Source organism: Schistocerca gregaria, chromosome 5 (assembly GCF_023897955.1).
Source record: "Schistocerca gregaria isolate iqSchGreg1 chromosome 5, iqSchGreg1.2, whole genome shotgun sequence".
NCBI lineage: Eukaryota > Metazoa > Arthropoda > Insecta > Orthoptera > Acrididae > Schistocerca > Schistocerca gregaria.
Window position 1 is genome coordinate 563,118,628 of NC_064924.1, and position 144,179 is coordinate 563,262,806.

The following is a 144,179-nucleotide window of genomic DNA, read 5'->3' on the forward strand; positions in this document are numbered from 1 at the left end:
TGAACATCCTTGAAGAAATAGAGAAATGTTCACGTACACACAATAACACGCTAAATTTTCTGAACGAACAAACCGATCTCAAGCACAAAAAGAAAATTGAAAACTTTCCCGATATTCTAAAACAGGAAAACGGGTAAAATAAACAAACCAGAATATCAAGTAACACAAATCCATTGTAACAACATAACCGCCTAACAACAAAGATATAATACAAGAGAACACCACAAATCATAAACCATAACAAATTATTACATAAAAATAAAATTAAAAAATACTAATCTCAACTCCAACCTGACGAAATTTCAGGTAAAAACCATAATCAGAACCAAACCTAAGAAAATAAAATATAACCGAATTTCCGCACATCACCTACGTCTAGTGATAACTATATAAACATGAAATATTGCTGATCCACTGTCATCCAAGCTGTTAAGAGGAAAACAACACAGACCAGCAGACTAATATATATTTAAAGATCAGATATAACATTACGTGCACAACGGAGGTCCAAGTAACATTTAAACCCAAATTATAACTAGGGCAGGACAAGGCAGCATCTATATTACACGTGAGGTAAAAACACCAATAGAATGTATAAAAGTTTCACGATCATACTTACAGTTTTCAGTATCAAGTCTATTACCTATTACTGTATTTACAGAACACGTGACAATGGCAGTATGCCGAAATGAACTCTTTGTGATTTAGATAATGAAGCTCACATAAAGAGCTATGTAAGTGGCATATAACTGTGGTAATCATGTCACTACAAGACATATTTTGCACTGCGGATCCCAAGGAACAATAATCATGGACTTCAGTGTAGTGTCTAACAACTACAACAAAATAGTAAAAAAGTAAATATGTATAGATTTCAGGCCACTGATGATGCCTCTCAAACCATAAAGTCTAAAGGTGCATTGCATCACAAAATTCGTTTCAGTCAATTGCATATAGACGGCTCTATCGTGGAAGGTATCTCATAATATAAATTGCAACTGACGACGATAGGACAAACAATGTTGATTGTGTAAACAAGTCCTTCCCTTTAACATTAGTAACTCTTCATATGTCATAAGAACGAAACGAAATCAAAGTTATCAACTGCGAATTACTATGCTATTCCTCTTCTTTACTTTATTGATCAGAGACCTGTTCGTCATTTGTGGTTATGACGTTAGAACTTTCTTGACTTCTTCTTCCGTAACTACTTTCTCATTTCTGGAACTGCATGTAAATTATGTAATATTTTTGTTTTTTTACAATCTGTATCTCAGGTTATCATTAATTTATAAACACAGTCGTATTGAGAAAAAGCTGGAAAAGACGGCAGTTGTTCTACTAAAGTCTAGATCAAGTGTAATGCCAGCCTCAGGGCATTTCCTCTGCATAGGCTGGCGACGTGTTGTTTTCCGTAACCTGCGGGAGAACAATTTATAGCTACCAATGAGATAGACGGAAAAGTCAACGTAATTCAAGGGCAGAGACTGAGATCAATCGACAACAGCTTGTTCCGTCTCATTATAATTAGCTTGTTCTGTTGCATTATATTGAATACGACAGATGATTGAGACACTTTCATCATTCTTCCAAATTTAAGAAATGTTATTACTCGAGTGAATAAATGGACTACCTGTTTATTTAATTCATATTTACATAAATGCATTTCCTTCCCTTAATTCCTCTACGCTGGCTTGGGTTAATTAACTTTGAGTTTGTATTGAGAGTTCGTCTTCTGGTAGTGGCAACTCTGTAGGTTGGTTAGTGCCAACATGAATTTGGAGTAATTTTCCAGAGGTGGGCATGGGGCCCCACGTTATCCATTTGTAGTAGCGCAATAAGTTAGTGCCTTCAGGACACGACAGCAGAAAAGTATCAAAAATCATATAGTTCCACTTTTAGCAGTAGCGTTTTGCAATTTTAAATTTCTTACTGATCTCGCTAAAGTAACATGGGCTTCACCCCGCCTAGTTAGCTTAACACGTGGTCATAACTGCTGATGAGAAATTTAGACGATGATTCCGTGTGAAACCTGCTAGTCTATGCGTGTGTTTTGAGTGAGTTACTTAAGGTTATAAGCGTGTGAGGTAATTTTTTGGCAAATTCATAAATTTTGTGCACGGATCTTTTGATTCATGACTACTCCCACTTGCAAAAGCAGTAATCCAGACGAGGTTGTGCGTGTGAATAATTGTATAGATTTAAAACAAGAATGTTCAATGGGGTGAGTACCAAAAAAAATTAGCCGTTGGTGTCAAAAAAACGTTCAAATGTGTGTGAAATCTTATGGGACTTAACTGCTTAGGTCATCAGTCCCTAAGCTTACATACTACTTAACCCAAATTATCCTAAGGACAAACACACACACCCATGACCGAGGGAGGACTCTAACCTCCGCCAGGACCAGCCGCACAGGCTAATCCCGCGTGGCCGCCGTTGGTGTCAATCACCCACGTGATGTCTAATTACACCACCAGCGAGTTACCATTTCGTTCCTGAAAATAGTTAAGGTCAGGATGCTTGCGTGTGCCGTAAATTGTTAATCTGCATGTGCCAAATTTTAAAGGATGTTTTATTTTTAAAGAAATTTTTTTTATGCATACGAGAGATGGTTGTGTCTGCTTTTTTCTGCCCGTTTTCCCGACAAGAATCTTTGCTACAGTTTGCTACAGTTCTGACGGTGCTGAGAAGTAATGGAGAGAGTGACCATTGAGGGACCAAAGCGCGGTTTATTAATTCATAACTATTCGGTGCAAGTAACGACATGCGGTGCGAATTTCAATTACTGTCCATGCAGACGGACTACAGATGCAGCAACGTACATCCCTGCCCTTTCCCAGTGCACAATATTATAAACGGGACCAGATTTCTGATAGTTTAAGAACCTTCAGCGCGAGAGAGTGCTGAATAGATTTCTGATAATATGGGCATCTTCAGTGCTACATACGATAGCGCATATATGTCTTTGCTGTGTTAATTGCAGTTATGAGATCGCTTAAGTAGCGAGTAAAAAAAGATTGTAACATTTGTAAAGTTTCTGGGTAAATAATAAAAATGTCTTACGATTTTAATTTCATGGTTTCAATGGCTGATCGTAACACCCCTATCAGTAGATAACAATGTTAATACTAAATTGAAGTCATGATAATCTGGCGGTAATGAAAATTAACAAGGACAGATAATATAGATTATGTTAGAGCGTGGTAATTAGTTACTTACCCACTTGGTTGCTTGAACCCGCCCCAACGTTATCCTTTGTGATATCTTACTATGGTAATCACCTAATCAATCACATACTAACTTCGGGCCGGTACTGTTGCAATGAATCCTTCCGAGCATTGAACTAAGAGGTTAAGCAGCGTGTGTATGAGATGCCTTGGCGCACACGCAGCCGGCACGATCTAACATAGATTGGGAGAGAGGAAAAGGATAACAACGGGAAAGCTAACCATTCCCTACAACACTTATTATGGTATATGTGTCCGTCGTCAGCTAGGTGGAAAGGTGATAGTGTAGTTGCCGAGTAGCGAAGCCAATGAATGTGGTGATATTTTGCTCAGTGCAGGGTATATGTTGAAAGTTATTTTAGTGTTGTTTTAGTGAAAGTCAGTCTGTAATGTTTATTGTGTTTTTAATGTTAAATTGTCTATTGGATGCTAAACTTCTGGCTTACTGTTCAGAATGGTGCAGAAATCAGACCTTAATCCTTTCAGACCCTCTGGTTGCGATTGTGAACATTAAATTTTACTGTGTCTCAGCTGCAACAGAGCTTTTTTGTCAATGGAAACCTGAGGTACACAATTCTGAATGTTCAACCTTTTCATAGTGCGAATGTGCTGCCATCTATTGAGCATCACAATGAACGTATCAGCAGCTCGTGACCAGCATACACGGAAGTGGTTGTTAATTGAATGTTGTTATAGTTATTATTTATTTATTTATTGAATAATCATTTTAATGGTTAATACAATAGAGAATATTTTGTAATTATTTGTTCCAGTACATAAAACCAAGCCAAGTGTATTAAGTACGTTTTGAAAATGGATACACGTTCTCACATAAATCTTGCATCTAAGATAGTTAAAAATCATTACTATATAAATAAAAATTTTCCTTCGTCCAGAAAATATTCGTGTCTAAGGACTTCAACTTATAGCTTGCATAAAGCTAAAACAGTCGATGACGAAATCAACTGGGAAAATGTATGGAGAAATCTAACTGCGAGAATTCTAAGAAAATGATGTCCTGTCTGAATCTTACTGTTTATCATAAAATCTAAAATGAACTACACTCCTGGAAATGGAAAAAAGAACACATTGACACCGGTGTGTCAGACCCACCATACTTGCTCCGGACACTGCCAGAGGGCTGTACAAGCAATGATCACACGCACGGCACAGCGGACACACCAGGAACCGCGGTGTTGGCCGTCGAATGGCGCTAGCTGCGCAGCATTTGTGCACCGCCGCCGTCAGTGTCAGCCAGTTTGCCGTGGCATACGGAGCTCCATCGCAGTCTTTAACACTGGTAGCATGCCGCGACAGCGTGGACGTGAACCGTATGTGCAGTTGACGGACTTTGAGCGAGGGGCGTATAGTGGGCATGCGGGAGGCCGGGTGGACGCACCGCCGAATTGCTCAACACGTGGAGCGTGAGGTCTCCAAAGTACATCGATGTTGTCGCCAGTGGTCGGTGGAAGGTGCACGTGCCCGTCGACCTGGGACCGGACCGCAGCGACGCACGGATGCACGCCAAGACCGTAGGATCCTACGCAGTGCCGTAGGGGACCGCACCGCCACTTCCCAGCAAATTAGGGACACTGTTGCTCCTGGGGTATCGGCGAGGACCATTCGCAACCGTCTCCATGAAGCTGGGCTACGGTCCCGCACACCGTTAGGCCGTCTCTCGCTCACGCCCCAACATCGTGCAGCCCGCCTCCAGTGGTGTCGCGACAGGCGTGAATGGAGGGACGAATGGAGACGTGTCGCCTTCAGCGATGAGAGTCGTTTCTGCCTTGGTGCCAATGAAGGTCGTATGCGTGTTTGGCGCCGTGCAGGTGAGCGCCACAATCAGGACTGCATACGACCGAGGCACATAAGGCCAACACCCGGCATCATGGTGTGGGGAGCGTTCTCCTACACTGGCCGTACACCTCTGGTGATCGTCGAGGGGACACTGAATAGTGCACGGTACATCCAAACCGTCATCGAACCCATCGTTCTACCATTCCTAGACCGGCAAGGGAACTTGCTGTTCCAACAGGACAATGCACGTCCGTATGTATCCCGTGCCACCCAATGTGCTCTAGAAGGTGGAAGTCATCTACCCTGGCCAGCAGCATCTCCGGATCTGTCCCCCATTGAGCATGTTTCGGACTGGATGAAGCGTCGTCTCACGCGGTCTGCACGTCCAGCACGAACGCTGGTCCAACTGAGGCGCCAGGTGGAAATGGCATGGCAAGCCGTTCCACAGGACTACATCCAGCATCTCTACGATCGTCTCCATTGGAGAATAGCAGCCTGCATTGCTACGAAAGGTGGATATACACTGTACTAGTGCCGACATTGTGCCTGCTCTGTTGCCTGTGGTTCTGTCAGTGTGATCATGTGATGTATCTGACCCCAGGAATGTGTCAATAAAGTTTCCCCTTCCTGGGACAACGAATTCACGGTGATCTTATTTCAATTTCCAGGAGTGTATGATGAAAAATTGATTACCTTGAAACTAAATTCAGCCATGTGAAACTTAATTAAACAAAGAATCTGTTTCCTACATTTTGGCTTGCCTGCATCGCACTGGATAACGCCGTGCCGTGCAAGCGGATCTCGTAGCTACAGCACGTCTCGATAATAGAGCTGCAATATCTCACTACCGAGATATGCAAAGACGCAACGCGCTCTGTGGAAACGTTGCTGTCATTATCGGCACACAATTTTTGACAATCGTTTTAAATAAATTTAAACGTGACTCTTCCGATGTAATCAATGACTCTCGGTTAAATTAACTCAGTAGCTATCTCATATCATTTGTCATAACTACTTTTAATGAAACTTCAATAGTAGCCTGCTTAAGCTTCCTCCAAAATCACGTAACTATAATCCAAGAATAACAAAAGTGAACTTTACATGTCAAATCTTTCCTAAATCAAATTTCCAAAATGAAATTATAAATCAGTTTCTCTGACAATGATCGATAAAGCCTAATAAAAAAATTGAAGCAAAAAGATTCCTGATCTGGATGTCTGACGGTCCAGGAATGTTGCATTATCAAACTGCTACCGCAAATAAAACAAACTTAATCATTATCTGTAATCCATTCTTCATAAAGAGTATAGTTATAGCAATGTAAAAATCAGTTGTTATTTTTCTTCACAATAGATCTTTTACTAATCCATAATATACTTCCCAAAAATCTCCATTGTTTTTGCTGCTACCTGCTGCTAAATGAAAACTCAACTGTTTGCATCTAACACCAAAGCTCAACTGTCCGTCTCCTCTCCTCGCGATCAACAGATAAATCTGGTGCTCGTCTTCGCAGAGCAAAGGTCACTTTGACTCATCTCTGTGCAGCGCAGCTTCTCTGTATTGGATGCACGCTCATCTCTAAGCAACTCAAACTTTTACAAGAGCGATTCCAGACGTACAAAACGAGAACAATTCCTACTAAAATTTACATACACACTTTTCAGTATCTGTTGTCGTGGTACACATCGGAACATCTGCATTACTGTACCGTATCACGCCGCTAGAGCAGCCAAAGCAAAACGGCGCAGCCTGCTGAGAAAGTGGAGTATTGCGCCGTAATCCGTCCACTGGATCTCAAAGAGAATAAGGCTCCAAAAATCCCTGGCCAGTTGGTCGAAGTGTAAGCTAAACAGTGCCGCATCATATGAGGTGGCTAAGCGAAGCATACGCTTCCAGCGCCGCCGAAGAAGTCCGAATTACGAATAACCAAGTGGCAGACAATCGAATCAGGAAACCTAGGACAAGTCCGTCGTGTTCAAGAAGCAGCGTATCCGAAATGACGAGATAGTGGAAGTTAGTCGTGGTTGTTTTCTACATTTTGCACGATACGCGGAACATTACAAAAGTCGCAACGCGCTGTGTTCTGTGACTGCCCTGTCAATCCAGATGACTTCTTTGGGCGTGTAATCATCATGAATGAGTGCTGGGTGTATCACTACGACCCGGAGATGAGGAAAGCAGAGGGATCCTGTAGATTCATCACCGCCAAAAATGTCGGAGACCCAGTCATTACCGGGAAAAGCGATGGTGAGAGTTCTGCCGTGGTGTGGTGTGCTCTAAGAGGGCAAATGTCAAAATTGCACTATGAGACTTAACTTCTAATGTCATCTGTCCCCTAGAACTTAGAACTACTTAAACCTAGCTAACCAAAGGACATCACACACATCCATGCTCGAGGTAGGATTCGAACCTGCGACCGTAGCGATCGCGCGGTTCCAGACCGTAGCGCCTAGAACCGCTCGGCCACACTGGCCGGCGGCAAATATCACAAAAGCATCCTACTCTTTACGATGTTGCGGGAGCTAGTCAGGACGAAGCTGTCTAATAGGGTCTCCATAGCAGCCCCTTAGCAAATTCTGGACAGGTCAACGTCACACATGCTGCTTGTTTGGACTACCAGATTCTTTACTCACCCGTATTTTCCTCGCTTGATAGCCAGTGTTATATTTATCTCCCCTCTGATGTAGGAACTATTATGTAGCAGCCACTACCAGAATAACGACGATATACTTTTCGATGTCGAATATTTCCCGAGGCCCCAAAATGAAGCCAAGTTATCTGTTGGATCCTGCCCACTCGTCTGGTATAGGGTGCCTAAAGGATGCTGCGTTCTCGGAATGCTATACAACAATTCAAAAAATAACATTTATAGTTTTATTTCAATAAAGCGGATTTGACAATACTTATCTGGAATGTACAACATGTGTCGCAAGCAATGGGCGACACGCAAACAGTAACGTTCTTCTCTACATACAATATCCAAACAAGGGATGGATATGGATCACTATGTCATACTGAAACTTTTTTTGTGAATGGGTGGGAGGTTGAAGTACAGTTTCACCGGTTGCTCACGGTCTTACTGTGTTGGTGGATGGTGAAACTGTTCCAACTGACAGTGATACCATTCCAAGGACATCACCAGAGTGCACTTTGAAAGTGTGGCGGTGGGACTTGAAGTCCCATACCAACCTCCGATGGTTCAAATGGCTCTAAGCACTATGGGAGTTAACATCTCAGGTCATCACTCCCCTAGACTTAGAACTACTTAAACGTAACTAACGTAAGGTCATAACAAACATCCATGCCCATAGCAGCAGCGTGATTCCGGACTGAGGTGCTTAGAACCGCTCGGCCACAGCAGCCTGCCAATCTCCGATGGTTGACATTTAGGTTGTAGGAAAGAGGTAACATAACGATGAACAACATTAGGTATCAACACCGGTGGTTTCCATGGTCGACACCCATCCAGTAGTCAAGTCAACACTGCATGAGTGGCAGTAGGAGACGCCTTGCCTTCTCTCGCATGGACATCTTGACAGTAGCAATGTCCGTTTCCCCGTGGAGGGTAACTACTGTCGTGACGGGGAGGGGTATGCAGGCTGCATCGAAGCACCTTATTCTGCAGGCACTGGAGGGTCTGCATCCAGGAGGCACTAATTATAGCACAGGCAGTGGAGCTATAGGTGAGGGAAGGGTGGACAACCATCCAGTACAGCCAGAGCTTGGTGTCGAGGTTCAGTTCCCTGTTGATGAACATTGGGTACAATGCTTTGATCAGCTTGAGTCCTTTTTGGATTACGTATTATGCATGGCGATGGAAGAGCAGCTCTTCATCTATCTGGACACCTAGGTATTTGGTATCAGGGGACCATGGGACCTGGACTACTGCTGAAGTAATGTGGCTGAGGATGGGGCGCCGTTAAGTGGAGTAGACTGCTGTAGTTTTGGCGGCACTGAGGGCGATCTTGTTGGAATGGCACCAGCCCACTATCATGTCCACCTCTCTCTGGAAGCGAGCAATGAGCTGGTCTGTGTTGAAGCCGCTGGTACAGAGCTCCATATCAATGGCTTACTGCGCCAGGTGGCAGTGTGGGAGGACTGGCATATCGTTAACATAAACGTTAAAAAGGATGGGAGACAACACAGAGCCCTGAGGAGAATTGACATGTGATGTAAGCTGGAGTGGTGATCTTGCTGAGTAACCAACAAAGCTTGACTGTTGAGGAAGTTCCCCATGACCACATATATGTCAGGGACGGTCGTCTGTGGCAGCATCTTGTACACAAGATTGTCCTGCCAGAGCCGGCCATGGTGGTCGAGCGGTTCTCGGCGCTTCAGTCTGGAACCGCGCGACTGCTGTGGTCGCAGGTTCGGATCCTGCCTCGGACATGGATGTGTGTTACGTCCTTAGGTTAGTTAGGTTTAAGTTCTAGGGGACTGATGACCGCAGAAGTTAAGTCTCATTTTGCTCAGAGCGATTTGAACCATTTATCCTGCCAGATCTTGTCTTAAGAGTTTTGCAGTCCAGGAAAACCTCTGACATCGACATGATGGAGTTAAAGCCCTTGCTGACATGATCTGTGGTCAAAAGGACGTGGAGTTTGGCCTACAGGTGCGAAGTAAGTCCAAACTGTTTGGGCCATATGGTCCCAGCCACCACAAGAGACTGGGAAGTGATGTGGAGGATTGAAGGTTCTACAACCTTGGCCATTGTATTTAGAAGTCTAATGGGCCTGTTGCGAGTAGGAACAGTAAGACCATTCAAGGGCCTGGGGATGGCAATCATTTTGGCCTGCTTCTACTGTGGGGGAAAAAGCCAGTTGTGAGACAGCAGTTCAGGATGCTGGTAAAACAGACCAGTGTCTTGAGTGGGATCCAGCGGAAGCGTTCATTTAAAGTACCCTCCAAACCTGGACCCGACTGTGCATGCTTCCGCTGAAGGATCCACTGGATTTCCGCCATTGACGTAAGTTCAGGGCCAGATAGGGGATGTCTTTGTCTGAAAGGGGCAACGGCCGCTAGAATATCGTATTCATCTTGTAGTTCATCAGATGCGAGGCCCTGGATGGGTAACTGGTTTTGGGCCTCAAATGCATTGGCCACAATTTCTGCCACATGGAGGATATCATAGGTTAAGTCATTGATATTGCACATGAGGTGGTTGGTCTTCACTGCAGAGAGCCACAGGGCTCAGACAAAATCCCATTCAGATTTATGTTCAAGGAAGAATGCAGACATCTTTTCCTTGCATTGTTCCGTTTTCCAATCAGTGAGCCAGTCGCAGAATTCACGCTGGAGACACTTTATGTGACACTTGTCCCAAGAATCATGAAACTGCTTACACTGCCTGCAGTAGTTTCCCTTCTGGCTTGTGAGTTTGCATAAAAGGAAAGGCAAGTCATCGAGTGGGTTAAACCCCTTGAGGAAATGGAAGTAAAGCTCTTCATCGCCTTTTGGATTTTTGTTGTGAGGTAATCAACAGTACTAAGAAGATTGGTAGGTGTCGTTAGGTCAAGATGTTACCAAGTGGTGTTATTAAGGGTCCTGGAAAACTTGTCCTAATCTGCGATGGTCAAGGTAGAGCAGATGTCTAAAAAAAGAGTGAAGTCGGTAAGGTGCAGGGGCATGGGACCTTGGTGAGAGGCCAGTTAGTGGAGTGTTTCCAACGAGAACTGCACCACAATGTTATTGAAAATGGCCATACCCGGAACGTCTGGCTGGCAGACAGCGCAAACCAGTATATGGGTGACATTGTGGAGGCCATACACCAACAGCACTAGAGGAACTTCTAGGTCAAGGAGGAGTCTGCCCTTGGGATCAGAGAATGCCAAGCCAGATAATTGGGATTGAGATCTGCCCTAACAATGAGTTTGTCAAATGATGTCAAGGTACACTGATCAGCTTCAAGAAGTGGTAGGTTAGGGCTCAAGTACGCAGCAGCAAAAGCTATGGCACCAAGGCAGGTAGAAACAGTGACTGCTGTAGCCTCTATATGTTCGAGTGGTTGAAGAACCTCATGATTATGGACGAGTGACTTATGCAGAAACACTGCCATGCACCCACCTCAGCGATGCAGTCGGTCAGCATATCAAACCATGTTGCAGAGACGAAAATCGTTGGTGGGTTTCTGAGACAAGTAAAATGTTCACATGGTGGCCATGGAGGGAAGGTGGAGTTCAGTCTTCATACCTTTTAGCCCATTTGAATCAAAAATGCAAATAACTAGATTCCGAGGGGGCTGATGATTGTGTGGTGGGTGATTCGCCATTATAACAAAATCTGGCTGAGCGCTGCAACATGGGCGAAGATCTTAGTGAGCCCATCCTCTGTCCGATGGATCTTTTGAGCTGTTTCACGAATGACAGCCCTGATGTGGGGCTGTGTGAACAGAGAGATGACTCAGATGATCTCTTGCACGACATCCCGGAAAGAAGCATCTGTCTCCACATCAGGCTGATTGAGAGGCAGGTGTGGGCATCGTGGCTGTGGAGAAGGCACTGTAATGGAGGGTAGTGGCACTTAAGCAGGACATCGGGAGGAGGACGCGGAGAGTGTGTCAGCTTGGTGGGCCTTGGTATGCGTCACTGAGGGCGATTGAGAAGGGGGAGACTGAGCTACAACAGTGAATGTGGTGATAGGGGATGGAGCTGGAGGGGGCTCCTGCATCACAGGTGCATCAGGTGCCTGAACATCAATGGTGGGATGGTCGTCGAATTTACCCCTTAAGACTGAGAAATGGGTATGGTCCCCTGATGGTGGGGATGGCCAATTCGTCCATGGTTTCCTTCGTGGAGGGCGAGAAGACTTCATAGCCTTCTGATATATAGGACAACTCATCCAGGAAGCCAGCTTATGGGGATCATGAGAAGTGCCCAAACAGTGGACACACATGGGTTTTTCAGAGGCCGGGAGTTTGCAGTCCTCTGAAGGATGCGAGCCAGCACACTTGATACACTGAAAGGCAGTGAACAGTAATTGCCAGTGCTGCACAAATGTTGACACCTATGGCAGATAGAGGGGCCATCGCGGCCTTCATATGATTCAATACACACTGTAGTGGTGGCTTCTGCCACCGAATGTATCAGGATGACCAAACGTAGTGGAAAGAGGTAGAAGGTGCTGTATTAACTACAGTGCCCTAGAACACCTCGATCTGCGTCACAGGGCCCCACGATGCTGAGGAAGCACTCCAGCAGCCCGTGCAATGTAATACTGTGTTGAGGCAGCCTTGTACACAGTGGAGTTGCGTCATCGTCAGGATGCCGTAATTGGCTCAGCGGTCGGAGTTTCTGCCGACTCAGCGCTGCTTGGTGTGAGCTGCAGATGGCCAGCTGCATCCTTCTCGCTTGCGTGCCTGAGATCGCAGCGACAATGTGCACCTGTGATCTGGCATCTGAATCTGCAGTCCCGACCTCGGGATGCCTCCGGCGTGTGTTGGAAGCCAGGACGCCTGCCAGCGGTAGTGAGCCGTGGAGTGACCCGCTGCTGATTGGCTACAGACCCCATGTCAGCCTCAGAGGATGGAACCAGCAAACCGCCATGGACTGGAATGCTTTGGCGCCATCTGCTGGCGCATGTAGCTGGTGGTGCGACACATCCCACCATCCAGGAGAGCTGTCACACCTGAATGCCTTGTTAGGAAACTGGCACCTATTTATACACAGCTGTGTACCTCTGTTTTGCTAACACGCTGCTCCAAGTCACGTACGCACAACACCTGAGTTGTGCCAATGGGCCCCTTCTGTCTGTGACTTGCAACATGTAAACTGCTACATTTAGTCTTTTCAGCGGTTCTACGGCCCTGTAGCCTCCATTCTAGTTCACAACCGCTGCTCAGCATAAATTATTGTCAACAGGCCTGCACCTGGCTGTAACTTGTGCTCTCAGGAATGTTGCACCGAATCTAACTTTCCTACCTTCAACTATAGTGCCGATACAACACCTTGGTGCACAGGAGATACCTTATTTGGTAAATGTGTTTGACGTCCTCCCTCTGAATAAGGAAGAAATTTGGGTGGGCATAGGGATTAATTTCGAGGCATCAGGGTCCCTCTTGTTGTATTGGTGGACCAAAGGATCCAGGAAATTGAGACATAGTAATTCATCCTTGACATCTGTCTGTGACTTCGCAAGGAAGCTCTTTGATGACGATTTTTGTTCTTCTGTGACCGAAGCCTGACGAATGTAGTAGTCCATAGCCCTGGACTTCAGTAAGTTGAGGACTGGGAGATTATCATCCATGGTGGCCAGCAGGCACTCGATGTGGTATTCCTGGTATACTGCCCGCAGTTGGTCTGCAATAAGGCGTTGCAGTTCAGTGTTCGTGGATTGAGAACAAAGATAGGAGGGAACTTCTCCTTTGGTGGTGGTGACGGATTCTAAGAAGTGGGGTCGGGAGGGGGACCCATGTCCTCGCTCTGGGGGAGGGGGGATGGGGGGAGGGTAACAGGGTCGGAATTCCCAGAAGGCCCGTTGGGCCGACGAGATGGTGTAGACGAAGCAGCATCAGAAGGGCCGTCCACGCGGCAGTTGGTTGTATTAACACCGGCGGCCAACATTGCTTGACTGTCACTAGGTGAAAGGTCGATTACCAGGCTGACATGGGAATCGTCAGAGGACGAAGAGGAAGATCAGTCCCTCACGCGACGCTGTGTACACGGTTCACGTGAATCGCTATCACTCTCAGTGGTTATCGGTGACTTGGGTCGGGAGGTGCGATGTGCGGGGTCCTTAGCCCGTCGGCTGGTTTCAGTATCAGTGCAGCTGGCAGCTTTCCGGGACGGCCGTCGAGCGGTCGGTGTGACATTGCCGCGCGAAGGAGCGGCGGAAAGGATGCCTAGCAGCGGATTCCTGTTCTTGGCCCTATTCATGATTAGCCTCGGCCCGACTGACGTAGTGAAGGCGCTGGCAGGATACAGGCTCGAACGCCTGTGGCCTGTATACATCCACTACAACAGGACGCATACGAAATAACAACGCTGCCTTACACGGTGAACGACAAAGCAACGATGACTCAGACACTACGACAACACAACGCTGAACAACACTTGTGACCGTAACGAACAACACTCACGTAGTCGCAAGTAAACACTGTCAGGGCTCTAACATGACTGACGGCCGAGGCTGGCAGGAGAGGCGCTTATATTCACTTTGACTAGATGCCGCTCCTATCGTGGTGACGTCTTCAGTCAGCGCGCTATTGGCTGACGTCATCTCACCACTTTCTCTGGTCCTGCGTTCTTGTACTTCGTTCCGGCGCTTGTAGTTACGCCAGAACATTATCCATCGTTAGGAAAAATTCCAAACTGAACTGTGAATATGTAGACACAATCACCAAGATTCATGGTCAAAGCTCGATCTTTTCGAGGTGACCGTTGTCTCTTTATGGCTACTCCGGGTAATGAAGCTGTCGTTGCTCTGACCTCTTACGACATTCCTCTTTTGTTTTGTCGCACCGGGTGACTGGCAGGCGGCCTCCTTGACTGATTTCTCGGTAGAATGCAAAACAGTGACTGGCTAGTACTGCATAATTTTGTGTATTGTGTGTGCTGTAAATTGCGATGGAAAGGACAAATATTAACACTCACCTTCGACATGCTCCCACTTCGACATCAGTGATTGTGCACCATATAGGTGTCTTAAGAGATCCCCCCCCCCCCCGCGCGCTGTTTCCCATGTGTAATATTTTCTTTTTCGTAACGACAGTACAAAAAGTTTTGGCAGGAGGACCTGAAATTCCGTTTATGGTCACCTTGGGAAGCCCATACTGGCAATCGTCGAAGGGACTGTTTTGCTCATGTTAACTGTGGCTGTCGAAATAAATTAATGCTCGTTCAAGTACTACAGGATGTAACAGAATGACGCTTTAAAATTCTGTGATACTGTAGAGGACGAAATTTTTAACGTTCTGATAGAAGGAACCTATAGCCGGAAATGTGAAATAAAGTTCCTACAGCCATCACTGGGAGGTTCAAAATCCATGCACTACCTGCACCATAAATTATTAGGTCAAATTCCTAGTGAATATTTGAGAGGTAATCCTTGAAGATCACGTTATTCGAATACACATCTTAACAGATCCTTTGACTGCCTTAACTCCTAGAGGTCGTTCCTTGCAACTGCGCACTAGCTGGCAGTTTCAGAACGATGGTTATCAGGTGCAATTTGACCGTCAGGCCAGGGCATATGTCACAGATAATTTCAGACAGAGAGTAATTGGAAGGGCATGCCCAATCCCTTGGCCTGTGTGCTCCCCTGACCTCACCCATCTTGATTTTTCTCTGGGTTATATAAAATCCTTTGTGTTACGGCGTAAAGTTAGCGCCAGGACGCCAGTAGGAAACGAAAGAAGAGAGACAGCTGTGAGGTCAGCCAATCGCACAGTGGCGAACCTCTCTCCAGGATGACAACGCAACAGCAGCTGCCCCTATGTGAAGAAGAAATTAGAGCCGCGCCAAACAAGTGGCACCCACTTCGATAGCAGCTTCAATGTCAGAATGTTAGCCACTTCCTTAGCTACCTCTATGTAGCGCAGACTTGTTTGTCTATTCTGAAGAAGACTCATTACATTGTATGGCACCCTTTGCTTCTCACACATCCATCAAAGTCAAGTATTGTAATTGTCCAGTTGTAATAAAACTCATTAATACGAGTTGTTTGATTGTTTGTCTAGCGAACCGGTTATGGAGGATTCCTAGCCACAACACCTTGTGAATTCAGCACTTGATTGTACTTCACTGTCAATCAACGTTTTCACATTCCCGGCTATAGATGCGGTATATCAAAACATTGAAAATTTCATCCTCTACAATCCCCAAATTCTTAAAACGTCATTCTGTTACACACTGTATAAATTTTTCGAATTTCCTGCGGAGAATGAACATGGAAAAAAAAAAATTGAATAGAACGATTAAAGGGCTTTAAAAACAATCAAGATCTAATATTCAATACTACATAACTGAAACTGTAATTTCAACCACTGTGCTGTATAATAACTACCTCAAACGTTACAAGTTCAAAACTTTACGTAAGCGAATGTGGACGATGTCGCGACGCACTGGAGACCTGTGGGGACGGCACACAGTACACTGCCAAGCAAACATACGCGAGGCTCAGACAACTTTTACGCATACCTTAACAGCTTTTACACTCAATAGGAGTGTGTCGAAGTCCATGAACATGGCTAATCAAATAAACCTCTGATGACGGACGCTGCTCCATTTTGGGTTACGCAGCTCCAGCACGCCTGCCCCGCCTGCAGCTCATATATAAGAAGGTGCTACGTATCACAGCAGTGCCCCACGATACACACTCACGGCGAATCTTCAGAATGAATGCCGTCTTGAGAGTGACTTGGAATGTTCAAAAAAAATTCGCCACACGACTGTACAGGAACTCGATACGCTCGAACAACCCCTTCATCCTAAATCTGGGAAACTACGATCACAGCCACGGGTGGAAACACAATCGCGCGAAGACACTCCCTACTAGGAATGCTTAACCACATATGCAAATATCGGTGAAGCCCTGCATCTCAGCATAGCTCACTGTCACTACCAGTTGAACGCACACAATTGCCAAGCCTTCAACACCAGGAAGTGAATTTTCACACTAAACACAAACAGAACGCACGTAACCTTCAGTTGTGCGATCGATTTGTGACCAGTGGACCGCACAGATTGCAATCATCATGGCTTGTTGCAGGTGCGCAGACGCACCAGCTGGCCCAGGAGACATCGTCGGTGCCCAAACTGGGCAGTACGTCCCATCGATGCGGACTGACACTCTGTACGACGAACCCAGGCTATGACATTGATACCGAGCATTGCACGATACCCAGTAACTTACCATAGCCTTATCCTTGCACGATCTGTAACAGAAAGCAGGAAAACCCACTACTGCTCTTACTAGCTGTCCAGGCTATAGCACAGATTTCTCTTTCCCTTGACACTTGCCTTGGCACTTTTTTCCCCTCTGCCCTTTAACCTGCTTCTCTTCAATCGCTTTCGTCCACTTCCTATTCCCTCGATGGACCACTGTTGATGCGTAATCCTACTCAGACGCACGGACAACGTCACAGACTCCTCGATTAAAACTAACATACACAGATGTGACAATAGAACTTTTGTGACGGTCACCATGCCGGTGGTATAGGGGCTGCACCTTCTAATAAAAAGTTGGCGACGCGCTATCTAGTCACAGTTTGAAGGTGTCAAAGAACCGCGCTGAACGATCTGCTATTGCGAGGCAGGGAGATTGTTTGCTGTACGCCGAGGCGGTGAGTAGGCAGTGGTCAGCGAGGCACGAAGGCGCTGCAGAAGCTTCCGCCACGCGTGATGCACGTGCTGTGGCGGCGGGTCCAGTCACGATGGCCTGCCTCGCAAAGGAATCGATTCCGGCCGCACTGTCCAAGTCTATTACCGCCTCTCGCCCTTATGCAGCTGACAGGCTCGTGAAACGTGTTGCGTGTAACAAACGACGTGGTTATTGACGTTCCCGTCGGGATTAGACTTTGACAGGTAATGAGAAATTCCCCTTTCGTCGAGGCCAGCGCTGTGCAAAGAGTAACAAGAAGTAATCTGATGGACTCCATACGTGTCTTGAGCATTCCTCTAGAGTGCTGAGTTCAAGTGACTGGTGGGTGTAAGGGAAGGGAAAGCCAGGAAGCAAGGAGCCTGACATTAAATACGATTGAGGACATTTCTTTTATTCGTAGGTTGCACAGCTATCATTTCAGAGTGGTGCAGTGTACTGTCAGTGAAATGTTTTCGAAGGTGCTGAGCAACAGTCATACAGCATTTTCTGAAGGATCATACCGTCATTTGACTGTATAATTCTGAATATTTCCTGTGCACCTCCTAGATTTCAGCTTTCCCGCCATTCTAGAGTACAATGATCTTAGACCTTTAACTAATTTTGCTGTGTAATTAGAACGGTGACGTATTATTCTACGCCATTATCAAGTACAATGTTCTTAGATGATTAACTGTGTGTATGGTGTCCTGTACGTACACAACTCGATAATGGTGTGAAAGCCGAAATCTAGATTGTACACAGGAAATATAGGAAACATACAGTCAAATTTCGGTGAATTCCTTAAAAAATGTCAATATCTCTCCATACACGGAAATACCAGCACTAATCTCTCGAAAGAACAGTTACTTTCGACAAAACACTCTCTATACAGTTTCTGGCATAGTATTCTTCTGATGGTGGCATTCTATCATCGTACAATTGCCAAATGATGCATAAGGTATTTCTCATTTATTGTTCAATCTGAGTTGTACGTTTTTAATTAGATTGCATGTTTGATCACTCAGGATCATATTCAGATCTAAGTAGTTACTGCCGCAGCTACTTAGATCTGAACGTGACTCTCAGTGATCGATAAATGTAATCTAATAAAAAATGTGCAACTGAGACTGAGCAATAAGCGAAAATTATCTTAAATATCAATACATTTCCTGATTCCAACGGGATGAATAACTCGACTATAGTGCAAATCATACCTGTTGAGAAATACTGGGATAGCGAGAGAGACAGACATAAATGGATCAGGGAACGAAATGGGATGAGAGACGTTATGACTGTAATAAGAACGAGAAGCAGGTGGGCGAGCCATGTAGCCAAGTAGTTAGATGGTAACCAACCAATGAAGTTCTTTCATTGTTCTAAGAGATAAGAAGGGTAGCAGCAGCGATCCACAAAACTACCGTCCAGTATCGATGACATCCATTGGTTGTAGAATCTTAAATGGTATTTTGAGCGCAAAAGTAAAGACACGCCTAGAACAACAAGCTACTCAATGACAACCAGTATGAATTCCGAAAACATGAATGATGTAAAACCCAACTCGGTCTTTCCCCACATTATATCCTGAAAAGCATGGATCAAGGCAATCATTTGAGATGTAGTATTTCTCGATTTCCGAAAAGCATTTGACTCAGTACCACATCTAGTGTTATTATCAAAAGTGCAATCGAATATTAAGCGAAATTTTTACTAAATTGTTGATTTATTGGTATGGAGGACGCAGCATAATGTCTTGGATGAAGAACCATTGACAGGTTAGAAGTAACTTCAGGTGTGCTCTAAAGAAGTGTGATACTCCGTTGATCTTCACTTTATTTATTAAAAACTTTGCAGACAATGTTAATGGTACACTCAGACTTTTCCAGATTATTAAATTATCTGTAATTAAGCACTGCCTTAACTTCCTTTAACTGTTTAAGAATATAAAATTTTGCATTACAAAAAGAGAAAGAACGTAGTGTCGTTGACAGCGATATCAATGAGTCACATCGGGAATCCGTCAACTGAGGAAAATACGTGTGTGTAACAGTTTGCAAGGATGTGTAACGGAACGCTCACATAGCCTCACTTTGCAGTTGTAGGTAAAGAAGGTAATATACATTGGTTCATTGGTGGAATACTAGGAAAATACTATCATTCTACAAACGAGGTTGCTTACGCATAAATGTTGCGGTTTCAATTCGTGTAGGAGTGCGTAGAAAATCTAATACCACCATCACATTACGTATCCCGTGCATGCACTATACGCTATACCAGAAATTCATGCAGCAATCATGTAATACACACTAAAAGATTAGCAAGAGTTATACCTGGGAGACTTTTCTACAACCATGATATTTTAATAGTATACGATCTTTTTCATAAAAAGAGAAATTATTCTCAGATTCTGATGTAAAGTAGCTCACTTTTCTTCCATTCTCCTACTCTTCGTCGCTTTTGTCTTGGCTTTGTTTCTCTTTACTCCACACGCTGAGCCAAGAAAGTTACCAGTTACGTTCAACAAGTCTCCTAACCTGTTCTCACTATCAACTGGGAAGGTTATTTCATCTGCAAGCCTAGCATTGATGTGTACTGTTCTTGCATTTCTATTTCTACCGTAAAATTTTGCGTCATGGCTTTTATGGCGTACGAGTTGAATACGATTGTCGATTACTTGCAATGCCCCCTTACTTAGCACGAACATATATTTCTTTCTTGACTTAGATTTTGTGAACGTACTTCTGCCCCTGGTCTTTATCATCATTAGTATGAGTATTTCGGACGTGTTATTCCGTCTCACAATTTCGAAGGTGTTTTGAAAGTTCACAAATGATATGATGATCTACAATTTTACACCAATCTGATCTCCTTCCAGCATCTCTTCTATTTATCTGCATGTGTTTTCAATGTAAACTTAACAAGCTTGAGCTATCAAACTGATCATCTTATATTTCTCGCATTTTTCGACTCACGCTACCTTAGGATGTGTGATAATGTTTTTTTTTTTTTTTTTTCTCGGCGATGAACGAGGTATATCCAGAGAGTAAGAATACAGAGGCAATGTAAAACATAGGGATCTGTTTTTCAGCTTTGCCACGTGTGGCATGTAGATGTGTTCATAAAGATCGAATGAAACTATCGAGCCCCTCAATCACTTACGCGGAGGAGGAGGAATTTAGTATTTTAACGTCCAGTAGACAACCAGGTCATTAGAAACGGAGCAGACACTCGGATTGGGAAAGGAGAGAGAAGGAAATCGGCCAAGTTCTTTCGAAGGGAACCACCCCGGCATTTGCCTTAAGCGATTTACGGAAGTGACTACAAACCTAAATCAGGATGGCCAGACTCGGATTTGAACCGTCGTCATCCCGAATGCGAGTCCACTGTGTTAACGACTGCGCCACCTGGCTCGGAGATCAGTTACGAAATGCCGTCTCAGCAGCATAATGTCTCTTCCAGTTTGCCCTGCGTTTGCTCCACCAACAGCAGATGTGAAATTGGACAGCCACTCTGTTCCTCACTTTGGATAACGAATCGGCGGCCAGTATCCTTCTTCAGTGTATTAGGTTGTTTAAGGAAGACCGTGCGGAAACGGAAAACCTTGTGCAACAGGTTGAAGAAAAAGTTCGTGATGATCATCGTGTGGCTCTTGAATCCCTTAAAGAAATGTTTCCACACGTCGTACGAAGTCTCCTGAGTGAAATCGTGTCACAAAGACTTTGACTTAGGAAGTTGCGTGCACGCTGGGTGCCAAAAATGTTGAGCCTGGAAGACCTCGAAAATGGCGTGTCAGCTGCACGCCTGTTCATTAAACGTTTTCGCACTGAAACTGAATCCATTCTCGGTTAATTTGTGAGCGGAGAGAAAATGGGGTGTTTCGCTATACTCCCGAGTCAAAACGACAGTCCCTGCAGATGTGGCGCCACGCCCATTCTCCATCATCCGAAAATTTGGCGCCGGAAAGGGCTCTTGTTGGTCAATTTCTTGCCCAGATAGACCACCATCAATGCTGCTCCATATTGTGAAACCCTACAGAAGTTGAGATAAACATCACAGAGGCAAGCTGACTCAAGGTATATCACTCCTTCATTATCCCAGTCCGCCCAGTCACTCGTGATCTGCTCGTGTCATTTGGATATGACATTGTGTCTCTCTCACCCTACTCAACCGGCGCTCTTGGATTAGAATCTTTTCACTGAACTAAGGCAGTTTTTGAGTGGGAAGTGAATTTCGAACGTTGAGGTCATAGGGACTATGACAGAATGGTTTCAGGACGTGCAGTAGAAGATATATCTTGACGGTATGCAAAAGCGATCCCAACGGCGATTATGTGGAGAAATAACAACATATTTTGGCACATACTACGTAAGTTTCATTTAAATATACTATTTATTTTTAGATTTTTAACAGTTGTTGTATTCTTACTTTCTTAATGCCCCTCATACTTTTTCGGTAAAGATATCAATACTGTAAGTTCATATATGTGTTTAACATAACCTGAATATTGTTTTCTAGGCCAAAGGCGATGTATCTACTCATTTTATTTGATTGCCTTAGCTATTTCGATTACTGAAAGTGAAATATATGAAATATAATTTCATTAAAAGTGAACTGTATAACATTTAATTAGTATAAAATACTGTTGTGTGTAGTTTATGAGGTCATTTCATCTATTCAATGTCTCATCTTTTACTACAGAATACACCGCTGGTAATGTAAAGCACGCTGCGTCATCTGGAACTTAACAACTTTCCAACTGAAGTTGGTATTGTAAGTGAACAATGACGAACTAGAAACCAACTGAAAGTCCGGTTGAAGTAAAGTGTTAAAAAATTGCTGAAATTATATCTAGACGGAAGAGTAAATTATACCTAAGTATTGGACAACCTAATCCAAAAATGTCAACTAATCTCATATTAAGCTACATATGTCAGATAAAATATATAATTATCTGTTGTGTGTCCTATGTAGGTCCGCTGAATATTGGAATATAGCTCTCTACCGGTTCGATGCATACAAAGAAATAACAGGAGTAGCCATTTCTGTATATATACAGTATCATTTATCAGCGTTTTCTTAATATGGCAGTTCTCACAAATTTTCTTACACCACTTCTACATGTTTTTATTTCCTGTCTCTACAATTTTTATAACTACAGTGCTGACTCATCAACTGTTCCTTCTGCGCTGTTTCAGCCAGTGACATTCGGATGTCAAAACCTAATATCGGATTCTTCATTTCCCTAATTTAACAACTCTTTTATAACTCTACGACACAGATTTTCTCCACACCATAGACGTATGTGCAAAGAATAGGAATGGGATGCGGCTGTTTTTGTAAAACCGCAATTATTATAGATTTTTTTATCCAGTCAAGTTTCAGTAGCTCTGTTGCATCACCAGTTCTTATTATAGCTTAAATTCTACATATGTGTTGGATATGGTTGTAGTACATTACTCTTTATGTTCGGGTAGCATGTCATGGCATTACGTGTTGTCATTTTCAGTGTGTTGCCGCCATCAAATCCTCTCAAAACGTTCGCATCAGAAATTTAGATTCCGGCGTACAGTTCCGCCATATGCCATGAATCTCTCTGTTGTGATCTCTCTTCACTCTGAAATTTTAATCAGAGGTAAATTTGTATTTAACGTTCGGAGAACTTCGAAATAAAACAAATAATGTGTTAACAAGTTCACCAGTGAGACAGTCGTTAAAAATATGTCGGGAATATGCAATGATGTGATTGGCCTTTAGTTATCTGTTGTTTCTTTCTTTGTTAATGGCCTTGCCACGGCTTTGGGGCTACAGAATGTATCAACGGAAATAACGTTAATGTAATTGAACCGTTGAAATTCGAATCTATGAAACTCTTCATAACACTAGTACACCTGTAAATTCAGTACATTAGTAACTGCGGCTAATGATCATTTCTGTTATACTACTGCCGTGAGTCTACTCTTTCTGAACACATACCACACTTGAGCAAGCAAATAATGCTTGCACCAACGAAATATCTGTACTGTAATCAAATACTGGCGTGTCATTAAGATAGAAGTTACTGGAACTGGCCATCGAGATGGTTTCAAAAATCGTAGCCAGAACGAAACTTCGCATTACGCGATGCGGATTAGGAACACTGCGATGATTTAATCTGGCACTTCATACTAGCATACACTATATCAATTATACATCTGTTCTATTTCTAGGCGACAGGCAATGAAGTAGGCATCTACACTGAAGAGCCAAAGAAACTGGCACACCTGCCTAACATCGTGTAGGGCCCCGCGAGCAAGAAGAAGTGCAGCAACACGACGTGGCATGGACTCGACTAATGTCTCAAGTAGTGCTGCAGGAACTGACACCATGAATGCTGCAGGGCTGTCCATAAATCCATAAGAGTACGAGGGGATGGAGATCTCTTCTGAACAGCAAGTTTCGGGACATCCCAGATATGATCAATAATGTTCATTTCTGGGGAGTTTGGTGGCCAGCGGAAGTGTTTAAATTCTGTATCAATTCTGGATGTCTGGAGTGTCGCATTGTCCTATTGGAATTGGCCAAGTCCCTCGGAATGCAGAGTGGACATGAATGGATGCAGGTTATCAGACAGGATGTTTACGTACGTGACATTTGTCAGAATCGTATCTAGACTTATCTCTGGCCCCATATCACTACAACTGCACAGGCCCCTCACCATTACATGGCCTCCACCAGCTTGAACAGTCCCCTGCTGAGATGCAGGGTCCATGGATTCATGTGGTTGTCGCCATGCCCGTACATGTCCATCCGCTCGACACAATTTGAAACGAGGCTCGTCCGACCAGGCAACATGTTTTCAGTCATCAATAATCCAATTTCGGTGTTGACGGGCACAGGCGAGACGTAAAGCTTTGTGTCGTGCAGTCATCATGGGTACAGGAGTGGGCCTTCGGCTCCGAAAGGCCATGTCGATGATGTTTCGTTGAATGTTTCGCACGCTGTCACTTGTTGATGACCCAGTATTGAAATCTGCAGCAATTTGCCGAAGGGTTGTACTTCTGTTGCGTTGAACGATTCTCTCGGTCACTGTTGGCCCCGTTCCTGCAGGATATTTTCCCGGTCGCAGTCGGAGATTTGAATTTCTTCAGGATTCCTGATATTCATAGTATACTCGTGGAATTGTCGTGCGGGAGAATCCCCACTTCATCGTTACCTCGGAGATGCTGTGTCCCACCGCTCGCGTGGCAACTATAACATTACCTTCAAACTCACTTAAATCTTGATAACTTGCCATAGTAGCAACGATAACCGATTTAAGAGCTGTTCCAGACATTTGTTGTCTTATATAGTCTTGCCGACCACAGCGCCGTATTCTTCCTGTTTACACATCTCTGTATTTGAATACGCATGCCTTTACCAGATCCTTTGGCACTTCAGTGTATAACACAAATTTGTTTTCGTACAGGAAGTATTTTCGCCAAGTTGGAGGGCGCGTCTCGTGACCATTTCGCCGGAAACTCTTCCGTGACCTTAAATACGTGTTTCCCATCCCACGCCATGTTGGTGGAGCAAATATTGGACGTCGTCTTCGCTAATGGGACTGACGCTGCCGGCTCGCAAGATGCACGTGGGCCTGCGCCGAGTCAAACTGGTTGGCTCTGTTGGGAATTCCCTGCGTCGTCGCTTCGCAACGGCACGACTTTCTTGTCGCCCTGTAAGAAGACTTTAAAGCCCCTGCACTTGTGCGTTACGGTCGTACGTCTCTCACATGAGGTAGAATGTTTTAGATGAAGATTAATAATAAATGTATGGAAACTTGAGAGAGTACTCTCTTCGTTCAAAAATATGTTCTTGCGTTTCATGTATGGCAGTAAAGATATGTGTCTACGTTTCCCACAAAATGTAGTAACTCCTTTCGTCGGAAAATTTGAATTTATAGAGCTGAAAACAGATGGAAAGCTCGCTTATAAATATCATATATAGGATATTGTGTAGAAACACAATTACTAACCAACCTCCATTGTCACAATCAAAGCCCTATAGCACTCTAAATTCTTTCAGAGGGATTCCGATATCCAATGATAGGACAGGAAAATATACACGGTTAGGAAGTCATACACCGCCTCCAACTGTTTCTTAACAACTTTCACTGATATTCTATTGAAAAACAAAAATAGGTCAACAGTTCAAACTCAACAGTTCAATAACCACACAATAACGCAACACGTATAATTTCCACCTTCAGCCCAGAGAAGCTAGAAAAATCTGCTAGGAAATTCATGTAATTTCTGTAATGAGACGAATGACAGATTTGACTGTTCTGTTGGTATTAATAATAGCAAAAGTCATTGAACTACTTGATATATGAGTAATTTTCACACATTACAACACATTTTTCTCAGACACATCAAGAAGATTGCTCTTGACCATTCTCGGCTCCACCACAGGTGATTCATGTTGATGTTTATAGAAACCACCATAATTGTGTTTTAGGTACGGTCATGATGTTGCAACCGCTCTCGTTCTATGAATATCGTCAAGTGAATGTAAGAAACTTCTAACGAAAGTGTCACTAGTGCATAACAAACAAAGGCTTGCATAACACATCTAAAACAAAGTCTAGGGCTTGAGTTGGGGAGATTGTAATCTCTCCCTCCCACAATTTTTGTTGCTCGTGCCACTACTATTTTCCATGGTGAAGCCTCTTTTTTTTCAAAAATACGAGAGGAGTAATATTTACAATAAAGTTTTTACTTATCTTCTTTTCTCGCAGTTGGGTCCAGCTGTTCATGTTTAGCGGCTATTCTTGAAGCTGAAATTTTCATATTTTAGGATCTCATGGTTCCAATTGACGTAATGAACTTTGAAGTAAGCCTGTGCAAATTTTTGTTTTCACTAGATTTAATTCTCTCATATTTTTCTATATCACACTGTCTTTTATACACACATTAAAACAATTTTTGCATCACCCCGGTTCCCAGAACTCCTGAAGATAGACGTTGACAGTTGATATTGTATAACAGACACAGACCCTTTCACTGTTCAGAGATGTCACTAAACCCTTCCAAAGATGTAAACAATCATGAATGAGCAGCACCTATTAAACGGACGGGATCTGACAGCCGATCAGTTCCAGTCATTCCACCAGGAAAGAGATACACGGCTCGTGTTGTCTGTAGGCCAACCATGACAAGTTGGTCAATACTGCAGTTCGATGGCGTCCGCATTGTTACTTTGTGGCAGGAAGGGCTCTCAACAAGCGAAGTGTCCAGGCGTCTCGGAGTGAACCAAAGCAATGTTGTTCGGACATGGAGGAGATACAGAGAGACAGGAACTGTCGATGACATGCTTCGCTCAGTCCACACAAGGGCTACTACTGCAGTGAGTGACCGCTACATACGGATTGTGACTCGGTGGAAGCCTGACAGCAACGCCACCATGTTGAGTAATGCTTTTCGTGCAGACACAGGACGTCGTATTACGACTCAAACTGTGAGCAATATGCTGCATCAGGCTCAACTTCACTCCCGACATCCATGGAGAGATCCATCGTTTCAACCACGACACGACGCAGCGCGTTACAATGGGCCCAAGAACATGCCGAATGGACCGCTCAGGTTTGGAATCACGTTTTCTTCACTGATGGGTGTCGCATATGCATTCAACCAGACAATCATCGGAGACGTGTTTGTAGGCAACCTGGTCAGCTTGAACGCCTTAGACTGTCCAGCGAGGGCAGCAAGGTGGAGGTTCCCTGATGTTTTGAGGTGGCATTATGTGCGGCCGAGGTACTCCGCTGGTGGTCATGGAAGGCGCCACAACGGCTGTACGATACGTGGATGCCATCCTCCAACCGATAGTGCAACCATATTTGCGAGGCATTCGTCTTCATGGACGACAATTCGCGTCCCCACCTAGCACATCTTGTCAATGACTTCCTTCACGATAACGACATCGCTCGACTAGAGTGGCCAGCATGTTCTCCAGACATGAACCCTACCGACCATGCCTGGGATAGACTGAAAAGGGCTGTTTATGGACCACGTGACCAACCAACGACGCTGAGTCATCTACGCCGAATCGCCATTGACGAGTGGGACAATCTGGACCAACATTGTCTTGATGAACTTGTGGATAGTATGCCAAGACGAATACAGGCATGCATCAATGTAAGAGGACGTTCTACTGGGTATTAGAGATACCTGTGTGTACCACCACCTCTGTAGGTCTCACTGTACAGTGGTATAATATGCAATGTGTGGTTTTCATTAGCAATAAAAAGATCGGAAATGACGTTTATGTTAATCTCCATTCCACTTTTCTGTACAGGTTCCGGAATCCTCGGAAACGAGGTGATGAAAATCTTTGATGTCTGTATTTTCACATTAACAAACCAGAAATTACATTGTTCTTCAAAAATACAAAAACACGTCCGATCACATTAGAAGCATGCCAAGTACTCCTTCACTCTGCGGTAACTACAATATTCCAAAGGATTTATATATTTTCTTGACAAATGAATTTCTATGAATTTATCTTATTATTTTATAAATACTATAACCCTCTACACATCGCATCTGTGAGGATCGTGAGGACAAGTTTACATTAATTACTGCGCGCAAAGAGGCATTTAAACAGTTATTCATCCCACGCTCTGTAGTCAAATGGATCGGGACGCAGCCCCAATAGCTGGTACAATATGAAGTCAATTCCACCATGCACTTCAGAGATATGGATGTAGATGTATGTGTAGACCGAAAATTCGCGAAAAATCTTCGAAACTAATTCTCACAGAATGTCATAACTCAAGAAGTCTAATCGCTTTGAACGTTATATACGAAGATTAGACTTTGTGAGTCATGTGACGGTTGTCGGTATAGCTTAGAGGAGCGAGCGGTTATCTAGCAGAGTTTGTTGTGGATGGACTGGAAGAAGTCGTTACTACTTATTATTTACAGACATACAGTTTTCTTGGTCACGGGTGTAGATCTGTAGAGACCTCGGCGTGTGGGACAAATACGCCGCCGCGGCGTCTCCCAGCGCGTTGACGTCACGGCGCCGCCATTGCCACCGGCAGCACATGTCCACTGAATGTATCAGGACCCTGGGGACGCCTCGAGAACCCGGCCCGTGTGCAGGCCCACCATGGCGACTGATTCTGTCGCAGACATGACGACAGGGCGACTCTATGCTTCGAACTCCGTACCGGAGAATGGCCGGCTACGAGGGCCTGCTTCACGCCACAGTGGTACAATGCTGGGGACCTCAGTTCGAGTTCTGGAACATGTGAAGACGTTTTGACTCCGCGAGTAGACCCGTGGTGCCAGCAGAAGCCTGGTACCATATGAAGTCAATTTCACCATGCACTTCAGAGATATGGATGTAGATGTAGATGTATGTGCAGTCAGGCAGGAGTTGAGGGTTCGAGGTGCTAGTGGCAGCATCGTAGATATGTCGTATTCTTCGTGGCAGCGTCCAACACAGGCTGGGCGTCATAACAAAGCCCAAGTATCCGACGATGACTGGCTGACCCCAAGGGGTATTAATACTACTGTCCGGAGCTGATCATGTGCTAGAAGTAGTTTTGCCGCATTCCTCCGTCACAAAGAAGCCTCTCGAAGAGTGAGAACTATCCGTGGCCCTAGTCACTGTCTCCCGGAAAAAAGACTGAAGCACGGAAGTGGCCCTTCGGTGGAAGGTGCTGGGCCAGATGCCTCGACCTACATCCTCACTTATTGAAATTCATGGTTCTCATGTCACACTTAATTATTCCAAACTATTGACGCGACTTTGGTTCAAATGGCTCTGAGCACTATGCGACTTAACTTCTCAGATCATGAGTTGCCTAGAACTTAGAACTAATTAAACCTAACTAACCTAAGGACATCACACACATCCATGCCCGAGGCAGGATTAGAACCTGCGACCGTAGCGGTCGCTCAGTTCCAGACTGTAGCGCCTAGAACCGCACGGCCACTCCGGCCTACAGCGACTTTATAAAATCATTATTTAAAATGCCCTATAGTTGTTCTGTCCTATTCTTAAAATTTTCCGGAGTTTTCATGAAGCCGGCCGTTGTGACCGAGCGGTTCTGGGCGCTACAGTCTGGAACTACGAGACCGCTACGGTCGCAGGTTCGAATCCTGCCTCGGGCATAGATGTGTGTGATGTCCTTGGTTAGGTTTAAGTAGTTCTAAGTTCGAGGGGACTGATGACCTCAGAAGTTAAGTCCCATAGTGCTCAGAGCCATTTAAACCATTTTTTAGTTTTCAAGAACTCAAAGTTTTCCTCGCCTGAACAAGGTGCCTTCTCGGCACTGGATGACGTGATGCCCATTTGAGTGTAATACTCAGCACACTGCAATGTGCAACTTGATGTTCGCAGTGGAGCGTTCCGGTATATTGCATTTGGTGCACGTTACAGGTTTAACAGATCGGCGCTTCTGTTTAACCGAATACCACCACTGTATCTATACACTCAGGTGACAAAACTCGTGGAATACCACCTATTATCGTGTCGAATATCGTTTTGCCCGACGTTTTGTCCAGAATGTTCTTCAAACCAGTCGCGAACAATTGTGGCCCAGTGACAGGGCGAATTGCCATCAATAGAAATTTCTTTGTAGTTTGCGAACATTAAGTCCATGAATGGCTGCAAATGGTCTCCAAGTAGCCGAACATTTCCAGTCAATGATCGGTTCAATTGGACCAGAGGATCCACTCCATTCCACGTAAACACAGCCCATACCATCATGTAGCCACTACCAGTTTGCACAGTGCCTTGTTGACAAGTTGGATCCACGGCTTCGTGGGGTCTGCGCAACACTCGAACCCCAATCAGCTCTTACCAACTGAAATCGGGACGCATCTGACTAGTCCACGGTCTTCCAGTCGTCTTGGATCCAACCGACATGGTCATGAGCCCAGGAGAGACGCCGTGGACGATGCTGTGCTGTTAGCAAAGGCACTCCCGTCGGTCGTCTGCTCCCACAGCCGATTAACGCCAAATTTCGCCGCACTGTCCTAACGAATATGTTCATCGTACGTCCCACAGTTATTTTACGCAATGTTGTTTGTCTGTTAGCACAGACAACTCAACGTAACCGACGTTGCTCTCGGTCGTTAAGTGATAATCCTCGACCACATCGTCGTCCCTGGTGAGAGGTAATGCTTGAACTTTACTCACGCTATAGACACTGCGTATTCGGTATACTGAATTCCCCCAACGATATCCGAAGTAGAATGCCGCATGTGCCTAGCTCCAACATGACGTGACTCACCTGAGTACAAATGTCAGCTCCACCAGTGCCCCGCCGTTTCATACCTGGTATACGCGATACTACAGCCGTTTATATATGTGCATATCGCTAACACGTGAATTTGGTCGTCTCAGTGTGATCCTGGCATTACGGAAGAAGCACGGAGAGGTGAAGACCAAGGATATAGCGAACCCCACACGTGGTTTTAAGTTGAAGTCCAAGCTGCTACTGACAGATGTGACTGTCGTCGCCGACGTTCCTTCCACACTCTGTCAACGTGCGCTCTGTCCCACTCATGTCACCATAATGTGGTGCCATAACAGACAGGCGACAGAAATACTTGGCCAGCCGGAGTGGCCGTGTAGTTCTAGGCGCTACAGGCTGGAACCGAGAGACCGTTACGGTCGGGGGTTCGAATCCTGCCTCGGGCATGGATGTGTGTGATGTCCTTAGGTTAGTTAGGTTTAATTAGTTATAAGTTCTAGGCGACTGATGACCTCAGAAGTTAAGTCGCATAGTGCTCAGAGCCATTTGAACCATTTCTTTGAAATACTTGAGTATACTTGACATATTACACTCCTGGAAATGGAAAAAAGAACACATTGACACCGGCGTGTCAGACCCACCATACTTGCTCCGGACACTGCGAGAGGGCTGTACAAGCAATGATCACACGCACGGCACAGCGGACACACCAGGAACCGCGGTGTTGGCCGTCGAATGTGCGCTAGCTGCGCAGCATTTGTGCACCGCCGCCGTCATGTCAGCCAGTTTGCCGTGGCATACGGAGCTCCATCGCAGTCTTTAACACTGGTAGCATGCCGCGACAGCGTGGACGTGAACCGTATGTGCAGTTGACGGACTTTGAGCGAGGGCGTATAGTGGGCATGCGGGAGGCCGGGTGGACGTACCGCCGAATTGCTCAACACGTGGGGCGTGAGGTCTCCACAGTACATCGCTGTTGTCGCCAGTGGTCGGCGGAAGGTGCACGTGCCCGTCGACCTGGGACCGGACCGCAGCGACGCACGGATGCACGCCAAGACCGTAGGATCCTACGCAGTGCCGTAGGGGACCGCACCGCCACTTCCCAGCAAATTAGGGACACTGTTGCTCCTGGGGTATCGGCGAGGACCATTCGCAACCGTCCTCATGAAGCTGGGCTACGGTCCCGCACTCCGTTAGACCGTCTTCCGCTCACGCCCCAACATCGTGCAGCCCGCCTCCAATGGTGTAGCGACAGGCGTGAATGGAGGGACGAATGGAGACGTGTCGTCTTCAGCGATGAGAGTCGCTTCTGCCTTGGTGCCAATGATGGTCGTATGCGTATTTGGCGCCGTGCAGGTGAGCGCCACAACCAGGACTGCATACGACCGAGGCATACAGGGCCAACACCCGGCATCATGGTGTGGGGAGCGATCTCCTACAGTGGCCGTACACCTCTGGTGATCGTCGAGGGGACACTGAATAGTGCACGGTACATCCAAACCGTCATCGAACCCATCGTTGTACCATTCCTAGACCGGCACGGGAACTTGCAGCCTGCATTGCTGCGAAAGGTGGATATACACTGTACTAGTGCCGACGTTGTGCATGCTCTGTTGCCTGTGTCTATGTGCCTGTGGTTCTGTCAGTGTGATCATGTGATGTATCTGACCCGAGGAATGTGTCAATAAAGTTTCCCCTTCCTGGGAAAATGAATTCACGGTGTTGTTATTTCAATTTCCAGGAGTGTATTTCAGCAGTTTTGAAGTACTATATGCATGTGACCTTACCAGGGGGCACCTTGGCATCATCTCATGATGTCTCCTCTTTAGTGCAGTAGACTCAGTGAACGGTTCTGAGGCGTACGAACATTGCTGGTAGACTGTGTGATTTCTCGCTGAATGCCAATGCGCTGGATAGTGAGTTGGGAGCGGCGGACACTGCACTTGCATTGGCTGGCGGCAGAATGGTAACGAAGCAAATACTAGCGTGATGGCCAGTTGCCTCACTGTTGTGACAGACAGCTATGTGGAACACGGATACGAACCCCATAACATGTGAAGCCACCGAGAAGTCCCGTCGCCTATACGCGTAGTGCTGTCAGGGGAAACGCGGGCCTGGCAGTTAGGCAGCAGTCGTGGGTTTGAGACCAGGTGACAGCGCTGGTAGCAGCATCATGGGTAAATGTTATCTTCTCAGCAACACACAGGTAGGCGTTATAACAGAGGCCAGCTGCCTGATTGAAGGTTGGTTGGGTCCTGGGGGCGGCAGGAAGGGGAAGGGGGGGGGGGTATAATTAGTGTTGTCAAGCTACATCCTTTCTCAGGGCACACAGAACTATAGCATCGATTATGGGAGCAGTTCACCACTTCCATAGATGAAAACCCGATGGTGCCTCTTATGAATAAGCATTATATGGGGAATCCAAGGATTCGGTCGTTGGGATTGCTGCTACAGCTGACAAATTAAGCAGATTTTTAAATCTAACTGCCGGCCGGAGTGGCCGCGCGGTTCTAGGCGCTGCATTCTGGGACCGAGTGACCACTACGGTCACATGTTTGAATCCTGCCTCGGGCTACTTGTCCCCGAACTTCTACGTGCGTTTTCAGAAGAAATTATCGGAAACTGGCTTGTAGATGCAATAAGGTGATAGATCCAAGAAGGGAATCTCACACAGCTTATGAAGTTCTTCAAAGAAGAGGTGAAAGGAGCCATCACCACATGCAAGATACGAGGAGATACCATTGCACAAAAGAATTATCTACGTACAGCATCTGCCTTTCATGTCTAGGATGACAGGATGAAGAAACAATAAAACTCAGACCCTTTCTGTGTGTACTGTGAAGAAAGGGACCACTGGGGCCAATACTGCCGAAATATTGCAAGCTTACAGACTAGAATAGGTACCCTAAAGAAAACGAACCGCTGCTTTTTACGCCTTAGATGTGGCCACAACAAACGCCAGTACTTTAAATGAGGAAGCGTATCCTATGCGTAATGTGAGGTGAGGATCACTTTTCAATCTGTAATAACCACTCCACGACAGTGAACAAAATTAAAAGGACGACTTCTAACTTCATTTACTTGTAATCTGCTCTTGTGAGTATCAGAGGACCAAACGGCAGGACTAAACTGATACAAGCCATCCTAGACACAGGGATTCAGTTAAGTCTTATCCACCATTCACCGACAGAATCTCTCCAGTTCACTGTCATTGACACAATAACTCTGGATATAACGACATTTGAGTCATCGTGCACTTCACCTCTCTCAAGGCAAAAGGTTCATTTTGATATGATGGGTACTTCAGCAACACCCACATATTAGTTACAGCTTTCGAAAGCAGCAACAAATTCTCTCACCAGCCGACAGTACCACAAAACGTAGGAGATGTGGTCTTGATGGAGGGTAAACAGTTGGCAGATCCGAGAGGAGGCACTGAAGATCTACCCAATTAAGCTCTAATTGGAATTGAGTATTATTGGAAAATTGTGACTTCGTAACATTTTCATTGGTTCTTCTGCCCACAGTCTGCGGCTACGTTCTCAGTGGAAACTGAATGGTGCTGCAACTTACGAGACAGATGTCAACTATCATTCAGGTTACCTTCAATGAGTTGCCTGATGTGTCAGTGCGTCGTTTTTGGGACTTGGAGACAATTGGTATAACAGAGCGAACATTGACACCAACGCACCACTCTGTATGGAAAAAGTTCCGAGAATCATACCGTATGGAGAATGGCCGCAGAATTGTATGCTTGGCTGGGAAGAAGGATATTCTTTCTGAAATGCTAGGGCATGTTTCCTGTTTACAAAACAAGTTGCAAGGGAGTTAAGAACTGAGACACGCTTATCACGAGAATATGTCGGACTATGTTAAGAGGGATCAAGTAGAAGTCGCACTCGAGGACTACACAGCAAGAAACGTATTTTACTTGCCACAACACATCGTGAAGATATGTAGCAGTGTAAGCATCAAATAGAGGATTGTGTTCGTTGTATCATCACACGAACCGACGCTCTCGAAAACGGATCAAATTTACTGTCGTACACGCTTGCAACCTTGCTACAACCTTGCACTGGCTTGTGATGTGGACGAAGCCGTCTTACGGCTGACCTTGAACGAACAGCACTGAGGTCTCGATAGGGGCTTTTGTTAGTGTTGTTATTGTGTTGAATGAGGTGAAGTAGTGGAAGAGAGGGTTCAGATTACAAGCCAAGAAACTTTAGGTAGATGTAAAATCAATGAAAGAAGTAGAACTGGATGGAATTCGTATACATGGTGCTCGAAAATTTGCGTTAGAAACTTGTAGGACTTGTAGAGGGGAGTTCTACGGTGGTTTCAGTTCAGACGTGTAACGCGTCCACGTACTCCGAAAGAAAGAAAATTCTCAGAGTTGCCTGTCCTGGTATGCAACGTGGCAGATTGGATGACACGTACTGCGTTAGACGGTGGCCTGATGTCACTCAACATCTGCCTTGTTGCGAGTCCTGTGGGTCTCCGATACAGTAAACATGGTTCCGTATACGTTTTCGCAAAACACAGACACGGTCCAAGTGTAAGGCGAAGCTCGAGGTAACGGAAGAGCTGCTACTCGGCTGTATCACGTCTGTTTTACGCAACGTAGCACGCCATCGCACAAAATTTTTTGCCCAAGTCGCGCAGCGGCTCTGAGAAACAGGTACCTCCACCGTGAAGAGGCAGAATTGTGTTTCTCCACGGCAATGCCGCAGTCCTGAATTTGAAGAAGATGTACGGCATCGCGTTGAATAGAACCCGTCAAGAAGTACTCTTAACAATTGCTCCTGAAAAGTCTGTTAGTCACAGTTTCGTCAGGGACTTCCTGCGTGAGCAACCATCACGTCCGTACCATTTAAAAAGGGTACACGCTATAAGTCCAGCCAATAGTCCACAAAGCGTTGCTTGCCGCACGTGGCTCCTGCACCGCTGCATCGGCAAACGCCTGTTTCCACGTCACGTTCTGTTCACTTGAATGTAAGTTCAATGGAGGCGGTATTCTAAATTCGCAAAACAGCCATGTCTAAGCAGAGGTAAACCCTCGTACCACGCATGTTCAAGTATTTCAGCGCTCGTTTGATAGTAACATGTGGACAGGCATTCTGGGCCACACCTCTTTCCACTCAAGCTAACTGGTGCCGCGCGTAATGGCCGCGTGTTTTGAGGCGCCATGTCACGGATTGTGCTGCCTCTCCCGCGGGATGTTCTAGTCCTCCTTCGGGCATGGGTGTGTGTGTGTTCTTCGCATAAGTTAGTTTAAGTTAGTTACGTAATGCGTAAGTCTAGGGACCGATAACCTCAGCAGTTTGGTCCCTCAGGAATTCTCACACATTTGAACATGTTTTCAAGCTAATTGGTCGTGTACCCTTGATCCCCCTACACCACCTACTGAACCCGTTATTAGAAGCTGTGCCACTGAGTGTCCATCAGGGAACGTGGTTTCTCCCCTTACTTCTCACATGCGGTGCGGAGACATGTCAACAGATGAAATGGTGGAAAATGGACAGGCCGAGATGGTCCAACCGCGTGGGAGCCGCGATGCTGGATTTAACTGCTATGGACTATTTCTTGTAGGGTCGTATGTAAAGTTTCATTTATGATACTCCTGCAGAGTCAGAGGACGATCTGCTGCCACGAGTTCTGGCCGCTGCACTACAAACTGAAGAGACACCAGGTGGGATGGAGGACGCTTTGTAGGTGGAATGTCTGTAACAACGTTCGTTGTCGCTGTTATAATGCGTAAGTACAGTCCTGTACGTTCAGCCATTGGAATAATGTAAACACGTGTTTAAGTGTTAATACAAAAATATGCTTCAGTGATAAATGGATGTTTCGTTATATTTCCTTTTGAACTGTTGTTCAAACTAACGAGGAATTTGTGTTACAAACACATTAATTTGAATTTTTGCGAAAGTAATTAAAAACAAACTGGAAAAAATTTTTGAAACCAAGAAGAACAATATGGATTCACGGTTGAGAGATCATGTGTAGACCATATCTTCACAGTACGACAGATTTTGGAGAAACATGGGAAAAATCAAAAAATATAGGATTAATTTTCATAGATCTAGAAAAAGTATATGATGCTATTCCAAGAAAATAACTTTGGAGAGCGGTACATATGGCAAACATAAACCCTTCCTTGATTAAAATGGTATAACAGATGTATAAAGATAACATTTGGCAAGTGAAAGTTGGTAATAAATTTTCACAGATATTTAGAACAAGCAAAGGCCTTTTACAGGGCTGTTCCATGTCACCATCATTATTATTAGCCTTAGAACATGGCCTCGTAAGTGTAATAGTATGGGATTAGAAATAAGAGATGGAGTTTACCTACATCATTTATTGTCTGCTGATGATCAAGTAGTCGTAGCACAAAATGGGGTGGGTGCTAACTACATGTGCAATCAACTAGCAGTAGCATACAAAACTTGGGGTTTGAATATTAATTACCAAAATACAGAATGATTCAGATGAGCTATACATTCAAGGAAAGAAAATCAAAAAGATAATAACTTTTTGTCATTTGGGATCCCTTTTAGAAATCGAGGGAAAATCAGAGTCAGAAATCAATAAAATAATTATTAGCGGACGGAAGGTCACTGGGATGCTTAACTCAGTCTTATTGAGCAGGAATGCAATGAGCAGAACTAAGAAATTAATATACAAATCCATATTACAGAGTGTGGTTCTGTATGGGAGACCTGGACAATTAACCTGAAGCACATTAAAAAATTACAAGCTCTACAGATGGAATTCTGGAGAAGATCGGCAAGAATCTCCAAGTAAGAAAAGATAAGGAACACCGAAATAATAAGAAGAATGGAAATAAAAGAATGGATAGGAAGAAATTACAGTGGTACTGGCATGTACGACGAATGAAGAAAGCCAGAATACCAAAATTGATACTGGAGTGGGACCCGGAGGGGAGAAGAAGAGGAGGCTCCAAAATGTACAGCACACAATGAGGAGAATGGGCGCAGAAGAAGAGGACACGCAAGATCGAAACACCTGAACGAATTTTTTGAAAATATAGTTTAAGAACGTTTATTCTTTGTATTTTAAATTCTGAGTAAATTATTATGTTGGAGAAAAGCCTCTGCAATAAAGAAAAGCTCAAAATAATAATAAAATAACTGTTACCTAGTAATCGTGCTACGTCACGCGTAGTTCAATTCCTCGAGAAAAAGTCGATGAGATAAAGATCTGAACTGAAACCGTCGTGGAACGGAACCGGTACGTGTTTGTAATGAAAATATTATGCACTCATTCCACTCTACAAATCCTACAAGTCCGTAGCGGCAATCTATGAATACCCTTTATAGACGAGAAGGCTACATGATGAGTTTAAGTGGAGCACAGTAAATGAACTGACAGAGAAAATAGCTGCAGGGCCTACGAAGAGCCGGCTTAGAAGTGCAACGGGAGGCTGCGGCAGGTCTCGGGTCTGGCCGCAAAGAGAGGGACGGTGAGAAGAGGAGGCGGCGAGGCGGCTGACCCAGAAGCCGCGACTTTCACGGCGCATCTGCCTCGCTCAGGCGTCCCAGATCGGGCGGAGTTTCGCCACAGCACAGCACGGCACGCCACGCCACAACTCGCCTCGGCTCTTCTGCCGAGCACCGACCGTCCCAGGTTACGTCACAGCAGGGCCGGCGCGCGTGTCACCTTCCGGGAGGCCGTCCGCTGGGGGTTGCCGGCGAGTGACAGCGGGCGACCGGTAATACGTACAAGCTGTGGCACTACACGGTCTGAAAGCATGCATGTAAAACGCAGTTAATAACACTTTCCTTTTCCTGATATTCGCCATGACAGAAGACGAAGCCACAACAGACCCAACTAAAGTCGAATTGAGAAAGTACGGGAAAGCCATAATCAGCTTCTGGAACCCAAATCTGAATAACTGGACGGACATTCGTACCATCGACGCTACCAGTGTCTTAGCACTCCGGCACCTCTCTCACGTATACTTCATAGTGTGGGGTCTTACATTTCCACTCTCTGAGGTCTTAACACAATGTACTGCACATCGAAGGTCAGAGTTTAAGCTTGATGGATACTAGTGTGTCGCTGAACACACACACACACACACACACACACACACACACACACACACTCGGTAGGGTGTCACAGGGATTAGCCGAGCGGTCTCAGGCGCTGCAGTCATGGACTGTGCGGCTGATGCCGGCGGAGGTTCGAGTCCTCCCTCGGGCATGGGCGTGTGTGTTTGTCCTTTTGATAATATAGGTTAAGTAGTGTGTAAGCTTAGGGACTGACGACCTTAACAGTTGAGTCCCATAAGATTTCACACACATTTGAACATTTTTTAGGGTGTCACATGTAATGTAGACAATCGTAATACAAGGTGTATCAAGAAAGAACATTCGATTTGGCTCGTCTATATTTCTGAAGCTAATAGACATGTTCAATGAATTTTGTTTTCTGATGAATGCGAAACTCAACAAAAAAATTTTTTTCATACCTTTTCATAGGTGTTCAATTGGCCCCCCTTAGAAGCACGGCATTGTCAATGCGGCATTCAAATTGTTTCCACACTGCAGAAAGCATGTCTTCAGTTACAGCTTCCACAGCTGCTGTTATACGACGTCTCAGTTAAAAAAAAAAAAATCCTTTGATTTCAAAAATTCCCGCACTTCCAGATGCCAGTGCTGTTAAATAAAGTCGTTCGAATCAGTCCCCAACTGTGGGAAAAGAATCTCAAGCGTATCGGGATTTGTGGTTCCTGTAACAGTGTCCACGGCAAAGAAAAATGGACCAAACACCTTTTCCTGTGAAACTGCACAAAACACATTAAATTTTGAAGAGTCCCTCTCAAGTTGCAGTACTTCATGTGGCTGTTACATACCACATATTCCCACATTATGACAGTTCAGCTTTCCATTTAATTTGAATCTTGCCTCGTCACTAAACACTAAGCGTGGAAGAAAACTGTAATCCTCCATCTTAGCAGGAACAAAATTACAGAACCCCACACTGTTGTTTGTTACCTTCAGCTTGCAGTAGCTGAGTTTTGTGTGATTGGCTCTGAGCACTATGGGACTCAACATCTATGGTCATCAGTCCCCTAGAACTTAGAACTACTTAAACCTAACTAACCTAAGGACATCACACAACACCCAGCCATCACGAGGCAGAGAAAATCCCTGACCCCGCCGGGAATCGAACCAGGGAACACGGGCGTGGGAAGCGAGAACGCTACCGCACGACCACGAGATGCGGGCAGTTTTGTGTGGTTTCATGTGTAAACGTAGACGCAACACACGCCAGACGGGCAGTGGGGGAATGTTGAGCTGTCGAGCTGCACGGCTAACGGATTTCTGTGGACTCCTTGTGAAACTATGGTGGATGCGTTCGACGTCTGTGTCAGACACTTGGGGATGGCTCAGCGATTTGCTTCTACACAAACCACCTGGTCCTCTGAATTGTTCACGCCATCGTCTAATGCTCTGTACCGTAGGAGGATCCACACCATACCTAGTACGAAAGTCACGCTGAACAGTTATTACTGAACCGCGCTGCGCAATATGTTGAACACAAACCGCTTTCTGTTGTCCACACACCATTTTTACTAGAACTGAAGTGGGCGCACACTGCTGCTGCCTAGCGGGAACCATGTAAAACTCCTACAGTCCGATGTTCATGCATATATCTCAAAAAACACTATAGTTGTGATTTTTTTTTTAAATCCGATGATTTTCTTTGATACATCCTGTATTTCATACACGGGCCAAGAAATTGTAATAAGGTTTTTCAGCTGGTTCTATCACGACTAGGGCAAGCACTTTTATAGGCTGTTGATGCTGAACAGTAATTTGTACATATATCATTGTTTTTTATATCAGTATCTGCCGCAAATATTTACAAGCATGAGATTTCAATCCAGCTACACTGGCGTTAATAAGGAACAGGTGATCATGTTGGCATTCCTGTAAGTGCAGCCACCATACCTACAACGTTTGTGGGTGTTTTGTAAATCTTACTAATAGCTGAAACGTTCATATGAACTACATCCGCTTAATACCATCCGTACGGTTCCATATCACGCACATTAAGAGACTGCATACGCCACACATGTCCGCCCTCTTCTGGAGTGTGGGTGTGCGGTGTGGGATCCGCATCAGATGGGACTGACGGAGGACAGAGGAGAAGTTGAAAGAAGTGTAGCTCGTTTTGTGTTATAGAGAAGTAAGGCTGCAGCCATTAAAACTAAGGCGCTTCTGGTTGCGGGAGAATCTTCAAATGGCTCAAATGGCTCTGAGCACTATGGGACTTAACTTCTGAGGTCATCAGTCCCATAGAACTTAGAACTACTTAAACCTAACTAACATAGGGACATCACACACATCCAAGCCCGAGGCAGGATTCGAACTTGCGACCTCGTTACAAGTTTATGCCGTGACTCTTAAATGGGCGGAGAATTTTAATACAACTGTTTGAAAAAAGTTCAAGATCAGTTAACTGTACTGAAATGTAACTTTTTTATTTCGTAAATAATCAGTCTGTGCCGTGAACATGGGTTGCCTTTGAGGTTCAAGCATCAGCTACTTGACCACTGAAGGGAGCGAGCCTACTCGGGAAGTTGTTGCCTGCCATATTGTTGACTATGGTGAGGCGCTTTGGTATCAGGCATTAATTTGTTCTTACCTTGTGTTGGAAAAACGTCATCCTGGTTCCTTGTGAACCTTCTTGATACTTGTCATTACTACGGTGTGGTGTTGTAAGCTAAAGATGCTCGTTTGTCTTTTGATGCCTATACAAGAATCCGCGATTTGTGACGGACGTGCATCAGATTTCAAATTTTGTCGTCAGCTCGCACGTTAGTGCAAGTGCTAACTTGCAATGGTAAGAAGAGGTGCTTTCTGTCTTCATTTTTCAGATTACCATCCTGTTCTTTTGTGTCATGTTTTCCATTCTAAGCTATTTTGCATTTTATTAAAGCAGTGCTCAGGTCACTTACTGTTCAAATTGACAATAATCTACCTGTCTTACATTTTATCTACTGTCTGGTATTTTTATAAAATATTGTTTATTCGATGTTCATTAGGCTTTTGATCGCTTTGGCTTTCATTACATTAATGTCCGCCCCGATAGCTGAATGGGCAGGCACGGTAATTCAGCGTTTTCGGTCAGAGGGTTAGCTGCCCTCTGTAATAAAAAAACCTTAGTAAATGGATTAATAATGAACTTCAACGCGCGTCAGGGGACGTCCGTCACGAACAACTGAAACGATCTATAACTAACAATATGAGATAACAAGGGAAAAAAATTGTCGGCGTAACTGACTGCCGTCCTAAGGGGCCCGGGTTCGATACCCGGGGGTTTTCTCCCCTCAGCGACTGGGTGTTGTTGTCTTCATCATTATTATTGTGGAGTCGAATGTAATAAGAGCTGTAAGACCTGCAAAAAGGCGGCCGCACCTCCCCCGTAACGGGCCTCCCGGCCAATGACATCAAGCGCTCATTTCCATTACATTACTGCCTGTGGCTTAGTTCAAAAAATGGCTCTGACGACTATGGGACTTAACTTCTGAGGTCATCAGTACCCTAGAACTTAGAACTACTTTAACCTAACTAACCTAAGGACACCACACACATCCATGCCCGAGGGAGGATTCGAACCTGCGACCGTAGCGGTCGCGCGGTTCCAGACTATAGCGCGTAGAACCGCTCGGTCACACCGGCCGGCTGTGGCTTAGTACTTGCGCAGTTGGCTTTATTTTACGCATTAGCTTTAAATTTAACTAGATTACCGTTTAATTCTGCTTGCATGTCTCGGTTACAGATTAGCCATTGCTTAATGCGTTATTTATCAGGGACCTCGCTGTATGCCTTAATCGATCCATTCACCGAACAGTTTTTGTAGCTCGTCTATGAAAAATGTATCCATTTGGTAAGGTAGATTGCCAGATAATTACCTCACGTGCGTGTTGCTTATCATTTGTTATTTTTCGAACTAGCCTCCTGTGTGGCAACTATTTTGTCATCTGATTATAAACAATGCTACCTTCTCGGCCCTGCCCGTTCTGTCTGTGTATTTGACTGGTTGCTGCCGTCGTTGTATGAGTGGAGCCTCTCATACCCATACCGGCATGATGGCCAACAGAGGTCTACTGCCATCTGTCTATAGTGGTTAGTTCTCTACGTGAGGTCTTCGCAGGATGTGGGTACTGCGATGTTTGCGTGCGTCTGGTTATGATTAACCATTAATACCCAATCATCTGGATATCGATTAGGTCGAAAGTTGAACGAAGGGTTCCGGTTTGAAAGGCAGAGGGAAAAAATGCAAAGGCAAGAGCTAATGAAAAAAAAATAACCACCAGTGCGATAGTGCTGCTGGGTAGTAAGTAGCGGACTGCTTGCGATCTGCGACAAATCATGCAAGGGTTAGATCAGTTGGTGGTGGGTATCATGCAGGCGGATACGTTTGACGTTGAGAAGCGTTGTTTCTCGGCGGCTGCATCTGGGTATCTGTTTTGACTTCTCGATTAGCATCAGTATACCTGTTGGGCTCATCATGGGTTAGTGTCTGATAGGTCACATACCGGATGCACAGTGTAAGGTAGTGTTGGCAGTTTGCTTGTGCGTTAGTGTACGAGTTTATCGGCTTCCCTGCTGTTGCCTGTTGCTCGGCTGTGATAGCAGCAGGCACATGCAGTCAGTACTGCTGATATTCAGGGGCTTGCCGATCTTGTCTCTTGTGAGTGTATGTTAGCTCGCCATTCGTAGTTACGCCCTAGCTAGCAGTGTCTTTGGTCACTTATGCTTCCACTTATGTTTGTGACCACAGCTCCTCAGAGTAAAGACGGAAGGATTGTTGTAGTATCTCGAGTTCCTGTATAGTCGTGTGGCGAGTTTTTTGAATACTTACTTGAGGGTTTAAACGCGGTATTCATTGCGAATATCCTCGGTGTGAGTGCAGCATGCAGCGTTGCTGATTATGCGTAGCACTTCTGTATGACCTGCAGGCTTGCAGGAGCAGCAGGTCCCCAGACGGAAAATGCGTACGTCAGAGGTCTGATCAGTGTTAAGTATACGGACCTCGATACTCTCTTATTTAGTGTACTTTCCCCGTTGAGCAGTAGGCAGAGCCGCCTGAGCCTAGCGTGAGCTCTGTTGGCAACGTGTTCTGTGTCGTCCCCTATGTAAGTTTCCGGTCCAGCCAGACACCGAGGAATCTAACTTTCTCTCGGAAACGTATTGGGCGTGCATGTAGTGTTGCCTGTCTACGTTGTTGCTGTTTGCGCAGTAGTTTCTGTCTGAGTGTGAACAGAACTGCTTCGCACTTCTTGATGTTTACTTTAATACGCCATCGTCCTAACCAAGGCTCAGCAGTTCTGAGCTCTGTCCGTAATCGTAAGTTGGAAGTTCACGTGTAGTCTAGGGGTACCGTTTGTGATTAACAGTCGTTTGCTCATCTGCTGCCTCTTATGCTAAGCATTTCCAAAAAATCTTTGTTGATTATTTAAACTGCATATGGTATCACGTAAATGATTCATTTTAAATTACCCCTCCCCCCCCCTTTTAGTAAATTTAAGGAACATTGCTTAGAGGCGACCTTTAGTGTGATTCCTGCCTACTGTTTGTTTGGCCGTTGTGCCCTAAAGCTCACTCTATAGTCACTTGTTGGTATCTCGTGTTTTACCCGAATTTCAGGCAAATCTTAAAACACCGTCACCAATTGTAAAGCTTGTTGCATGGCCGCCGACCGTTAATTCAGCTATCTTGTACACAGTTTCTTTTTCAAGTACTTGTGCAACTAAAGTCCCTTGTAGATAAGATTTTACTACTTTTCAGTAGGTACTTCAAAACTCCGTTCTGGGTTCCTCTTGGGCTTTAAACCGTTTGTACAACAGCTAAGCGTAATTACTGGTTTCATCCGTTCATGTTATTTGTCAACCATTTCTTTCACAACTAATTAATACTAAATTATTTTGACTTTGGCGTGGAAGACACTTGTCATAGATCTTTAAGCAGTTTGTGGAATTGTTAAGAAAAACTGTTTCAATGGTCGTGACCTGCAGCCCTTTGCTAAACATTTTTATTGCAATTACTTAAAACTGTAAATTACTTTCACTTGGCAATGAAAGACAAATATCAATGAGTCTTAAACCGTTAGTGCAGTTGCTAAGCATTATCAACAGATCTTCTTCAATGAAATGTAAATATTTAACTGTGTATTTTCTAATTGTAAAAGATTTAATCTTTTGCCGTTAATAAATCATTGTATTGACACACTTCATTTTGTAGTCCCAGTGTCTTTCCATTCCCAACCAACTCCCTGCGGCTTTCCGTTTAATACGCGGTCAAATTTGCTTAACGATTTTACGTACTTATGAACAGTTTTCATTTTGATTAACTTCGTAAGTTCACAATTAGTATCACCAAGATAGAACTGGACGTTGAATAGGTTCCTTCGCACGAAAAAGGACACCAATAGCGCAAGAATATCTCAATTGGGAGTCAGCTGGCCCGTAAGACCGGCCAAGTAATGGAAACCTAACAAATTCTTCGAATTCCCTGAGGATTCGTTTGTAAAAGTAAGCTAACGTTGTGAGGAGCGCCCATTTAACAGAAAATGGTAGCAATCGCTACAGCGGGCTACACTGCTATATGTTAAAACTGCAACGCCCAGAACAAATGGTATGATCCGGAGGACGTGTAGAACATCGGAACTCTAATAACTGATTGAAATTGCAGAGAGATGGCGTGCACTTAGGTCCTGCAGTGTTCTCCTTCGTATTCGCGGTAAGGTAATTTTTTACCGGCACGTACGGTTAGTGGAGAGCCGTCAGACGGAGAAGAAACGTACAAACAAGTGTCTATGTGCTCCGTCGACGTTAAAGGGCACAATATCAGCTCCTGGGTGAGTGCGAACCGTACAGGGTGCTTGGTCTGAACCATGGAGCAGAAGAGGGTCGCACACAGCGGTGAGGAGATACCGGACCACACAATGTGACCTCAGCGTAAGGAGACCGCCATCTTGTTCGTGTTGGCGTAACAGACAGAACAGCATGGTCCACAGCGTTAACTGACGTAGGAGCAGTGCAACGTTGAAGGATAGATTTTGCGTCAACGGCTCGATACCTGTTGAGGCATGGACTGGTGGCACGTATGTCGTTGCGCTGGCTTCTATTGCCCAGACACCACCAACGCCTCTGACTACCATGGATAATGAGCACAGTCACTGCTGTGTTGAGTAGCAAAATTTAGTGTTTTTGGACCAGTCCCGCGCCGGGCTCTCCTACAGTGATGTCAACTATCGAGTTGACAGCTGTCGGGTTGACTGTATTGCTGAGTGGCATAGCTGATAAATTCGTAGTGTGGCGGCTGGAGGCACCATTGGCCTTACATCTGCATCTGCATGGATACTCTGCAAATCACATTTAAGTGCCTGGCAGAAGGCTGCGATCTCGGCCTCTACGTACTGTGGGCGATCTGAACAGCTGCTACTAAATCAGGAACGTCTTCGAGCCTGAGGCAATGCCCCCCCCCCCGACCCCCCCCCGCCCTGCTCCCCCTCCCGTGGGGGCAACTCAACATGCCACATTTCAGCAGGACAACGCCTTGTCACATGTGGCAAGGAACTCTCAAGTCTTTTGTGACGGGTACCACTGCTTCTCTGGCCTGCACGTAAGCTTGACGTGTCGCTCACGAACACGTCTAGTATGTTACGGGTCGACAACTTGTTCGTTCTGGTCCTCTTGAAACCACTGTGGGTGCTTTGTGAATGCGCTCACAAACTGTGTGGCAGTGTGACCCCGACAGTACATCCAGGCCCTCTTCGATTCCATGACACGACATCTAGAGGCTCTGACTGCAGTACGCGACGGCTTTACACTGTGTACTGAACTCTCGCGGTCGAAGTGCAGGTACGATTCTGTTATTCTGTTCTTTTTTGTATTGTCATATCTCTAATCTGCAGATTAAATTTCATTTCAATCACGTGTCTCCTTCTTGATGTTGCTCTCTTTACAACCAATTTTGTGGTATCGATAGCTTACGATGCCATGGCGTAGGTGCAAGTTCGTAGGTTGGCACTACACCGACAGCGACGACAGCACCCTCTAGCCGGCGCTGTGCAGCTCTACGAGTGCCGCTGAAGATTCAGCCCATTTTGATGCTGAGTAGACGATCATGCAACATTGTTTCTATTTCACAGTGGGCGACCACTACAGATTTGGCCCATGTAACTTGATGTACAGCCTCGCACCTACGTGCTCATCTCAGCCAAAGTTAAGTAAAGGATTTATAACCCATACGCAGTACCGAAGCATTTCACCTTTTCCTGCTCCTACTCACTTCCTACATTCGGCCTCCCCTTCAGTTTACAGGAGCACACTCAAGCGCCACCTTCCAGGCGGGATACAAAAAAATTATTTTCTTGCTGGAACAGAGATTTTGAAAAAGACCCTGTGGAAACATTTGGCGCCACAGTTTTTTTTCTTTTTTTTAGTAGCCAACAAATAGCGTCCGCGTCGGGCAGCCACTTTCCGCCGTTCTGTGTACTGTCGCTACACTACTGGCTAGCCAACACAACACGCCGTCAAGCCTCATTGTAGCTTTTCACTGGCCGCAGCTCTCCCTCCCTCGCTCTTCGCAACCCGAAGTTTCTGTAGTTCGTTCCTAAGTCTAGACTGCTACTTTTGTTACCTAGTGAAACCTGATGTTAATACTAGCGTACTCTTTTCCTGTTGCTTCACTTGCAAAATATTTTTAAGTAAGTGTGAAGACCTTACACACAATGCCACTCAGGTGTTGAATAATGTTTCGATTTTTACAGGTATAGACGTTCTGAGGTTACCTTTCCTGTTCACCCACGACTCCAGAACCACCCTTCATTAATCGATGGCAGACCTCACTGACTTGTGAGCCTTAAGTGGCGTCGAGTACAATAGTACAATATTCTCGAAGTTACGTAGAGCAGAAACTCTTTCCATATGTTGAACTACAAGACCTAGTGAGCAATCAAGGTTTACCTGTATATGCACCAAACTGAATTTGTATTTTTGTCTGTGGCCAACGGATGACAAGTGAAGACTATATATAAGCAATTAAAACGAGAGACGCATAAATAGCTCCTATTACGAACAGGGACATCCTTATAAACGAATATCAACATTACCTCTACGTTGGCGAGTATAATTATGGTAGTGATGGAAACTATTAAAATTTACTTTAACTGTTGTAAATTATTAATATTAATACGCATTAAAAATTGTCTCAATAGACGATTTGTGCTTTCTTTTTTTACGCATAGCACTCAAATAGCTTAAAACTGATCACACTTTTGTAAAAACTTTTTCCTGAAATTTGTAGTGCTACCGCCTCACTGAATATTTATCATTGCTCGTGAAATATTTCTGAATGGTATTTATCTGTTTCAATAATCGATTAGTGGAATATTTTGAAAGTGATCTATTGGTTCAATCCAGTAAACTCCGTCAAAAGAACAATCAGTTACGCAGAAACATTCTGTAAATGTTGCAGTGATCAAGAGGGAACTACTGAATTAATACTTGTATAATTCTACGGCTGCCTTGAAATTTTCTCTCTTTCTAGAGATGTTGGATACTAGTATCACGTGTGCGTTAAATTTTACTTGACTGAACCACAACCCATTTCAAATTATGCCTGTGAATATTCACAAAAGTGCTGTACTTTTACGTAGACATCTGTATGTACTGAGTAGAATTCGTACTCGAATATCCTATTAAAAGGGCAAGTTGTAAGAAGTATCACAATGTGATACGTTAGGACATTAGTACGAAATGTCAGTCAGAGTGACAAAAGTTGAATCACATCCATTTGCAAATTCTTCACTTACCACACGAATGTGGCACTTTTAAGACAGCACTGATTTATAGAAAAACTTTGCATCTGCAAACAACAGTATAGTCTCTATGAATAAGTATTTTCACAAAGTGCCCTTTCGAAAGTGCTTATTACTGCAGACAGTTTCACACCGGGATGAAGATGACAGACACGAAAAAGGAAGGAGACTGTACAAAAAAAAAAAAAAAAAAAGTTCAAATGTGTGTGAAATCTTATGGGACTTAACTGCTATGGTCATCAGCCCCTAAGCTTACACACTACTTAACCTAAATTATCCTAATGACAAACACACACACACATGCGCGAGGGAGGACTCGAACCTCCACCGGGACCAACCTCACAGTCTAGGACTGCAGCGCCTTAGACCGCTCTGCTAATAACGCGCGGCAGACTGTTCAAATATGTGAGCTGTTGCTTTGGTTATTCTATGGTTACATATTTGTCGATCAAGCACTGGAAGCAGTAATAGCGATTATATATCTGATAGCACTCGTACGGAGCGATTACAAGGGGAATGGCCACACATACATAATAACGATACTGCCAGATTGAGAGTCATTGAAAGAGTAATGAGGAAATGTGATCCATCCGCAAAGGTCTCTTACAAAGCCCGCGTGTCACGGGTACTTGAATATTCGTCGTCATTATGTGATCCGTACCAGACAGGATTCACAGAGCATATACTGCGAAAAGACAATGGAGGTAAAATCACAAAGAGATTTCAGTTCACACGGTGGCTTATCAGCAAGCGTTTTTCCCGCACACAATTCAAGATTTGCACAGGAAACAATGGAAGTTGACCGTAGTATACGAAGTACGCTTGGCCACGCACCAGATTGTGCTTAGTAGAGCATATATGCAGATTTAAGTGGAGTACCTCGCCAGCAAGTTTTAATACTGATGTAAAGTAGTGTTTTACACAAAAATACTCGAGTGCAGTGGACCGGTCATACGGCGTCCGAGTCACAGATATAGCTACACTCCTACCACAGCCCCACCCCCGCTCTCAACAGGAGCCACGCCGCACTCGCCTAGCGCGTCCCACCGCAGACGGGACCCAAACAGATGGTTACATAATGCCGCGCACAAACAGACCTTGGGCCACGAAGGCCACGCACCACGCAGTTCGTCTTGCAGCGTACGCACCGAAACCCGTGGCCGCGTGGCTTCCCACCAGCCGAGCCACCGAGTCCACCACAAACACTTCTGGCTGGCTGCAGCGCTCTCACGCACGGTGGGTTCACCGGCCTGTATATTTTGTGGTCGTCACCGGCTGGCGAGGCAGACTGTAGAATGATTTCAGTCATTTCAGTTAACGATAATCTGATAACATAACATTTTCTATCTTACAGTGAGATAATATAACAACTGATGTTGGATTCACAGGTCAACATCACCAACCGTGGTGCCACTTTCAACGTTAAGCAAGCACCAGAATCACTTTCGAAGAACGGCGACTCCTACATTGCTTTGAGAAACATTACGAAAATATCAATCAGGTGCTAGACGTACGTATTAACACGGACTGCTCCGAGGACCCAGTTATTAATAACAGGAATTTAGGAAGCCTTCCCCAGCAATGGACAACTGTTGTATATGTTTATACGTGGGTGTCCAAATACGATGACTCTGTCGACTGTGCCTGTGTAGATATTAGAAATAAAAAGAGTGGACCATTTCACGTACCAAAAGAGGCGTCAGTTCACATGGCTGAACTCCTAGCCATTGAAGGGGCACTAAGACACATCATGATCATCGTAAATAACCGAGTCATAACAATAACTGACTTTCTCTCCACGATGAAAACACTGACATCAATCGGTAAAGACGAATGGAGTTGCTGTTTACCGTAGCAAATAGCTGATGTGTCAGAGTTAGAAAGAAACGATATGGAGGTATCTTTTATATGAGACTGTGGCAAGTGAGAATGTCGACCAAATGTTATATAACGGAACGAAGAATGTAACACAAGTGCGAGGCATTCCAGCGATTGATGTACAGAGGGAGGTAACCAAAATCAACTGGAGCAAGGCCTGGAGACCGAGACCTTCACTGGGACAGCTGGTACAAACAAATCGACCTACTTTCGCCGAAAGCCCAATGGTACTCTGAAAACTGAGGTATGAAATGTAATTCGCCTTTCGTAAGCAACTAGAGACAGTTCGTAAGGACCATTGCCAAGTTGAAATTAAACTACTGCTGCTACTGACTACAGACTTATAGGATTCGCGATATACCATTACCACATTGCCGCAGTGGGGAGAGGCAGGATGTCAAACACAACTATTTTGTGTTTTCTGGTTACATACAAAATAGAATCGGATTGGCTATTAGGGAAGCTGGATTACATGAGTCAAGAACTTCCCTATAATCACAACAGTTGACACAGACTCTCACAATTTTTTGCTGCATTTCGTGTTAAAACTTAGTGTTAAAGTGCAACCTTTATATTTCGGTTCCCTTATATGTCTGTTTTGTGTGTGTGTGTGTGTGTGTGTGTGTGTGTGTGTGTGTGTGTGTGTGTAAAAGAGAGAGAGAGAGAGAGAGAGAGAGAGAGAGAGAGAGAGAGAGAGAGAGGACAGGGAGAAGGTGATTATTTCGCTTCATTAGATACCTGTAGGTAAACAAAAGAGGCCGTTGTACTGAATTACGTTTTATCAGCAATGTCAGTTCAATTTATGTTTTAAATGCCTCAGAGACTGTAGAAAAAATAGATTGATGTCTTCAAAGGATGGGCAGCCCTGTAAACGTGGAGTGGTTGTGTTGATGTACCCCAAAGTCAATGGTAAGAAAAATGAAAACAGTTAATTTGCCGTCATGACTGTGTTTCATTCAGATGACCGGCTTCGGTCCACACAAAAAAATTATCTTCAGAAGAAAATTTAATAAGTACCTGAAAGCTAACAGGGTTATTTCGCGGCGTTTCCTAACCACTGGTTCCCGGCGTCCGACTCCCGATCCCAGGCAGCACACAGACGTTTCTTTTTGTTGGTTGTCCCGCCTCTCATGAAATTGCCCCTGCCATTGTTAATAGTGTATACAATGAGGAGGTAGTTTCTGCTCACAGTAAAACTATAGTGCCCGCCTCCGGGCACGTCGACAGCGAGATTTTTAGGAGCGAAAGGATACTTGAGTAATGGAAAAACGACAAGAACTGCAAGTAGTGAGTATGCCTACATTCGAACTTGGCATCTGTCACTTACGTAACCAGCGTGCTATTACTGCAATGTCTATTTACAGTTGATGAAGTGCGTAAGATGCAAGTCTCATACTGATGAGAAATGGAGTTTAAATACCTGACCTACTGCGATCTTCCAGATATACACATCTATCCCTACACCTAGCCTATTCTCTGCAAGCCACGTCATACTGCGCGGAGGAGAGAGGGTACTGCGTAAACCTCCCCTTCCCGCCCCCTTTCCTCACTCACACACACACACACACACACACACACACACACACACACACACACACACACAACACACACATTCCTATTCCAGTCATGCATATCAAGAACAATTATTGTTGGTAAGATTCCGCGTGCAGTCGAATCTCAGTAACTTCCCGTTGAAGGTTTTTCGCGAAATGCATTTAGGAGGAAGTGATACACAGGTAAGCCAAAACACTAGCTACTGGAACGCAAAACAGCAGTGATTGTGCGTGGCATGCATTCGATAAGTCTGGTCGCTTTCCGGAGGTATGTGGCATCAGGTGTCTACATGCGGGTCACGCAATTCCCTTAAAGTATGTTGTCGCGTCCCAAGCGTGGGTTTTGCGAGGGATTGAGCGACACGGTTCGTAAACGGGAATTAGCCGGTTGACCTAATTGAGAGGGAGACTTTTGATCTGGCTAAGATGTTAAATTCCCTGGTGTGAAGGTACAAGGCTAGGATGTTGGTAGAAGTAAACTCGTATGGACGTTATAAAAGTTCTAATTTATTCATAAAGAATACAGATCACCCTAACTGCGTAGTGATTGTACCTACAGAATAGCCAAGCCCATTACAGAGACGGTGACTGACTTCCACCGTTCTGGCTGCCTGATAGAACTTTCCAGCACTTTGCTGCCCACACTAGCACCCTACGTCAGAGTCCCGCGGTCGCTGCCTAAACGCTCATCGGCGACTATCTCCAACTGTCTGCCTGCAGCCCGCCCTCAGCCCAAGTCGGCTGCTACTCACGCTGACTACCGTCGCTGCCTAAACCCGAGAGAGAGAGAGATCCCCGGAGCGGCGTGCCTCCGAGTTTTGTTAGCTCTTCCCCTTCGACCCCGCCAGCGCTTGGCATGACGTAGCGTCGAGTGCAACTTTTCCTTATTAGGGATTGTTTTAGTATTAACTTCAGTACTTTTCTTCAGAAGCTGGGTGGAGGGGTAGAGGGGCCTCTCCCTATATGGTCACGCACTGCGTCCTGAGCCCTTCATTGGCTCCTCATGACGTAGTGCGGTCCCCACCTAGGGCCCTCTTTCTTTCTCTCTCCGCTCCCAGACTTCTCCCTCTAGCCAAGAGTGTTGATACTGCAAGTTATTGTCTATTAAGGGACCTGCCCAGAGCGCCCTGTTTATCTTAATAGCTGAGTCTGCTTCCTTGCTTATCACGCGCAGCTGCCTGGCCGCTTGGACCGCCGCCTCGGCTATCTGGCTGCGTCGTTATCTTTTGTGACCCCTCTGACACGCCTGGCGTCCCCTGTTAACTCTATCTCCCCGTATGATTTCTGGTGTATCGTCTGAGAACAACTGCATTTAGACTTGGCTTTTCTGCGGTTACAACAATGTGCCGATGGTTTGTGGGCGCCCTACATTTGTTCTGTCGGGTTAAGAACGAACGAACTCAATGGTCAAGACAACAACCATACTGTCACGCTCCTCAAACCACTGTAGCACGATTATGGCCAGCAAGCAGGGAAAGTTATCCAGCTGGAAGATGCCATTGTTGCCATCGAAAACGAGGCGAAGAGATGGTCTACAATACTATTCACGTAGTGCACAGCGCAGTACGTTCCATACAATTTCGGATGAATGCCCCCAATGGCAAAATACTTACGCCATCAGCTTGTGTCTGCAGTGCTGCATAGGTTTCGAGGAGCCGTTCGCCGGTGTGACGGCATATCTGGACCCGACCATCAACCCAATGTAGCTATAAACGTGATTCGTCCGGCTAGGTGACACGTTTCAGCTGACCCAGGGTCCACATTCGGTGATCGCGTGCCTGCTGTGACCATAAGTAACGATCTCATTGGTTCAACATGGGAATACGTAGTAGTCGTCTGTTACAGAGCCCCACGTTCGACAATGTGCGCCCAACGGAGTGCTCCGGAATAGTTGTTAAGGACACATACCGACAGAAAGGATACAGTGAAGACCCAAAGAAGAGGACAGCGATTCGTCACTTGTTCGTACCGGCACTGTACTGTGTCGTCACATCTGCCACAGATCGTCTATCCTACTTTACAGAGAGAGAGCATGCCTCCAACCTCCACGTAATGTGACTCGGCATGGACGTCCAACGCCATGGCGCCTACTCGAAGCTTCATCGTCGTTCAGCCACATTCGACAGATACACCAGCAGCACGTAAACAGCCGATCAAATTCGTTGTCTCCAATATGCTCGGTCCTGTGGAAATCCGCCCCTTGTGAAAGTCACTTACATCGCTGTGTTCCCAGTTGTGTCCCGTATTGTCGCTACAACCATTCCCCATTCCTGTCTTCTACGCGTCTCTAATTTCTTTACCGCGTCAGCTGCCAACAACGCAAGCAGGAAGCATTCAGTCTGGATGTAGGTAATGGTGTTAATGTTTCGCTCATCAAAGTACATGGACTGAGTTTTCTGAAAACATACACTATTGTGATATTTAACAGTGAGGAACACCCTGATGCACATCGCCTCTCGTGTAGTGCCACTGGCCATTGCAGCATCTCCATGACACTTCTCGCTTAGAGTACGAACAAGTGGCGAAACGCGGTCCCATTCTTTGGGCCTTCACTGTATCCTTGATGTCGGTACGTGTCCTTAAACTATACCATACGTCGAGGGGCGTTTGAAAAGTCTGTGCAAAATAAAAACTACTTACGAGTTTGGGGGTAAACCTTTTTAACTTTTCGACACCGTCTCCTTTTAGACTTATACACTTCGTCCAACGCTTTTATAATATGTTGATCCCTTCCGAATATGAAACATCCCCTTAGAAAAATTGTGCATGACTGTGCTTAAACTGACACATTATATATATATAGCGCAACGCAATCTGACTTTCAGCAGTCCCTACAAGAGAATGGCCCTGACTAACATTAACCTATATGTTTCACAAATCACTTACCTCACAAAAATCTTCGTTACTCAAGCTACTGCAATACAGCGAGCGCCACTACTGCCAGCTAAATAAAAGATTCAAACTACTGAAGGCACTAACTACTGATAGGCATAGTTAGCAAATGGAAGATTTTAATACAGAACAAACAATGTGTTTACCTTAATAGTCAAAATATATATAGCAGTTCATGACATCCAGTCTTACAAATTTCAAAACTCCGCCATCTCTCTCCCCACGTCCACCACTGCTGGCGGCTCACCTCCAACTGCGCAACGCTACGCGCTGTTAGTATAAAGCTGCCGCTGCCCAACACTACAATGGCAGACAACAATGCAAACTAAACACAGACTGCACACAGCACAGCCAGTGATTTTTCATACAGAGTGCTACGTGGCGGCGGTGTTACCAATAAAAAAACCTAAACAGCCTACTTACAAATAATATGAATTGTCCAAGTCTTCAGAATATCTATTAGTTTCTGCAATCACCCCCTCGTTTGAAAAAAAAGAACCTTTGTCCCACCAGCCATTTCTTCAAATTGGGGAACAAATGGTAGTTCGAGGGAGCCAAGTCTGGAGAACAGGGGAGATGTGAAACGAGTTGGAATCCTATTTCAATTAATTTTGCGACTACAACTACTGAGCTGTGTGCTGATGCATTGTCATGATGGAAAAGGACTTTTTGCGGTCCAGTCGCCGGCGTTTTTCTTGTAGCTCGGTTTTCAAACTGTTATATAACGATGAATGATATGCACCTGTAATAGCTTTACCCTTTTCCAAATAGACGATGAGGATTATCCCTCGCGTATCCCAAAAGACAGTCGCCGTAACCTTTCCGGCCCTTTTTGGTGCATATTCTCCCTTCGTAACCCATTGTTTAGGTTGTTCTTTGGTCTCAGGAGTATAGTAATCTATCCATATTTCATCCACAGTGACGAAACGACGCTTAAAGTCCTGCGGATTCTTCCTAAACCATCATTGCAACACTTCACACGATTCCGTTCTAGGTCAAGCGTGAGCAATCGCGGAACCCATCTTGCGGATAGCTTTCTCATGTGCAATTGTTTATGCAAAATATTATGTCAATGATTTCTGGAGTCTTAACTTACACAGGGCGTCCAGAACGGTCAGCAACACTTGTGCCCATATGTCCACTCCGAAAATTTTGAAATCGCTTATAAACTGTTCTAATCGAAAGCACAGAGTCACCGTAATGTTTATCAACCTTCTCCTGAGGCGTTTTTCCTTTCATAAAGTAATGTTTAATCACCGTACAAAATTATTTTTCGTCCATTTTTTGACAATCACTATACTTCCTTGATTCATACGAATGCCAAATGCAAAGAAATAGACCAATATCGCTGAAACGTAGTGTGCATTCTTTCCAAAGATGCTAGTAACTAAACATGAACTCGATACACGCCGGTGGTGCCATCTCTCTAACTTTATACGGATTTCTCCAACGCCCCTCGTATTCCATTTGCAATTGTGTGTGTGTGTGTGTGTGTGTGTGTGTGTGTTTCTTGATTCGAAAACTCCATGTGTTAAATTAAAACGAGAATCACAGGTGACGTTTTTATTGCATATAAATATCAGGGGAGAGAACTGGTATGTTTGGATATGTATGGCGGTAGGATGCAGGGGTGTAGCTCTTCGCAGAAGAGCTTCTGTAAAGTTTGGAAGGTAGGAGACGGATACTGGCAGAAGTAAAGCTGTGAGTACCGGTCGTGAGTCGTGCTTCGGTAGCTCAGTTGGTAGAGCACTTGCCCGCGAAAGGCAAAGGTCCCGAGTTCGAGTCTCGGTCGGGCACACAGTTTTAATCTGCCAGGAAGTTTCATATCAGCGCACACTCCGCTGCAGAGTGAAAATCTCATTCTGGTGGTGTGGTGGTGTGAGAGCACGACAGCAAGGTCTTAAGCATCCGCACGAATATGGTACGAGACGGGTATCGATAAAATACAGTTCCGAGGATTATAAAACTTCAGCTACCCCTAAAAAGAGTAAAACCCGGCAAAACATTTACACACACACACACAAATACGGACTTCTGCAGTCGACGACCTTTTCCACTTGCTGAGCACCTGCTGCTACCTTTCTGGTGATTCGGGGAAACGTTTAAGAGGAGGGCCGCACCCGGCAGTTTCTGGAACTGCTACGGAATTTCGCGGTGACCTCACTCTCCAAATCCTGCGAGCCACGCTTGTGGCTGCCGGGTACCGGAGGCTGTGTTTGCTCAGCCAGGTGGGCTCCAGACGGCGAGAGCCCGGTTCCAGGAACGCACGGCTCCAGCGCCTGCCGTTACGGGCTACCGGTATTCTGCTGCGCCTCATTCAAATTCACTACCGTCTTACACTTTTATTCTTTCTTATGCGCGTCCTCCAGTAATCTGGCTTTGAGAGTTCCGAGAATTCTATTATAGAGTTTCCATCAGAATTCCGAGGAACAGGCTCTAAATATTCTCTGGCGGTTTTTCTTTTACCGTAATACGATGACATCATTCTCTGTTTAAACTCCGCTACGGAAATTTTATTAATAGTGACGTACTAGCTGAAAAAATCTGCAGACATAATCAGTCAGATCTCGACAAGATTTCATACAGGTGCAAAAATTAGCAACTTGCTATAAACGTACACAAATAAAAATTTACAATACCAGAAAATGTACTTTTTATGATTACTATACCAGTGATTCACAATTATTATCAGTCAGCTCCTACAAATACCAGGTGTAACATTTGGTAGATATAAGAAAAGAAACAGTCACACAGCTTCAGTGGAAGATGAGAAAGATGCAGACCTCATTTCATTGGGACGATAAAGGGAAAATGCAATGAGTCTAGAATGGAGGTTGCTTATAAATAACTTGGTCGGTCCATCCTTACAATATTGATCAAATATGTGGAACTCACACCAGAGACGCTAGCAAGGGAAACTGAACATATGCAGAGAAGGGCTGCACGAATGGTCACATGTTTGTTTCATTCACAAGAGAGCGTCATGGAAATACTGAAAAATCTGAGTTGAGAGACTCCTGAAGATACACGCAAATTACCTCACGCAAGTCTACTTATGAAACTGCAGTGTGGGGTGTCCATAAAAGGATGTCCGTTTCAATAGCAAATTGTAACAGTTTAATCGAAACTGTTTACAACAAATCATACATCAGTTATAGGGTAAACTAACCTAGTTTTTCTTACAAATATTCAATATGCCCACCTTTAGTTATACGGGGCACATCCAACCTAAACTTCTTCCCACACATTAGTTAATAAGTGCAGGGTAATGGGAACTGTAGCCTCTTCGATACTGTGTCTCAGCTCTGGAAAATCATTAGGTAGTGTCGGAATGTAGATACGATTTTTTATAAAACCCAAAGGAAGAATATGGTATAGTCAGTTGAAAGCGAAGCGGAGGAAAGCGGAAGAGAAATTTATCGCGTAAACCATTACGACCAGTCCAACTGTCAATGAATTCGATGTTTAACCACTTATGTACTAAGAGAGGCCAATGTGGAGGGGCTCTACTTTAATGCCAAATAGAGCTTTCAGGTTCACCATCGAGTTGGGCAATGAGTCATTCATGCAAAACATCCAGCTAAGCCACAGTGTAAAAAAAGGTGATGTGTAGACTTAACGTCAGGACAGTACGGAAAAGGTTTAATTTGGGAGATCTCTTTGGTATTGTACAGGTTGATAAGGATGTTTTGACCACGAGATACGAACATTTTGGATATTTACCTTCCCACGTATATGAAAAGTTCCCTCACTGAATAACACACGATCAAGAGAGCCATCTTCTCACTGCAACATTTCATTTGCAAAGTTATAAAGTACACCATAGCCATCTGGGTTAAAACACGTACCAACAGTAAGTGGCGCGGACGCATGCGTAAATATTTTCTTAAAACCTTCCTCACTGTCATCTTTGTCAAATACAGCTGAAGACTTGCTTTCCTAACAGATTTCTTAGGGCTACGAAGTTAAGTCACTGTGACACTATCAACATCCTATACAAAACTGAAGGTCGTCCTGTGTTCTTGCCTTTACACAACATCCAGTCGTTTCGAATTGACTGCACCATCATCTGAGATTTTTTCCACATGCGCGATCACAATTAAACTTTAAACGAACCACACCTTGAAATGAATTTACAGATCCATTCCTAGAAAACGGCAGAGCGCAATACGCTTTACTCATAGGAATCGCCGTTTTACGTATGCGGCCGTTTTTTATTCCAGTCTTTGAACACAATATAAAGTCCTTAGACTATAACCGATTTCAGTCAAAAATGGTTGAAATGGCTCTGAGCACCATGGGACTTAACATCCATGGTCATGAGTCCCCTAGAACTTAGAACCACTTAAACCTAACTAACCTAAGGACAGCACACAACACCCAGTCATCACGAGGCAGAGAAAATCTCTGACCCCGCCGGGAATCGAAGCCGGGAACCCGGGCGTGGGAAGCGAGAACGCTACCGCACGACCACGAGCTGTGGACCGATTTCAGTCAGTAATTACCATCTTCAGATCAACAACATAAAAAATATACACTTACTGGGCTGCCTGTCTTTCAAAACAATGCAGCATCTCATATCACCATACACTCTCATACAAACTGAAAAATGTACAAATAAAATAAGTTAAAGCATACCTGTTCTACACCATGTCCTAATGTGATAAAGCCGTAATGGAGTCGTCAAAACATACACTCCTGGAAATGGAAAAAAGAACACATTGACACCGGTGTGTCAGACCCACCATACTTGCTCCAGACACTGCGAGAGGGCTGTACAAGCAATGATCACACGCACGGCACAGCGGACACACCAGGAACCGCGGTGTTGGCCGTCGAATGGCGCTAGCTGCGCAGCATTTGTGCACCGCCGCCGTCAGTGTCAGCCAGTTTGCCGTGGCATACGGAGCTCCATCGCAGTCTTTAACACTGGTAGCATGCCGCGACAGCGTGGACGTGAACCGTATGTGCAGTTGACGGACTTTGAGCGAGGGCGTATAGTGGGCATGCGGGAGGCCGGGTGGACGTACCGCCGAATTGCTCAACACGTGGGGCGTGAGGTCTCCACAGTACATCGATGTTGTCGCCAGTGGTCGGCGGAAGGTGCACGTGCCCGTCGACCTGGGACCGGAGCGCAGCGACGCACGGATGCACGCCAAGACCGTAGGATCCTACGCAGTGCCGTAGGGGACCGCACCGCCACTTCCCAGCAAATTAGGGACACTGTTGCTCCTGCGGTATCGGCGAGGACCATTCGCAACCGTCTCCATGAAGCTGGGCTACGGTCCCGCACTCCGTTAGGCCGTCTTCCGCTCACGCCCCAACATCGTGCAGCCCGTCTCCAGTGGTGTCGCGACAGGCGTGAATGGAGGGAGGAATGGAGAAGTGTCGTCTTCAGCGATGAGAGTCGCTTCTGTCTTGGTGCCAATGATGGTCGTATGCGTGTTTGGCGCCGTGCAGGTGAGTGCCACAATCAGGACTGCATACGACCGAGGCACACAGGGCCAACACCCGGCATCATGGTGTGGGGAGCGATCTCCTACACTGGCCGTACACCTCTGGTGATCGTCGAGGGGACACTGAATAGTGCACGGTACATCCAAACCGTCGTCGAACCCATCGTTCTACCATTCCTAGACCGGCAAGGGAACTTGCTGTTCCAACAGGACAATGCACGTCCGCATGTATCCCGTCCCACCCAACGTGCTCTAGAAGGTGTAAGTCAACTACACTTGCCAGCAAGATGTCCGGATCTGTCCCCCATTGAGCATGTTTGGGACTGGATGAAGCGTCGTCTCACGCGGTAGCAGCAAGCAAGGTCCTCTCAGGTGATCTTGGACAATGCCCGCCCTTGCGTTGGCAGAGAATCGTTGCTGATGGCTATCAATGTTTTTTCACTCCAGACATGGCTGTTCAAATCACTATTACGAATAATGAGGCCTCATCTGTTAACGATACAAACTGTACGAAGTTCGGCACTACAGCACTGCCGTGGATATGCCACTGACAGAAGTAAACGCGGAACTCAAAACTCGTTGGTCCCGGGGCTTAAAATGTTCTTGATTATACTGATATAACACTTGTTCAACTAGGGCTCCCCACACTGTATCCTTCGAATCGTGCGTTTCATGGGTAGTTTCATGGGTGCTTATTGGAAGGTGGTTGGCCAAGCCATCCAACACCATCTTCTCGAAGTCTGATGTTCGGATTTGTCTTCGATGGGAACTTTGGCCGTCTCTCTGTAGAATGAAAGTTGGTATCCACGGAGGTCAGCTTCTTCCGGTGAAGATGATACCTGTTGGGAAAGCCTTCTCTGTACGTTCTTGATGCTTTAAGGGCAGGGCACTACATCCTGCCGCACCGTACATTAAATGCATGTCTGCCAACTCTCGTGACGAGCAATCTTTAACTACGTGTCATGCAGTATACGAAGTGAAAGGAACCCGTGACCACAGGACACAGTGCCACAAGTTCCTCCAAAAAATCCTAACGCAACACACCCACAAATGTCATATTAACAAATCTACCTGATGATGGAGGTTTAAACCTTTGAAACGCGTTGTGGAGATAAAGCAAGAGTGACTGGTAACAGTAAACGTGTTGTCTCATTTAATTATCACACATTTATTGTGCTGTGACTGGTTTAGTTCGTTGAGCATCTACAGGTCGCCCAGTTGTGCTGATGTGATGACATAAATGGTATCATGCTTACCCATTACGGATATTTTAGAACCGTGACTGTATATTGAATGTAAATAAGTTATACAAAACTGTAACCAGTCACTTTTTTTGAATAATTATGTTTTATTTCATGAACCGGTTTTCGAACCTTTTTAGGTTCATCTTCAGATAGTTTCAGGAAGTTACATCATTATTCCTAGCATAATACTGGGTGTACTGTCGCAAGCCAGCACCCAGCATTATGCTAGCAATAAAATACCTATTAAGCCAACAGAAGTCACTCGGTAAGCAAATTTGCAAAAGAAATTATACTGTGCATTCTTAAATTGTGCTGTAACTTCAGTTATTACTTTTGGCAGTAAAATTTTACGTTACTTCAAGTGAATGAAGTTAATACTGAAAACTGCAAATTATTTTAGCCTCTTATGCAACACAACAATGAACAGTTACTGAGGCACAAAATTTAAACTGAAACCGGTCAGTAGCAAACAAACAGAACTGCTAATAAAAGTTAATCAGGTTTCATATTTTTACGATACTCGATGATTGCATCGAAAGAAAAGAGATGCTGCTTGGCAATAATGTGTGAGGACAATGACAACACAGGTGCCCTACAAGTTTCAACTACTGGCCATTAAAATTGCTACACCGAGAAGAAATGCATATGATAAACGGGAATTCATTGGACAAATATATTATGCTACAAATGATATGTGATTACATTTTCACGCAATTTGGGTGCATAGATCCTATCAGTACATAGAACAACCACCTCTGGCCGTAATAACATCCTTGATACACCTGGGCATTGAGTCAAACAGAGCTTGGATGGCGTGTACAGGTACAGATGCAAATGCAGCTTCAGCACGATAACACAGTTCAGCAAGAGTAGTGACTGGCGTATTGTGACGAGCCACTTGCTCGGTCACTATTGACCAGACGTTTTCAATTGGTGAGAGATATGGAGAATGTGCTGGCAAAGCCAGCAGTCGAACATTTTCTGTATCCAGAAAGGTCCGTACAGGACCTGAAACATGAGGTCGTGCATTATCTGAAATGTAACGTCCACTGTTCAAAGTGCCGTCAATGCGAACAACAGGTGACCGAGACGTGTAATCAATGGCACCCAATACCATCACGCTGGGTGATACGCCAGTATGGCGATGACGAATACACGCTTCCAATGTGCGTTCACCGCGGTGTAGCCAAACACGGATGCGACCATAAAGATGCTGTAAACAGAATCTGGATTCATCCGAAAAAATGACGTTTTGCCATTCGTGCACCCAGGTTCATCGTTGAGTACACCTTCGCAGGCGCTCCTGTCTGTCATGCAGCATCAAGGGTAACCGCAGCCATGGTCACCGAGCTGATAGTCCATGCTGCTTAAATGTCGTCGAACTGTTCGTGCAGATGGTTGTTGTCTTGCAAACGTCCCCATCTGTTGACTCAGGGATCGAGACGTGGCTGCACGATCCGTTAGAGCCAAGCGGATAAGATGCCTGTCATCTGGACTGCTAGTGATACGAGACTGTTGGGATCCAGCACGTCGTTCCGTATTACCTACCTGAACCCACCGATTCCATATTCTGCTAACAGTCATTGGATCTCGACCAACGCGAGCAGCAATGTCGCGATACGATAAACCGCAATCGCTATAGGCTACAATCCGACCTTTATCAAAGTCGGAAACGTGATGATACGCATTTCTCCTCCTTACACGAGGCATCACAGCAACGTTTCACCGGGCAAAGCCGGTCAACGGCTGTTTGTGTATGAGAAATCGTTTGGAAACTTTCGTCATGTCAGCGCGTTGTAGGTGTCGCCACCGGTGCCAACCTTGAGTGAAACATTTGAAAAGCTAATCATTTGCATGTGACAGCATCTTCTTCCTGTCATTTAAATTTCACGTTTGCAGCACGTCATCTTCGAAGTGTAGCAAATTTAATGGCCAGTAGTGGACTTTTGTTGATTTATTTCTTTTCTCCTTAACCCTAGAATACTAATGGGGGAAAGTGTTACTTTGCTACTAAACCATCGTATAGTTTACTACTCCAAATTTGATTCAAAACAAGTCGTAATTTGTAATTTATTATCAGTTAATTACAATTAGTAGATCTCCAATAGTATATTAAATACAAAATCACGTATAAAATTTCTTGTTTTCCTACTTATTGCTGTCGTAAATTTTACGAGGGTTTATTGATCTTAGGTTAATGACCATAGATAACTGAGACTGTGTAGGGTTTGGCTCCACATTTAAATTATTAGAAAGTGCCGTTCTTTCACATGGATATTTTCCAATCATCAAGCAGCAACTGTTGTTTAGTGTTTGATCTGTTCTAAATTTGCCAAACATAGTACGCGATATAGCCCATTTGCCTATGACCTACATATTGATCGGCAGTAATATGACTCCTAACTACGTTACCTTCATCGATCTTCGTCTCCCTCATCTTTGGCTAATCGTCGTTCCAAGTCGGGTCTCTCGCAGCCAGAGCCTTATAGCTTGTTCGTTGATGACGTAACCTCAGGACAACAGTTAGACGTGACTTCCAAGAGGCACGTGTCCAAGTAATAATAAGGCCGACACGTATGCGGCATCTTATCAGCGTTGATAGAGGGGGCACAGCTGCCAAGGACCTGCGACAGTTTCAGGGAGATAACGTGGCCGTGTCGACCACGAATTCCTTTCCTATCGTTCTCATGGCGGGCTACACTGGAGACAGTGGTCAAAGTACATTCTACAATATACAGCTAAAATAATTTCATAGTATTTAATTGTAGATGATTGTGTGTAGAAGGAGACTACCCTCTAAACACTCGTGTACCCACCCAAGGATAATGTTCGAGTGTGTGTGACCAATAAAAAATAAGACTTTTAGGAAATATTGAAAGTGTAAAAGGACCGCATGTACGGTTAGCGGTTTGTTTGACTCATGGGAAAGCGACTAGGGAATGCTGAAGGACTTGAAGTGGCAGACTACTGAAGATGGATGCCAGATATTCCACGAAACCTGCTTAAAACGTATCAAGAACTAGTGTTAAAAGATTAGTCTAGGAATACAGAACAGGCCCTACGCATGAGTCCCGTAAATGCCACAAAGATAAGATTACACTAATTGCAGCGTACACAGAGACATCTACGCAATAATTCTTGGCGCACTCCACACGCGCGTGGAAATGAAATAAAGTGGTACAATTGGGAGTACCCTCTGCCATTCACCTCGCAGTGGGTTGTGAAGTGTGGATACCTTAGTACGGTCTCTGGTGCAATTAATCTGTGTAACATACTCGTACTCGTAATGTGGAGCTAATCAACTTCAAACTTGCAATTGGAAACAGTGTGATTTTTAAATGTTAATGCTTCTAATTCGAAACTGTGTGTGAGAAAACCTCTTATTTAAGAAACTTTCTTATTACCTTTGCTGTGACGCTTGTACATTTTAGCAGGTGTGTGAACTTTTATGTTTCTTTCCATATAATCTTTTATTATACTTACTAATTTCATAATGATTCCAAGACGAAAGTTACACTTTTCCAACAACAATTTCAACATCACTTCTAAACTGAGCTTTCATAAAATAAACTATGCTATTTCATGCTAAACACTATCGCATTTCACTGGGTTATAAGCATGTGCTGCAAATTTTGATCACAGCGTCGCCATCGTATCATGATCGAGAGTAGCTGCTGCTACACTACATCGAATACGAACATTAACTGTGTAAGTATCATTCTGTGTATGTGATTGCTCTAACCTGAACGTGGCAATCTGTAAATGAGACTGAATACAAGAAATGACTACCAATAATACAAAGAACGGCTCCCTTCTCACACAATCACAATACAGTGGGTAACTACTGCATATTGAATCTGTAGCAGATATAGGCTCGGATCACAATTTAATAATTGTGAAGAGTAGGCTGAAGTCTGAGACTAGTCAGCAACAATCAGTGCGCAGAGAAGTGGGATATGGAAGAACTAAGGAATGAAGAGATACGGTTGGAGTTTTCTAAGGATGTGCATATGGCGATAATGAATAGCTCATTAAGCAGTTCGGTTGAAGAGGAGTTGACACTGTAGCTCTAAAAAGAGCAGTAATAGAAGTTGGAAAGAAAAACATAGGTACAAATATGTTAAGTGAGAGGAAACCATGAGTAACAGAAGAAATACTTCAGCTGATCTACGAAAGAAAGAAGTAGAAAAATATTAAGGAAAATTCAGAAATACAGGTGTACAAGACACTTAGGACTAACGTAAATAGTAAGCTAAGGTGAAATGGCTGCTTGAAAGATGTAAAGAAGTCGATAAAGGTATGGTTTTCGGAAGGACTGACTCACAGTACAAAAAAAATCAAAGTAACCTTCAGTGAAATTAAAAGCAAGGTCGGTAACATTAAGAGAGTAATGGGGCTTTCATGTTAAATGGAGAGGAGAAAGCGGATATCTGGAAAGAGAACACTGAGGGCCTCTGCGAGGGGGAAGGTTTAACTGATGTGACAGAAGAAGCAGAAGTCGGTAGGAAAGAGACAGGGGATCTAGTATTACAGTGAGAATTTACCAGAGCTTTGGAAGACTTAACATCGAAAAATACAGACAAGATAGATAACATTCCGTCGGAAATTCCAAAATCACTGGGGGAGTGGTAACAATACGTATGTTCATGTTGGTGTGTATAATATATGAGAATGGTGACACACCATCAGACTTTTGGAAAAACGTCATTCACACAGCTCCGAAATTTGTAAGAGCTGACAAGTGTGAGAATTATCGCACAATCAACTTAACAGCTCAAGCATCCAAGTTCCTAACAAGAATAATATACAAAAGAACTGTAAAGAAAATTGAGGATCTGTTAGATGATTATCAGTTTAGCTGCACCAGAGAAGCAGTTCTGACGGTGTGTTTGATAGTGGCAGTATTGTTGTTGTTGTCTTCAGTCCTGAGACTGGTTTGATGCAGCTCCCCATGCTACTCTATCCTGTGCAAGCTGCTTCATCTCCCAGTACCTACTGCAACCTACATCCTTCTGAATCTGCTTAGTGTACTCATCTCTCGGTCTCCCTCTACGATTTTTACCCTCCACGCTGCCCTCCAATGCTAAATTTGTGATCCCTTGATGCCTCAAAACATGTCCTACCAACCGATCCCTTCTTCTAGTCAAGTTGTGCCACAAACTTCTCTTCTCCCCAATCCTATTCAATACCTCCTCATTAGTTATGTGATCTATCCACCTTATCTTCAGTATTCTTCTGTAGCACCACATTTCGAAAGCTTCTATTCTCTTCTTGTCCAAACTAGTTATCGTCCATGTTTCACTTCCATACATGGCTACACTCCAAACAAATACTTTCAGAAACGACTTCCTGATACATAAATCTATATTCGATGTTAACAAATTTCTCTTCTTCAGAAACGCTTTCCTTGCCATTGCCAGTCTACATTTTATATCCTCTCTACTTCGACCATCATCAGTTATTTTGCTCCCCAAATAGCCAAACTCCTTTACTACTTTAAGTGTCTCATTTCCTAATCTAATTCCCCCACATCACCCGATTTAATTTGACTACATTCCATTATCCTCGTTTTGCTTTTGTTGATGTTCATCTTATATCCTCCTTTCAAGACACTGTCCATTCCGTTCAACTGATCTTCCAAGTCCTTTGCCGTCTCTGACAGAATTACAATGTCATCGGCGAACCTCAAAGTTTTTACTTCGTCTCCATGAATTTTAATACCTACTCCAAATTTTTCTTTTGTTTCCTTTACTGCTTGCTCAATATACAGATTGAATAACATCGGGGAGAGGCTACAACCCTGTCTCACTCCTTTCCCAACCACTGCTTCCCTTTCATGCCCCTCGACTCTTATTACTGCCATCTGGTTTCTGTACAAATTATAAATAGCCTTTCGCTCCCTGTATTTTACCCCTGCCACCTTTAGAATTTGAAAAAGAGTATTCCAGTCAACATTGTCAAAAGCTTTCTCTAAGTCTACAAATGCTAGAAACGTAGGTTTGCCTTTTCTTAATCTTTCTTCTAAGATAAGTCGTAAGGTCAGTATTGCCTCACGTGTTCCAACATTTCTACGGAATCCAAACTGATCCTCCCCGAGGTCTGCATCTACCAGTTTTTCCATTCGTCTGTAAAGAATTCGCGTTAGTATTTTGCAGCCGTGGCTTATTAAACTGATAGTTCGGTAATTTTCACATCTGTCAGCACCTGCTTTCTTTGGGATTGGAATTATTATATTCTTCTTGAAGTCTGAGGGTATTTCGCCTGTCTCATACATCTTGCTCACCAGCTGGTAGAGTTTTGTCATGACTGGCTCTCCCAAGGCCGTCAGTAGTTCTAATGGAATGTTGTCTACTCCGGGGGCCTTGTTTCGACTCAGGTCTTTCAGTGCTCTGTCAAACTCTTCACGCAGTATCGTATCTCCCCTTTCGTCTTCATCTACATCCTCTTCTATTTCCATAATATTGTCCTCAAGTACATCGCCCTTGTATAAACCCTCTATATACTCCTTCCACCTTTCTGCCTTCCCTTCTTTGCTTAGAACTGGGCTGCCATCTGAGCTCTTGATATTCATACACGTGGTTCTCTTCTCTCCAAAGGTCTCTTTAATTTTCCTGTAGGCAGTATCTATCTTACCCCTAGTGAGATAAGCTTCTACATCCTTACATTTGTCCTCTAGCCATCCCTGTTTAGCCATTTTGCACTTCCTGTCAATCTCATTTTTGAGACGTTTGTATTCCTTTTTGCCTGCTTCATTTACTGCATTTTTATATTTTCTCCTTTCATCAATTAAATTCAATATTTCTTCTGTTACCCAAGGATTTCTAGCAGCCCTCGTCTTTGTACCTACTTTATCCTCTGCTGCCTTCACTACTACATCCCTCAGAGCTACCCATTCTTCTTCTACTGTATTTCTTTCCCCTATTCCTGTCAATTGTTCCCTTATGCTCTCTCTGAAACTCTATACAACCTCTGGTTCTTTCAGTTTATCCAGGTCCCATCTCCTTAATTTCCCACATTTTTGCAGTTTCTTCAGTTTTAATCTACCAGTAAGACCAAAGAAAAATCAAGACATGTTCATAGGACTCGTCATCGTGCTAAAAGGGTTGTACAGGGTAAAGTGGTGAAATAATGAATAAAATAAGGGCAATCTATAGGGAAAGACGGGGAAAAGGGGAATAAATAGTACGTACAAGAACCATGAGAGAACAGTAAGAGCAAGAGACAAAGAACGATGGCTTCGGGAAAAAAGGATATAAGACAGGGATGCAGTGTTTCGCCCCCTACTGTTCAATCTAAAAAACGAAGAAGCAATGTCAGAAAAGAAGAAAGGTTCAACAGAGGGATTAAAATTCAAGGTGAAAGGATATCAATGTTAAGATCCGCTGATGACGCTGTCCTGAGTGAAACTGAAGAAGAATTACAGGATGTGTTTAATGAAATGAACAACGTAATGAGTACAGAATATGGGCTGAGAGTAAATCGAAGGCAGATGAAAGTAATGAGCGTATCAGAAATGAAAATATCGAGAAACTTAACAGCAGAATTGGTGATCACGAAGTAGATGAAGTTAAGGCATTCTGATATCTACGCAGCAATATAACCCTTGACGGACGGAGCAAGGACATGAAAACATTAGCACTGACAATAAATGGGATTCCTGGCGAAGAGAAGTATTTATACTACTATCAAACATAGGTCTTAATTTGAGGGCGAAATTTCTGAGAATGTACGTTTGGACCATAGAATTGTATGACAGTGAAACATGAACTGTGGGAAAAATGGGAAAGAAGAGAATCGAAGCATTTGAAACGTACTGTAACACAATAAGCTGGAAAATTAGTAGGAGAAATAAGGTAGCAAATGAGATGGTACTAGAGGGAGCAGTAGAGGATAAAAACAGAAGAGGAAGACTACTGGATCACATCCAGTAAGTAATTAAGACATAGGTTACAAGTCCTACCCTGACATAGAAGGATGGCACAGGAGAGGAATTGGTGGCGTGCCGCATCAAAGGAGTCGGAAGACTGATGAAATTTCGTTTAGGCCCTACAGCTGTTGCTCAAATTCGCAGAGAACACCTCTGCTCTGCTGTGCTATGCTTTACACCATAATAAATCGCAGCTGCATATTCCTGTAAGAAATCCCTGCGTGGAAGACATTGCTACTACTTATTTATAGCTGCTTTACAAAAGGAATTACTTTGTTGTTGTTGTTGTTGTTGTTGTTGTCTTCAGTCCTGAGACTGGTTTGATGCAGCTCTCCATGCTACTCTATCCTGTGCAAGCTGCTTCATCTCCCAGTACCTACTGCAACCTACATCCTTCTGAATGTGCTTAGTGTACTCATCTCTCGGTCTCCCTCTACGATTTTTACCCTCCACGCTGCCCTCCAACGCTAAATTTGTGATCCCTTGATGCCTCAAAACATGTCCTACCAACCGATCCCTTCTTCTAGTCAAGTTGTGCCACAAACTTCTCTTCTCCCCAATCCTATTCAATACCTCCTCATTAGTTATGTGATCTATCCACCTTATCTTCAGTATTCTTCTGTAGCACCACATTTCGAAAGCTTCTATTCTCTTCTTGTCCAAACTAGTTATTGTCCATGTTTCACTTCCATACATGGTTACACTCCAAACAAATACTTTCAGAAACGACTTCCTGATACATAAATCTATATTCGATGTTAACAAATTTCTCTTCTTCAGAAACGCTTTCCTTACCATTGCCAGTCTACATTTTATATCCTCTCTACTTCGACCATCATCAGTTATTTTACTTCCCAAATAGCAAAACTCCTTTACTACTTTAAGTGTCTCATTTCCTAATCTAATTCCCTCAGCATCACCCGATTTAATTTGACTACATTCCATTATCCTCGTTTTGCTTTTGTTGATGTTCATCTTATATCCTCCTTTCAAGACACTGTCCATTCCGTTCAACTGATCTTCCAAGTCCTTTGCCGTCTCTGACAGAATTACAATGTCATCGGCGAACCTCAAAGTTTTTACTTCGTCTCCATGAATTTTAATACCTACTCCAAATTTTTCTTTTGTTTCCTTTACTGCTTGCTCAATATACAGATTGAATAACATCGGGGAGAGGCTACAACCCTGTCTCACTCCTTTCCCAACCACTGCTTCCCTTTCATGCCCCTCGACTTTTATGACGGCCATCTGGTTTCTGTACAAATTGTAAATAGCCTTTCGCTCCCTGTATTTTACCCCTGCCACCTTTAGAATTTGAAAAAGAGTATTCCAGTCAACATTGTCAAAAGCTTTCTCTAAGTCTACAAGTGCTAGAAACGTAGGTTTGCCTTTTCTTAATCTTTCTTCTAAGATAAGTCGTAAGGTCAGTATTGCCTCACGTGTTCCAATATTTCGACGGAATCCAAACTGATCCTCCCCGAGGTCTGCATCTACCAGTTTTTCCATTCGTCTGTAAAGGATTCGCGTTAGTATTTTGCAGCTGTGACTTATTAAACTGATAGTTCGGTAATTTTCACATCTGTCAGCACCTGCTTTCTTTGGGATTGGAATTATTATAATCTTCTTGAAGTCTGAGGGTATTTCGCCTGTCTCATACATCTTGCTCACCAGCTGGTAGAGTTTTGTCATAACTGGCTCTCCCAAGGCCGTCAGTAGTTCTAATGGAATGTTGTCTACTCCGGGGGCCTTGTTTCGACTCAGGTCTTTCAGTGCTCTGTCAAACTCTTCACGCAGTATCGTATCTCCCATTTCGTCTTCATCTACATCCTCTTCCATTTCCATAATATTTTCCTCAAGAACATCACCCTTGTATAAACCTTCTATATACTCCTTCCACCTTTCTGCCTTCCCTTCTTTGCTTAGAACTGGGTTGCCATCTGAGCTCTTGATATTCATACACGTGATTCTATTCTCTCCAAAGGTTTCTTTAATTTTCCTGTAGGCAGTATCTATCTCACCCCTAGTGAGATAAGCTTCTACATCCTTACATTTGTCCTCTAGCCATCCCTGTTTAGTCATTTTGCACTTCCTGTCGATCTCATTTTTGAGACGTCTGTATTCCTTTTTGCCTGCTTCATTTACTGCATTTTTATATTTTCTCCTTTCATCAATTAAATTCAATATTTCTTCTGTTACCCAAGGATTTCTAGCAGACCTCGTCTTTTTACTTACTTTATCCTCTGCTGCCTTCACTACTTCATCCCTCAGAGCTACCCATTCTTCTTCTACTGTATTTCTTTCCCCTATTCCTGTCAATTGTCCCCTTATGCTTTCCCTGAAACTCTGTACAACCTCTGGTTCTTTTAGTTTATCCAGATCCCATGTCCTTAAATTCCCACCTTTTTGCAGTTTCTTCAGTTTTAACCTACAGGTCATAACCAATAGATTGTGGTCAGAGTCCACATCTGCCCCTGGAAATGTCTTACAACTTAAAACCTGGTTCCTAAATCTCTGTCTTACCATTATATAATCTATTTGATACCTTTTAGTATCTCCAGGGTTCTTCCACGTATAGAACCTTCTTTCATGATTCTTAAACCAAGTGTCAGCTATGATTAAGTTGTGCTCTGTGCAAAATTCTACTAGGCGGCTTCCTCCTTCATTTCTTAGCCCCAATCCATATTCACCTACTATGTTTCCTTCTCTCCCTTTTCCTACACTCGAATTCCAGTCACCCATTACTATTAAATTTTCTACTCCCTTCACTATCTGAACAATTTCTTTTATTTCATCGTACATTTCTTCAATTTCTTCATCATCTGCAGAGCTAGTTGGCATATAAACTTGTACTACTGTAGTAGGTGTGGGCTTCGTATCTATCTTGATCACAATAATGCGTTCACTGTGCTGTTTGTAGTAGCTTACCCGCATTCCTATTTTCCTATTCATTATTAAATCTACTCCTGCATTACCCCTATTTGATTTTGTGTTTATAACCCTGTAGTCACCTGACCAGAAGTCTTGTTCCTCCTGCCACCGAACTTCACTAATCCCCACTATATCTAACTTTAACCTATCCATTTCCCTTTTTAAATTTTCTAACCTACCTGCCCGATTAAGGGATGTGACATTCCACGCTCCGATCCGTAGAACGCCAGTTTTCTTCCTCCTGATAACGACATCCTCCTGAGTAGTCCCCGCCCGGAGATCCGAATGGGGGACTATTTTACCTCCGGAATATTTTACCCAAGAGGATGCCATCATCATTTCATCATACAATAAAGCTGCATGTCCTCGGGAAAAATTACGGCTGTAGTTTCCCCTTGCTTTCAGCCGTTCGCAGTACCAGCACAGCAAGGCCGTTTTGGTTAATGTTGCAAGGCCAGATCAGTCAATCATCCAGACTGTTGCCCCTGCAACTACTGAAAAGGCTGCTGCCCCTCTTCAGGAACCACATGTTTGTCTGGCCTCTCAATAGATACCCCTCCGTTGTGGTTGCACCTACGGTACGGCCATCTGTATCGCTGAGGCACGCAAGCCTCCCCACCAACGGCAAGGTCCATGGTTCATGGGGGGAGGAATTACTTAGCTATCGAAAACTGCAGCTAGCTCTGCACGAAGTACTTCAAGGTACGATAGTACAGTCCTGTTACAATTTGCTTTCAAATTGTGAGGAGAAAATCCAACAAACTACTGGCAGTTGAATGAAAAGTGACTTTGAACTGACATTATATTAACACCTCTTTAATGACGCGGAAGTGGAAAACATCAACATGAAACTATGAGGTTCCTTGGGCATTATCACAAACAACGAAAACTGATTCAGAGAAAAAGTATTTAAGTCAGATGAAATTTATCCTTTTGCTTTTCTTTTGCATTACGTAAAACTGAAAGAGAAGGATGTGACGTAATTCGCGTTTAGTAGTTGCAGCATATAAGAACTATGTCCATGTTATCTCTTTCGAATGTACAGTCTCTCAGTCAAATCATCTCAAAAACTGTCCTCTTTGCTCCGTACACCTGAGAGCACCTCAAAGCAAAATCGCCCACTGTTCTTCACGTCCGCCACCAGTGCACCTCACTCACCGCCCGCTCCACACAGACTCTCGCTGCAGTCTCCCAGTGACGTCATCCGCTGCTAATACAAACTCTGCTGGCCAAACAGTAGCATATCACGCATGTGTTCAGGTAGCCAATGACGTTCGTAATGAAAAACTTCCCAAAAAACTGCCATTTCTCATGATAGAGATACGTTTCACTGGTTTCGAAAGGAGTGCGGTTGTGAAGAGTAAAACAGTAAAAGCGGCGCCTTGGAATTTAATCTCAGAGGTAAAACGAAATTTGGGATAGTTTTCCTACCATATAGAGTGTGTGGACACGCTGTGTCTATTTTTCTTTTTTTTCACAGTGCATCTTCATAACTAATGGTTTTAGGCATCTGACTTAAGAAAACTGCCGCTATAAGAATTCATAGCTCTAACATTCATTACAGATTACCGAAAAAGAAGGCAACCAACTTTGTAAGCAGGCTGTTTAGGTTTTTATGTTGGTAACGCCACGTAGCGCTCTATATGAAAATCACTGACTGTGCTGTGTGCAGCCTGTGGCTGTTTGCACTGTTGGAATTTTGCTATTGTAGTGTTGGGCAGTTGGCTGTTAACAGCGCGTAGCGTTGCGCAGTTGGAGGTGAGCCGCCTGCAGTGGTGGATGTGGGGAGAGAGATGGCGGAGTTTTGAGAGCGGATGATCTGGACGTGTGTCCATCAGAGACAGTAAATTTGTAAGACTGGATGTCATGAACTGATCTATATATTATACCTTTTGAACATTATTAAGGTAAATACAATGTTTGTTTCTATCGAAATCTTTCATCCGCCAACTATGCCTATGAGTAGTTAGTGCATTCAGTACCTACAATCTTTCATTTAGCTGCAGTAGTGGCGCTCGCTGTATTGCAGTAGTTCGAGTAACGAAGATTTTTGTGGGGTAAGTGATTCATGAAAGGTATAGGTTATCGTTAGTCAGGGCCAATCTTTTGTAGAGATTATTGAAGTTAGATTGCGTTGCGCTAAAAATATTGTGTGTCGGTTTAGTGTTGATCAGAATAAGTAAAGAGAGAAATGTCTGAGTACGTTCATTTCTGCTCAGCTGTTTGAAGATCAAATAATGTGAGAGGTTTATCAGCACAGTAATTCACTAATTTTTCTAAGGAGACGTTTCAACTTTCAGAACATCGAGAGTAAGCCACAGTAAGCCACGACTTTTTTCTTATTTAAAAGAGAAGTATGTGATATGACTGACAGCTGTTCCGTAATTGCAATGGTCAAAACAGATGTGAGACAACTAACTCGACGCTAGCAACAGAGAACGCGAGTTTAGCACGACCTTACTGAAACCAACTACGTAATTCATTGACTTCATCGTTTTTTTTTTTTTTTAAGACGAGATACGTCTACATGGTCTTTGCGTATCTGTTCTCGTTTGGGAGTAAAGGAAGGAATGCTACAAATACAGAGTTATCTTGGCACTCAGATCTATTCTACTACAATTTGACATCATGATATTTGAGAGGCGGAACAATTTTTTCAGCAGCCTAGACTCTCCACAACGGTGAAGGAATCGCAACAGGAAAGGAATCATGGAACCTGACCGTTGAGACTAAATAATTACGTTAGTGCTCAACAACAGAAAGAAGTTTTTATCATGCAACTGTCATTAATAAAGAATAAACAGAGGAAAATAACGGTAAAGGATACTAGTAGTAATGCGGCTAGGTGACCTCTCATCTGCAAATTAAGTACACCTCCATAAACTCCATCACACGGCTCTTCGTTTCAGAATATAGATTACACCTCTGAGAGAACAAGCAGTTGCTATGGGATTAATTTAATATCAGGCCAACAACTCGCCACAAGGAAGCACGAGCCTACATCGCAAATACTGTGTTTTGTAAGAAATTAGTTATGACACTGGAGGCGTTACAATAACTTTAAGAGCGGATAGTTCTTCTGTCATCATCATCATCATCATCATTTAAGACTGATTATACCTTTCAGCGTTCAGTCTGGTGCATAGCCCCCTTATAAAATTCCTCCACGAACCCCTATTCAGTGCTAACATTGGTACCTCTTCTGATGTTAAGCCTATTACTTCAAAATCATTCTTAGCCGAATCCAGGCACCTTTTCCTTGGTCTACCCCGACTCCTTCTACCCTCTACTGCTGAACCCATGAGTCTCTTGGGTAACTTTGCTTCTCCCATGCGTGTAACATGATCCCACCATCTAAGCCTGTTCGCCCTGACAGCTACATCTATAGAGTTCATTCCCAGTTTTTCTTTGATTTCCTCATTGTGGACACTCCTGCCATTGTTCCCATCTACTAGTACCTGCAATCATCCTAGCTACTTTCATATCCGTAACCTCAACTTTGTTGATAAGGTAACCTGAATCCACCCAGCTTTCGCTCCCATACAACAAAGTTGGTCGATAGATTGAACGGTGCACAGATAACTTAGTCTTGGTACTGACTTCCTTCTTGCAGAAGAGAGTAGATCGTAGCTGAGCGCTCACTGCATTAGCTTTGCTACACCTCGCTTCCAGTTCTTTCACTATGTTGCCATAGTGTGAGAATATGCATCCTAAATACTTGAAACCGTCCACCTGTTCTGACTTTGTTCCTCCTATTTGGCACCCAGTCCGTTTATATTTCTTTCCCATTGACATTACTTTCGTTTTGGAGATGCTAATCTTCATACCATAGTCCTTACATTTCTGATCTAGCTCTGAAATATTACTTTGCAAACTTTCAATCCAATCTGCCATCACAACTAAGTCATCCGCATATGCAAGACTGCTTATTTTGTGTTCACATATCTTAATCTCACCCAGCCAGTCTATTGTTTTCATTATATGGTCCATAAATAATATGAACAACAGTGGAGACAGGTTGCAGCCTTGTCTTACCCCTGAAACTACTCTGAACCATGAACTCAATTTACTGTCAACTCTAACTGCTGCCTGACTATCCATGTAAAGACCTTTAATTGCTTGCAAAAGTTTGCCTCCTATTCCATAATCTCGTAGAACAGACAATAACTTCCACCTAGGAACCCGGTCATATGCCTTTTCTAGATCTATAAAGTATAGATACAATTCCCTGTTCCACTCGTAACACTTCTCCATTATTAGCCGTAAGCTAAAGATCTGGTCCTGACAACCGCTAAGAGGCCTAAACCCACACTGATTTTCATCCAATGGGTCCTCAACTAATACTCGCACTTTTCTTTCAACAATACCAGAGAAGATTTTACCCACAACGCTGATTAAAGAGATACCTCTGTAGTTGTTACAATCTTTTCTGTTTCCATGTTTAAAGATCGATGTGATTACTGATTTTGTCCAGTCGGATGGAACCTGTCCCGGCTCCCAGGCCAATTCAATTATCCTGTGTAGTCATTTAAGACCTGACATTCCAGTCTATTTGATGAGTTCTGACTTAATTTCATCCACCCCAGCTGCTTTATTGCACTGCAGTCTATTGACCATTTTCTCCACTTCCTCAAATGTGATCCTATTTCTATCATCATTCCTATCGTATTCTACCTCAAAATCTGACACATTGCTGATCGTATTTTCACCTACATTGAGCAACTCTTCAAAATATTCCCTCCATCTGCCCAAGGCATCCACAGGATTCACCAGCTGTTTTCCTGACCTGTTCAAAATATTTGTCATTTCCTTCTTACCTCCCTTTCGAAGTCTGCTAATTACACTCCAGATTGGTTTTCCAGCAACTTGACCCATAGTCTCCAACCTGTTTCCAAAGTCTTCCCAAGATTTATTCTTGGATGCTGCAATGATCTGTTTGGTTTTGTTTCTTTCTTCAACATAACTTTCTCTGTCTACCTGAGTTCTAGTATGTAGCCATTTTTGATACATCTTCTTTTTCCTTTTACAGGCTGCCTTGACTGTGTCATTCCACCAAGATGTTTGCTTCATCCTACTTTTACACACTACTGTTCCAAGACATTCTTTAGCCACTTCTAGTATTGTGTCCCTGTACCTTGTCCGTTCCTTTTCCAATGACTGTAATTGACTACATTCAACTAACTGGTACCTTCCTGAGATCGCTGTTATGTACTTGTGCCTGATTTCATTATCCTGAAGTTTCTCCACTCTTATCCTCCTACATATGGACCTGACCTCCTGCACTTTCAGCCTCACAATCCCAATTTCACTGAAGATTAAATAATGATCAGTGTCATCAAAGAATCCCCTGAATACACGTGTGTCCCTCACAGCCTTCCTGAATTCCTGACCTGTTAGTATATAGTCAATGACAGATCTGGTTCCCTGCCTTCCCAAGTATACCGGTGAATGTTCTTATGTTTAAAAAAAGGAGTTTGTGATTAATGAGCCCATACTGACACAGAAATCCAAGAGTTGTTTCCAGTTCCTGTTGGCCTCCGTATCCTCTCCATTTTACCCATAACCTTTTCATAAACTTCTGTTCGATTTCCAATCCTGGCATTAAAATCACCCATGAGCAGAACACTGTCCTTGTCCTTTACTCTAACAACTACATCACTGAGTGCCTCATAAAAACTATCCATCTTATCTTGATCTGTCCCTTCACAATGCGAATATACTGACACAATCCTAATGTTCTTGCTAGACACTGCCAGATCTATCCACATCAGTCATTCGTTTACATACCTTATTGCAACTACGCTGGGTTCCATTTCTTTCCTGATGTAAAGCCCTACACCCCATTGTGCTGTTCCTGCTTTGACTCCTGACAGGTAGACCTTGTACTCTCCCACTTCCTCTTCTTTCTCACCCTTTACCCGAATGTCACTAACAGCTAAAACGTCCAGCCCCATCTTACTTGCAGCCTCTGAGAGCTCTACCTTCTTCCCAGAGTAGCCCCCATTGATATTAATAGCTCTCCATCTCATTACCATTTATTTGACAAGTCGTATCTTAGGAGTCTTCTGTGACGTGAAGAAATGCTGGCTTCACTCACTCGAAGTACTTTACGGACAAAGGTCTGACAGAAAGTCCAGAATCACTTAGAAGTCACTGAACTGCAAAGAAAACAGAAAATACTAATTATAGCTAAATAACGAATTCCCTAACGCTCTAAATGCACAGCAAGTGAACGAATTTGGTGTTCACCGAGAACAAGCATGCTTACCACTCCAAGGACTGCAACACCTCGCTTCCACCCGCTAGCTGCAACTTTCCACATTCCCTTGTGTCCAGATCGCAGCCGGATCCGTTGCAGGCGAGAACTGGCACACCCTTAAAGCGGCCAATCAGAGGGCGCAGTTTTTGCCTCGTAACTATTTGTCGCTCTACGTGGCTACCTGAACTGAAAGAGATGGCTTCTAATTCGTCAGAATTCGGTCAGAGTCTCCTCAGGGAGACCTCTTTGCAGCAGCAAAGATGTGTGTGGGAAGTGAAAGTTCAAAATTAGAATAAGAAAAGAGACTAATTAGGTCTTTACAGAGCATTGCAATTTTTGGCCAATGCTATCGAGAAAAACGATTGTGGAGGGAAAAGGAATCCATCATGGCTACACCAGGGAGACAGCTGAATTGAATGGAAAAAGATCTTGTTCCCATCCTCTCTCACTAACCAGTGTGAAATTAGCACAGAAAATTAACCAGACACACCACCATGTTACTGCAAATTATAATCTTATGAAAGAATATATACAGTGTGGACCATTTTAATCCTCAGTGAGGAATAACTCGGGATGGAGATGAGATCTAGAAAAAGAGGATCACTTATTGCTACTAATGGCCGTGACCTTGAACGTGATTCTGAAGGTGATTTTGAGGTTGTTTTTTTTTTTTTTTTTTTTTTTTTTTTTTTTTAATGGGAGCCCTAATATTTGATTCAAGATCTGAAAATGTTGGTTGTTTTGTGGAAGGAGACCAGACAGCGAGGTCATCGGTCTCATTGGATTAGGGAAGGACGGGAAAGGAAGTCGGCCGTGCCCTTTGAAAGGAACCATCCCGGCATTTGCCTGGAGTGATTTAGAGATATCGTGGAAAACCTAAATCAGGATGGCCGGACGCGGGATTGAACCGTCGTCCTCTCGAATGGGAGTCCAGTGTCTAACCACTGCGCCAGCGATCTGAAAAGAGCGACAAATTTTACGCATGATACATTATTCAAGGTCATGGCTAGTTCAATGAAGGTCAAATAAGCAATTTTTTCTTTAAATTCTAGGGGGATTAATTCAGAATAAAGGAGGGATACAGTAGAAAACAATTTTAGATACAAACTGGAAGGGGCATGCCGAGCAATGAAAGGCGAGGGGACTCATTCAGCTACTTCTAAATCAATAATCTACGTTTTACTTATGTTTGTTCCGTGTTGCAAATGCCGGAATAATATTTATATGCTGCGATGTATTTATTTTTGCCAATAAACACGTTAATAAAAACTTTAATTTCAAATCTCTCAAATCCGATGTCACAAATAAGGGTTTCCATGAAAAAACTCAACCTCCGAATGACTTTCGATAATTGCCTTGAAAATAATGATTATTGGTAATGATACGTCACTCCTATGTCCCTTCCAATCAGCAATAACATTGTATTTTGCTGTATCCCTCCTCTATTCCGGGTTGAGCCCTGTTAGACCGATGATCTAAGCAGTTTGATCCCATAAGATCTTACCACAAACTTACCTGTTGGACCTAGAACTATATTTGCTTACTTGACCTTGACTGAACCATGCCATGACCCTGAATAATGTATCATTTTGCACGTAAAATTTTCCGCTCTTCTTAAATCTTAAATCAAATATTGGGGTTCCCATTTCAAAAATCGATTTAGCCTCCAAATCAACTTGAAAATCACGTCCAAGTTCACCGTCGTTAGTAGCAATCCCAAAGAAAGCAGGTGTTGACAGATGTGAAATTTACTGAAATATCAGTTTAATAAGCCACAGCTGCAAAATACTAATGCGAATTATTTACAGACGAATGGAAAAACTTGTAGAAGCCGTCCTCGGGGAAGATCAGTTTGGATTCCGTAGAAATGTTGGAACACGTGAGGCAATACTGACCATACGATTTATCTTAGAAGAAAGATTAAGGAAAGGGAAACCTACGTTTCTAGCATTTGTAGACTTAGAGAAAGCTTTTGACAATGTTGACTGGAATACTCTGTTTCAAATTATGAAAATGTCAGGGGTAAATACAGGGAGCGAAAGGCTATTTACAATTTGTACAGAAACCAGATGGCACTTATACGAGTCGGGGGGCACGAAAGGGAAGCAGTGGTTGGGAAAGGAGTGAGACAGCGTTGTAGCCTCTCCCCGATGTTATACAATCTGTATATTGAGCAAGCAGTAAAGGAAACAAAAGAAAAATTCGGAGTTCGAATTAAAATCCATGGAGAAGAAATAAAAACTTGAAGTGTCATCGATGACATTTTAATTCTGTCAGACAGCAAACGGACCTGGAAGAGCAGCTGAACGGAGTGGACAGTGTCTAGGAATGAGGATATAAGATTAACATCAACAAAAGCAAAACAAGGAAAATGGAATGTAGTCGAATTAAGTCGGGTGATGCTGCAGGACTTAGATTAGGAAATGAGACGCTTAAAGTAGTAAATGAGTTTTGCTATTTGGGGAGCAAAATAACTGGTGATGGTCGAAGTAGCGAGAATATAGAATGTAGACTGGCAAAGGGAAGGAAATCGTTTCTGAAGAAGAGAAATTTGTTAATATCGAGTCTAGATTTAAGTGTCAGGAAGTCGTTTCTGAAAGTATTTGTATGGAGTGTACCCATGTATGGGAAGTGAAACGTGGACTATAAACAGTTTAGACAAGAAGAGAATAGAAGCTTTCGAAATGTGGTGCTACAGAAGAATGCTGAAGATTAGGTGGGTAGGTCACATAACTAATGAGGAGGTATTGAACAGTATTGGAGAGAAGAGAAGTTTGTGGCACAACTTGACTAGAAGAAGGTAACTTTTGGTAGGACATGTTCTGAGGCATCAAGGGATCACCAATTTAGTACTGGAGGGCAGCGTGTTGGATAGAAACCGTAGAGGGAGACCAAGAGATGAATAGAATAAAAAGATACAGAAGGAGATAGGTTGCAGTAGGTACTGAGAGATGAAGAAGCTTGCACAAGACAGAGTAGCATGGAGAGCTGCATCAAACCAGTCTCTGGACTGAAGGCCACAACAGCAATAACAACAGCACTAGCAATTCGTGATTCTGTGTCACCTACAACTTTTATCTAAAACATTTTGTTTTATATCATCTTCATACCGATTCGTTATGGACCAAAATGGTCGACTCTTTAATATCTTCATTTTAAAAAAATTGGAAAGGTGTGAATTCGGGCATAATGAATGAGAATCAATGCACGTCTTTTATCAGATTTACAACGAGAGCGTCACAGGCGTGTGTCTGTTACACTGTAAATTGAGGTACAGTAGAGGAGGTTCCTAAGTGAGTGAACATGTGGGCAGACGGCCGCTACAAGAGGAGACGCACGGCCATCGCAGGTGTACGGCACGGCTATAGCGACGGCGGCGGTTCTTGGACGAGTATCTTTATGAGGCGGTCCGCCATATACCGCGCCGGTGGCCATTAATCCGGGCCTGCTTTGAAAAATCCGGAATTTGCATGCAGATAGTCCGCTGCCAGCCTCCGTGTTCAGGGGACGGCCGTCCGGGCTGGCACGTGCGTAAACGTCAGCCGTGCAGCGCCGTCCCCCGACTTTAGCGGCGAAAGCCGGGGGCGCCGCGTCAGCGGGCGTGACTTGTTTACGGCGACGTCTTTCTGGCGCTTTGCGGAAACCATCGAATCTGGAGACAGGCTGTCTGGCCTAACCTCAAAACATTGTAACCCCTCTGCAAAGTGGCTGCTCGTTCCCGTAACAACTTCGCACTCTGTGTAAATAACCCTTTTAGTGTAGTTAGTCCAATCCAGCCTTCACATGCTTCTTCAAAATTTGTTAGCAGCAGTCCCGTCTAGCTTCAACCACCTGCAGATTCAGATAGTTCAGCATCACCATGACGCCCTCCAATCATTCAAGGAAAACTGTGTCAGTTCGTGCCATTCTTCTTTGTACACTTTCAAAGTCACCTGTTAGTCCAACTGAGTATGGGTCTCACTCAGTTGAACAATATCCTAAAATGTGGCTCTTGAGTTTCTTGTGAGTAACCTCCGTAAACTGATTTCCCCAGCAGCTTGCCAATCAACGGAGGTTTGACGTCTGCGCTACCTGCGACTAAGCCTATATGATCATTACATTTCACATCCACACAGATCACATCCAGGTATTTTTGTGAGTTCATTTAGTCTAGGGTGATGCATAAATGTTTTAGTCATAGGATACTACTACTCGGCATTTTAGGAAGTGCACAGTTTTACCTTTCTGAACATTTAAAACAAGTTGCCAGTCTTTGCACCGCATCGAAATGGCATCGAGATCTGACTGAATCGTCATTTTTCATGTTTTCCGTCGTATTTGGTTGCTTTTGTATTTTTTGGATATGGTTCATTTCATGCAACGAAATGAAAGGTTGTTTTTATCGTGTCATATGCGTTTCAGTTCTTTTTATGTGGGAAGCATCTTCACAGGCGATTTGTGGTCTTACTAGCGCATGTGTACCGTCCTGGACATGTAACTACATGGTTTCCATATCCAGCGTACCTTTGCGCCTCGCTTCCACTGTTCGCTGAGTTGACTGTGTATCGTTACAAAGTATTTACACTAAGCAAAGCAAAACGAAAGACAGCGAGCAGCAGAAGTGAAGTGCTAAGTAGACTTAGCGTGTCACTTCCACTGTTCACTATGTTCACAGTATAGTCTTACAGACTACATACAGTAAACAAACCAGACCGCAAGACAGCGAAGAGTGGAAGAGAGATGATAATTTTTGATCTGTGGGCTTGGTCTGTTTGCTGAATGTAATTTGTATGACTACACAGTCGACACAGTAAACGGCACAGCTGAGGTGTAAGTAGAAATGTAAAACGCCGCAAATTAGACATAGTTGGTTCACAAACCATCTAAGTACGTCTCCAGGATGGCATGCATGCACTAATAACACCACAAATCGCCACTGAAAATGCTTTACAAATAAAAAGACGGAAAAGGCAGAATAAAAACAGCAGTTCATTTACTTTGATAAAACAAACCACATCCAAAGAATCTTGCTCTGTATTTGTGCACCTTTTTTTCAGCTATTGCGCAGTAACATATTGTGATGCAGTGAGTGTTGAAACGAAGCGGCCGCACTTTCGGAGCCAGAAATATAGTGAATACGAGTGCTGGGTATAGACACAACGTGGTAACACGGTATGTACAGACGAATTAACTACTTTACCTCGCCATATGAACGAGTGTTACGTGCAGGTGTGTGCAGACAGCGTGGTGCCGGTGCAGTTTATTAATCTTGGGAGTAGTCCGGCGTGGTATTGTGAGGCCATTGGTCGGCAGCTGGCTGCTTTAGTCTCCATGCACTACAGCTTTGAGGTGACACTCACGGCAGCTTAACCTGTTTCTCGTACAGCGTTTGTTGCCTAATCGATCTGCGCATAAAACGGTCGCCCAGCATCGATGCAGCTCTATTGTCCTCGTCGGAGTTGCCAGTCGCCGGCTCCCAACACTTACACAGTGCCCATTGTCGGAAATAACTAGACTGCAGAGGCATTGTCTATGCTATATTCACCGAGCGAGGTGGCGCAGTGGTTAGCACACTGGACTCGGATTCGGGAAGACGACGGTTCAAACCCGCGTCCGGCCATCGTGATTTAGGTTTTCCGTGATTTCCCTAAATCGCTTCAGACAAATGCCGGGTTGGTTCCTTTGAAAGGGCACGACCGGGTTCCTTCCCCATTCTTCCCAAATCCGATGGAACCGATGACCTCGCTATTTGGACCCCACCCCCTAATCAACCAACCAACGATGTTATAATTGGAACTTGATGTCAGACGAGGGGGAGACAGTTGGACTCTGGAAGACTCTGTCTTCTAACCAAGAGAAAAGCCTCGCAACATGTAATTGTTATGGCAATATGACTAGGCGCCCGGCTTTAGTGGAACCAATGGACACTGGAGGCACATAAATAAGTCTGGATTTTAAACAGGGATCACTGGTCATACCCTGAAGGCAGTAGTACCACCAAAACAACGCCAGGACGAAGCTAGACAACGAGACGACGGGGTTTTAGTCATGGGTTTGAGACTGGGCTGCACCTAGTGTCTACACGAGGTCCTTCATGAGACAGTATCATCGCCCTGCCAATCTGCTGTCCGTGCCAGCCGCCACCGAGGGGGACCTGGCGCTACAGCAACAGTCGCCGGCCGAATTCTGTCCGAGGGTAGCGGGTTGTGCCTCACACACAGCAACGCCACACATCGCCACCGAGGCTGCATGCTGAGCGGGACGCCATCACACCGAAACAAGACGCGCCACTGACGTCAAAGGCCATGGCCTACAGAGGTTGCTGGCCTCAGCAGTATGAGACGCCACCTCGGCGACTCCAAGTGGAAGTCGCCAGAGGGCTACCAACCTCGACCAGAGTCAACGACTCGTGCCTGTCTCGCTACACAATGTACCGAGATCTGTATAACTTCTTTCTAACGTAACAGAGTTTGCCCTCTGCCTCACGGCCTGCCATCACCAGAAACTCATCCCCCAGCTTGCCCAGCACTCTATACATAGTTGTGTCATTCATCATAATCGAAAATGAGCATGTCACAACGTGACAATAGACCTTACAGTCAGTGCAGTAATCAGACATTTGAACCTGAAAGCTGAGTACAAAATTAGTTGACACGCTACAGAAGGCAAAGCTAGAGTGCCCTATGCAAAACAGCATGCGAATCACTTAGCATGGTTTCCGAGAATCTCCTCCAATTATCTCCACTGCTTCTTACGAACCACTTCAGAATGAGCTACCGAAGGTTTCAGATTGACCTTCCTGTCATCACTTAATCAGTCCTACAGCACAGTCTCCGAATGATCTCAGACAGAACCAATATTATCACAGTAAATTTCAATAAGTTCCGAGGACTAACTGCATCATCCTACAACCCTTCTGCTCCGCATCTTTTCTTTTCATTCTCTCCATAGTATTTCAGTGTCCTGAATCTCCCGTTGAATCACCTTCTCAATGATTACTCAGCTTCTATCGCCAATCAATGGGTACCACCCCTGCCAGTCTTCGTTACAGGATGCCAGACTCTCCAATCTTGCTTGGAAAGGTTCCTGGATGGTAGCTGTTATGTGACACTAGAATTCAGGCGATCCTTTCATACCATCTCCCATTGCTGTTGGTGCCTACTTTCCTAGTGCTTTGTAAACCGGATTTTCTACAGAAAATCGCTGAGAATGCCACCAGGCGTTTCTCGCGTTATTGAGACGATAAGATGGCTGCAGAGCACTAAAAGGACTCATAAGAGAAACTTCTCCGCCCACATCAAGTATTGCAGGTCCTCGGAACTTGCCAGCGTTCCTCAGTGGTCACAACTACCAGAGCGAAGCATACTTAGAAATTGAACCTGTCCGTCTTCCATGGCTTTCGGGAGAGTTTAATGATAATCGTGTGCAGCTTAATCCTTTTGTCCAAATTGTCGGGCTACGGACTTAAGGTTTGAATAACTTACTTTTTATTTTTATATGTTTGTTTATTTGGTTTTTCCTCCACGGGAATGTTCGTTGTTTTGAATTCGGTGTGTCTCTTAACATACGTAGCTACATCTACATCTACCCTCATACTCTGCAAACCACTGTGATGTGCGTGTTAGAGGATAACTTTTATTGTACAATGTTTTAAGATACCTTGCCTTTCCATTCGCATGTGGAGCTTAGGATTAATGACTAATAAAATACCTCTGTGTGCGCTGTAACTCGTCTCATGTTGTGTTCACATTCCCCACGTGTGCGATACGTAGGAGACAATAATATATTCCTAGAGTACACACCTGATACTGGTTTCTGAAAGACGATAAGTAGGTTTTCTTAGAATAGAATGACGTCGACCTTCAGGTACTTTGAGTTAGGGTTTTTCAGTATTTACGTGACACTCTACAATGGTTCCTCCAAACATGCGAGCGTTCGTGGTGTCCTTCCTTGTACATGTCCAAGGTTCCTTGTTAGTCTTGTCTGGTATCTGTCCCTGACACAACAACAACATTCTAGGATGGATTCACAAGTGTTTTGTAAGCAATTTTCTTTGTACACTAACTACTCTTTGCCAGTAGCTTATCAGCTGACAGAAGTCTTAGTTCGACTGAGTCTACGTGAACATTTCATGCCATATCCACACATATTGTTACAATCAGTTTTTCGTGTAAGCTGGATGACTCCGATTGTGACTGACCGCAGTTGCACTCATACAACACTATGTAACGTCATTAAAGCAGGGGTTACAACACACTTCTCTGGGGGCGTCTGAAGTTACTTCTACATTTGCTGATGTCACTCAATCGAAGATAATACACTCCTGGAAATGGAAAAAAGAACACATTGACACCGGTGTGTCAGACCCACCATACTTGCTCCGGACACTGCGAGAGGGCTGTACAAGCAATGATCACACGCACGGCACAGCGGACACACCAGGAACCGCGGTGTTGGCCGTCGAATGGCGCTAGCTGCGCAGCATTTGTGCACCGCCGCCGTCAGTGTCAGCCAGTTTGCCGTGGCATACGGAGCTCCATCGCAGTCTTTAACACTGGTAGCATGCCGCGACAGCGTGGACGTGAACCGTATGTGCAGTTGACGGACTTTGAGCGAGGGCGTATAGTGGGCATGCGGGAGGCCGGGTGGACGTACCGCCGAATTGCTCAACACGTGGGGCGTGAGGTCTCCACAGTACATCGATGTTGTCGCCAGTGGTCAGCGGAAGGTGCACGTGCCCGTCGACCTGGGACCGGACAGCAGCGACGCACGGATGCACGCCAAGACCGTAGGATCCTACGCAGTGCCGTAGGGGACCGCACCGCCACTTCCCAGTTAATTGGGGACACTGTTGCTCCTGGGGTATCGGCGAGGACCATTCGCAACCGTCTCCATGAAGCTGGGCTACGGTCCCGCACACCGTTAGGCCGTCTTCCGTTCACGCCCCAACATCGTGCAGCCCGCCTCCAGTGGTGTCGCGACAGGCGTGAATGGAGGGACGAATGGAGACGTGTCGTCTTCAGCGATGAGAGTCGCTTCTGCCTTGGTGCCAATGATGGTCGTATGCGTGTTTGGCGCCGTGCAGGTGAGCGCCACAATCAGGACTGCATACGACCGAGGCATACAGGGCCAACACCCGGCATCATGGTGTGGCGAGCGATCTCCTACACTGGCCGTACACCTCTGGTGATCGTCGAGGGGACACTGAATAGTGCACGGTACATCTAAACCGTCATCGAACCCATCGTTCTACCATTCCTAGACCGGCAAGGGAACTTGCTGTTCCAACAGGACAATGCACGTCCGCATGTATCCCGTGCACCCAACGTGCTCTAGAAGGTGTAAGTCAACTACCCTGGCTAGCAAGATCTCCGGATCTGTCCCCCATTGAGCATGTTTGGGACTGGATGAAACGTCGTCTCACGCGGTCTGCACGTCCAGCACGAACGCTGGTCCAACTGAGGCGCCAGGTGGAAATGGCATGGCAAGCCGTTCCACAGGACTACATCCAGCATCTCTACGATCGTCTCCATGGGAGAATAGCATCCTGCATTGCTGCGAAAGGTGGATATATACTGTACTAGTGCCGACATTGTCCATGCTCTGTTGCCTGTGTCTTTGTGCCTGTGGTTCTGTCAGTGTGATCATGTGATGTATCTGACCCCAGGAATGTGTCAATAAAGTTTCCCCTTCCTGGGACAATGAATTCACGGTGTTCTTATTTCAATTTCCAGGAGTGTATGCTCCGTCCTCGGTATGATGAAATCCTCAGTCCTGTCACATGGTATTCGATACGCCCTAACATCGTCCTTTTCTTAACAAACTTTGATATGCTATAGAGTCAAATGCTTTTCGGAAACCGAGGAATCATCTACCAGATTATATTTATAGATCAGGTGGGTCACGTGAAGTGTCATTTGAGAAAAGCACGAGTTGGTGTTTTTGCATGACCGATGTTTTCGAAATCCATTGTTGTTGGCATGTAGGAGATCATTCTCTTCGCGATACCCCAATAACATTGAACGATGGTTACGTGGACCATTTATGCTGTCTTTCTTGTAGACTGATACGACCTGTGCTTTCTGCAAACAAATGAACCCAGCATTGTGTTTGATGTGCCTACGGTATGTAATGATTAGGAGAGAGACTAGTTCAGTCTCAGATTCTTAACAGGATTCCATTGGGTCCTTGGGCCTTCTCCAATGTTAACGATTTTATGTGATTATCAGTGGCGCTGTCACTAACATCTATTCCTCTCTTCTTTCAATGCCTGAGAATTAAACTGAGGAAGTAGACCTTGTAACACCATAGCTCTATTACTCCACTGATTTATTTTGCTTGTTTTACTTAATGTTACATCGTTGATCTTCCGTAAATATGTTTGATTGAATAGATGTCACAAAATTGTATACTATTTTCTTTGTTTAAAACTTTGATGTCATGATTTGATTCTATGCAATGTAGTGTATCTGTCATTTAAATTCTTTGTCTCATTTGGAGGGAACAAAACTTACTGTATATGATTGTAACTTAGTGTGAATAATTTTTGATAGAAATGTCAATATGTGCAAATGTTTTGTTTTATTTAATGCATTTGGTTGCTGTTATGTAAACTGCTGATCCTCACTTAGGGTTCTTATTTAGTTTGTATGTAAAAGGTGTAGTGGTTCCCGTTGGGAACGGAACTGTGTAGCGCGCGCAAATTGTGGTTGGCCCATGTAGAAAAGGTGGAACAAGAGTCAGTCGGAGACGAGCCACCAGTCGGGACGAGCTACGAGTCGGAACCAGCTACTAAACTATGCACTGCCATGTAAATGTTGCATATTGTGCTGGTTTCGAGAGAGGTTTTTCCTGCCGCTTACCAATGCCTCGGATGGATGGATAAATAGCTGGAACTATTCTGGAATTTGTATCTATCATCGCCACCAAGAAATGACACAGTCCAGCAATTCTACCTGCAATTCCACCTACCGACATGCAATCGCCACCACATTGCGCAATCACTGTAAACGAGTACTATAATAATGGACAGTGAAGGATCAGCTAAATAGATGTGTTAGTGTGCTCAAATATAAGGTAATTTATAACTGCATTTATGTACCTACCTTGATTTTTCTCCTTGTCATAACACCTCTCAGGTTCCTCTCCGTTTGAACTAAAGTGATTTCTGAGTGTCCTTACTGAAAGAACATTAAAGCCCTGTGTTTTGCTAATTGATGTTTCTTGAACATAGTAAAAAGAAAGTTAAAGTGGCAAGAAGTTGAACTAAAGTAATTGATGCTTGCAGAAAATAATTTTTCTTTTAAAACTGCTTATTAATGTGTTGTTGCCAACTTCAAATTAAAAGTTCTGAAGACTGAGGCTTATAAAGTTTTCCTTAGTAAATGATCACATTACTGCCTGTTGTAAATCGCAGAAGGTGAGTCAGTATCTTACATATATGTTAATTTTGTGTCTCAATGTAGTAAAAGTGGAAAACTGTAGTGTGGAACGTTATATACTTAAGTTTGCTAAGTGTTTGTCTTTCCTGTGTATTAGAAGTGCTTATTAATAATATAACAGGATCCACAGTTTGTCTATTGGGTTAATGCTCTGTAACAAGTAACGGAAAGACCACTAATTAGGAAAACCTTAATTTCTTTATTCAAATGATAGTGAGGAGCAATCTGTAAGTGGATTCAAATTAACTTTCATTTTAAATAGTAACGTATTTAACTGAGAGAGACTTAACCATTATCCAATTAATGATTCTGCAGTTAATAGTAATAATAACGTTATAAAGACCATTAAGTTTGTGTAAGCCCTGAAAGTAATAGTGTGTTTCGGTATCTGTTATAATTTTGCAAATAGTTTGTGCTGCTTTAACTGTTAGTTTCAATCTTACCGTACACATATGTATGTGTCAAGAGTTCACTGCACTCGCGTGTGACAAAGTATAGGTTGTGTTTATCCATTCAGGTTACTAATAACTATTTTCTTGAACGAGAATGTTAATCATTCTCTTGCCTAGTTAGGCTGGCGACCGTTTTCTTTACGTGTTAAACAGTGCAGATAGGCAAAATTTTGTTTGTTACTGTTCAAGTATTTCCGTAATTCTGACTTTCTCTTCCGATAAGCCACCTCCGTTAGGTACAACACGGTCAACACAGCAAAATTCCTCTCAGAGGGTAACACTGCTCTGTTGCGTTGTACTATAATTGCTTTTATAAAATAGTTTTATCACACAACCTGCTTCCAGCTTTAAGGTTATGGTACAGCGGTAGCAGACGGTAGCGTTATAACCTGTTGTGAAAATTTCGCTTAGCTTGAATCAGTTGCAGATTGTGCGCTGCCTGTTAAGCATCGTGTCCACTTTCCGGTCGTAGTTGTTGGATTTTGGAATCTTTCTCTGTGAAATCAGATAGGAATGTTTAAGTAACTGGTGTCGGAATGATAACTATTTTAATATTGCCCCATGCGTCAAAGTGATGCTGGGGACTTTTTTAAGGCTTCTTAGACGTGTAGAAGTGTCGATAATTGAGCCTGATTTGTTGATAAGCATTTATTATTATTATTATTATTATTATTATTATTATTAATGAGTGGTGGTTGTGCGTCAAATATTGTCTCATGCACCACATCCCGCTAGGAAAATGAGGGTTCCGACCGTGTACATCTCCGTATCTCTGGGAACGAAAAGAGAAACGTTTACAGACTGCAATTCTTGTCCTCAGACTTCCCTGCTTCGCGTATTGTTAGAAACTATATAACCTGTCAGCTGATCTCCGCATGATGCATCTGCGAAAGACGATGGAAGGCCAAAAAAAGCAGTCGTAAGAGCAGACTGGATCCTTCTGTGACCTATTTCCGACACTTGGGGGATGGATCAACACGTGTTTTGATCGTTAGTGGGTTCTTGTGGAGACCACTCCATAGCGAATCAATGGCCAGGTGAGCCAATCGAAGTGGCGGTTTGCTTGCATTGCTTAAGGCACACTGCAGTGTGGTTCCTTAAAAAGAAGCTTCACCGGTTTCTCTTTCGATACTTCCTCCATTCCGAGCTTGTACTGCATCTTTGATAACCTGGTCGTCTATCAAACATCTATTTTCCAAATGTGTTGATCGTCTACTATTTCAGTGTTCAAAAAGACTAAATATGTATAGTAGCGTGATCGCAAACAATGAGTTTAAACTCGTAACATAAAATGTCCGTCCCAAGGTCCTGGATGCTTCATTCTGTCTCAATCAACCTAAAACTGGCCCGTAAATTTCTCACCAGACACGAATCGTCTGCAACAGCTGTAAGATATACTGCTGAAAATTTTCTACACACTATGACACGTGTTCTGTGGGTTCATATGTGTGGACCAGTCGAACCAGCTTTCCTCTAGAGCAATGAAGACTTTAACGTGCGCACCTTAGTATGGAAAATATAACTCACTGAAAGCAGAACATTTGTAACGATAAAAGTGCAAAGTCCGTTTGACAATGTTCTGCCACGATCATATTTTAATTTTCACTCTCAGAGTTAATCAACTTTACGATTTAGTTGGACTTTAGTTGCAAGCTATCTTCCTCTTGAGTAAAGCTTTCAGATGTACGATCTCGTTTTCGATAGTTTACTGTCGAACTCTTTCTTTGGATTGTTTGCAAAAGAAGAAAACATTTCCGAGGCAGTTTTATTTTAAGTTTCGTGTATTTGACAATTTGACTCACCTGCCTGTATCCCAAGTGTGGGTATACTAAATTTCCCGCTCACTGGTGAGATACCTTAGGGCTGTGCCTAAAACTAAGCCCCAAAATCATTTTTGTCAGTTTTCTTCCGATTTATATGGACACGAGCCCCAATGGGTACATTCATAGAAATCCCTGAAACCTTACACATTATTTACTGAAACTTTTGTATAATAACTTTCTTGTTGCTGTTTGTACAAGATTGGACGTACACAAGAGAATTAACCTGGTACCAAAACTATCTAAATGCGGTAGAATGGATACTAGCTACAGAGACCGGCATGTTTAAATATTTAAAAAAATAACATCTGTGGCGAAGCGTAATTGCTTCCCTGCCGCGTGGGGTAGCGGCGCGGTCTCAGGCGTCTTGTCACGGTCCGCTCGGCTCCTCCCCCCCCCCCCCTCCCTCTCCTGGGAGGCTCGAGTCCTCCCTTGGGCATGGGTGTGTGTGTGTGTGGTCCTTAGCGTAAGTTAGTGTTCAAGTTACATTAAGTAGTGTGTAATCTTAGGGACCGATGACCTCCGCAGTTTGGTCCCATAAGATCTTACCACAAATTTCCAAAATTTCCAAACTTGCTTCCTTCTTGAATAAATATGTCATTAAAATCGACCTAGATGTGTGAAGGAAATCACACTCAATTGGGTGGTAATTTCTGTCGACATTGTTTATATCTTCAATAACTCGGCAAGAAATAGACGAGCGTCGCCCCCTTGCTATCGTTTTAAAGAAGTCAGATGAAAGTCTGGTGAATGTTCAAATGTTGTTGTTGTTGTCTTCAGTCCTGAGACTGGTTTGATGCAGCTCTCCATGCTACTCTATCCTGTGCAAGCTGCTTCATCTCCCAGTACCTACTGCAACCTACATCCTTCTGAATCTGCTTAGTGTACTCATCTCTCGGTCTCCCTCTACGATTTTTACCCTCCACGCTGCCCTCCAATGCTAAATTTGTGATCCCTTGATGCCTCAAAACATGTCATACCAACCGATCCCTTCTTCTAGTCAAGTTGTGCCACAAACTTCTCTTCTCCCCAATCCTATTCAATACCTCCTCATTAGTTACGTGCTCTATCCACCTTATCTTCAGTATTCTTCTGTAGCAACACATTTCGAAAGCTTCTATTCTCTTCTTGTCCAAACTAGTTATCGTCCATGTTTCACTTCCATACATGGCTACACTCCAAACAAATACTTTCAGAAACGACTTCCTTATACATAAATCGATATTCGATGTTAACAAATTTCTCTTCTTCAGAAACGCTTTCCTTGCCATTGCCAGTCTACATTTTATATCCTCTCTACTTCGACCATCATCAGTTATTTTACTTCCTAAATAGCAAAACTCCTTTACTACTTTAAGTGTCTCATTTCCTAATCTAATTCCCTCAGCATCACCCGATTTAATTGGACTACATTCCATTATCCTCGTTTTGCTTTTGTTGATGTTCATCTTATATCCTCCTTTCAAGACACTGTCCATTCTGTTCAACTGCTCTTCCAAGTCCTTTGCCGTCTCTGACAGAATTACAATGTCATCGGCGAACCTCAAAGTTTTTACTTCGTCTCCATGAATTTTAATACCTACTCCAAATTTTTCTTTTGTTTCCTTTACTGCTTGCTCAATATACAGATTGAATAACATCGGGGAGAGGCTACAACCCTGTCTCACTCCTTTCCCAACCACTGCTTCCCTTTCATGCCCCTCGACTCTTATGACTGCCATCTGGTTTCTGTACAAATTATAAATAGCCTTTCGCTCCCTGTATTTTACCCCTGCCACCTTTAGAATTTGAAAAAGAGTATTCCAGTCAACATTGTCAAAAGCTTTCTCTAAGTCTACAAATGCTAGAAACGTAGGTTTACCTTTTCTTAATGTTTCTTCTAAGATAAGTCGTAAGGTCAGTATTGCCTCACGTGTTCCAACATTTCGACGGAATCCAAACTGATCCTCCCCGAGGTCTGCATCTACCAGTTTTTCCATTCGTCTGTAAAGAATTCGCGTTAGTATTTTGCAGCCGTGGCTTATTAAACTGATAGTTCGGTAATTTTCACATCTGTCAGCACCTGCTTTCTTTGGGATTGGAATTATTATGTTCTTCTTGAAGTCTGAGGGTATTTCGCCTGTCTCATACATCTTGCTCACCAGCTGATAGAGTTTTGTCAGGACTGGTTGTTCCAAGGCCGTCAGTAGTTCTAATGGAATGTTGTCTACTCCGGGGGCCTTGTTTCGACTCAGGTCTTTCAGTGCTAATGTTCAAATACCATGTTCAAATACCATCCCAATATCCGTGGACAACACACATCGCACAGTGCATTCGCGTAAAGTGAATCCACAATATTTTCAACTTTACCGTTTCGGTATATATCTACAAACAATCAAATTCAAGAGTCTAGTCAACAGATCGAAGACAAGTATTATGTTTAAATGAAACATATGTATCAAAATTTTTTGTGAGCTCCCAGTGTGTATGTCAAAAACTGTAAAACGATTTAGGCCTGTAAGTATCAAAAAGTTTGAAAGATTCGCAATTTTTTAAAATGTCACCATATATCAGAGTAAAATATAGACAGAAACACTAAACTTGGGTGCGTAAACAGACAGAATAAAGCTCTGCGGCCGGCAACGCCTGTATAAGACGGCGCAGTTAGGTCGGTTACTGCTGCAACAATGCTAGGTTATCAAGCTTCAAGTGAGTTTGAACGTAGTATTACAGTTGGCGCAGGAACGATGGAACACAGCATCTCCCAGGTCGATCATTTCACGAGTGTACCCTGAATATCAGGAATCCTGTAAAACATCAAATCTATGACATCGCTGTGGACGGAGAAAGATCCTGCAGCAACGGGAGCAACGACGACTGAAGTGAATCGTTCGACGTGAAAGAAGAGCAACCCTTCCGCAGATTGCTGCAGATTTCAATTCTGGGCCATCAACGTCACCGTGCGAATCATTCAACGAAACATCATCGATATGGGCTTTCGGAGCCGAAAGCCCACCTGTGTACCGTTGATAACTGCACGACACAAAGCTTTACGCCTCGCCTGGGTCTTTCGACATGGGACTGTCGATGACGAGAAACATGTTGCGTGGTCGGACGAGTCTCATAACAAATTGCATCGAGCGGATGGACGTATACGGGTATGGAGACAACCTCATGTATCCATGGAATCTGTGTGTCAGCAAGGGACTATTCAAGCTGATGGAGGCTCTGTAATGGTGTGAGGCGTGTGCAGTTCGAGTGATATGGGACCTTGATACATCTAGATACGACACTGACAGGCGACACGCACGTAGGCATCCTGTCTGATCAGCAGCGTTAAGTCATGTCCATTGTGCATTCCGACGGACTTGGGTGATTTCAGCAGGAAATGCGACACCCCACACGTCCAAAGTTGCTATAAAGTGACTTCAGGAACACTCTTCTGAGTTTAAACGCTTCTGCTGGCCACCAGTCTCCCTAGACATGAACATCACTGAGCATATCTGGGATGTCTTGCAACGAGCTATTCAGAAGATGTTTCCACCCCCTCACACTCTTACGGATTTATGGACAGCCGTGCAGGATTTATGGTGTCAATTCCCTCCAGCCCTACTTCAGACATTAGCGACTCGTGCCACGTCTTTTTGTGGCACTTCTGCGTTCTCGCGGGGGCCCTACACGATATCAGGCAGGTGTACCAGTTTCTTTGGCCGTTCAGTGTACATGTCGCTGTGGGTAGTAACTATATCACTCAAGGTACAGATGTCTGGCCAACGCTTACTACAAACAATAGTTAGGTCAGTAGGACTGGGAAAGATGGTGTTGGACTGTGTAGGGCAAGATGAATCAGTAAGTATCCGTCCAGTCACCGTGAAATGCGCTCTTCAAAATCCCCGTTATACGGTGTAGTCATGGAGCAGAAACGGTTATTGCCCAATCATAAGAGAGGCGTGCATCCAGTGGAGGTAAATAAATTGTTTTGATACCAGAGTTCAGTTCTGTCAACGGATTATTTAAAGTAGTAGTGCAGTGACAACGTGCCTGAAGTTCGTGTTGTTCAGGGACGACGCCTCTTTCAACTTTGAGGCTTTGTTCTTCAGATAATGCAATTAGCCATACATGGAACGAAGAAAATCCATATACCACACTCTTCTGCAATTATCAGTAACGTTTCTCTGTCAACTTGTGGTCTGAAATTTTTGAAGACCAGTTGTTGGAGACAGATTTTTCTGCGCCGTCATTATAATTGTGCTGTGCTGAGTATGGCGGTTGTCACTTTCATGTAGCTCAGTGAGCTTAAGCTTTTACTGTCAGGTGTCATGTTAACAAAAAACTAATTATTCTTTCACGACGATATGTCTTTCCTTCCATGGTACTCAGTTTAACATCCTTTACAATCTGTAAAAAATTTTACTTTAAGGGTTTGGTACGGAGTGTATGCAGCGTAGGTCACTGCAACGGTTATTTTCTTGAAAACGACAACCCTGCTTAGAAGACTGAAATAAAATAAAATTTCCAAGGCATGGTTTTGTTGTAACTCGCGAGTTTATTAAGCTCATCGGAGAAAAAATTATTCACCCCATTGCGCACGCATGGATGAACTGAAAAAAGCCTTTACAGATGGTCAAGCGATCGAATCGCAGGCTCAACCGTGCGTGCACTATCTTTACGTGAGCAGTCAGTGAAACATTCTCAAGCGGACACTGTACGTAAACGTGGGTAAGTGCAAGAACGTCGCAGAGGGGCAAACACGGCAATCGTGTTTGGCCACGTCCAGGACAGTACTGTGTGAAGTGGCTGGATTGGTTGATGTCTCGCCGCGGATTGTTCAATGTGTCTGTAAGCAGTGGTGAAACACGAGTGGCCATGAAACACGACATCTCAATTGCGGTAGGAAAAAGATCTATGACAGAGGTAACGAAGAGGCGCTTCGCGGCTTGTGAATCAATATCGCTTCCAAAGTGCACAGGAACTGCTGTAGACAGTGAATGAAGGTCCAACCCAACCTGTTAGCTAGAGAATATTGCGACGGGAACTGCATGTAATGAACATTTGGAGCAGGTCACATAGCAAAAGGCTGTTGAGTCACACAGGCGCATAAAGACGACAACAGCAAAGTTCAAGAACGAAATTTGCACTGAGCAGTGGAGTGTGCGCTGATATGAAAGTTCGTGACAGTTTAATACTGTGTGCACGACCGAGACTCGAACTCGGGACTTTTGCCTTTCGTGGGCAAATGAGGTAGAGTTGGCGGTGGAATACTTGCTCACTTAAGGCAAAAGTCCAAAGTTCTAATCTCTGTCCGGCACACAGTTTTAATCTGCCAGGTAAGTTTCAACAACAAATTTCACCTGGATGTAACAACGTTGACTGGTTTTCTGAACACTCTTCTACCCTATTACACCTCGAACGGCCTGCAAAATCACCTGACTAGACCCCACAGAAAATCTGTGGGACATATTGGAACAGCGGGTACAACGCCGATGTCAGTATCGCCGCAATTTGGTGGAACTACGCTATCAAACCCTTAGCTACTGGTTTAACCCGGATACGACGTACCTGAACAAATTTGATGACTCACTTCCTAACAGAATCCAGGCGGTCATTAAGTGTGTCTGTGTGTTTGTGTGAATCCTTAAGGCACCAAACTGCTGAGGTAATCGGTCCCGGTCAATAAGACCAGGCCGGCCGCGGTGGTCTCGCGGTTCTAGGAGCGCAGTCCGGAACCGTGCGACTGCTACGGTCGCAGGTTCGAATCCTGCCTCGGGCATGGATGTGTGTGATGTCCTTAGGTTAGTTAGGTTTAAGTAGTTCTAAGTTTTAGGGGACTAATGACCACAGCAGTTGAGTCCCATGTGCTCAGAGCCATTTGAACCAATAAGTCCAGGGGCGGAATTACACGGTATTAAATGATGCTTGTAATGATTTGTCTAGGAGTAATTCATTTTTTGTCCGTTGAGCTTTTAAGTTAGATAGTAGCTGTACCGCGGTGGCCCTCCTAGAAACGGAGTGGGAATATACAAAGGGCTGTGTAACTTACAGAACATTTTTGGTTCAAATGGCTCTGAGATCATCAGTCCTCTAGAACTTAGAACTAACCTAAAGACATCGCACACATTTATACCCGAGGCAGGATTCGAACGTGCGACCGTAGCGGTCGCGCGGTTCCAAACTGAAGCGCCTAGAACCTCTCGGCCACACCGTCCGGCAGAACATTTTTGTTCTGCGTAGCTGTCCTCCTGTCTGTTAATTGAAAATAAAGAGTACTTATAGCAAAACTGGAATTGTTAAGTTTTTATTCAGTTTTCATTTGAAAATTCTGGAAATGTAACGTGAAACAGAGGGAAGTTACAGTAAAAATTAAAATATAACGCTGGAAAATGAAGTTCCCTAAAGGAAGGTGAAATAAAAAACTCAGAACAAAAATATATGAACATCGCTTCAATTCTTCGTCGATCTTAGGTAAAACATATTTTGTTACTCATAAACAACTTTCTCATTTGTCAATAATAAGAGGAAAGTGGTGAAGTACGTTCAACGAAGTACCATATAAAAACAATAATTATGTAGTTTTTTATGTTTGTGCATGTGAACTGTACTTGCACCAAAAGTAACTGATTTGGTTACCAAACAGCGCAGAAGTTAACGCGATCAAGTAATTGTTATTACTTATAAAATGTAAATTATCTTCCGTAAGAATTTAAAATGCGCAGTACTTTTTGCAGAATGATGTGCAGTTCTAAATTTGAGGAAAAAAAAAAAGATTGATTCTGTAGAGCGCAACCCTCCATTGGTCTAATATATGACCATATGACTCAAGGAGAGTTAGAGGCGGTTTTATAGCCGTAACAAATATATTAATAGCATGAAAGATATCAATGTGTTATCTTCTGCTGACCCTGACTACTGGGCGATGACTAATGTGAGGAGCTGCAGTAAGGTTTAATCTGATTCATGGATTCCTTCGTGGTACGTGGTGGCCAAGAGCTAGGGCCTGTGACAAATGTGCGTCTGGATTAGCGTCACATTAGGAATAGTAAACGCGGTCTCAGGAAAGTTCGCAGATATAGTTTGTTTAAAAATGAGAGAGCGTTATTTGTTACATTTGTCTGTCTCTACTGTGTTATTACCCTAACCCCATCCCTCTATTCCCACAGTTATCTTTGCTCTCTCCCACTGGATCATCTTCATCTTCCTTAAGGTAGTTCTTATTTTCTTGCCAGCATGTCTTCTGTTTCCTTTGACACCGAGCCAGTTATTAGCATTATAGTACCGTCCTAGTGCCAACAGAGCAGTCCCACAATGCAATTATCGAGCAAACAATACGTTCTTAATTCACTCGGTGGCACGAGCCACGCGACAATAACCTGCAATTTTCTCTCTTTAGACGGAGGCGCTGGTTTCGCTTGTCATCGCACTGAAATATGATGCTGTTTCCCATACATCTTCGCGATAGCTGCATGAATTTTACTTTAAATTCAGTTTGTATTTAAATCAAAACTCCCAGCGTCTGTTCATCTCTCATATTAAAGAAACCTTGAGGACCATAAATTCTGTGGCATTAACTCGGTTTTTGTTGTCACATAGCAATAGAAGGTAGATGATGTCTCTTCAATAACAACCAGTGGCAGTTAAAAACTTGTAGCGTGCACGAGATGACAACACAAGGAACGAATGATACGGACAGACCATTGTCAGTTTGATTTCGTGTCCACCTCACCTCTTTTTATTTCTGTTTTGATATATCTTTGTTCTTGTGACAAATTTATCTAATGAACTGATTTATTTGAACAATGAAACGTATACTATTTTAAGAAAAATGACAAAATTAATTCTTGAGTAATGTCTCATTTCAGTAACAGGAATTTACAATAGAAATGAAAGCAAATACAATTATCCTCGGTGCCGATACGATCACAGACAATTGATTAGGCTCCTAATGACGGTACGAATGTTTTCCAAACGCATTTGGTAAACGCTGAAATATATTCTTAATAATCTAACACAGTTTCAATACACCGTTCAACCAGAACATTATGACCACCTACCAAATAGCCGGTATATTCTCTTCTGGCACAATAACAGCGGCGACTCGTCGACGCATGGAATCAATGAGTCCTTGGTTGGTCGCTGAAGGGAAATGGAACCAAAAATGCACGCACAAGTCACCTAATTACCGTAAATTCCAGGGAGCAGGGCGATGGGCTCTGACGCTACAATCAATCACATTCGAGATGTGTTCGATCGGATTGAGATCTGACGAGTTGGGGGGACACTTCAATAATTGGAACTCGTCACTGTGTTCCTCGAGCCACTCCATCACACTCTTGCCCTTGTGACAAGGCTCATTGTCTTGTTGAAACATGTCACTGCCTTCGGGACAAGTGATCGTCATGAAGAGGTATACGCGTTCTGCAACCAGTGTATGATTCTCCTTGTCCGCCATAGTGCCTTGTACGAGCCCCACTGGACGCATGTTTGTCCACGTGAATGTTCCCCAGAGCGTAATGGAACTGCCACCAGCTTGTATCCGTTCGGCACAAAGGGTGCCAAGGGGCTGTTCCCCTGGAAGACAACACATTCACGCCCTCCCAGCGACATGGTGAAGAAGTTATTGAGATTCATCAGACCATGCAAGGCTCTGCCACTGCGCCAACGTCCAACACCGATGGTGACGTGCCCAATGTCCGTCGTAGTAGCCGGCGTCGTGGTGGCGACATTGGCACATGCATGGGTCGTCGGCTGCGAATGCCATTCCTGGGAGTGTTAGGTGCACTGTGTGTCCAGACACACTTGTATCCCGCCCAAAATTAAAGTCTTACGTTTTTCTCCGCCAGAGTTCGCTGTGTGTCCAGTTTTACTAGTCTGCCCATCTTACAACGTCTGACATCAGTAAAGGAGGGTTGCCGCCCATCCCCACTACGTCTGGACGAGGTTTCACTTGATTTTGCCACGAGTTGAAGACATTCATTACAGTACTCCTCAATAACCCGACAAGCTGTGCAGTTTGCGAAATGCTCGAGCCGACCCTCCAGGCCATCACAATCTGCCCTCGATCAGCCTCCTATAGATCGCGCTACTTCTCCCTACATGAACCGTGAGTGTGTCTGACTAGCCAGGTGACGCTGCTATCGCCTGGGCCGGTTTACTTCGATAGCAGGTCGATGGTCATAATTTTCTGACTGATCAGTGTATACCAGTGTATACATTAGTAATACGACACAAGGAATGGCAAATTAAAGTATTATCTGTTGTGCTAATCTCTGGCCCAACAATTAGCTCTTTGATGTCCCAGATGTATACTAGTCACTAATGGAATTTTAGTTTGAACGGTATGTAATCTACATCACCCTACTGGGTATAATGTACTGGGTATAATCTTTCTTTTCATTTGCTTCAGATATCTGATGTTGGGAGATAGCTCTACATGTAAGCCGAACCACTAAACAACAAATAATGTTTTGCAACAGTAAGTTTGCCAGCGGTGGAAACTATGTAAACAGATAATGAGATAAAAATAAGCAGTAATAAATATTGGGATCCTCCCCATTTAAGTGCCGGAGACCTTGAAAGGATACTACCTACTGTCTGTGTGTGAAAGAAACGAGAAGTATGAAATTTTCTGATGGCTTTGGACATACCGTTATAAAGTGGCACGGATTTTCAAGCAGAAATAAACGATGTTGTCTCTCATTGTTCTGTCTGGCGGCTTGGCGTAAATAAAACAATTCTAATTGTAATTTGTTACGTGTATTACTACCTGAAAAACACCGCGAAGTTGCAGGCTCGATTTATCGCCAAAATAAGTAAGAGCGTATGCCGTCTCAGTAAACAGCGACTCCAGATGGGAACACGAATACATTACAGACTATAAATACTAACACTCGTCTTTCTCAGACTTCGAATTCTCAGGTAACATTTAAGATCTGAATGATAACTGTTTAGTGAAAGCATCTCTGACGATTAATAACGAAGGACTATGAATTTCAAAAAGTTAACAGTTTTATTGTCATGGTGTAATATAACTACCTTCTCTTTCGTCTGTATCTGTCAAGAAACAAGAACATAACGGGTGTGCAAAACGGTTGCTCGTTAATCTTACAAGCTTAATTAATTAGCGAGTAAAGCTCCAAGACCATCGCAGCTTGAACTGCGCGGCTATGGAATATTACCTATGGAATACCATTTAGTGGGTATCCAAAATAGAAAACACTGCGAACCAGATTAAAATATTACGATATGTTACAGTGCCCCTAAAGGGGCCACACTTTATTTGTGAAATAAACAAGGCAATTCTAATTCTACACGCTTTATGGCTATTAGAATCTTTTGTTTCATTTTCTTTGGTAATATTTGATATATTTACATTTTTTTTAGTTAAGGAACTTCGATTATTTCTGGTTGACACAGGAATTTGGGTGTAGGAGCATCTCTGCGTACGAGTTTGCTTGTTATTTGTTTTACGGATATGTCGATCTTCACTCTTTCAAAGCTAAATTGTACTTGTAACTGTAAAGACTAATGTCCAGTAATAATAATTACGCTAGAAATCAATATGCAACGAAAAACAAGGTCAACAATCCCTATAGTGATTGTTGAAATCGTGCAAAAATTCAAAAAGTATTCACTCCGGTCAGAAATTGTTTAATAGGTAAAAATCTATAACACTAGGTTGTGAGCAATTCTAACTTGGAATTCGATTATTGGAAATTACTATAAGAAAAACATAAATGTTAACTTGCGTGTGCTGCTGTTTCCGCGAGAACGATCTCATTGATTCAGCGCCGTACAAATCTTCTCTCATTTAGGTTTTACCCTCCACTCATCCTCGGCTATATCGGTGCATGACACAAAAGTTACACAGTCGTCAATACCCATGCATGTATACATTTCAAATCAGAATCTCTCCCTTTCTTCTTACGTCCTCGAGCGGGCGCTACTTATGTAAGGAACCATGTACCTTTTACCGCACGATGTTATCCTTCGAATAAGTATTTCTTTATTCCAACACAGTTAATGAAGCTAAACCGTGAAGTGAGACTTCTTCACCGAAGTAGAGGTCCGATTTTATGAAAGAAAATAATAGTTATAAGTTATTGTGAAAGTTAATCTCATCAGATAGCATGGAATGAAATCCACCATCAAGTTTCTCAAACACATTTCGTCGGTCATCAACTAATAGATAAGTATTTTAGGCAGTCAGGTATGTGTATTCATATACCTGTATTAACAATTTATTTCTATTTTTATTCCTTAGTGAGAACAAGTTTCACAGTATCTGGCTGTACAATATGTTCGTAGCAGTTCCTAAGCATAAAAAAACAAATCGTATATGTTCGCAAGCGAAACGTGCGTACCGAAAAGACTTTAACGCAAAAGCAAAGGGCCTTTTTCCGAACCAAAGTTTACGCCAATAAAGTTAGCAAGCAGCAGTGAATACTGCAGGGAACCATAAATTAATAACGTACATATTATCTGTGGTTATCAGGTAAGTAACCAGAAAATGCAAAATTTAAGAAAAATAGTTCTCTAAACTGGCATACTAGCATCAGTATGGGATCCATAGAAATGCCTCCCACACGAAAGAGTTTTGAAGTCCTTGTCTACAACTGTTGAAATATTGGCTACAAAGTGCCAGAGCTAGAAGAGCTCTTAAATGGAGTAGAGTTCACATAATACCATGTTCAGAAAGTTGCCAAGACCCCGGGAAGGATGCAAGTGAGATTTTTTGGGAAAATGTCTGAGTATATCTAAAGGATAGTCTAATGGAAAATGGAGGTAGTTAATTCGTCTCAATAGACAAGAATCTCAAATCGACCGAAGCAGGAACTGTGGCCTACCATTAGACCCAATATCAAGGGTCGTTACAGACATATAAATGCGTCCTCCCAACGACTACCATACCAACTCCCAAATGTTACCAAAAATTTCCGGAAAAACCACAGTTTCCTAATAAGTATGTTCTGCAATCATACCGTCAGCATCGGCTGAGACTGTAATTATGCAACAAACAGTGTGGTAATGACAGTTTTAGGAGTGGTGGGTATGAGAATGCATTCTGCGGAACAGTACTAAATGAGTACTCCGAAAAGTATCTAGAAGAGACAGTTAGGAAGCTCACTCATGATGGAAATACACTATATTGGACCTAACAGCAAGAAATAGACATGACCTTTCAGTATGTCGATGCTGGTTTGACATCAATGACCATGAGGTAGTGGTAATAACGAGTACCAAAATAGAAAGGGCTGCTGAAGCCATCAGAAAGACTAATACGAGCGTTATTCGGAAAATAAAATCCGATAGGTCGCGAAACCAGTGTGAAAATCAGAAATGTTTTATTTGCAACAGTTATATGCCCCTTCCAGCTACTTCTCTGCATAGACGTCGCTCCGACCTAGACATTTGTTGTAGCGTTGTACAAACTTTGTACATCGCTCTACTTATCACTCTGGATCATGAAGAGAAGTTAGACCAACTACAGCTCGCACAAAGCCGTTTAAGCAGTTATACTTCCTGAGGAATAAACCCTAATAACTATTACAATGTGAAGTGCTGGCCATGCGGTTCACAGTGGTAGACGTAGATCATAAGGAGGCAGAACCTGGCTTAGTAGTTTAGAACGTCATTGGATACACAATACTGTGAGTTGTGGTTGGTGTCGTCGGTAATTTTCACAACATCCGTGATTGTCTTCAAAGTCTTCGTGACTCCATGTTTCATCAAGATAAGTAAGGACCCGTGGTGTAGGGGTAGCATTTTTGATTAGTAATCGAAAGGTTCTCGGTTCCGGGCTCGAATCCCGCCACCGAATAAATTTTGAATTCAAATTATAAGCATTGGCAGCCGAAGACTTCCGGCATAAAAAAGTCACCCTTAACTGCCTCTAAGGATGAATAAGTAATGATCAACGTCTTGAGGTTGCAGAAGGCAATGGAAATCACTGAATTAAGGACATATAATGTATATCTGAAGGACATATGGCCTGGAATTGAGAAAGTGTCATGATGATCTCTCCATTGGCAAGAGATTCCAGACTAGTTCCCAGTTCGGATCTACGGAGGGGACTGTCAATGGGAAGAAGACGGTGGGAAGAATGAATAATGAAAAGATAACGTTATACTGGTCGGGCATGGAATGTCAGAAGTTTGAACTTGGTAGGGAAGCAAGAAATTTGGAAACGAAAACGATAAGGCTCAATCTACTTATGGTGGAGGTTAGTGAAGTAAAGGAAGGCAAGGGAAAGAGTCAGTTACTGTGAACAGTTACGCGACAGGTTTGTTCATATGAGAATCGACATCAAAGCAACACCGTTAATGATAGCTCAAGTATACATACCGACGTCGCAGGACGAAGATGAAGAGACAGAGAAAGTATATGACGACATATAGCCTACTGGGTATTGTAATACGTAAAGGTAGATGAAATACTAATAGTCATGGTGGACCGAAATATGGTTGTAGGGGAAGGAGTAGAAGAAAGTGAGTCAGCAGAATATGGGCTAGGTAGTAAAAATCAGACACGAGACAAACTAATTGAGTTATGCAATAAATTTTACTCTATTCAAGAATAGTAAGAGGCGGAGGTATACTTGGAAAAGGCCGGGAGGTGTGGAACATTTCAGTTAGACTACATCATGGTCAGGCACTGATTCCGAAATCAGATACTGGACTGCCAGGAATACGCAAGAGCTGATATAGACTCAGATCACAATTTAGTAGTGATGAAGAATAGGCTGAAGTTTAAGAGATTGGTCAGGAAGAACCAATGCGCAAAGAAGTGGGACGTGAAAGAACTAAGGAATGAGGAGATACGCCTTACGTTCTCTAAGATTATATATACTGCGATAGGGAATGGCTTAGTAGGCAGGTCGTCGAAGAGGAATGGACATCCCTAAAAACGGAAATCACAGATGTTGGAAAGAAAAACATAGTTACAAAGAATGTAATTTCCACGAAACCATGGGTGACAGAAGATATGCTTCCGATGATCGAAGAAAGAAGGAAGTACAAAAACGTTTCGGGAAATTCTGGAATACAGAAGTACACGTCCCTTGGGAATGAAATAAACAGAAGGTGCGAAGAAACTAAGGGGAAATGGTTACACAAAAATGTGAAGAAACCGAAAAAAATAAATGATTGTCGAAAAGACGGACTCAGCGTGTAAAAAAGTCAAAGCAGCTTCGGTGAAATTAAAAGCAGGAGTAGTAACTCTGAGAGTGCTATGCGGACGTGGATGTTAAATGCAGAGGAGAGAGCGGACAGGGGGAAAGAGTACGTTGAAGGCTTGTATGAGAGGGGAGAGTTGTCTGATGACGTGGTAGCAGAAGAAACAAGAGTCGATGTAGAAGACATACTGGATCCAGTTTTAGAATCAGAATTTAGAAGTGCTTTGGAAGACAAAGGCCAGGCGAAATTAACCGCGCGGTCTGGGGCGCTGCAGCCATGGACTGTGCGGCTGGTCCCGGCGGAGGATCGAGTCCTCCCTCGCGCTTGGGTGTGTGTGTTTGCCCTTAGGATAATTTAGGTTACGTAGTGTGTAAGCTTAGGGAGTGATGACCTTAGCAGTTAAGTTCTATAGGATTTCACACACATTTGAATATTTTGATTTGAAGACTTAAAGTCGAATAACGCAGAAGGGATAAATAACATTCCATCAAACTTTCTAAAATCATTGGGGAAAGTGGCAGAAATACGGCTATTCACGTTGGGGTCTAGGATGTATGAGTATGAGGATGTATAATCAGACTTTCGGAAAAACACCAGCCACTTATTTCCGAGGATTGCAACAACTACCAAGTGTGAGAATTATCGCACAGTCAGTTTAACAGCTCGTGCATCCAAGTTCCTGCAAAGAATAATATACTAAAGAATGGAAAAGAAAATTGACGGTCTGTTAGACGGAGATCAGTTTGTCTTTATTAAAGGTGAAGGCACCAGAGAGGCAGTTCTGACGTTGCGGTTGATAATGTAAGCAAGACTAGAGATACGTCAAGAGACGTTCATAGGATCTGTCAACCAGGAAAAAGCATTCTATGTTCGAAATTCTGAGGACAATTGGGGTAAGCCATAGGGAAAGACGGGTGATATACAATATGTGTAAGAGCCGAGAGGGAATAAGTGGAAGCCAAGGACGAAGAACTCCGCTTAAAAAGGGTGTAAAACAGGAATGCAGTCCTTCGTCCCCACTATTTAATCTGTATATCGAAGAAGCAATAACGGAAATAAAAGAAAGGTTTGCAAATGGAATTATAGTTCAAGGTGAAAGGATAGCAATGATAAGATTCGCTGCTGACATTACAGTCCTCGGTAAAAGTGAAGGAGAATTACCGGATTTGCTGAATGGAATGAACATTGTAAAACGTACAGAATATCTGCTGAGAGTAAATCGAAGAAAGACGAAAGCAATGAAAATTAACAGAAATGTGAACAACGAGAAACGTAACATTAGAACTGGTTAACACGAAGTAGACGAAGTTAAGGAATTCTGCTGCCTAGGTAGCAAAACAACCAGTGACAGACGGAGCAAGGAGGATATTAACATGTGGCTAGCGCTGGAAAAAAAGGGGGTACTGACCAAGAGAAGTCTACTAACATCAAACATAGGCCTTAATTTGAGGAAGAAATTTCTAAGAAAGTACATTTGGTGCACAGCGTCGTATGAGAGCGAAACATGGACTGTGGGGAAACGGAACAGAAGAGAATCGAAGCATGTGAGGTGAGGTGCTACAGAAGGATTTAGAGTTACGTGGGCTGATAAGGTGGCGGGTGAGGAGATTTTGCAGAGAATCGGCGAGGAAAGGAATATATGGAAAACACTGACAAGGAGAACAATATGAATGGAGAGGATTGTAGTACATCTGTTAAGACATCACAGAATGACTTCGACGTTACTAGAGATAACTGAGAGGGTAAAAACAGTAGAGGAAGACAGAGATTGGAATACACCCGTCGAGGACGTAGATCAGCGCCCCATGCTGCGGTCGACTGTTGACCCGATTAGCATTTTCACCAGATCTCTGACCCACTGGGCTGTCTGGAGAGTATTACGGCAGCACTCGCCGACCACTACAGGTGATGAGATCAGGTCTGTAGCAGTCTACATTGACATTCCTTATCTGCCGTCCAGGCTAATATGGACTCGTTGCCACAGGCGGTAGCTCTGTATACTATATTTCGCAACCTTGTATGGACCGACATCCCCTACAAATCTAATAATGTGTTTCTCCTACTATATCGTATGCGCACAATAAGCAAAATTTAGTTGCTTGTGCCGGCCGTTGGTGGCCGTTGGTGGCGGAGCGGTTCTAGGCGCTTCAGTCTGGAACCGCGCGACAGCTGCGGTCGCAGGTTCGAATCCTGCCTCGGGCATGGATGTGTGTGATCTCATTTGGATAGTTAGGTTTAAGTAGTTCTAAGTTCTAGGGGACTGATGACCTCAGATGTTAAGTCCCGTAGTGCTCAGAGCCAACTGAACCATTTTTTCGTCCTTCAGTACTTCAGTGTGGGTACACACATGGTTCGCCGCAATTTTGTTACTTTTATTTTCCGTTAATGTTTACTACTACTACTTAGTGTATTTTACTGCCGCTCATCTCTTACCATTTTCGTCTGGGCGCTAAGGCCCTTGCTGTAGTGTACCCAAACCACCTTATCCACCTATCCGTTCAATTTATGAACTGCTTAGAGATCACACTTTGAGGCCATAATTCTCAGCCACGGCAAAAGTAACCTCTTCAACAATTTATGGCACCACCGGCCGTCAGCCTGTCCCAGGAGAAATTCGCAAATCGCCAGTTAATTCGAACTTGCGAATCATGTTCTTCAACCTCGGTGCACGGAAACGACAGTGTGTTACTGTACAAAATCTACAACCTGGCTAACGACTACGTGCTGACGAGGATAATTGCAAACACCCCTAACACAATCAACGTTTTTTCGTGGACTTCCAAAGAAAATACAGCCGATGGAGAACTCAAAAGAACGGTCTCCCTCAAGAAAGTGTACTGTCACCTATTTTATTTAATGGGTACACTAACGATCAACCACAGCCTCAAGGATACAAAAGTTTCATATATGCTGATGACCTTGCTCTTGCTGCCCAGGGAAATCGGTTTGAAGATGTAGAGATAATGCTTACACACGGTCTAGAACATGTTGGTACATGCTATGAAAAGAATCAACTCACACCCAATCCTAAGAAAACGCCAGTGTGTTCATTCCATCTGAAACATAAACAAGCTGACAGGAAACTTGAAATATTCTGGAATGGAGTTGCACTAGAATATTGTTACCACCCCAGGTATTTGGATGTCACTCTCGACCGTGCACTGACCTGCAAGGAACATTGTCTGAAGGTGAAGCAGAAAGTATCCTCCAGAAACTGCCTTCTTCGGAAACTGGCTGGATCTAACTGGGGTACACATTCACAAACATTAAGAGCAACAGCTCTTGCCTTATGCTATTCTGCAGGAGAGTATGTTAGTCCAAAAAATAGTTCAAATGGCTACGAGCACTATGGGACTTAACATGTATGGTCATCAGTCCCGTAGAACGTAGAACTACTTAAACCTAACTAACCTATGGACATCACACAACACCCAGTCATCACGACGCAGAGAAAATCCCTGACCCCGCCGGGAATCGAACCAAGGAACCCGGGCGTGGGAAGAGAGAACGCTACCTCACGACCACGAACTGCGGACTATGCTAGTCCAGTGTGGTACAATTCAGTACATGCAAAGCAGGTTGATGTAGCCTTAAATGACAGCTGTAGGATTATTACAGGCTGCCTAAGGCCAACCCACACGGACAAAGTTCAATGTCTCACTGGGATTGCTCCATGTGACATCAGAAGAGAGGTCGCCGCTAACATCGAGAGGCATAAATCAAATACAGCGACCTCATATCCACTCTTTGGACATCAACCTGTCAAGCCAAGACTGAAGTCCAGAAAGAGTTTCCTAAAAACTTCACAGCCCATAGAAGGATCCTCTGTTGCTACCCGATTCAGCAAGTGGAAAGAAAGATGCCAACACCTGTCAAACTGGATGACACCACAAGAATCCCCGCCGCATGGACACATGGAGAAGTGGGTCATCTGGAAGTCCTTGCGCAGACTACGGACCGAAGTCGCAAGATCGAGGGGCAATCTCCTTAAATGGAACTTCCAACTGACAACACAACACTGTGCGAATGCGGTGAATTGCAGACAACCCAGCATCTCTTCAAATGTAACTCATGCCCAACCAGTTGTAGCATGAAGGACTTAACGTCTGCAGCACCCAATGCTATCAAAGTTTCCCAATTCTGGGTGACTACTGTATAGTTTTCTCTGTATGTATTGTATATGTGATCATTCTAGTGTACCTCTGACACGAATAAAGAAGGACCTGGGTGCAGAAAGAGGATCTATCCGCTTTCTTTTAACGCATCGATACTCGCGAAAGGAGTAGCTTTATTTTCATTGTTTTGATAACATAGTTTTACGAGTAAACGCTTGCCTGCCTTGTCCACACCCATGTTCTCAGTGTCCAAGAGTAGTGCACTCTGATGTTTGTGTCTCAATCTCACGTCGCCGTATTAACACTAGCAGCAAGCAGCAAGCCTTGATACTAGTAGTATTAACAGCGCAAGTTCTGCAGCGAACGGTTCTCTTAAGTTTGGAACGCATACAGTAAAACAGTTTCTCGTCTACACTGACTCAAGTAGCGAAAGTTTAGTTATAATCGTGCTGTAAGTAACGATAATCTCGAGTAAGCGACGTTTATAACAATCGCCCTTACGACAGCGGCCGTGCGCTGGGTGATTCCACAGCCGTCCCAGGCGGTCGTCCTTCCTCGCTGAGCTGACGCGACAGGCGGCGTGAGACGCGTTCGACCGGCCGGCGCCGAGTGGTCCTTGCCTTTCGCGGCGGGCGTTTCGATCCCCACTTTGCAGGGTGGTCCGTCCTGTCCCGCTATATGGACCGGGCCTTGACCACTTGTCCGCCTGATTTGCCAGCCTGTCCGGCCCATTCGAATGGCACTTACGCGGCGCTGATTTTAATTTCTGATTCGGTAAAACGTGAAAGAAAAAGTCGCCGAAGAAAAATCAGACTACCGTTCTGTGTGAATGAATTAGTGACAGAAAACTGAAATAGAAGAAAACGAAAGTCGCATACCTTCGCGGCAGGCCGCTTATGACGAAAGGCCATACTCAGAATAGGGAGGGTTCTTTCATTCACGAGTGAGTTAATTCTTTCTCCCCATAACCACCGCCGGCCGCGGTGGCCGCGCTGTTCTAGGCGCTGCACTCCGGAACCGCGAGCAGGTTCGAATCCTGCCTCGGGCATGGATGGGTGTGATGTCCTTAGGTTAGTTAGGTTTCAGTAGTTCTAAGTTCTAGGGGACTGATGACCTAAGATGTTGAGTCCCATAGTGCTCAGAGCCATTTGAACCATTTCAACCATAACCACCGGGAAGGTACCCATTCAATTATCGTTAGCTTTGCACCTCCACAGTACGAGCTACTGCGGAAAATATTTGGACCAGTTGGTAGATGTTGCAAATCAGTGTAGTCGTGAAATATTGCACGTCTTGCAATTTTATAGTTAAAAAAATATACGCAGTCGAGGACACTTAACTTACTCTCAAATCAAGAATCGATAGTCGAAAATGAGTCAGGAGCTGCGAAGTCTTGAATAATAAACGCCGGTGACACTCGTCTTTGTGACTTAGTCATGTGTTACAGCATACAATTGTCTTCGTGTACACGATAATGACGCTATCATGAAAACGGTGCCTCAAGTACTACGTTTTCTTGTAGATACTGCCCCGTCTACAGAAAGTACAGGATCAATCATTACCCATCCACATGACTCTGAGAGGACCAGGGAGTACTCAGGGGCCGGCCTGAGTGGCCGAGCGGTTCTAGGCGCTTCAGTCTGGAACCGCTCGACCACTACGATCGCAGGTTCGAATCCTGCCTCGGGCATGGATGTGTCTGATGTCCTTAGGTTAGTTAGATTTAAGTAGTTCTAAGTTCTAGGGGACTGAGCTCAGAGCCAGTACTCAGGGTGTTACAAACATCTCCCTAATCAACAACTATGAAGTGTTGTCATCTACTGAAACTGAAACCGACCCAGTAGGACTTCCAAGGTGGCACTGCCTACTTGTGTGAGACAGAAGGAGAACCTGAATGACGGCGGACGCCCCTTCAGCTCGCCAATATGCTGATGATTCCTGAGATTTTTAACATTTCTTTGACAAGACCTTATCACGACTCACTACACCGATATTTTTTTCTAGTGATCATCTGCAGGCCTCACTGATACTTTCTTGATATTTGAATTCTTGTGACTCACCCATTCTGCCAAGCTGCAGCCGAACGCAGTTGTGTGCTATGAAATAATCTTTAAAATACGTATGTTTTTCTTCTTGTGAGAATATGCACCTTCTATTGACCGTGAATGTGTCACCGATCAGGACTGACTAATTATCAGTCTGCTCTCGGATAGTAACAATACACCTGTTGCGCTACTCCACTTCCCTGAATACCGTTTGCTCATCATACAGCCAAGAATATCTTGTGAGCTAATCACAGACGAGAAGGTTGGCTTCGAGAGCTACATTGTAAGAAGCTTGCTGTAAGTATGAAACAAAAGAACTATACAGTAATGGACTTCCTGAAGGTTGACTTCTACTCTGTAGAGTAGTACATTGAGTGCTGAAGACAGGTGACAAGTTGAAATTCTGTGCCGGACGGGAACTTCTGTCGTTTAGCGAAGTGCACTACTAGCGACGCTACTGATCAGCTCACAGATAGAGTCAGTGTTTAAACTCATTATTGGCTTCCATGTACAACTTAAAAGCTCTATAGAGGGTCTCCTGCTGTGCTGCTAGGCAAACACACCTAGCAAAATGAAACGAACGTGCTGATTGTCTTGGTCTGTTACCAACACTTTTCCTTTGTTCCAGAACCCGTCGGCGGCGTGCTCTGCATCGTTGTAATACGAGATGGCGTCCAAATTCACCGTCCATCGTTTACTCCTACAACTCATATCCCTGTAGGGGTACTTACGTTACTGTCAGATACCTACCTTTCTCCCAGTCGTTGTCGGCTTTCTTGACCTTGGAGACGCTACGTCTCAACCGTGTAGTTCCGAGGCTGAATTCACGCCATTTCAGTGCGTTCACCAAGGAAAAATTCCAGGCAGTGACAGGAATCGAAGCTAGGTCCTCCGCATAGCAGCCTGACACTGGAACTCACAAGGTGTTAAAAATCCTAATCGATGAATTTCTGAAAGTTTATCAGCCGAGCAACAGTTATTTAGAATTATTCTTTCAACAAATTTCCTAGTCGGCATCTTCAGACGAAGTGCCCATTCTTGACGAGAGTCCTCCTTTATAGATTCTGTACCTAAGGCCTCCTCTACGGAGAGAGCACCAAATGAACCAGTGGCATTCCTTTGGTATTATCACGTCGAACACATACGCTGGGTGACAATCCGGCCTGTGTGTTTCACGTTATAGTACCAAAAGACAATCGTTGGTGAGTTTGGCGGCGTTCTTGCAACAGGTCCCATTCTTCCTATGTTTTTGAGAGGCACTGTGGTTTTACTCGTGACGACATGGTGTGGAAAGTCATCAGATATGTCTTCAGGTCACGACTGGAAGTTATTGAGGGAACCCAGGCTGCACAACAGGAATTCAAGGATATCCAGAGTCCTCACGCAACAGTTTTGTGATGCTATTTTCCGAAAGGATTATGCTCGTTGGTACATAATACGTGTCTCTAGAAAGAGTCTAAGTGATGATTTAATCCTATGGCCAGCAAGATTCGCAGATCTGTCCGTGATAGAAGTCATAGGGGAGCAGCTCGGATATAAACTCTATCCCAGTGTCAGTATCAGAGATATCACTGACCAGTTACAAGATTTGCTGGCTAGCTTGCCTGAGGAGAGGATACGATAGGTTTATGGCACCCATACCAACCGAGTCAGTGGTTACATCCAACCCAGACAGGGTGCATCGTTTTACTGGCAAGTGAGCTCATACTGAAAAGTTATTTGTAAACTTGGTTCGATTTTTTAACCTCTGACATAACAGAAATTCTGTGTCATTTTGTAATCCTCTTCCGAGAACTTCTTTTTTTACCCCTAAGACAGAGTATGTTTGAAAGCGACCCATTTTCATATTACAAGAAATTACACTTTCAATATTGATGTTTTTTAAACAGCGTAAGACGTCAGCTGAGCTCTCGACATGCTCTTTTGACTGCCACATGATCCACTTCTGTTCGACCTCCTGGAAGTGAGATAGTCCGTCATAGACTCTTACGCCGCGATCTAAACCGTCATACCACTGAAATGCTACGGAAAAGCGAAAAACAGGTGTGCCCGTTTCCAGGAGACAACAGAGTTTTATATCTACGGCCGAGGCCCCCTCCGCTATCTTCTATGAAGCGAACAGTCAGAGAAAAATACATTCCTTAGAACTGTACTCTGACTGGATTCTAGGCTTGTAAAACAGAAATATTCTGAACTTCGCTAGGCTTTCGTCAAGGCTCATTACACAACTTCTTTAGTTAAAACTCTGACCCCAAACCACACAGGGCACGGCTAGCAGGAAAACGTGTGGGTGCTGAAACCCAGGCACCTATCCTGACATTGCCTGGACACTGGCTGCTTTGGGCGACTGGATTAGACACATCGGCTTGGCCCCTGTGCCTGGAGGTAACATACAAGACATCAAGGCTCGAACCTCTTATAACAGCTTAAAAGGCACTTTCTAGATCACACAGTGAGCAACGCCACAAGTAAAAGCATGGAGTGACAGAGTACACACACAGTAACCGCCAACTTATCGATACGAAACACATTACTTTCCAGCTAGCCAGGAATACATCATTCACCAACGTGAAGGCGGAACCGAATCATCACCCATAATATGACGACGCTCAAGAAGGCGCTAGGCAGGACCACTACGATCCAACGCACATGACCCTACGGCCAAGAGAATGCCAAATCCAACAGCCCGGCCACACGGAGAAGTACTTCCTGTCTCTCTTCGCTTCACGTCCACTTTCTCACTACCTGCCCATACTCGCCACACCAACCGCGCCGCCGCCGCGCGGCACTTAGCAGCCGGAAATCAAAGAGCGCGACCCCAGTCGAAAACAGAGTCGATACGAGCTGTCACAGCTCAATTGTCCTTGAGGATATTTCATATTTTCCAAAAGCGTACAAAAATATTTACGGGAATTGTTGAACTACATGAAATAAAATCATCTTAACTTCTGAACTGTCTGTGTTAGGACGTTCAAACTGCACGGTTGGCCGCGCTGCATGATTAGAATTAATATGCGCGTGCATGCTTTGGTTTAGCGACGGAGCCCATTTTCATTTGGATGGATTCGTCAGTAAGCAAAATTGGCACATTGGAGGGACTGAGAATACGCATTTCGCGATCGAGAAGCCTCTTCATCCTCAATTGGTGATTGTGTGCTGGGGAATGTCCAGTCACGAAATGATCGGTGCGATATTGTTTTACGGCACGGCGACTACCGAACGGTACGTGAATGTTTTGGAAGATGATTTCATCCCACTATCCAAAGTGACCCTGATTTCGACAAGATGTGGTTCATGCAAGACAGAGCTTGACCCCTTCGAATCAGTTGAGTGATGTCCTGTAGAAGCACTTTGGGGACCGCATTCTGGCTCTGGGGTGTACAGAGGTCATTGGCCTGGGCCTCGACTGCCCGCTTTATTCTCTGGATCTGAACACATGCGACTACTTTTTGTGGGGTTACATTAAGGACAAAGTGTACAGCAATAACCCCAAAACCGTTGCTGAGCAGAAAACAGCCATTCAAGAGGTCATCGACAGCATCGATGTTGCGACATTTTAACGAGTCATGCAGAATTTCGCTCTTCGTCTGCACCACATCATCGGCAATGATGGCAGGCTTATCGAACATGTCATAAACTAAATCCGAATATCTATTGTGACGTTCCCACACTGAATGAAGTGTGCACACGCCGTACTTTGTAACTAACTTACTTTTTTTTCATGGTGTTGTTGTTGTGGTCTTCAGTCCAGAGACTGGTTTGATGCAGCTCTCCAAGCTACTCTATCCTGTACAAGATTCTTCATCTCCCAGTACCTACTGCAACCTACCTCCTCCTGCTTTCAATAATTGTCACCCTGTACCCACGTACTGTACATAATGTGATAGAGTGTAAGTAGGCTGTTTACGTTTTCTTATTGGTAACGCCACGTAGCGCTCTGTATGAAAAATCACTGGCTGTGCCGTGTACAGTCTGTGGCTGGTTTGCATTGTAGTCTGCCACTGTAGTGGGCAGCGGCAGCTGGATGCTAACATCGCGTAGCGTTGCGCAGTTGGAGGTGAGCCGCCAGCAGTGGTGGACGTGGGGAGAGAGATGGCAGATGGTTCAAATGGCTCTGAGCACTATGGGACTCAACTGCTGTGGTCATTAGTCCCCTAGAACTTAGAACTACTTAAACCTAACTAACCTAAGGACATCACACACATCCATGCCCGAGGCAGGATTCGAACCTGCGACCGTAGCAGTCGCACGGTTCCGGACTGCGCGCCTAGAACCGCGAGACCACCGCGGCCGGCAGAGATGGCAGAGTTTTGTAATTTGTAAGACTGGATGTCATGAACTGATATATATTATGCCTATAAAGGTAAATACATTGTTTGTTCTCTACTAAAATCTTTCATTTGCTAACTGTGCCTATCAGTAGTTAGTGCCTTCAGTAGTTTGAATCTTTTATTTAGCTGGCAGTAGTGTCGCTCGCTGTATTGCAGTAGCTTAAGTAACGAAGATTTTTGTGAGGTAAGTGATTTGTGAAACGTATAGGTTAATGTCAGTCAGGGCCATTCTTTCGTAGGGATTTTTGGAAGTCAGATTGCGTTGCGCTAAAAATATTGTGTGTCAATCTAAGCCCAGTCCTGTTTAATTTTTCTAAGGGGACGTTTCAAGAGTACCACTGCTGCAAGTACATTTTATGTGACTATTATCTACATCTACAAGGATCTTCTGTAAATCACACTTAACTGCCTGGCACAGCGTTTATCGAACCACATTCACAATAATTCTCAACTATTCTCTTGAACAGCACACGAAGAAAACGAACAGCTGTATCTCTTCGTGAGGGTTCAGATTTTCTTTATCTTCTTATGTTGATCGTTCCTTCCTACATAGGTCGGCGTCAAAAAAATATTTGCGCATTTGGAGGAGAAAGTTTGTGATTAAAATTACTTGGGACGATCCCCCTGCAAACGCTTTTGTTTGAATGATGTCCACCCAAAAGTCTGTATCACGTTAGTGACACTCTGTCCCCTATCTGTCGATAATACAAAACGTACTGCTCTTCTTTGAACTTTCTGGATGTACTCCGTTAATCCTGAATAGTAAGGATACGACAATTGCAGTACTACTCCAAAAGAAGACGGACAAGCCTAGTATAGGCAGTCTCTTTAGTAAATCTGTAGCATCTTCTGATGGTTCTACCAATAAAGGGCAGTCTTTTGTTCGCCCTCCCCACAACATTTCCTACGTGTTCTTTCCAATTTACGTTGCTTGTAATTGTAATTCCTAAGTATTTAGTTAACTTTACAGCTTTTATAGTTGACTGTTTTGTCGTGTAACCGAAATTTTACGGATTCGTTTTAGCACTTACGTGGATGACCTCACTCTTTTTATTCTTTAGGGTCAATTGCCAATGTTTGCACCATATAAATATCTTCTCTAAATTTGGCACCATACAAATATCTTCTCTACATTTTGCAATTGAATATATAAGAAACTATCAGCCTCGATCGCGGTAATAAAACCAACCTTTAACTACGTTTCAACACCAGTAATTGAGCCTTCTTCAGAAGATAAAGCTGATTCTATAATATGTCTAAGAGGACATGGTCTAGAAATAAAGCTAAAACAGCCTAATAGGCGTAGTCACATTTTAAAAACGCGGTACATAGGTATTAAGTCACCACCAAGAATTAACTTGAGCTCCGTCTCAAGACGAATAAGTTCATCCTCGCGACACACGAGATGATATCCAACTCCGCTGTTGGTACAGTTGGAAACTGTCACTGACCCTCAGTCCACCACGAAATGCATTCCACAAGTCTCACCCACTAGAGAAAGACTTGAAGTTCTCCACCAGTGGAGGGCTAGAAGACGAAGAAGGGAAGGAATCATAACGAATTTCCACCAAGCCACGTACAGGTGCTGAAGTATCAGAAAAAACTCGCCTCCACGTTGTACAAACCAATCAAACTATTCCCCATTCATGAATCTCCTCTTTTCACTGTTCTGCTGATCTGATAGCCAATCCAAACACAACACCGCGGTTCGAACTTCGGGAGAGCAAGCCTCTGCTTTGCATATCCTGAGTGGAGCCAATCAGAGAGTCAAAATCTCTCTTGCCTGAAAAAATAAAGATATTAGACTAGCCAGGCTTCGTTCTCCTGGTGAACATGGCCATGTTTTGTCAAAAAACGGTTACCTACACGGGACCAAAAAATGGTTCAAATGGCTCTGAGCACTATGGGATTTAACATCTGAGGTCATTAGTTCCCTAGAACTTAGAACTACTTAAACCTAACTAACCTAAGGACATCACACACATCCATGCCCGAGGCAGTATTCTAACCTGCGACCGTAACGCATGGGACCACAGTCCCTCATTTACGAAGAGATCTAATTTTTCCAGGTTGACAAATTCCAGTTTCTGAAAGAAGGCTCTTAATCTTCCCCGACAGTCGTACCTGTGAAATGTATGCTTTTTTCCACCCGCTAAATGAACATGGTGACTTTCTGGTGTAAGGGGAGCTACAGTCTTTCCTCCACTAAACATGTGCAGCTGCCACTCTGTTCGCAGCGTGCCAGCTTCTAACATGAGAATGGTTATAGTTTTACGACGGTCCCGCCGTTTACACAAAAGCTCAGATTACAGCACCCACTCACGGCTTCCTTCACCGGACTGTCGGCTGCCCCAGACAAAATGTTTTGCGAGCAGGCATGCTTCTGGTCCAACCCTAAGTGGCAAGAGTGGAGTTCACTGGCTCGAGGTCCCAAAATAATTAATACATAAAGAAAAAAACAGGAGGTATCATGTGCATACATGATGGAAGAGAAAAGACAGAGTTGAGGATGATTCAGCCATCTGTATGGAATTGAAATATAAGTGTCCAGGTAGTTTATACGTTAGACTCTGTGACGCAACCTTCCCAATAATTTCTACCGGAAATAGACAGCGGCGATTATGAAAGTACGTCTGAGAGGTTACTCGACGTGTGGCCTTGAAACTGAAGGCATGAGCAGCAGTAGCGGGTGATGGCGTCCGTTAGGAGTACGGCTACGCGGTATGAACGCTGCATTCGCCGCGACGCGCTTAGCTGGCATTCCGCGTTTTGGTTTACGAGGGAATCCAGCCGTGACCGTGTATGACGGAGCGCCGCGCGGAAAACAGATGGGGACAGCAGTAGCAGCGGCAGCGGCACGCGACATGGCAACCAACGGCGGCGGCGGGAAAGACGCGCCGCGCGCTGCGAGCGCCACACGCTACGGCGCCGGGACACACGGGATGGGAAGGGCCGACCGTGGGCCAGGGGTCAGCAGCGCGCAAGCCTTACAGAACGGAGTAGTAGTCTCACTGACTTCTTCAAACATCCTGCCCTGATTAAAACCTTGAGCCGAACTTGAACTCCAAAGCAGGGCCTTTGCCGTTCGTGGGCAAGTGCTCTACCAGCTGAACTACCCAACCACTACTCACGAATCACCCTCACAGCCTTATTCCCATGAGTACCTCATCTCCCAGCTTCCAAACTTCACAGAAGCTCTTTCTGGTTACTTCCAGTACTGGTCATCAGGCCTACAACTGGTGTGATGCCCCGTTGGTCTATCCTGTGCAAGCCTCTTCATCTCTCAAAAACTACTCTATCCAACATCCATCTGATCCTGTTTACTACTGTAATCTTTTGGCTTCTTGTGCAATTTTTCCCCAGCCTCTCCCCACTACATTTCCCTCCATTACCAAACTAATCATCCCTTCATGGCTCAAGATGTGTCCTATCAACCGATCCCTTCTTTTGGCCAAGTTGTGCCATAAATTTCTTTCTTCCCAGTTCGATTCAGTAGGTCCACATTACTTACTCGATCTATTAATCTATCTAATGCACTTTATATTTTAGTCTGGAAGTCTGGTATTCAAACATATATAATTTCCGCTGCATACCATCAAAAATAATAGACAGTAAGGTAAAAAAATAAGGACCTAGATGAAAGCAGTTTGCCTTAGAAAAGGTAGACGCGCTACGGAGGCAGTTCTGACGTCGTTCTTCATAATAGAGTAAGACTTATAAAAGTCCAGGCGTTTACATCGGATTTGTCGACCTATAACACGCATTCGACAACTTCAAATGGTGCAAGCTGTTTGAAATTCTAAGAAAAATAGGTACAAGCTATGAGAAAAGAATGGTAGTATACAAATGTATGGAAACCAAGAAGGAACAATAAAAATGGAAAACTGAGAACTAAGTGACCGGATAAATAAGGCTATTAGACAAGGTTCACCCTTTCGCCCGCGCTGTTCAACACGTACACGAAGAAGTTGACAGAAATGTAAGGAGCGTTCAGTAGTGGATTTAAGATTAAATGTAAAAGGATACAATGGTAAGATTCACTAATGAGATTGGTGCCCTCGTTGACAGTGTTGAAGAATTACTGGACTTGTTGAATGAGATGAACAGCACTCACTGTGGGCTGAAAATAAAGTAAAGAAACATGGAACTAATAAGGAGTAGCAGAAATGGGGTAACCAATAAGCTGAATATTTCGGGAGCAGGAAGCAGACTAAGTGTAGTAATTATGTAGCGTTGGAAGCAGGACAACGCACCATGGACGAAGCAAGGAGGATATGAAAACCACACTAACACGTGCCCGGCCGGTTAGCCGTACGGTCTCACGCACGGCTTTCCGGATTGGGTAGAAGCGGCTGGTCCCCGGCACAAATCCACCCGGCGGACTTGTGTCGAGGTCCGGTGAGCCGGCCAGTCTGTGGATGGTTTTTAGGCGGTTTTCCATCTACCTTGGCGAATGAGGGCTGGTTCCCCTTATTCCGCCTCAGCTACACTATGTCGGTGATTGCTGCGTAAACCCTGAAAGAGTGGTTCGGTTCGGTGTGGGGCGAAATGGACTGATGTAGTCGTCGTGGGGTTGTGGACCACTGCGGCTGCGGCGGGGACGGAGCCTCTCCGTCATTTCTATGCCCCTGGTTACCATACAATACAATACAAACTACTAACACATGGAGAGAGAATATCGATCACCAAAAGGAAGTTCACTAGTGTCAAATTGAGAGCTCTTAATTTGACGAAAAAAACTTCCGTGAATGTAACCATAAAGAAAGTGAGTGCAGTGAGTTTATTTCTGTGTGGGTCTCTGCTTCTAAATATTTAACAAATAAAAACACAGCACGCTGTAGGCTGTATATTAATGCTCTTTACTTAATTTGTACGATTAGCTAATTTCGAAACTGTGTCATTTTCAAGTATCTATGTGACATCAGCTTATGTACATCAAGTGTTTCATTGCGTAAATATCTAATTCATATATGTGTAAGAGGAATTTGATAGTTACACAATGAATTACACGCATGTGCTTCAAAATGACAATGCCCATTTCAGCTATTCGCACAAATTAAATAAAGAACATTAATACGCAGCCTCCAATAAACCGTGGGTTCATTTGTACAATATTCTTGCAAGAATAATAAAAACAAATGGGATTGTGATTGACTGCTGTGTTCCTATTCTTCCTTATAATCAACGGTCGCTGGGCACAACGCTTTCTTATGGAATCAAAATTGCTCACCTTTTGTTTACATTTTACTCAAAGACAGAAACTGTAATGCTCCTCGTATTCACTGTCTTTTTACACTTGTATTTATTGCTAACAGTAGTGTAACTGAATTGCTAAAGACGCAATTCCTAATTCATCAATGGCGGAAAAATTATTTTTCATAAGTATGTACTGCGAAGGTCGTTACAGTGAACATACTAGCAAGAGGCACTTTATGTGCTTGTATCTACACACAGTGTGATGAATGTATAAAATCGTAGGGCTTATTTTTGTGACTGTATAGCCATACATTTACGACACAAGCGCTAGACAAACTGTGTTTTGTGGGAGTGTGCCACGAGTCGCTATGCGAATGTATAAATATAATGAGCAATTTTCACCCATGGTAAAATTTACTTATGAGGGATTGAGTTAATGTCTCCGGATGATACGCAAATCCAACCCAGTGTGCACATTTCAAAGTGGTCACAGTAGGTACCTTTGGCATTAGTAACTACGAGGAGAAGCGTAAAAAGAGTATGTGCGATTTATTATTTAGTTTCCCTAAGAATGAAGGAAGCGAAAACGGGAAAAATGCAGCCCAAAAAATATTTCAAAGTGCACTGTGTTTTTTCTACTGATTTTTGTTTAGTGCAAACTAATGGGCTTTTTAGCCCCTCTTTAGCAACTACTGAATATATTCTGAAGGGACACTAGAGTCTCTTCAGACGCTAGTCAGTTTTTCCCTGAAGACGGCCTAATAAGTCGAAAACTAGATTGAAATAAACAAGAATAAGTAGAACGAAGTCCGCTCTCGGTAGCTGAGTGGTCAGCGCGACAGAATGTCAGTCCTAAGGGCCCGGGTTCGATTTTCTTGGCTCTCCCCATCGACGTACAAGTCGCCAAAGTGACGTCAAATCGAAAGACTTGCACCCGGCGAACGGTCTACCCGACGGGAGGCTCTAGTCACACGACATTTACATTTAATTTAGTAGAACAGAAAGTGTACTTGTTATTCAACTCTAAATATGGAAATGGCTCGATGTTTATCGGGAGACTTTCACTTTGGCCTATTAGGCAGGCACTTCGCAATGCCGTCGCAACATATTTACGAAAAAATAGCCGTGACTAATACTCATTTCTTATAACGAAGAAACTGACATCTGAGCTGTGACACCTGTCACCAACTAGCACAATGCTATTGGATTTTTGTCTTAAAAATATGAAACCAAGCCTGTTCCAGATATCAACTATTGAAATGCATGTGAAACGAGTGTACAAAATACCTGATACTTTTGAGCGGGAACTGTCGGTACTAGCTATGTAATTACATTCAAAACCTTCAGGGCGCTTATGGGAAGACCTATAATCACGTAATGAAAGTCGTGTAAGCACGCAGGGCAATAAATTAGTCACCCCAGTGTGTACGCACAGGTAAATAGTTAAGCCTTTACAGATGGCATAACAATCGAGTCGTGTGATCAACCGACACGCATTGCCTCTGCGGTGAGCTAGCAGTAGCGATCAGTCAGATGATTATGTTTCAAGCGACATTGTACGTAAACATGGGTAAAGGTAAGGACGTGACAGAGTGCTAAAAAGGGGCCACCGTGTTTGGCCGTGTCCATAGCCATACAGTGTGTGAAGTTGACGGATTTGTTGGTGTTCCGCGGAGGGTTCTTCAGCGTGTCTCTAACCAGCGTTTTAGCAAGCGTGGCCATGAAACACGTCTCAGAATCGTGGTCGCAAAACGACCCTCACTGAGAGGGGCGAGAGACACCATTCGCGGCTTGTCAATCAAAATCCCTTCCAAACCCTACAGGAATTGCTGCAAATATGAATGATGGTCAGTCCTTACCTGTTAGGGAGAGAATGGAATCGATCACTTTGCAAGAGGCCGTTGTCATACTGCCACATAAAGAAGATAATAGTAAAGTTCGTTGCGCTGCAAAATCACATTACTTGAGCCACACAGAAAATCTATGGGACATGTTGGAACAGCAGATAAAACACCGACATCAGCATCCCCGTAATTTGGTGTAATTGGGCGATAAAATCCTCAGCGAACTGCTTAACCACGATGCGACGTACCTGCACAACCGTGTCGCCTCGCTCCATAATAGAATTTAGGCGGTTATCAAGTCCAGGGTCGGAATTACACGATATAAAACGATGATCGTAATGATTTCTGTAGGGGTGAATAATTTTTGTCCGCGCAACTTATGAAGGCGGCAAAAATTCTGTTCTGTGTCATCTACAGATATTTCTATTCCATGAATTCGCGTTTGGAGCACAACATTGTATGAAAGTGAATCATGGGCTGTTGGAAATAATGAAGCATTTAAGATGTAGAACAGTAGAATGCTTCCCTAATGAGATTTTCACTCTGCAGCGGAGTGTGCGCTGATATGGAACTTCCTGGCAGATTAAAACTGTGTGCCCGACCGAGACTCGAATTCGGGACCTTTGCCTTTCGCGGGCAAGTGCTCTACCATCTGAGCTACCGAAGCACGACTCACGCCCGGTACTCCTGCAGGAGAGCTTCTGTAAAGTTAGGAAGGTAGGAGACGGATACTGGCAGAAGTAAAGCTGTTAGTACCGGGCGTGAGTCGTGCTTCGGTAGCTCAGATGGTAGGGCACTTGCCCGCGAGAGGCAAAGGTCCCGAGTTCGAGTCTCGGTCGGGCACACAGTTTTAATCTGCCAGGAACTTTCAGTAGAATGCTGTTGAAAATTAGGTAGTCCATAAGATAATAAATGAGTTGTGTTCCGCAGAATCAGAATTTGTGAACAACACCGACAGTAAATGGTTCAAATCGCTCTAAGTACTATGGGACTTAGCATCTGAGGTCATCAGTCCCATAGAACTTAGAACTACTTAAACCTAACTAACCTATCGACATCACACACATCCATGTCCGAGTCAGGATTCGAACCTGCGACAGCAACAGCCGCGTGGTTCCGGACTGAAGCGCCTTGAACCGCTCGGTCACTGCGGCCGGCTACCGACAGTAGGAAGAGACAGAATCTATAGCGCATATGTCAAGACACAGAACTAGAGGTAACTGTAAAGTGTAAAAACTGTAGGGAGGGCAAAGATGCCGTGTCGAAAAATGAGCTCAAGTTTGTAAGAACTGCAACAGCGAAAGTATTACATGTAACTGAATTAACTTTATGCCACAGAATAGGGACAAGATGCTATACGTATAATTATGGTTACAGAACTACGATGATCACTAACTTAAGGGCATTCATTATGGTGTAAAGCACCCACATTTCCATTCAGTTTTTCATTTTCAGCTGTACAACAGAGCATCTGTTCAGCCATAACGTGCCCACCGTCGTGCTGGCAACGAAGCGCTGCGTGTCTTCCCGCAGAGCTGGACGCCTGCCAGCTATCCAGAACATCTGCGCCCCAGCCCACAGCACATGTACACACGTACGTACAGTTAACAACAACAATCTGCAGCTAAATTCATAACACTACATGTTATAGTCAGGTACTTATTATTATCTACTCTCTATAAGAAAATCGTAGATTTTATTGAAATGTTTGTAATAAGTGTCCCAGTCTACTATCTCTAACCACCTACAACCTATCCGTCCCAACCTATTCCCGTTAACGCAAAGCTAAGCCTCTGTCATCAAACCTGAATTAACAGTCCCCACCCATCCAACGATACATCATTGCACACACTCATTTCCTTACGACTGGCACCCATCACCATCATGGTTTCTCCTTACCGCAATCACAGTACTCCAAAACAGCCATCCCTTTGAGCAACCGCGTAACTCCAATAAAATTAACACTACCTGCTCATACAGATTTCATCTTAGTGCCATGTCATGTATTCCCAGAGCCACACCGATTTCCCTTTCTCTCTACTAGAGAGGTCCCATCTCACCCTGAGGAGCATCTTTATCCTCTTACAGCAACTGTCCACAGTAAGCAAATCTTATTCGATTGCCCCAAACCCACATAATGCACACTATCAAAATTCACTTCTCACACCTACATCCATGTTCCACCCGCTTTCCCCGTCCCATACTTTCATTCCATCAGATCTTTTTACCCAGAGTTTGTCATCGGACTACCACAAGGCCTCGAATCAATCTTCAGCATTCCAACACCTACACTATCAGCATCACTGCGGCGACAATTCTGCCACCATCACAAATATTCATCTCATCAAGATAATATTATTCCATTGAATAAATCCACACTTTTCACTAATATTTGTATGCTTTGCATCCAAGTTTATTGTACTCAATTAGCTGTACGACTGAAGAGCAGATACTTAGCTGCTTCCAGTACACTTTCTTTTGGGGTAATGGTGTAACAATATAGAAGAATTTGCTACACATTTATAGCAGCGCAAGTATAAAATAAATGAAGTACACAACAGGGTTTAACCTGAATCATAGGTACCGTTACACGCAGAGAGAGAAAATGGTAATTTGTTCTCATAATCATCATAATCTCTGTATATTAGGACTGTGTGACCTATATGGAACAAATCGTTTTTACTTAAGCTGAATCCATGCTGTAATAAACATGCTACATCCATACAGCTAAGACAGTTAAGTGTAAATATTTTAATTTGCTAGTTTTATAAAAGTGAAACCTGAGGAATGTAAACTATAAAATAAAGCCTTTTAAATGGGATGTTGCAGAGTTGTAGTAAAAATTAAAGGAAAAGGTAAGTACGAAATGAAGTGGTTTAAGATGTTAGTCAGAAAGACAGTGGAACTTATCTTTGAAAGTACTGCCAGAGAAAGAGATGCAGTAACATTGTATGTCCTGGTGTAAGAGAGTTATAAAGGGAGCAGCGCTAGGGGAGGAACTGGCAGTAACAGCTAAAGCTAAGTTTGTATAACTCAAAGAGCCAAATCGCGTAATACACTGATGGAACAAAGTCACAACACCATGAAACGAATAAAGTAAAGTAACGAATTTTAGGGATTACATTTGTATAGAATATTTAAGTGATGAACGTTGCAAGAACACGTGTTAATGTAAGGCCGAGATAAGTCATTGCAAATGTGAAGTGCTGGTACATTAATAAATGACGTATCTGCCAGCACGAATACTGCATGTATTGTTTCGTTCAGGTGCTGGATGTCAATTTGTGAGATGAAGTTCCATGCCCACTGCACTTGATCTTCCAGATTAGGGACAGTTAATGGTTGTTATCGATGACGCTGGAGTTGTCGTCCGATGATGTTCCGTAGGTGCTCGACTTTACACAGATTTGGTGATCGAACAGGCCAAGACAACATGATGACACTCTGCAGAGCATATTGGGTTGCAACAGCGAAGAATGAGTTAGAGTGATCTTGCTGGAAGCACATCCTGGAATGGCAGCGAAACAGATCCAATCACCAGATAGACGTACAAATTTGCAGTCAGGCTGCGTGGGATAACCACGAGAGTGTTGCTGTGTCACACGGAATCGCATCCTAGGCCGTAACTCCAGGTGTAGGGCCAGTTTGTCCACCACGCTGACAGTTTTGTTGTAGGTGCTCACCTAGCCTCCTCCTAACCAACACACGGCCATCTCTGGCACCGAAGCAGAACTAGTTTCATCAGAAAGCCTCCACTCCACCCTCCAATGAGCTATCGCTTGACATTACTGAATTCGCACATTGTGGTGGTTTGGGGTCTGCAGAATGCACGCTACAGGGTCTCTGGCTGCTGCTAAAATTATTGCTGCGGAGACAGTACGATGCGTCATAGCCAAATGCTGAAAACGACGGTCTTCGCTCTCGGTAGTGCTACGTGGCCTTCAGGAACCCAGGCATCTTGCTAATGTACTTTCCCGTGGCTACCGCTGCCAGTAGTATACAGGGTGTTACAAAAAGGTACACCCAAACTTTCAGGAAACATTCCTCACACACAAAGGAAGAAAATATGTTATGTGGACATGTTTCCGGAGACGCTTACTTTCCATGTTAGTGCTCATTTTATTACTTCTCTTCAAATCGCATTAATCATGGAATGGAAACACACAGCAACAGAACGTACCACCGTGACTTCAAACACTTTGTTACAGGAAATGTTCAAAATGTCATCCGTTAGCGAGGATACATGCATCCACCCTCCGTCGCATGAAATCCCTGATGCGCTGATGCAGCCCTGGAGAATGGCATATTGTATCTCAGCCGTCCACAATACGAGCACGAAGAGTCTCTACATTTGGTACCGGGGTTGCGTAGACCAGAGGTTTCAAATGCCGCCATAAATGACAGTCAAGATGGTTGAGGTCAGGAGAGCGTGGAGGCCATGGAATTGGTCCGCCTCTACCAGTCCATCGGTCACCTAATCTGTTGTTGAGAAGCGTACGAACGCTTCGACTGAAATGTGCAGGAGCTCCATCGTGCATGAACCACATGTTGTGTCGTACTTGTAAAGGGACATGTTCTAGCAGCACAGGTAGAGTATCCCGTATGAAATCATGATAACGTGCTCCATTGAGTGTAGGTGGAAGAACACGGGGCCCAATCAAGACATCACCAACAATGCCTGCCCAAATGTTCACAGAAAATCTGTGTTGATGACATGATTGCACAATTTCGTGCGGATTCTCGTCAGCCCACACATGTTGATTGTGAAAATTTACTATTTGGTCACGTTGGAATGAAGCCTCATCCGTAAAAAGGACATTTGCACTGAAATGAGGATTGACACATTGTTGGATGATCCATTCGCAAAAGCCAATCAGCTGCTGATAGTGCCTGCACACGCTGTACATGGTATGGAAACAACTGGTTCTCCCGTAGCACTCTCCATACAGTAACGTGGTCAACGTTAGTTTGTACAGCAGCAGCTTCTCTGACGCTGACATTATAGTTATCGTCAACTGCACGAAGAATTGCCTCGTCCATTGCACGTGTCCTCGTCGTTCTAGGTCTTCCCCAGTCGCGAGTCGTAGGCTGGAATGTTCCGTGCTCCCTAAGACGCCGATTAATTGCTTCGAACGTCTTCGTGTCAGGACATATTCGTTCTGGAAATCTGTCTCGATACAAACGTACCGCGCCACAGCTATTGCCCTATGCTAATCCATACATCAAATGGGCATCTGCTAATTCCGCATCTGTAAACATTGCACTGACTGCAAAACCACGTTCGTGATGAACACTAACCTGTTGATGCTATGTACTGATGTGCTTGATGCTATTACTGTAGAGCAATGAGTCGCATGTCATTACAAGCACCGAAGTCAACATTACCTTCCTTCAATTGGGCCAACTGGCGGTGAATCGAGCAAGTGCAGTACATACTGACAAAACTAAAATGAGCTCTAACATGGAAATTAACCGTTTCCGGACAGATGTCCACATAACATCTTTTCTTTATTTGTGTGTGAGGAATGTTTCCTGAAAATTTGGCCGTACCTTTTGTAACTTCCTGTGTACATTAGCTACCTTCCTGACAAGTTTTCTGTAATATCGCGGAAGGAAAATCCAGGCTTTCCTAGCACTATTACACAACCGCTTACAAACTCAGTGATCTGTTGAAATTGTAGTATTAGAGACATTCTTCACTAACATCAGCTCACTGTGTCCAATCTCAATGGTAACAAATGCTGATGACCGTTACAGCGCATATTTAAAGACAATCTGACGATGTATCCTCATAGTCAATAAACGTCATCTTTCATGTGTGGAAACATGCCTTCCAACTTTCGTACATCCCGGAAAACTTCTTCTTTGGTGTTGAGATTATTTCCGTCGGCCTATGTGTATGTACAGGCAACTGATGATGTTTTAACTGGATGAAAAAAATAGTTGTAGTATTTACAGTATCGGCATTAATAAAGTATGTATCTTTAAAGGCAAAATTTTGTTGTATACAGATTAATACGGGTTAACAACATACATAATAACTAATTAGCAAACAGGAATATCTTAACTTGCATTAAGTCGGCTGTAGGTGATTTTTCAAAGAAAGGAATTTGAGTGCACATTTTGTTTTAAAATTGCGTGTCATTTTTGGTTGTTCATTTACCTCCGCATATCTTTAGAGAGTACATCCTGTTAGGCAGAACTTCAGAAACGTCAAAATTCGAAATTCAAGGACAGGTAAGGTCCTCTTTCCAATATATTTTATATAATTACAAGTTAAAAAATCTACTGAATCGATATATACTTTTTTGACACTTATATAAAAACAACAAATAACTTGGTTTCAGTCTTTCCTGTTTCCATGATTCACAGCGTTGATGCACTAAATACGATGTTTGATGGATGACTTTCTGAGGGCTGTGATCATATGACCTAAACTATCGTGACGTATGCCATTTGTAGAGCGTTCAAAGTTACTTCTGAGAAGTGCTGTATACAGAATTAAACCGTGTAAAATTTAGCCGTTTGTATTCGGTTTCAAATGTGACACATGTGAGTGACATCCAGCAATCTTACTTCAGGGTTTCGTATGTTTCTGCTTGTTGTGCGATAGCGTCTGTCATAAGCAAGACATTTATTTTAATTTAAATGAGAACGTTGCAAATTATTTCCGCCCATCTGGACGGCTCCTTGCTGGTGGGCGTCTGGTAAGGAAAGTGGAATGCCTTGACAGGCGTTGTCAGGCTGCGGGCGCGCGGCTTCCTTCGCCAGCGGTGACTGGTCCCACGTCCACACGCCGTCTCCCAGCAGAGCCTGCTGGATCAACGGCAAAGGCCGCCACGGCGCTTTAAGACACTGTGCGCCGGCGCAGTAAGAGTCGGAAAATGCCGCAGGCCGGATCAACCTGTCCTGTCAGCTGGCGAAGCTGACACCAGCTAAAGATCGCAAAAAGGCTTCCTTTGCCCTTTGATAAGAAAGTGAACTAAAATGCTTGCGAGGAACTGTCTGTCTGAAAAGGAAGTATCTGCAGAAGTTGAACAGGGACAATCTGGAGTGCAAACTAGCGTTTACGTACACACGTATTGCAACGAAACTGGCTCTGAAGAAATTAAACTAGCAAATTTTGACAGCGAATATCCTAAAATATATAGCTCGTAACCTTAACATGATAGACGGAAGAATCGGTTTCGGTATCAAACTCACGATCGCAATTAGTAAACAGCACTCCATAAACCTCTAAGTTCCGAAAAAACCATCAATACTTTGTAAAATAAGACAAACAAAACACATATTTCTTTTGATGGGATATCCACGACTGCTATCCAATGTCAGTGATAAAGATATGCTACAGTTTTCACAAATGCAATGGATCTTATCACTACAAAAAAAAGAAAAAAAAAAGAAAGATAGACGAATGCAGAAAGAAGTTAGCTCACTCAGGAGTTTCGGATCGTTGTAATATGACGAATTCGAGAACGTAAACTTATGTTCCTGTCATCAAACAGAATTCAAATTAAAAACTCCTACGTTATTTAGACCTTGTACCAAATGAGAAATGACCTACTTTATTCAATGCACACTGCCCCCCCCCAAAAAAAAAATAGTTGCGAGGTTTTTCAATTTTTTCAATTTTTAATATTAACGTTTCATTAATACATTTTGTGAACCCAATTATTATTAGTAAAAACAACAAAAACAAATTTACGCTAATTTTTATCTTCAATATCTGTTTAATAAATTATATGTAATGTACAGAACAAAAATAAATTTATGATTTTTCCAAGATGGTATAGACATTCAATTTTTATTTCGATTAATATTTTAAGGAGCACTTGTAGATGACGTTGACTGTCCTTGGAGAAAAGTTTATTTTTCAATACAGTCGTAAACTTCTACACAGTCGGTTTTTTAAATGTACAGGATCTATAGGATTGCTTCAAGACGAAAATATCAGTTCTACATTACAATTATGGACTGGTGTTTCAAACAGTTACCTTGCAGCTACTTTTTATTATCGTCTCTGAGTACTGTTGCAGATGGTTTTTTTCTTTTAAAAAAAAATAACCCACTTCTTGTGATACTACAGTGGTGCTTCGTTTCCATCATTTCTCTTCTATACATTTTGGTCAACGAAATTCTCCAAATCCCAAACTAATCAAAGAGACTAGAGGCATAGATTTCATTTTTTTCCCACTTTCAGATATAAAACCCTCTTTTAAACAGGTCCTTATTTTGGCACTCCCTTCAGTAACATTCAGTCAAAGACAGACAATAATGGTGAACACGAGGTGCTCCACATACTGAGAAATTTTATACAAGTATCATAAAGTTTGTCAAATTCTTCTTTAAAGTCCGTATCTGCTGACTCGGTTAATTCTGCTCTTTTAAGAACTGATTTAACAATAAAAAATGAACTGCTGCTCTTTTCTCTCAGTAACAGTTTCAAGTGCATTTTTCACTACAGCCTTTACCTGTATTACAGTTTTCGTGTTCCATCAATTCTCTTTTATTCCACGCTGCAAGGTGCTATGCTGGCTGTGACTGAACAGTAAATGGGCTTCACTTACGGGATTGTTGAAAAACTGAAAATATTTTGGGGACTTTCTTTTCATTTAGGAAGAACTCTCTTAGGTTCGAACAGCTGACGACTCTTTCAGCTGCTGGAAAAGTGAAAACCAGCGGGTTTTCGAGTGAGACATTACATACATATATTCAGTTACTACATAAAAAGAATATTCGTCAAACCTCTCCATACTGTGTGCATAGAAAATTGGGAAAATACCTTCACAATGACAGGTCAAAGTATCAGCAGATGCCTGCACGCAGTTGTGTAAAACATGTGCAGGGCGACCTACTCCATAAATCCTTTCGTGCAATGTTATCTTTAATTTGGTAAATATGTTAAATTTTCCTTGTCTTTCTTAACCATCAAAGCTGGTGTTCACATTGTCTCCACAAAATGCCATATATCTATTTTTCTGGAGATCAAACATTTCAATAGTACTCACACAAAATGTTGAAATTTAGTCAGATGTTTCATTAGGTAGGGAACTCACCTTCAAAAGTTTGGACAGGTTTCGTCCATTAATATTTAAAAGCTGACTGAATAACAAACGGAAATATTCTAGAGCTTTATAATTGCTGACTTAAGTGGATATTTCATTGAAAGAAAGCTTTTTGATGATCTAAACGCTTTCCTTTAAACTATGAGGAGCAGTAACTCCTTGCACTAAGGCTAATACTTGGCGCACAAAACTTTTTTGAAGCGGAAAAACCGTCAACGATCAAGCTTTTCAGCCCAATTACAAGGCCTGAAGGTCCGCTGATGTTTTACCGTATGGCAGGCTAGTGTGAATTCTTCTCGGATGACTTTATTGTGGCCTCAAAAAATAATTTTGTAGAGTTTTAGAACAGCTCGGTGCACTATTAATGTGGTTTTTTTTGTTTTTTTTTTTTTTACTAGATGTGTTCAACTATGTCAAAACGTCCACCATGACTGATATTAATAAATGCTAGATACCAAACAACTTACATCGTAATCTAATCGACAATTCTCGATAAAATTCCACTGCTTATAGCAGACACGTTTCGGAATCGCGTTTTGCAACCCAGTAGCAACAATACGAGTAATAAGAGAATCGACCGGCGTGGCTTGTCTGACTCAACTAATCTGATAACGACAGTGGTAAGTGGCGTGACAGTCGGACAGTTTCCATAACGTTTCTCTAGTTGGAACGGTTGGGCACTCTTACAACAGTACAACTACTCTCCAGCCACAGTAACACTCAAAGAAAGTTATTGTTTCAGTAGTATCAATATTGATACTGCTATTAGTGTGGGTCTACGGAAGTTAGAGGATAGGGTAAAATGCATTATGTATCGTCAAGTATTCCGTTTAATAAAGCTAAATCTCTAAAAACTTATAAAAGTTCATAAAATAAATTTTAAATACTGAATTGCGGGAGTTCTGAGCGTTCCAGACAACTTTTCGGGACACAGTATGTTATGACGAAAAACCGAGACAATCTGTGTTTCCGAGAAGTTTGGTCATTCTTGTCTACGTAAACGTTCGGGGCGTATTACTTCGTTACATTCTGCAGCTGGATCGAAATGCCATCGTGATACCAAATTTCAGCAGTCCATTTGGCCGCAATGTTCAGGTGAGAGCGCTAATCGCTGAAACACGCCTGAAGATGATGGAAGGATAGCCCACTGAAATATTGTGTAAATGCGGTTGTATGATCCGCAAAAGACCCTAGAAGAATATGATAATAGCCTGTAGTTAGTTAGTTACTTGTTCCATCAATTATGGTGCAATGCGCCTACATTTCAATACGATAACGCCCGCCGGAACACAGAGACAAGTTCTACTGCTTGCCGTAGTGCTTACCAAACTCTGCCAGCAGGGTCACTGGGTCTCTGCCCAGCTGCGAACGTTCAGAGCATTATGGGCGGGGCCTCCAACCAGCTCGCGAGTTTGTAGATCTAGCGCAGGGTATCCAAACTAAGGCCCGCGGGCCGAAACCGGCCCGCGAGGGCCAGCAAACCGGCCCGCGTTAGCTGGCCGAACATCCCCGGTATCCGGTCCGCCAAATATTTGAGGTGGTACCTATACTGCCAACAATTGAGTATCGAGGCCTATCGTGACCAATACACCGCGACATTGTCGGAGCTCTATCTTTACAGAGCGGAAGCTCATGGTTAAACTTGTGGATATCCACAATAAAAAGACAGACCATTCTCCCAGCGATAGTGAAAAAAAAAAACGATTAACAGACTAGTTTGGCGAAAAAATGTTATGTGGACATGTGTCCGGAAACTCACGAGTCTGGTGCAAGTCTTTCAAATGGACGCCACTTCGGCGACTAGCCTTAGTAATCAATCATTATGGAAGATGCTTCTTAAGCGAGGTTTCACTTTCTTTTGATTACGTTGTAAAATACACATAGCAACGAAATCGTATAAAATATTTTTATTTAGAGGCTGATTAAAGAAAATACAATACCTGGTGTACATAATGATATTGGATATTTTAGTTGTGACTGATGTATAAAAATAACTGTAATTAATTTATATCTTGAAAACTCACAGTGTTAGAGTATTCACGTAAATAAATATAACATCTTAGTGATAATTAGTGAAAAATATTCAAATCGTGCTATACGTATTTTCATTTTCAGATTTTCCTTGTCACTTCGAATTCAAACTTTGGATTGTCCCACACTTCGTCGTCTCACCTACTAGTACAGCGCATAAAACACTAAAAAACTCGTGAGACACTCGCAACATAGACACAATCACGCAACAGACCTATCAAATATATACTCTGGCTCTGCTACTCGCTACAAGACTACATAACTAAACTTATTGTTGCGCCGCTTGAAATAACATTGCGTTGACATACTCTACCTCTTATGTCTTCCAGTAATAATGTTGCTAACAATGATTTTGAGATTTCTTTAACTTTTCAGCACGCTTTCGTGAAGAATGTGCAGTGACATACTTTTATGTCGGTGAAATTCGCGAGGATAAAATACGCCAGTATTTTGGTCAGGTACGTCCACCAATCAAAATTATGTAATTAAATAAAAATCGTAGTCCGTTTTAGTGCTAGATATTCCCACCACCTTAGATTTTTGCGATTTTATCTTTCCTTACATTACGGTGATCATGGAGCGCTAAGGAGCTTTAATCCCACTAGGCTGATCTTGGCTCGCATGATTTCGTGGTGTGAATGTGGCCCGCGGAATAAAAAGTTTTGGGGACGCTTGATCTAAGGCGCCAATTGGGCAGAATTTGGCACGGTATCACTCAGGAGGGTATCCAACAACTTTATCAATCAATGAGAAGGCGACAAACTGCCTACATAAGGGCCAGAGGTGGACCAGTTCGTTATTGACTTGCTCAATTTGTGAAGCTCATTCTCTTGAAAAATCATCCAACTTTTCTCAAACTGTAATCATTTATTTGGCAGTACATGTAAATCACTTCTACTGATTTCCGTTCCCTTCGGACAATTCCTTCACAACGCGTTTATTTTCTTTTTTTTTTTAACAACTGCATAATTTACTCCTTCACTTTTACACACTAGCTCTCCACCAGCGGTTACGACAGGTGTTCAGAAGAGGTGAGAGATATTCTGAGTGAGGACGAGACAAGCGGGCGTTGACCGCGACCAGGCGGCGTTCAGACGTTGAGCGGCCGGCCGGTCACCTAACGAGCTGAGAGGCCGCCCGCTTTGTGGTCGCTGCAGCGGACGCCTCAGCTGCCTGAGCGCCGCCACAAATTGATATCGCGGCCGGACGGGGCGCCAAATTATGCCTGGACCGCTGCCTGCCGACTCGGCACCTTGGCGTGCGCTGCGCGGCGTCCTCGCGGAGCAGTCTGGGCGCCGGTCCAGTGACTCACCAGTCTCCACTGTGGCAGGTGGCGCATCTCTCGTCACTAAAGTCTGTCTGCAGCGCTAGGCGCGGAGACCAGCAGTGAGAAGGACGAGAATCATTTATTATTCAAAAATTCATTAATGTGAACAATTACCGGGTCTTCGGAGTGGGATGAACAATGTGCCGAGCACAGAATACTAGTTTTCGAGAATAACAGAGAGAGACGAAAGTAATTAGGAGTAACAGAAATGCGATTACCTTTCAAATTAACACATAAATTAAGCAACATCCTACAGACTAATTCTGCCACCTTTGAAGTAAAATAATATATGACTGACGAACCAGGGAGAATGTAAGAAGCAGAGAGAGATCATTCTTGCATAAAACATACGCTTGATTTGAGGTACAGCACTGTACGGAAGTAAATCACGGGTATTAAAAATAGACAAATAAGTGAATGTAAGCGTCTGAAATGTGGTGTTATAGAAAAAATTGCGGAGAATTAAGTGGACCGAGAAGAGGAAAGGAAACGAATTCATAGAAAACAATGACTAGAAGAAAGAACAAAATTATAAGAAATCTGTTAAGACATAGGGGAATAACTTTCATGGTACTAGAGGGAGCCGTAAAGGGAGAAAACTGTAGAGGAAGACGTAGCCTGACATTCAGGGAGGTTTTATGTAGACTTTCACCCCTTGAGAGGACTCCCCATGAAAAATGTGTGATCGTAGGACCATGAAAGATTGTAGAAACATATTTTGTAAGGACGTACGAAGACAAAGAACGAATAAACCATCGAAAGAAGCACATTTTAGTCTCCACAGGGGAGGGTAAGATTTGTTGTTTGCTTACCATGTTTATGTCGCACTTTACAAATGTTGCTCATTGTGACGACCATCTGCGTCCACGACAACCTAGAAGCGCGACAGAGATACCATTCCACAATCTTTCGCACCACTTTTCGAACAGTGGGCCATGGAATGTTCATCTATCGTGAAACGGCTGTTGTATTGCCTAACGATCGCACATTGCGTCCAGCACGCTCAGCCATGGCAACAACAACTTCTTCGACGTTTTTTGGTGCAAATGGCCGTCGACATCTTCCGGACTAGTTCCAACTTCCGAATCATATTCCTCAAGCCCGGTGCGGAATGAGGACTTCAGCGTTATCCTTTATTGAGTCGATATTCGCGAAGCGCAGTAGCATAGTTCTTGTACTGATGAAATAGCTAGACGAGTGTAGCCCTGCTCATCTTCTCCAGACCCATGTTGAGTGTCTGCAATTGTAAGGAACACTGATGCTTCCGCTTCGACCCTACATTGCCACACACAGAGATATTTGGCCGTAAAAGCTGGCCAAATGTCCACTTTTCAAATGCGAGTGATTCCCAGGAGCCGGCCGCAGTGGACGAGCGGTTCTAGGCGCTACAGTCCGGAACCGCTCAACCGCTACGGCCGCAGGTTCGAATCCTGCCTCGGGCATGGATGTGTGTGATGTTCTTAGGTTAATGTGTTCAAGTGTCTCTTTACTTGAAGTGTGGTGAAAAGCAAAACGTATTACTATGATCCGGATATGTACTATTACTTATAATTTTTTCATTCATCTTCTTTGCTACTTTTATTAATAATCACTCTTTTTGTTATAATTCAGAATGTTTCCCTGCATATCTGTTAATACAGGATGATAGAAAAATCATTCCTCTACTGGAACTTTAAAAAATTCTCCTCTGAATACCGCACTCTGATTTTGTACGACGTTTTTAATCAACGAGCTGTTGACTATAAAATGAAATCTCCGAAATGAAATTTAAAAGCATTTTGATTTCATCCTAGGTCCACCGAAAGTCAAAATTATGGCAAGGAAATGCCTCAATGATCTTATGAAGAGATGTTCCGAGAAAGAGCTTGTAAAATGATTGGGCTATAATGAAAATTGTAAATTACCAGATCGTACCTTTCCTGATGAAGAAAAGAAAGGTTTTAAATATAAATTAGAGAAACGTTGGCTTGCTTCACACAGAGTTGAAAGTACCTTCTTAAAGAATAACCATAACTGGATACGAAGTACCATTAAAATTCATGTTGCAAAACTTGAGTTGGTAGGCCGTCAGAGACGTTCGTAGGATTAAGCGAATGCAGTAAATGGCATAAGACACAGATCGTCACTGTGTTTACTTGCAGCACATCTTCCGGGAGACGACTACCGAATTTGGGCAATCATTTTTCTCTGTCACGTCTACTTGTTAAGACCTGAAGCGGATTTGCTAGCCCAGTCAAATATGATATTTGTAAATCAGCTGTTCCGGTTCCTGATTTCGTTGGCATAATTGCTGTTTTTTCTCTTCAGGTAAGTATTGGAAGTAGACCGTTTCATGCTCATAGTAATAGTTCTACTTCTCTTTCATTGTGAAAAGATCTCTGCTCCTATATTAGCCATAATTTTTTAAAACCTTTCAAAACGATTGTGCGTATACATGGTAGCGAAAATTAATTGTTGAAGTGGAAAACCGGTAGCAAGAAGCGGATTTCCAGAATCGATTTTGGAGTGCTTACATGACAAACCAAACGCGGTACTGGGAAATCGGTTTACGAAATCCGTTTTTGGGAATCCATATAAACATAGGGTTGAGAAAAAATTTTAGAGCAACAGAATTAACGTATGCAAGTCAAACGAGGCTCCGAGAATCTGGAAATGTCGAGTGTTTCTAACTGGTTAAAGATATTACATCATCTCCTTCATGAAGAGCTAGATACAGACAAACATTAGATCGGAGTTCGAGAGAATTACGCAAAAAATCGTCATTCACGTATCCAATCCTTGTCAATTTTTGTGTAAGCCTCGGTGAAAAAGAAACAATACGAAATAATCCGAACAGCGGATAAGTAGGTTTATCCCTGTTACAGTATCATTCAAGAGGTAAAAAACATTGCTACTTTGTGACTGAATTCTATCGGGTGACTGCCATAAGTGCGGATATTCAACTTCAAGCCCTACTTAAACAAACATGTGAACGATTAATATTATATTTAGAAAATGTTTTAAATGCATTGGAACTTATCTATAAATGGGCTGTCATGGTTTATAGCAAATTAAGTTTACGCTAAAAATTGAAAATAACCATGATTCCGATGCGAACTTATTTCAGTCACTAAACAGTTTTTAATGTTGCTGAGCAACAGTCATACTATAATTTTTAAATGAATACACCGCCATTTTACTGTATTGTTGTTTATTTAATTACGACCCAGATTTTGGCCTTTTATGGAATTTTCAAGTGACTGGATTTATGTCATTAGCATACATTGCAGAACATCTAGCTCAAAATTGGTCATAAATTAAAATATATTGGCTCCCCACGAAATGCCAGATATAAAACCACCACCTTGTAAAAAGGCCAGTAAATAATACTTACTGATCTTTTTAGACTGTGGAGATTTTACATTTGGCATTTGGCATTTCGTGGGGAGCCAATATATTTTAATGCCAAAATGCCAAATGCCAAATGTAAAATCTCCACAGTCTAAAAAGATCAGTAAGTATTATTTACTGGCCTTTTTACAAGGTGGTGGTTTTACATTTGGCATTTCGTAGGAAGCCAATATTTTTCTTAATTTATGGCCAATTTTGAGCTATGTGTCCTGCAATATATGTTAATGATATAAACTAAATCACTTGAAAATGGCATAAAAGGCCGAAACTTGGGTCGTGATTAAATAAACAAGAATACAGTCAAATAGGGGTGTGTTAATTTAAAAATCATTTCAGTCACCATTAGTGCCTCTCGCAGGAATAAAGACTTAATTGTTTGGAAAAATCCTACACCATCATCTTCTCGACTTTACAGACCAATAACAATTAGATTTATTCATCAAACAGCTGATGTTACTAATGAAGAAATTGGTTGTATCAACAGGCAAACTGAAACATTACAAGGAACAAAAATTGGATGTACAGAAGTTGCTTTTTCTATAAAACACACATTGCTGATGACTATGGTAGACGTAAATGACTGGAATGTAGAAACAGAGGCAGCATCGACAATGGTTTGCAGCGCTACCTCAAAAGATTTCAGTAACTTGTGAAGAACAAAAGTAGTAAATACAGAAGCTCTTCAGTTCGGCCAGCACCATGCCTCAATTAGATTTTTCGATTTTTTATTGCGTTTGTTCTCTAACATAAACAACAAGAAGTGGCAAATCCGTTCAAAATAGTAAAACAAACACTTTTACGAGAGGCAAACAGTCACACAATGAATGTTTGAAATCGGTTGTGATTAACTATGTAAGTAGGCTGTTTACGTTTTCTTATTGGTAACGCCACGTAGCGCTCTGTATGAAAAATCACTGGCTGTGCCGTGTGCAGTCTGTGGCTGGTTTGCATTGTTGTCTGCCATTGTAGTGTTGAGCAGCGGCAGCTGGATGCTAACAGCGCGTAGCGTTGCGCAGTTGGAGGTGAGCCACCAGCGGTGGTGGGCGTGGGGAGAGAGATGGCGGAGTTTTGAAATTTGTAAGAATGGGTGTCATGAACTGATATATATATTATGACTATAAAGGTAAATACATTGTTTGTTCTCTATTAAAATATTTCATTTGCTAACTGTGCCTATCAGTAGTTAGTGACTTCCGTAGTTTGAATCTTTTAGTTAGCTGGCAGTAGTGGCGCTCGCTGTATTGCAGTAGTTCGAGTAAGGAAGATTTTTGTGAGGTAAGTGATTTGTGAAACATATAGACTAATGTTAGTCAGGGCCATTCTCTTGCAGGGATTATTGAAAGTCAGATTGCGTTGCGCTAAAAACTATTGTGTGTCAGTTTAAGCACAGTCGTGTATAATTGTTCAAAGCGGACGTTTCACATAGACCAGTCTTGTATAACTTTTCTAAGGGGACGTTTCAGCTATACACTTTCCCAAGAGAGGCTACTGAAATAGCAATTATGAAAATACTAGTAGAAGGTCTTTTGCAGATTCTGAATCGTCAAGAGAAGTAACTTGTTTGGATCTACAACTCATCTATCGATTCAGGGGTATTCTAGAAGATGAATGCAGACAAATTTACTTCTTGAACTAATGAAACAGCAAGACTGCATGATGATTAGATCCATGGAGTTCTATGTCTCTCACCATACACAAATTTTGATGCATGGCCCACGTGTCATTGAACATGCCATCTTACTCGTAGGTAATTTATCAGAAGAAGCAGACGAGGTCTGCAATAAATGCTTTCGCCTGTATGGACAAATGTTTGTCTCAAAATCCTCAAGAGCAGAATTCAAACTGGACATAATAAACAGGCTGCTACTAACATCTGATCCATTACTAGCAGGTATAAGATCTAAGCCGAAGGAAACCAGCTAACCATTCTCAAAAGGAATATTAAAGTTACTGCTCTCAGGAAAAAGATGGATTAGTCAGGTCCCTCAAGCTGAAAATGATGATTAGGAGGAGTCCAGCCCTACGAACATATTCTGCGAAGTCTCACAGTACAGAAAATATCAAAACTATTTTTGGCCAACTTTCTGCCTTAGGTACAGCTACGTGTGCCGTACCAGTACAGCTGCCTAAATGTAAGTCATGACATACGACTAACTACGCAAATCCTTCAGAGTATAGTCTGAACACCATTTCTCAGAAGTTGGGTACCCGTGCAGTAAATATTTGCCCGTGTACATTGGCTCAAATAGCGAAAGTTTACTTATAGCCACTCTGAGTGTCCAACAAATGTTAGGTATTTGTCCTACTCCGAAATGAAGAGTCTTGAACAGAAAGGAAGGGGAATTAGATCTTAACGTCTCGTCGACTACGAGGTCATTAGAGGCGGAGCACAGACTCTGATTAGGGAAGAACACTGAAGGAGATCGGCCGTGCCCCATCGAAGGAACCAACCAGCTTTTACCCTACACAACGTAGGGAAATTACGGAAAACCTAAACTTTCATGGCCGGATGGGGATTTGAACCGCCATCCTCCCAAGCACAAGTCCAGAGTGCTGACCATGGCGCCACCTTACTCGATAAGTTCGTACAGGGGACGAAATCCTGACGAATAGCGTCAAACCAGTCAGAACACCAACGATGCTTGGATATATGGTTTACCCACTTCACATCATATTGTCTCTTCCATTCGTTCATATACTTTGTGCTGTGACGGGCCTATGAATTTCGTATGCATATGAGACGTTAACTACAGTATTGTTTGGGGACTGCGTAGAACTTGCGATAACGGAAATGTGATGTTACACTGGCATCATCTGCTCCTTTGGAGTAGTCGTTAACGCTCTTAGGCACTGGCGCGGAGGTCCCGTGTTCCGTTGACCACCCCAGAATCTACTGTGGTGGTAAAACATGAAACGGGATACACTCAGTCACGCGGGGCACATGTGCTGCGTAGTAAAATAAATAAGGAAACACAACCTGCCAAAGTGACGTCAGATTGAAAGCTGTGCAGGGGCTGGGAGCCACACGTCATTCATTTATCATTCTTATATTCCACATATTCATTCGAGCACACACTTAGACTGACCTGGAAATATTTATAGAGAGTACTTTACTTCACATTCATTTATAATTATTGATATATTTTTATACTCTACTCTCCTGAATTTCTCCACATTGATGCTGAGTGACACTAATTTTTTGTGATGTGTGTACTGTGTTAGTCTTTTCTAAGCAGGCTGCCGATGATACTCGTGTGCAGCAAAAAAGCCTTAGCCTTTGTCGATATTTTCCTGTAAAAGACGTTCTTCTAGTGTATGGAAGGGGCAGAGCAAAGAGTTTAAACAGACTGTTGTCCGCTTAACCATTTATTTGCCACATACACAAATACTGTCAAGAAAATATATTAGGACACGTAATTTAGATGTATATGGTCACGTGACATTTTTTTTCAAGATACGATGTGTGGCCTGTATGTATCATTGCCCACAAAAGGCGCATGGTAACTGCATTGTAGGTACTAAAATGATGTTCCTGTGTCTGGAAAATTGTTGCACCTTGCATTATATCAGGTGAAATGTCATAAAACAGTTTCTTTTCGGCACAAAGCACAGAACAAATTCATATTTTCCCATTCGGAAACTCGTGCCGACAAAGCCTACATCTTCCTTTGTGCCCCATACTCTGGCCAGCAACCAAAACTGTCACATTGTGCACCATTCAGCGACAAAGAAGCTGCTGGATCCTTCTTATTCTAGACTTTCGTGGCCGGCCGCTGTGACCGAGCGGTTCTAGGCGCTTCAGTCCGGCACCGCACTGCTGCTGCGGTCGCAGTTTCGAATCCTGCCTCGGGCATCGATCTGTGTGATGTCCTTAGGTTAGTTAGGTTCAAGTAGTGCTAAGTCCACGGGACTGATGACCTCAGATGTTAAGTCCCATAGTGCTCAGAGCCATTTGAACCACTTTGGACTTTTGTGTGTCCAGTAGTCAAAGGCAGGCTTCCTCTTTGCAAAACAGATGAATCTATTTGCAATGTCCCAGGTACGAATTGGCTAACCAATTTGTATAATAACTAACTTCCGAAACTCCCACTTTCATTTTATAAGTAATTTTCTTTACACAAGAAATAACAGCACCAAAAAAATCGAAAGAAGCTGGTATGTAATTCACACTCACATAGACCTGCACAGTGTGCATACATACGTACATTAATCCTTGTTCCGTAGATCATGAATACGACATGATGTGGAACGTGTCACTTTAACATAAGTTTTCCTTACACAAAATGTACAGTTATTACTTCATATCTAAGTATTGATCTATTGAGTAGAAGGAGCTGTCATTCAGAAATTGTTTTAATTTGCTTTTAAATGTTGGGTGGTTATCTGTGAAACTTTTAATACTCTGTGTCAAATGACCAAAGACTTTTGTGGCAGCATAATTCACCCCGTTCAGTGCC